Raw genomic sequence first — 114,915 nt, 5'->3', positions numbered from 1 at the left:
TCGTGTGCCATTCAAGGAGCTTTTTTTTCCTCCCACAAAAGAGACCTCCTTGATCTCCTTGGTTGAAGACCCTGCATTTTCAGGTTCACTGATCCTAAAGTACCTTAAAATGTCAAGAATTTATATAGAAAAGTAGGCACAATTAAGAGCATCCAATCAATTATTCATCTTAGCAGCATCCAAGTACATCTATGGATAGACAGACTGGTTTCTAAGGTACATAGATTATTTATCTAGAATATCAAGGAACAAGGCTTTGCAAAATTTTAGCAAAATAAAAAAAGTTGTACTAACCTCAACTTATGCTTTCTTAAATTTATTTTCTTTAGTTTCCCTAGATCTCTGACCCTTGGGAAATTGAGGCTACACTCACTCTGGTGTATCAGTTACTACTCGTGTTACCACCTAATGGTGGTGTGTATGTGGGTATTCATTCTTCTAGATTTATATTGTATGTTTTACAGAAAGTATCTTCTTACACTCAACTGCAAGCTTGCTACAAGCAGGGATAATAACCTTATTTATTTTCTGCACAGATTTATTTGGTGGATGTGGGGTGGGTTGTAATGTACCTTGAACAACCAAAAGAAGATTCTATTCCTCAGTTTCACAGTGCTTCTTGGTCTGTGTTCTCCATTACCTAATCCTAAGTGCCTAAATCCATTATAATTACTCTTGTGTGTTCATCGAGAAGCTGCCCTCTGAGTACTTGGATACTCTGGAACTGGAGTCAGAAGCTGGGCAAGGTAGTAGAGAAATCAAAGAAGAAAATCAAGTGTACATCAGATTTTATCTTCTTAAACCCAAAGCATGCCTGCCAAGTCTCTTCAGTTGTGTTCGACACTTTGCAACCCAGTGGACTGTATCCCACCCAGCTCCTCTGTCCGTGGGATTCTCACTGGAATGGGTTGCCATGCCTTCCTCCAGGGGATCTTTCCAAAACCCAAAGTAGCCAGACTATTACAATATTTTGTAGTGACTGAGTTGGGGGTGGGGGGTGGAGGAGAAGGAGGTTATTGCTACCAGCAGGATGAATAGAAACAAAGAAAAAGGAATGCCTCATAAATTTCTTCTTTCCCTTAGGCTGACCATGTTCAGGGTTACATTTCTTTTCACCTGAAGCTTGCAGAGGCAATCAACCTGGTGAGATTGTTCCCTTTTGTCCCACCTCTTCCATCAACTTCAGTAAACATTATAAAGACAAATACAAATTTAAAATAAGAGGCTTAATTCTTCCTATTGAAAATAAGGGGAAAGATTTCCTTTCCCTTCTCTCCTTTTTCTTTAGAAGTTCTTTTATTTCAGAAAAGTTGTAAGTGTAAATACATCACAGTATTTTGTATTACTCTGATGGTCAATGTACTAAACACATGAGACCATGAAAAAGCTACTAAATATTTAACTAGGGACTCAATAAATCCTGAAAAGACTATCTGATACATCCATCAAAAGGAACATATTATTTACCAGTATTTAATTATTAGTAAGATTTTTGTGGGCTTTCCTGGTGGTTCAGATGGTAAAGGATCTGCCTGCAGTGCGGGAGACCAGGGTTTGATCTCCTGGAGAAGAGAATGGCTACCCACTCCAGTATTCTTGCTTGGAGAATTCTATGGACAGAGGAGCTTGGTGGGCTACTGTCCATAAGGTCATAAAGAACTTTTAGTGAGATTTTTAGAGCACATGCAGATGGGAGCCAAGCCAGTAATCAGATGGCTTTATACTGGAGCTAGGGTGAGAGACTTACATTGCAATGTAGTGCAAGTCTGGTGGGAACTTGAAAATGCCCTAAATAGAGAGGACAACAGTTGAAGCATAGATTGGAAAATAAAGTACTTGTAACAATTCTCTAACTTTGGGGGAACTTATTAGGATTCCAATTCATGGGCCTGAGATTCCTAATAAGTTACCAGGAGATGCTGATGCTGCTGGTTCTTAGACTATACCTTGAGCATCAAGGCCTTAAAGTAAATCTTCCATTTGTGTATAAATTTTCATCATTTAGGCTATTGACAAGGTATGGATAGCAGGAAATCCAAGGTTAAATTCTCCTGTAATGTTGCAGAATGTTAGCGCCTAAAATACTAGTTAATACTAGCCTAAAATACTAAAATACTTCCAACACTGAAAACTGAAGGAATAGTTATGTGCCAGACAAACATCACACTTATCTCTATCAGGCATCTTTCCAAAGGGCTTCAGATACTGGTCAATCAAGTATTTGGCAAGGCTGGCATTCCACTAGGAAAGCTAAGACTTCTGACTTCAGATCTCTGTCAGTCTAACAGATGATCCACTTCTATGAGGAACAGATCAAAATACTTCTCTCATAGAAGAATCCAGTGAGTTTAAGGCAAACAATGAGTGCTCCAGCGATAACAGGTGACTGAATAGGGGAGGCCGTGCACACTGGTTAGTAAAGGAAAGTCAGAATGGCATGTGAGACTGTGGTACTTTGTCCTGCTAAGAAAATGCTTTGAAGCTTGTCAATTTGTGGAGCCCGAACCTGCAGTCCCATAGAATCAAAGGGACCTCTGCTATAATGATTAAGTTCTTTCTTGTTAACTAGTCCCTTTCACTGCCCTGACCTAGAACTAAAAAACAAATAAATAATCAAGGGTTCAGGTCACTTCCATCTTATGAGAATCTCTGTACTTTTTTTGGAATCCATATTTTTAAAAAGAAGTAAAAACATTTACAGAAGCTGTGGTTTATTTAAATGTGTGTGTTTACCAAATTAGCACTGAGACCTAAATATGATCTCACTTAATCTTCTAATCAAAAGCCTCAATATGAGATTTCCCAGGACCAATCCATAGACCCTGAGTTTCTCACCTGGTTCACTACTAGACAAAATAGTTCGATAAATATGTCCAATACTTGTTCTCTCTTCCTCCCATCCATCCCTACATCCTTTCAGGTAGTAAAGAACCCCAGGCCTTTTCTGTCTTTCAAACTGATGCTTCCTTGTCTTACGCACAAAGTTTATTGCACAGGATTTCTAGGTTCTCTCCAAATTGAGATGAGCATTAGTCTTCCCACTGCTTGTGCCCTGTTGCAAAGACGCGTGTACTACTCAAGGCAATAAGGTCACACACACTTTTTGCTGAGGGTCCTCAAAAAGCGTGGAAACACAAACTGAAGTTTCTTGAAATTTGTCCACTTCAGCCAAAAGGGGCTGGAGACAGGTACTTGAGCTCCTCCATCTCCAGTGATGTGGGGCATAGAAGCCACACCTTTGCCGATTGCGCTAGATTCGCTGGCCTTTGCTTCTCACCATCTCCGAGAGACGGCCACGCTCGTGACTCCAGTACCTTATGGAGAGAAAGAGGACTCGGTGGGAACCCACGAGTTGACACCCAGTTCCACCCTGGGAGCTCAGATTGCCTGTCAACTGGGAGCAGAGAGAGGGAACTAGAGAGCGAAAAAGAGCGATCAGGAAGCGTCTAACCCGGTGTGGGAGAGGGATGAGATGAGGTGGGGGGTGGAGGGGACTTGACCCAGAGGGCACCCGGATTGGCGGCAGTAGGGAGCTGATGGGGAGTGGGAGGACAGCCCGCCTCTGGCCTTGAACTCTTCCTAAAGTGGCCCCAGCTTTTCCCATCTCCTGCTTTCCGGTCTTGGTTCTACGTTCATCCGGGGCTCCCTGAGCCCTATTTCCAATCAGCCTTTTTAGAAGTTCTTTTGCGTTCCTCGCTCCCCACCTCACCCCGCTTGCTGGCATCGAAGATGGGAACCAGCAAGACCTTCGTCCCAAGAAAATACAGAGAAGAACAATTTTGCCTCTGTCGATGGGCATGAGTTTGAGTAAATTCCGGGGGTTGGTGATGGACAGGGAGGCCTGTCGTGCTGTGATTCACGGGGTCGCAAAGAGTCGGACACCGCTGAACGACTGAACTGAACTGAAGCACGCCTGACCCTGACCCCGACCCCTCAGGCCACCGGGAAAGGACCTCGGAGAGCTCTTGGGCAAGGGCAGGCAAGAGCAGGGTGTGGTTTTTTGGAGTGATGGAGGCGGGGAGTAAGAGGAAGTTAGGAAACTTTAATTAGACTCTAGGAGAGTTTCTGCATCCAGAGACCCAGAAATGGCCAATCAGAAACAGCAATGAATAAGGTGACTTGTAATCCAGGGCTTACCGCGGAGCGCAGATCGTTGACAGGTACGCGATTCCACTTGGGTGCTGAAGATCCCTGGCTGGGAGCACTTCTGAAACTTTTCCTTCCCCTCTACGCCGTTCGAAAGAAACGATCTGAAGCTTAGTGGCTCCGGAACCCCCATGGAAACCCGGACACACCCCTCCCCGGTGTGGGAAAGTTCTTGGATGTAACCTCCCTCTGGGAGTCACCCTGGTCCCTCTGTAAGGTAAATTGTTCAGAGGCAGCAGTGCGCGTGTGCGTGGGTCTACCCCAGAGTGCTACTTTCAGGAAAAGTAGACCAATCTCTCTCTCTGACTGAACCTGCAGGGAATGCGACCAAGGATTTTCCTGTCCATCGGCGACAGGCTCGCCAGATCTGTCAACGGAAGCGAACCTCTTGCTTGATCTGATCTCCGACCTCATTCTCGCTGTGACTTTCACAGCCATAGACCAACGACCCAACAGAGGAGAGTTTCTTAGTCTTCTGAAATCACTTGCAATAAGTCGCCAGTGAGATTTCCCACCTCCTTTCTGCGTGGAATTGCCTCGGTTAAAGAAAAGGTCTTTCAAGGAAATTCGCGCTAATAATCATTGACCACTTTCTAGTTCACTTCTCAGGCCTGTGAGAATACAATGATTTCTCCTCTCTCCGAGTTTGCTCGAGTCCTTAGGGATAAATGAAAACACTGAGGGAAATTCCACTGTCTCAAGAAAATTCAAAATTATGAGCACGTGTACTGTAGTAAACAGCTCTGGGATGAGATTTCCTCACAACATGTGGTAGTGTGGCCGAGCGGTCTAAGGCGCTGGATTTAGGCTCCAGTCTCTTCGGGGGCGTGGGTTCGAATCCCACCACTGCCAACGGTGTGTTTTAGTATAGCTGTAAATCAGAATTAGTATAACTCAAGCTAAATCCATGAAAACCTCTGGCAAGAATTTCCAGAAAACCTTTCAATCCTGCTCTGAAATACTTATTTCAAATCAGGTTAGCACGGTTTCTTCTTAACATCTCCTGCTCATCTTTGCTTGTATCTAAGCTTTTGTATTCTCACAACAGGGAATTCTTTCTGTCCTCCTCTTATAAAATCCACGCTCACATTGAATCTTTCTCATGACCTGGCTTAGGCACCATCTGGTAGGAAAGACTTCCTAGATAGTGCCCCATAGCCCCCATCAGCCCTGGTTTGGGAGCCAACACTGGTTTAGGAGCTGCAGCTCGGTGCTCAGGAAATAACCTGCACAGACTTGATTTGGTTTTAATCACATTACCCTTGTAACTGAAGATGATGAATGAATGCACCCATGCAGAAAGCCATTTCCTTCCAGGCTTCCAGCTCTCACTCAGGCATTATTGCCTTAGGGTTGGGGCAGGGCAGGTACATGGTTCTTTTGAATTTGACTTTGCAGGTGGGCTTTTTATTCCAAAACTCTTAAAAGCTGATTTTTGGATGACTCTGGGTGTCAAGCCCAGTGGAGTGTTCTGTGAATGTTGGCTTAGCCACTGCTTTGCCCCTTCTAAGTGAATTCACTTACCTTGGAGACTGTCCTGGTCTCTGAATCACCCAATTGCAATGCCTGTTTAGAACCTAACTCAGTGTGGGGAAGAGGAAGGGATACACTCAGGGTCTACTTAGCAGTGCCCTATCAGAATGGTTGTCCCATTGCCCTTCTCAGCCCTTTCAGCCCCTGTTATCCCACAGGCTGTACAGCTCTCTTGAAGAGGTACAGTATTTCCCTGCAGTGCCTTGAGGCATGAAAGGTACAGAGCAGAGAACGAGGACTCTGCATAGGAACCAAGGTCTTGGGATTTTTTGTGACACATTGATTCTGCCTTCCTTTTTATGTCATTCCCTCTCCTCAATCAAAATTATCTTCTGTGTCCTCACAGGTCATCTCCTGTTTCACTGTGATGACTCCTCCAGATCAGTTCCTTTCCTTTTTATCCACCTCTCACTAAAAAAAATCTTAAGACGCCTATGTTCTTCACACACACACAAACACACACACAAAATGATCATATTTTTGTGCTTTGTGAAGAGGGAAAAAAAATCCTCTAAAATCTTCAGTTTACAGTTTACTCTTGGTGTTGCACATTCTATGGGTTTTGATAAAATGTACAATGATAATATATCCACCATCATTAAAGTATCATAGAGAATAATTTCACAGGCCTAAAAATCCTCAGTGCTTCCCCAGTGCATTCCTCCCTCCCCTATAACCTCTGACAACCACTGACCCTTTTATCATCTCCATAGTTTTGCATTTTCCAGAATGTTGAATATTTGTCATTGCTGTTGTTTAGTCGCTAAGTCGTGTTGGACTATTTGTGACCCCCATGGACTGTAGCCCGCCAGGCTCCTCCATCCATGGGATTCTCCAGGCATGAATACTGGGGTGGGTTGCCATTTCCTTCTCCAGTTGAATATTTGGAATTATACAGTATGTAGCCTTTTCAGATTGGCTTCTTCCACTTATACACATTTAAAGTTCTTCCATACCATTTCATGGTTTGGTGTCTCATTTCTTCCTGGTACTGAATAATATTGGATTGTGTGGATGTACCACAGTTTTATTTATTTACCTATTGAAGGACATCTTTACTGTTTCCCAGTTTTGAAAATTATACATATATAAAGCTGCTATAAACATTCATGGGCAGGTTTTTGTGTGAACATCAGTTTTCAACTCATTTGAGTAAGTACCTAGGAATGTGATTCCTGGGTTGTATGGAAAGAGTATATTTAGTTTTGTAAGAAACTGTCCAAATGTCTTCCACTGCAGCACAGTGTATTTTTAAACATCATTTGTAAGGTAAAACCTTTGGTTTTTTAAAAATGTCATTTATATATGTAGCATATTTTGGAAAAAAAAACCTTAAAGTATACAGAACACAGTTTACCCACAGATAAACATCTTTTGCTGTATTTCCTTTGTTCCAAAAATGAATGATAAATTTCTAAGAGTAGGAAAAGAATACTTGATGAAACACCATGTCTGTTGTATGTGTTTTTTTTTTTTAAACACTGTGTTTTTTTAAGATTCCTGATTTATAAGGCCCAATTGTACTACTCCAGAAAGTAGTGACAATTTTAGGAGAAAGTCTTTGTCACTGTATCCTGGCCAGTACTAAACAGTAAACACTGTGTAATTTGGTGGTGAAACAAAATCCCCTAGTTTGTATTAGTATTTCTTTCTTATTATTGAGAGAACATTCCCACATGCATATTTTGCTTTTTGCATTGCTTATTCTCGACATTGTTTCTTCACACTCTTTTGAAGGACAGATATTTCTACTGTATTTCTCTTTAAATTCTGAATTGCTTAGCATAAATTATTCATGGTAAGGGAAAATTGTAGGGCTGGGGGAAGGGGTTGAGGGATATTACCCAATATTCAGTTAAGACTAGCTGGTCCTCAAGATTAGGAGAAGCCATTCAAATCTAAAAGGGGTACCGTTATTTCATGCTGCTGCTGCTAACTCGCTTCACTCGTGTCCGACTCTATGCGATCCCATGTACAGCAGCCCACCAGGCTCCTCTGTCTCTGGGATTCTCCAGGCAAGAATACTGGAGTGGGTTGCCATTTCCTTCTCCAATGCATGCGTGCATGCTAAGTAGTTTCAGTCGTGCCCGACTCTGTGCGACCCCATGGACAGCAGCCCACCAGGCTCCTCTGTCCCCGGGATTCTCCAGGCAAGAATACTGGAGTGGATTTCCATTTCCTTCTCCAACCGTTATTTCATATCTCCTCAGTAAACCGAATCACCTTTAATGCATGATCACCGAGAAGACACATAACATTAAGTTTTATGGTCGGCAAAAAGTTGTTCTTTTGTTGCCTGAAAATCGAATTAAATATTCCACAGTTATTGATTTAGGAGATAAAATCTAGTGGAATAGGAGACTGCAACGAAAGGGCAAACATTTTTCTCTTGGCGGAATCGAACCAGCGATCCAAGGATAACGGAAGCTTAATTACTGCTGCAGTCCTCCGCTCTACCAGCTGAGCTACCAAAGGGTGCATCTGACACGACAAAGTGTCGATTACTGAGCATATAGTAACCGAGCCATACAGTACTGAGCCAGTGAGTGGCCTAGCTTCTTTGTATTTGAAGTTCGGGCTTAAACCGGAGGTCAAGAAATCTCCAGAGAGTTGAATCTAGGGTAAACTGAATCCTGGAGTAGCCTGGGGCAGAAGGACACAGAGGCTGAGTCCGAGGAAGTAAAAGAGCAGAAACCGCCCGGATTGGGGTGTATCTGCATAGCTTCTAGACTGGGCTGTCCCAGAGTAATCGGCAAAACAGTTCTCGCTCCAGAAGCAAAAGAAACACTGGGGAGTCAGGCAGGTAACAAGTGGGAAAATGCGCAAATCCACGCGCCAGCGGCAGCCGGAGGACCACGGTAATCTGTTGGCCGAGGTTGATTTATTCTTGACCTTAAACGCAGTTGTGTGGACTCCGCCCATCCTATAATCTTTCCTCTCAAATCTTCAGCAGATAATTTCCCCTGAACCTACACACACTGCTTTTTTCCTTTCAAGGGTCAGTGTAACAAAGAAAAGCGCAGGAAGCACCACTCTCATTAGCGAAAGTACTCTCTCCAGGCCCCAGCGAGATTTGAACTCGCGACCCCTGGTTTACAAGACCAGTGCTCTAACCCCTGAGCTATGGAGCCAAAGCGCGACACATACCTCCCCGTCCACTTCCCCTAAGTTTTGATACCTGCAGCTAAACGACATCTTTACATAAAATTTAACAGATATTTTAAAATTAAAAGGAATTTCTTTTGAAAGAAGCGCTTCTTTATATACGAAGAAGAAATATGTCCTTGACTAGGCCCAAACGGAAATGTAAGTCCCTGGAAGAGCCCACAGTGCGTGCTCCTCAGGCTCGGGCCTGACAAGTCACCGAACTTGGGCAACCGCAGGGCCACCAGCGCAACCCTGAGATAAAGTGGGGTGGGTGCGCGTGCGAGAGTCGGCATCACGTCCTTGTCTCCTATCTGCTTGGATCCTTGTAAAAGTGACTGCTACAGCTCTCGTAGGCTTTATTAGGGTTTGTTCTTGTTTTGAGAAAGGCGGACTTCTCGAAGCCCAGAGCGTGCCCGAGGTGAAGACATTCAGGGGTCCAGGCCGTCCCCACCACACGATCTTTCAGTGGAACCAGGTTCGGTCTTAGTCAACCTGGGTCTGAGATTCCTCCAGGTTTCCTGAAGAAGAAATAGACTAGGAGAGTAGTAACCTTTCCCTCGGTCCTTTAACACTCTCTGCCAACAGCTCGGAGTCTGAGCGGCAGTTGCTTCTCTCTCGGTCTCAGAGCTCTTCTAAATACCTAACCCGAAGTCTAGAATCAACAGAAAGTGGCGTTGCAGAAAAGGGTTAGGAAGGGGGCGGTCCCCTTCTTTTCTCTCGTTTGTTAGCCCGCCCAGCAATCTGGCGCGGATACTGAGTCCCGCGTTCGTTGTTTATCAGGTTTGTGCCCTGAGCCAGGATTATGCTCGGTGCGCGGTGATCCGTGTGACCAAGGCAGACAAGCTAGAGCCCAAGAGCTTCGTTCCCCAAGCAGAAGAGACTGCGGAGTAAGGGCAACGCTCTCGTTTCCCATTCCACCCACCACCTTCTGGGTGCTGGAGAAGCGGGCGAGGGTAGGCTTCGAAAGGAGAGGGTATTGGAAATGGTCGGCTCTTCCCGACGTTTGCCACCTTCCGCGCGCCCTTGAAGAGTGCCTTAAATCTAGATCTATAGTACAAAGTTCATTAAAATAAGCTGAAAGAAAACAGCAAGAGCATGATACAGGGTGTGACATAGTGGGCAGGCTGGGGCAGTGGTTCTAGGATTTGACCTCCGCAGGGGCGTGGTATCGAGTTCCTCAGCTTTAGACCCTGGGCGGGAAGGCTTTCAGTGAAATCAATGTGGTTTTTTGTCTTTACCTCTCCTCTAACTCCAGGCCACCGGCAGGGATGTTTGTTCTAACTCTGTAAGAACTCAGACCCTCGCAAGAGGGTCCACAGGTGGACTAGCAGCTCAGCCTGTGTCCCTTACTGAACATTTCTGCCTCTGGAACGCTGTGGCTCAGGTTTCCCTGAATCCGCACGTTGATGCTCCTGAAATCTGGAGGAAATCGCTGGGCTTAGGAGAGAAATCAAAAATGGTCTTCATACTGTGTGATGCAGGGAACAGAATAAATGAATATTCTTAAATAAGAAAGCAGGTTACGGAGGTTGGCTCGTTGGTCTAGTGGTATGATTCTCGCTTTGGGTGCGAGAGGTCCCGGGTTCAAATCCCGGACGAGCCCCAGGATATTTTGTTTTTTTCTTTTCCCCATCTTTAAAGCTAAATGAAGCCAACACCACCAAGCCTAGATCCACTTAGGTGAAGTCCCTTTCAACCTTGACCTGATTCAAGGACTTCGTTGTAGACAGAGGCACCTCGTCCCGCTATGCAGATATTTTGTCAGGAATATCTTGCTCAGGCAGAGCTTCTGTCGGCACTTGGAGCGGGAACGAAAACTAGTGCGCTTCTCATTCGGCATTCACACGGAATAGAGTGGTACCCGGAGGTGTGCTGGGGCTGCAACGCCTGACAGAACTCTTTTCCTGAGGTCCTAGTCTGTCTTCCCCAGAGTCCCAAGTGCTGTACGCGGTCTTCCCAATAAATAGGGGCTCCGGGAACCTTTGGGCTCAAAGGGTTCAGACATCCATGCCGTCCAAATGGAGTGCAATTGAATTATTTTAAGGCGTTATTTTCCAAAACGCAGTATAACCTGGTGACAATTGTCTTGCCATTTCTGGCAAGAGTCCACCAGACTCTTCAATGCACTTTGATTGCTCACTTGGAAGACCAGCAGGTTATAATGTGAGGTGTCTACTTGTGACCTTAGAGTGTGGTTGATCCCGATTTGTGGAAGTCGCCAAGACTTAGAAACCACTGGTATGATAGGCCTTCGAACTTGCCTATCTTCCTAAACTGCTTACACAAGGGGGATCTTTGACAGGATTTCTGTCTAACTTGATCATATTTGCAAGTTTCCTCTCTTAGAAAGGTTTTGTGTCCAGGCAAGAATAAAGAGTTTTGTGATTGGTGACTGGAGGGAGGGGAGAAAGCAGAATCTGCCAGGATGTCCTGACAGATTGACCCTCCCCTGAGAAAGGTGATGTATCCAGCCTGGGCTTTAACGTGTTTGCTGAATGACTACTGGTGGAAATGCACAGTGAGAATTTGGATATAAAATTCTGAGATTAAAATATAAATATAAAATATAAAATTACATTAATATTAAAATATTGATTATTAATGTTATAATTAATATTAATTAATAAAATATTAATACAAATTATGTTTATATTAAAATATAAATATAAAATATAAAAATCCTGAGATTCAAGAGAAAGATCCAAGCCAAAGAAAGGAGTTTTATGAATAAAAAAACATAGAGCAGTTAACAGTGATATGGGTAAGAACCAACAGGAAAGAGCAATTATATAGAGAAGAAGAATTTAAGGACTGGCTCTGGTGATCATTCGTGTTTAAAAATGTGAAAAGAAAATACCAATGAGTGAAGGAACTAGAGAAGGAAGGCTCATGACAGTCACTTGCTCTGATGGCTTATTTATTTTCTTAGGGCCCACTGACAATCTTTACCAGCATTTAAAGCAAAAAGTTTGGGGGAGATGACAGTGCTGCATGGAATGAAGAATGAGGGGAAGGTGTAGACACATAAGTAAATCTTTCTTCTTAGAATCTTGAGTGTGAAGGGGAGGACCTAGACAGTTCACACATTTAGCTTAGAGGTCTTGGGATAGCTTCACAATTATTTAATTGTCTACTCAAAGACAATCAGTGGGTCTTTTGCTGCCCTGCCCTGAAACCTGGGCAAAGGAATGTTGGGTTGCCAAAAGTGCACTCCTTGATCTTGGTATGTTCTGACTCTTAAGGGTTTTTATCAGTAGCACAGATGAAAGTGGCATCTGTGCCACTTTACTCCCATTATCCTCCTTCCATCCTCCTTCCATTATCATGGTAAGAAGCAGAAATACTGGCTACAATCAAGACAAGGAACTCGTCAGCACTTGAAAAAAAGGCTCAGAGGAGCAAATTAAAGAATACCCAAGTGTCTTGAGGGGGGAGAAGAAGGAAAATTAGTTCTGAAAAGCAGAAATAGTTTAAAATGATCTTAATGTGGGAGAGATGTGGGGATTTCTTATCTCAGATAAGATCTTTTGACCTTTGAGAAAATAATGTCCATTGGGAACCAGAAACAGAGCACCTGGCTAAAGATTCAGTGGGTAGTTTTTTCTATGGTGGTGGAAATTGGGACCTTATCTTCTGGGCTCTGCTTGAGAGGAGCAGCACCAGCTTCTACAGCTAAGAGTCTGAGTTCAGAGTTTATTTTACTGATGACACTTCCAACAAGTAATTTTGTTGCTTGTTGGGGTTGAGACCCACTATGTCATCCTCACTGCTAAGGGAATGTTAGGAGTCACAGAGAACGTCTGGAAAACTTGTCAAAGTCTTTACTGCTAAAATCCTTTCTGTATTGTCAGATCTTGAAATACTTCCTATAGCTGCAATGCATTTTTTTTTTTTTAAGATGGGGAACCCAAGGGAAATATCCATATGCAAAACTTCACAAAATCATGGTTTTCCTGGAATGAGCATCTTTAAGGAAGGACTTGACTATGTATGTATAGCTACTGAACTCAACTGCCCCAAGGCCCACTCGGGAGCTCAGCCATAGACTCAGGGCCTGTACAAACTTAGAGCTGCTTAACTGTCTTCCTCACCTCCTATGGTACCTATAACTATCGTACTCCTATGCCAATATGGGCCTTTAATAAGCTATTGTCAACACAATCCCCTTTGAATTATATGAAAGTGACCCCAGCAAATCACTATTGAGCACACTTACTTAACACTTTTTCATTCCTTATGTAATTTTTCCCTACAAGAAAAAAAAAGTAATGAGAATTTACTATGTTCCAAATTACCAGGTCCTCTTCTGGATGGCATGGAAACAAACTCAGATATGACCCAGTCTCTGTCTTCAAGAAGTTTGAAAAATAATGGGAAACAGGAGAAATGCTGCAGTTTATTATTGCAAAAGAAATTGTATCATTTAGGATTCAATCAAAGTGGAAGCATCACTAGTATAAGTAGTGATGAATAAGAGATTTATTATAATTCTGGGGATTGATGAAAAAGTTTATGTTAAGCTCTTGCTTCTAAGACTAGTGTTGGGCCTGAATCTGTAACCCTGGGGGTGAACAGGTAAGGACAAGTGGGCATTGAAGTGAGGGGAAAATGATTCAAACTGACACAATGAAATCCATAAAGACAAAATGAAATAAAAAGGGCAAATTGGGACCTACATCTCTCTCTCACTGTTTCCAACCTTGTTGATGTGGGAAATCTGCAGGAGAAGCTGGCTCCCTTCATCATGGAACTACCCATGCACTTGGCCCAAGAGAAGGAGAAGGAGATCCATTTGTGCCAGGGGAGTTGTGGGTCCAACATAAGCCCATACCAATGAGTGAAAAGCAGACTAGTAGAACAGCATCTCTGTTGCATCAATAAGTACAAGCTGCAACAAAGCCTGGCATTCTATGCCAATCTTCGGAACACAGTGGCTGCTGTGTGTGACATTTTCACCTTCTAAATCTCACTACAAATTTCACCACATCCATATAGAAATTTAGATTCATATAGAAAAGAAAATTCCAGATAATGTAGTTCCAGCTTAGACAGACACAGTACAGAGTCAACTTTCTTGGGCACCTCCTAAATACCAGCCTCTGTTCTATGTGTTTGGAACACATTCTTATTTTTAGCTTCCTCTTATTTTGTGATCTCTGGGATTGACTTCAGGTTTTTATGCTCCACGAAATTAGGTAGCTTTTAAGGCAATACCTCTTCTGCCCTCTGGGTGACACTTCTAGATCATTCCAGAAGAATTATTTTTCTCTCTCAAATTACTGCTTATTCTTATTCCTTCCACTCCTCTAGTTCTCAGTCAGGAATCTTTCAGGGGAGAAATAGTTAGTGTGTGTTTTTCTGTATTACTAATAGAACCAGATAAAAGCATCACTATTTCCAGTGACCATTGAAACATTATGGCTATTTCTTTGGATATTCCTGGAGAAGGAAATGGCAACCCACTCCAGTACTCTTGCCTGGAAAATCCCATGGAAGGAGGGGCCTGGTAGGCTACAACCCGTGGGGTCGAAAAGAGACAGACATGACTGAGCGACTTCACTTTCACTACTTTGCATATTAATGCTCAGTTTGCCAATTTTGCAACATTATTTTGAGGTTGATGTGCTGTCCATACTTTGATATTTATTTTTTCTAAGCGTTGTGTCTCTGTATACAAATGCACTCCAACATGGAGTTAATTCCCATGTAGTGAATGATAGCTTCTGAAAACTTCTCTAACAAGAAAATGTTTAACAGGATAAATCAATTTTCATATGACCTCCAATGTTATTTTGTAAACCCCCTTATCATCCCCTATCTTTGAATTATTATTTGTCTCTTAGTCTTCCACTTTAAGATCAAAGTCGCTTGAGATTAGGAACCATTGCTTATTCATCTTATTATATATAATAAGGACATAGTATATATAATAACATATATTACACATATATCACAGTATCCAACAAAGATGCTTAAAAACCTTTGTTGAATGATTGAATACATACATACATATATACATACACAAACATTTGTCCAAGATTCCAAGGTCACCACAAATAAGAACCCTCATTTCCTTTCAAATATACAATGAGGTAGATAAAATGTAACACAAAATCTGATTCTTGGTAGGTATAACAATAGTTGATATTCTTAATTTTTTTATGTTGAAGGTCCTCATTCCATCCCCATTTTACTAAAAATAAAAGATGAATGAGGATATTCAAATGTAATAAAAAGATGGACAAATGAAAGCAACATAATCCACTGACAGAACGAGTGAATATATCTTTAATCCACCTTTATAATACAGTGTAAATTAGATAACCACATTAAATGCTGCTATTCATAAGCTTTCTTTTTGATCTGCTTTTCCAAAGGCATCTGAAACTGTCATGGAGAAGAAAATAAGTCCCTTATTAAGTTTGTTTTACTTCTTTTCCACCTAACAGTGAATGCAATTTTTTTCAGAATGTATGCACAAAAATATACAGTTAATCTATTTATTTTTATGATTATAGGACATTTGTCTTAAAATTCTTGATTTTCATAAATAATTTAAAGACTAATGAGAATTAGTTTTTAACTTTTGGTGACAGTCATACATGGAACTCTTTAGGAATTGAATTAAAGCTATATGTCCTCTTCCCAGATAATTGCATATAGGCTCAGATATATACATTTACATAATAATAGTGCTTATACAATTTCTGAAGCTCATTCTTAGATACCCAGGTGTGCCGGAAGCCGGCACACGAGATCCCACCCATGACAAGGTCATGAGAAGAAAACCTGACAGGCAAGGCAGATCAGGTTTTCAGGGATTCCGAAAAGCTGCACCCCCGGCGCTCACCTTTAAAGATGATATCTGTCTTTCTGATGCCTGCTTCAATAGACTACTCCCTAATTTCTGTGACACAGGCAGAAGGCCTTCCCCAATCTCTTCCCAAAGAAGAATCAATTTAGAACTTTAATCAATAAATTTCCCAGGTGGTGATATTTTATGAGATTATCCAGGGTGAAAGGAGTGTTTTAATTTAAACTCCTTTGCTGGTATTTTAGTTTGTTTGGCAAATGCGTTTATGCCCTTGGTACTAATATGCATGATTGCTTATAATACCCTAATCATAAAATAACATAAAGAACCTGATCATATAAAGGCCATAATAGACATAGAGCCCTTCGAGGGGTGAGGAAGCCCTATTAGAAAACATAAGAAAAATTATTCTAAAGGTGGTTATTGGGTTGATGTTTGCTTGCTGTGTTTTGCTTGCTGTGTTTTTGCTCTTAATGTGCTAAGGTTGTGTTATAGAAACCATTGTTAATATAGTTAAAGATCTAGAAAAATAAGAGCTTAGTCCTAGTGTGGTAACAATGAGATGGTTAATTGTGAGCCAGGAGTGCTAGGCAGAAGCTGCCTCACTGAAGCCGCAGAGTCAATGTGGGGTAAACATCTTAGATAAACGCAACTGACAACTTCTGCAGAAGGATTAATTTTTGTGTTAACAAGGTTATACTTCTATTCTGTACTGTTGCCCTATGAGACTGCTACCTTTCAGTTAAGGTCACCATAGAAACAGAAAATAGGTTTACATTCACCTGACTTGCATAAAATGTTAATAGGCCCCAAGGCCAGAAGATAATGTACAAAACCCTCATAAACAAAGAAGTATGCAGAAAACACCCTGGTTTCGTGAAGAACAAACTGATGTAATGTTAAACTATCTTCCCCTTAGAGATGTACTAACTTGGAGTATAAAAGCTATGGTAAAAAATAAAGCATTGCCAGACCCTGCCAGACTCTGACAGGCTCTGCTGCACCCCCATCTGGTCACTCTCTCTCTTCTCTCTCTCTCTCTCTCTCTCTCTCTCTCGCCGTTCATCCTGAGACTTGGCCCTATCAAGGCTGGTCTCATGTGTCTTCTCTCTCTCTCGCTGACGCCATTCATCCTGAGGGTACCCCCTGGATCCTGCCGAGGCTGGACCCCGGCACAGGTGACTATGGACCCATAGGTTAGGATTGCACAGGTTGGAGGTTCTTATGATGGTATTGATTATGTTAAATCAATAATAATGTGAATTTATATGAGATAGAATCAAGGAATTTTGCCTGAAAGAGAAGAAGGATGAATTTGATGCCTTGTAGTTCTTTAGTGGTTCCAAAATTTGGACATGTGGTGATATCCATGATGATGAGACAATGAGAAGATAACAAAGAAGACTTGGACTTAGGACATCCCTTAAGTGATGACATCCCTTCACTTCTACGTCACTATTTTCTTGTTGAAACTCTTAGCAAGTGAAAGATGCCACCAATATCCTGCTCTTGCCTTCTTAAACATGTCCTTCAAAGCTTGTTTGACTCGCTCATTACGTAAGGCATAGATGAATGGGTTCAGCAGCGGTGTCACAAATGTTGTTATCACTGTCACTGCCCAGTTAGTATCCACAGAGTCACTCTGCGATGGCCGCACATAGAGAAAAACGGCACTTCCATAGAAGAGGGTCACCACCATCAAGTGGGAGGTACAGGTGGAGAAAGCCTTCTGCCGGCCTGAAGCTGAGGGGATGCGCAGGACAGCCAGGACTATGTGACCATAGGACACGGCAGTAATCATCAGTGAGGATATGATGACAAGAGAAGCTAAGACAAAGTCAGTTTCCTCCAACTCCTTGGTGTTGGTGCATGCCAGGCGGAGCAGCGGGCCGCTGTCACAGAAGAAGTGCTGCACCACAGCATCCTGTCCACAGAAAGGAAGCAAGGCCACAGCCACTGTGGGGCCAAGTACTCCAAGGAGCCCCCCGACCCAGCAGGCCAAGGCCACTCGGAAGCACACAGCCCCATTCATGAGCAAGGGGTAGCGCAGAGGATGACAGATGGCCAGGTAGCGATCCACTGACATGACAGCCAACAGTAGGAACTCAGAGGCCCCAAGAAAGAAGTAGAGATAGAACTGGGTAATACATGCAGCAAAGGAAATAGTGTGTTGCCTTGAGAGGAAATTGCTCAGCATCTTGGGAATAATGACAGAAGTGAGCAGAATCTCTAGGCAGGACAAGTTACCTAGAAAGAAGTACATGGGAGTCTGCAGGCGAGTATCAGCTCCTACCACTCCGACGATCAACACATTACCTGTTAGACTCAGCAGATAAATAAGAAGGAAGACAGAAAACAGTTCTGCTTTTGTGCTGTTGAGATTTGGGAAACCCGCCAGGATGAACTCAGTCACACCACTGCTCTGGTTTCCATCAGGAGCCATTATCTTTCCCATCTGTGCAACAGCATGAACACAGTCCTGGTGAGGATAGGTCTTCTCCAGACAGTCCTAAAGTTTATTTTATCATGCTATGGCACACAGAGCTCCACTTTCTCTAGTCACAGATCCTGTTAATACTTGAAGAACCTGAAAGTCCATCAACAGACAAATGGATAAAGAAGATCTGGCCCATACATACAATGGAATATTGCTTAGTCACAAAGAAGAAGGAAATAATGCCATTTGCAGCAACGTGTGTGGACCTAGAGATCGTCATACTGGTGAAGTAAACAGACAGGAAAAGACAAATATTGTCTGATATGACTTAGATGTGCAACCTAAAAAACAGGGGTATGATGAATGAATTCATCTATAAAACAGAAATAGAGTTACAGATGTAAAAAAAAACAACACCTGATGGTTATGAAGGAGTAGGGGGAGGGATAAATTGGGAGGTTCGGATTGACATATACATACAATATATATAAAATAGATAACTAGTAAGGACCTACTATACAGTACAGGGAACTCTACTCAATACTCTGTAATGGCCTAAATGGAGAAAGAATCTAAAAGGAGTGGATATATGTATATGTATAACTGATTCACTTTGTTGTACACCTGAAATGAACATAACATTGTAAATCAACTATACTCCAATAAAAAATTTTTTAAAAGATTTGAAGGATCTGAGGTCCTCATCTAATTGATTTTTAGAGCTGAGAAAGATTTCCTATCAATGGTAGCTAAAACTAAGATGTGAAGATGACAGGAGGCTCCATCTTCACATCTACTATTCTAAGATCCCAAATAGTGATATCTCATTATTGTAACAATATCCATTGAGCTGGACAAAAATTAAGAAAAATGATTTTGTGAAGAATGTGATTCCTATTCAACCAGAATCAGAACTTGAGCCAGACTGCCTGGCTTTGAATCCCAGCCTCTATACTTACTAGCTGAGTAGCCTTGGAAAAGTTACTTAACCTCTCTGTGCAACTCAATTGTAAAATGCTGTAAGGAGCAAATGAATTCATAGTGCAAAGAGTTGCCAGCAGTTAGCTGGCAAATGATGTGATAGAGAAAGCTCTGGACTCTAAGTTTAGGGCACCAGAGTCTAGGTTTGTCTTGCCACTTCCCTTGGAAAACAGTCAGTTAATCCAGCCTTGACTGTTTTTCATCTGCTCAGCTGTAGACTGAGTCATAGTAATCTAGTCCATTAGTACATTTATTCACAATATTACCTTTTCATGGAGACTTTCTCCTGCAACCCAACAGTCTAACAGAACTCAGTTAGTCACAAAGTGCTTGCCTATCTAAAGCAAGTTATATTTGAAAGGGAGAATAGGGATAAACCACACTGATTCAATCAGTCAGTTATCCACATATTTTAATTTAGTGCCAACTTCAAGCCAAATATTCTGGGGAATGTTAGGATGAGTTTCTCAAGCTTTTTCAGTCCATAACACCAAGCTAAGTCTCTTCAAACTTGGGCCCTATTAGATGACTTGCCAGAGACAAAATTATGAATTCCTGGTAATTTCTAATAAATTCAGAAATTAAGTCCTTACCAACTGATTCTCGTCATTCCAATTCTGAAGACTAACACCAATTATAAGAACAAATCAATGATATTCTGAAATTTGTTTTTAAAGCTTCAGTTGCTAGGAGAAAACTGATCACCATTAGCCATGCAAAGCATGAGAAATGACCTTAAGTCCTTGGTTCTCTGTCAGCCCTACAATTCTCTAGCACACCCAGCAGTCTACTTTTGCAATAAAGTTTGTGTTAAGTTGCTTCAGTCGAGTATGATTCTTTGTAACCCCATGGACACGACTCTTTGTGACCCCATGGACTAAAGCCTGCCAGGCTCCTCTGTCCACGAACTGGAGTAGATTGCCATTTCCTTCTCCAGAGTATCTTTCTGACCCAGGGATCAAACTCGTATTTCTTACGTCTCCTGCATTGGCAGGCGGGTTCTTTACCATTACTGCCACCTCTCTACTTACAATCTTTCACCTGTGGCTCCCACCCAAGTAGGAAAACTTTTGCACCTTTTGTTTAGGATAAAGCAATTCTGTGGTCTTTTCCCCTAGAGATTTCATTCAACATTCTCATCTCCCTGTAGCTTCTATAGAAATTACCTTATTAGCAGTAAAACCATTCAGCTTTTGTTCTAGGCTGATGATGTCTCAGGTGCTATGTTTGTTGATTCGGAGGTAAAGGCAACATTATCACTACCCTCATGCAGCTCACTGCCTAATGAGAATGACAGAAAAGTTAAAATGTGTCACACATGAAGTGTCACAGGTAAGCCCAGGGGACTTGAAGGAATCCAAGCTGAGACTTAGACAGAAACTATTCTAGAGGAAGGTGATACCTAAAATAAATACTAAAAATATGTATAGATTTGATAGGAGAGACAGGAAGTTTTTAATGGAAAAGAGCAGTATGTGAGCATAGTACGTTGCAGTTGAAGCACTGAAAATAAGTAATGGAGTGAAATGAAATAGGACTGGTCCCCTCAAAGAGGATTCTTTCTGGCTGTCTGAAAATACTGAAACTAATTATCCCTTAAGTGAGAAGAGGATGAGTCCCAAATCAAAATATAGAAGGGATTCTTCCCACCTGCCCTTGAAAGTCTTTGATATCTCTATGAGGCTGAGGATCACCCTACAAGAATTTTCTTTCCCTTTTTTATGACTGAAATGTCCTGCTCCATCCTGGAGTCCTTCCCATGACTTCTGCTGTGAGGCTGACAATAGCCTGGCACACTTGGAGTTCCTGAGAATGGGCAGAGCACTTGGGAAAAGAGGCTGCAGGTGGATAATCTGCTTCTTCTTTTGTGCTTTCCTCCTGGGTATAATTCTTCAAAGCTTTTCTTCTGCCTTGTAAATAAAGGGACTTTCTGATCCTAAGGAGGCTGCATCACATTGTCCTTTCTTGTGGCCGTGGCCAGGTCAACAATCAGGGTCCACCCTCTCCTCCCTGTATGAAGAGTTTCTTCTGCAATCTGATCACTGCCTTAGGTTTGAATAGGTACACTTGAAGTGAAATACAATGATTTCATAGGGCTCCAAGGTATGTCACTAAAAGAATAACATGGGGCTGAAAGGCAAGGGGTGGATATAGAGGGTTTAAACCACTCATCTACCTATGAAAAGACTTCATGCACTTACCTATAGCTCCTTTTGTCTCTAATGGTTGAAAAATGTTCCATTTAAATCCAGATAGTCACCTTTTTTGCTGGTGAGTTTTATGTACAAACTGTCAGTTTTTCTGTTTGAGACCCAGTCCTCCCTGGCTCCTGGCATGAGCCTGAGTGCAGGGAAGGAGAAGACTGAAGAAGTGGCTGGTTTCTAACCAGTCCATCTACTGACAAGTAGGATCCTTCATGCAAAACTTGAGTTTCAGCATGGGAAGGAGAAAAGAAAAGAAAAGTGAAGTTGCTCAGGTGTGTCCGACTGTTTGAGACCCCATGGACTGTAACCTACCAGAGGAACCTGGTATGGGGTTTTCCAGGCAGGAGTACTGGAGTGGATTGCCATTTCCTTCTCCAGCGGGAAGGAGAGGTTAGGACAAATGGAGAAAGTAGCAATGACATATATACATGATCATGTGTAAAATAGATAATTAGTGGGAAGCTGTTATATAACACATGGAGCCCAGCGTGGAACTCTGTGACAACCTAGAAGGGTGGAATGGGTGACGGAGGGAGGGGATATGTATATATTATATATGTATAATATATTACACATATTGCATATAATTATGACTAATTCATGTCAATGTACAGCAGAGACCACCATAACACTATAAAGCAATTATCCTCCAATAAAAAAAAACTTGAGTTTCCAGTGGTGATGCCCCAAATGAGGATTTACTGAACCAAACACTAGGAGCCCAACTAGCAGCAGTGCCTGCTAAAGAAAAAGAGATCCAGTTGGTGAGGAAATAAAGCCATAAGAAAGAGAGAAAATAATTCCTCAAAGACACAAGAGAGATTTGCAATTCAACAGAAGTTTCCCAGACTTCATGCTTGATGAAAAGGAGGCTGATCCTTAACAAGGGTTGAGTGGGAATGCTTCTGCTTTCATCTGTCACTCACCCCAAACCAGCAGCTGCGAAAGTACTGGGCAATGCGGGGGAAATGAGAGAAAGAATGGAGTCTGACCAGCTGTGGAGGACCATAGCCAACATCTGTCTTTCTCCTGCACAGCACTCATGGGACATATTTATATCCCAATTACAGAAGCATTGTGTTTTCTCCCTGAGGATTTACACTGATATTGAGAATCCCTCCCCTGGCTTTTGGGTTGGGAAGCAATAGTAGCCTCAAGGGTGGGATAAGATAAGAGAAGCTTCCCTGCATCATCCCTAGCTTTTACTGCTTCTCCCAGCCTTGGACCTTATCTTCTAGTAATAAATAACACACACACCTAAAACACTATTCAGAATTCTGAACCACTCTTCACATTTTTCTATCTGTGTCCACTTTATGTCCTTGAATAAAGACTTGACTAACTCCTATTCATGTTCTAAAACTCAGTTTACCCTGACACATATCAGCTTCTTTTCTGAGAAGATTCCCCTGCCCACTAACCTTAACCCCACCTCCTGCCCACTCTCCAACCTGATCCATGGCTGGTTCTGCTAAACTAAGTCTCAATACCTAATTGGAACTCTACTTTCTCATTTGTGTCTCATGCCAGATTCTGAACTTGTAGGACAGGAATTATATTCTAGTATAATAACAAACACCAAACACAGTGCCCAGAACACATTAGGTGCTCAATAAATAAGTGAATTAAACTATTCTGACCCCTAGACTTGAGGAGAAGCTGGTATTGTGAGATGAGTCTTAAGCTGAGAAGAAGAAAAGTAGAGTTGTCTCTTGTTATCTGCATCAGATCAGTTCCAGAACCCCCTGGGGATATTAAAAAAAACTATGAGTGCTCAAGCCCCTTGATTAGAATGGAACAGTATTTTAATATAACCTACACATATCTTCCATATAAAGTTGACTCTTGAAAAATGCAGTGGGAGGGAGGTTTAGGAATGCCAATTCCCATGTAGTTGAAAACCCACATACTGCTATTTCTGCCTCAAAAACAGAGGAATTCATAAATGACTTACCCAAGAGCAAAAACCTGAAACAATTTGGTCAGAATCAGTACTCAAATCCTTCTGATTTCTTTTGATTTCACATATTGTGATCTTTAAGAGAAATGAAACTTTCCCTCCTAGCCAGTTAATTTAAGGATATGTAAAATGAAAATGTAGGTACTATATTTATTGGAAAAATCCACAAGTAAGTGGACTCGTTCAGTTCAGACCCATGTTGTTCAAGGGTAAGCTATACTTTAAATCATTTCTAGATTACTTATAATACCTAACACAATGTAATGCAGTAGGAAATGGCAACCCACTCCAGTATTCTTGCCTGGAGAATTCCATGGATGGAGGAGCCTATCAGGCTATAGTCCATGGGATCGCAAGAAATCAGACATGACTGAGTGGCTAACACACACACACACAATACAATGTAAATGCTATGTAAATATTTGTTGGTATAGCAAATTTGTTTTTCCCTGATTATTTAAAATCCCTGGTTGGTTGAGTTCCCAGATGCAGAACCCATGAATATGGAGGATTGATTGTACAGAAGTCCCCCTGAGGCTCAGTTTGACTGAATTCCATTCTTCTGGACATATTCTTTTTCAGAGAAAAGATAATACCTAACTGGAAACATGAATGAGGCATGAGAAGTTTCATCACTTTAGATTATGAGGAAATAGTGAGATCACAGACAGGTAGACCTGGTTGAGGTAAGTTGAACAAAACTAAAGTAGAACCTGAGGCTCTTGTTTGTTGAGCTGCAAGGAGGACAAGTTGAAGCGAAGAGAGACGCATGAAGTCTGAGCGCTAGTAAAGCACACTTAAGCCATATATGTTTGTAACATTTAATTGAACTATAAAACTTAAGACTCTAACTACAAAGTCAGACAATTTTTTTTTAAACTATATAGCCATCTGTCAAATTAACAATGATCTTGGTATTGTTATAATACTTTCAAAATGACTTGATCATAGGAATAGCCTAGTTTTTGCATGAAATAGTACATTTTAGAAGAAAAGATCATATTTATTTTAAAAATATAAAACATACTCAAATGACTTAAAAATACAACAGTGTATAGATTTTTAAAGTTCTAATCCTTCTCCCCCCGCCCATCCATCCCATATCCCTTCCCTATTTAACCATTTTCATTATTTTATTGCACAACTTTCCAGGGTTGTTTTGTGTGTATGTAGGCAAATGTCACAATGCTTAATTCTTTACCTGTGACTTTCTTACTCTGTTCTGTACCTTATTACTCTCTTTTAGGATATCCTGGAAAACTTTCCCTGTCATTATATGGAGAACAGAAGGAAAATATTTAAACTGAGGAGACTGCTAGCTTGACAACTCGGTTGAATGATGGATTTCAATATTCTCGAATTATGCTTCTATTTTAATCATCATTTAATATCACTTTGACTTTAGTTTTCCTCATCAGTAAAATTCCTGTTGTGGTAACTGTATAGAAAATAATTTACAGCAAAATGATATGATACTTGGGATTTGCTTCAAAATAAAATGAGTGGAGGTATAGATAAAATTAGCATGGCCATGATTTGGTAATTCATGGAACTATGAGTTTGTTACACCATTATTCATTATACCATTTTCTTTATTTTCAGAATGTTTGAAATTTTTCGTAATGAAAAAGCATCAGAAATATGTAGCTACAATCAGCTATATATGTGAAGAAAATTCAAAGTTTTTAGAAATACAAACTGTCTGTAGTTAAAAATTAATGAATGTCAGAAATATTTCCCTAAAGATGGCAACTCAATTTCCACAAAATTAGCCAACCAACCACTGGGGAATGTCAGATACCATGTGGCCTACTCAAAGCCAGGAAATGTAAAACTATAATGAACTATCAACTCCAGGAGGAATTCAAGCTTCCCAGAAACAACTTGCTTTCTGATCCAAAAGTAGTGGAGGCAATATAGAAGCACAACTACTCACACGGAATCACAGTTCAGAATGGGGAGATAGGATTAAAACAAAATGTTGAAAACAGAAGATTGTCTTTTTCATTATGATAAAATTTCTTAAAATAAATAAAGATTGCTTTTCTCTCCCTTCTTCTTTTCCCTTTTCATATTTTAAAAGGGTAAGTAAATAATATAGGAAAACAAGATTGAGTTCCATTATCAAATTTTATATAAGAGGAACTTACAGGAGAAAAAATAGCACATAGAATTGAATGAAAAGAACAAGAAATATAATACAAATCTAAAATATGAATAGGAGGTTATTCCGTAGTCCTTAATTCATATATGTTAACTCATACCCATGTATAATCTGGCCTTGAGTATAATAACCAGTGTGAAAACCACAGGATAAAATAGGACAAGCAGGTACTTCAGGATTGGCTGAAGACTATCTTAAAGAACACGGAACTAAGAAACAAAATATATGAGAGAAATATTAAGTGACATAAAGGCAGACAAATATCTATGAAACAGAAGGGTGCAGAAATAGACCTACATATTTATGGCCACTTGATTTTCAATGAGAAAAGGAAATTCAGCAGAAAAAGTGTAGTCTTTTCAACAAATATTGAAAGAACAGTTGGATATTCACATGATAAAATGGACTTTAATCTACATCTTAGACCATATATAAAAACTAAGTAAAAAAAGATTCATAGACTTAAATGTAAAACTAAAATAATTTTAATTTCTAAAAGTACAAAATAAGATATAACCTCTGTGACTTTGATTTAGGCAGATTTAATAGAAACTAAATCAACAGCACAATCCATAAAAGAAAAATTGATAAATTGAACTTCATCAAAATTACAAGTTTTCTTTCTCAAAAAAATTACTGTTAAGACAACACATAAACAAGTTATAGGTTGGGGAAATTATATATATTAAAATCACATATCTAATAAAGGCAAAATAGTATCCAGCTATATTAAGAACTTGCAAAACTTATTAATAAGAAAACCTACCTTTAATTTTTGAAATGAAAAAGAGATTTGGACGGTCCTATAATGATAGTTGGAGACTTCAACACCCCAGTGTAAATAATGGAGAAAACAACTAGACAAAAGATAAATAAGGAAATAGAAGACTTCAACAGGTAAGCTAACCTAACAGTGCAGATCTAACAGACCACACATAGAACATCCACCCAATGACAACAGAATACACCTCCCTCAGAAATACAGATGAACATTCTCCAAGATAGATTTTGGGCCACAAAACTAGTCACAATAAAATTATACAAGTGTCTTTTCTGATCACCATGCAATGAAACTGCAAATCAATAGCAGAAAAAACTTCAATCACACAGTTTTGAGCAACAAATGTGTCAAATTAGCTAACACAAGAGAAAGTAGAAAATACTTAGAGATTAGTGAAAACAAAGTCACAACATACCAAAATTTAAAGCATGCAGCAAAAGCAATGTTCAGAAGGAAATTTAGAGCTATAAATGCATTCATTTAAAAAAAAAAAAAACTCAAATCAACAACCTAACCTTCAATCTTAAGGTTGAAAAGTTTAAGAAAAGTTTTAGGAAAAAAGAAGAGCAAACTAAACACAAAGCAAGCAAGCAGATGGAAGGAATAATAAAGACTAGAGCGGTGATAATGAAAAATAATTTTAAAAAACAAAATCAACAAAACCAAAAGTTGGTTTTTGAAAAGATGAAAAAAAAACTGACAAATCTGTAGCTTGACTGACAATGGAAAAAACAAAAGAAAAAAAAATCAGATTACTGAAATCAGGAATTAAAGTGGAGATGTTACTAACTGACCTTACAGAAATAAAAAATATTGTGAGAATACTATTAACACCTGTATGCCAACAAATTAGATAACATAGATGAAATGGAAAAATTTCTAGAAATACACAAACTATCAAAACTCACTCAAAAGTTTCTTTGAAAAATGGAAAATCTGAACAGATTCTATAGTGAATAAAGAAATTAAATCAGTAATTGAAAACCTATTAAAGAAAAATTCAGGATCATTTGGCTTTATTGGTGAATTCTACCAAACATTTAAAGAAAAATTAACTCCAATCCTTCTCAAACTCTGCCAAAAGGCAGAGGAGGGAATGCTTCCAAACTTATTCTATGAGGCCAGTACTAGCCTCATATCAAATTTAGAAGAAAAAAAAATAAGAAAATGATACACCACTGTACCACATGAATGCAAATACAAAAATCCTCAACCAAATACCAGTAAACCTAATCCAGCAGCATAGTAAAAAGATTATACACTAAAACCAATTGGGATATACCCCAAGAATGTAAGAGTGGTTCAACATAAGAAAATGAATATAATATGCCATGTTAACAAAATAGAGGGGGAAAACACATGATCATCCCAATTGATAAAGAAAAAACATTAGACAAACTTGATATCCTTTCTTGATGAGAATACTCAGCAAACCAGGAATACAAGGGAACGTCTTCAATATGATAAAGGACACCTACGAAAAATCTGCAGCTAATATCAGGCTTAATGGTGAAACATTGAAAACTTTCTTCCTAAATTCAGGAACAAGAGTGGACAACCACTTTCACCACTTCTATTCAACACTGTACAGGAAGTTCTAGCTAAGGAATTCAGGCAAATAGAATGGGATGGAATAAAACAAAATGAAACAAAACAAAATGATATATAGTATATACCATACTATATAATATAATGCATCCAAATTGGAAAGGAAGAAGTAAAACTGTCTCTGCTAGGAGATTTTATGATTTTTATATGTAGAAAATCCTAAAGAATCCATCCGCCCTAAAAAACTATTGTAGAAAACGAATTCAGAAATGTGGGTATCAGAGAGCGCTGTGCTAGGCAGAAGATGCAAAAGCAAGAGTTGTAGGGAAATAACAGTGTAAAAGGCTTGAGGGTTGGGCTACTGTCCGCTTAAGTGGGAGCGATGGTTGGGGGACCGGGGGCTGTTGTTCTGCGCTGAGAGCCGTGGACTTCAGAAGAAGCAAACGTGTTCCTTGGCGACAGTCTACAGGTCGCCGTGAGGGTGGCTCTAGAAGGGCTTTCCTGCCCTTATTCTGTGAGAGTTCAGAAGCTAACCTTCTTCGCAAGGGTAAATTTGCGCAGCTGGGCACCCGGGGGTGGCGGCGGCCTTCACGACGGAGCAAAACCACCAGCTGCACTTCCTTCGAGCCGGAATCGAACCAGCGACCTAAGGATGTCTATATGCTTCGCATCTACAGTCCTCCGCTCTACCAGCTGAGCTATCGAAGGGTGCATATGTGATCGGCTGGGTCCTTCCTTTTTGCAGAAATGTCAAAAGCCAAAAGGCTTTAATAGGTTCTGGGTACAACATACTCTGGGTTGGCTGTAAGTCCTTTGGCAAAGAGCCTGCACACGCCGGGGATCCGTGGTGGTCAGGCATCCCGGAAAGGAGATTTTCAGAATCTGAGCCCGGGCCGCTACTTGTTGACTAATTTTCTCTCCCTTGGGCTCTTTCCTCAGAGAGAACAGGACAGCAGCCCTCTGTGACCAGAAGACTGGAAAGAGGGTGAGGAGAAGGGGGCGTTACTGAAACCCAAATGGATGTGTGGGTGAGGTGGGAGCCGGCTTGCGGAGGAAAGCAGAGGATCCTACCTGGGTAAGATCCGCTGAGGGGCCCTCGAGGAGTGTCTGAGCGTCGCCCCCAGCCCTTACCCAAACCCAGACCTGCCCTCTGGCGCTGGAGAGTCATCACCCCTCCACTTAACCTCGACCTGACCCTGTTGCTACCACGAGCTGGCCTCACTTTTCCTCACGGTGAGGCTTCCTGGGAAGTGATGGGTAAGGATGTCGGGCTAGGCGGGGAGACCACACCTTAGGTACCCAGAAGCCTGGTCATGCTGCGGCCAGTCTGGGGACTTGGCTCCCCTCCTCAGCTCACAGACCTGGATTCCTTTGGCCAGAAATGGCTGCTCCCTGATGTAGCTCCAAATTCTGTGGACTTCCTGGACAGGCACGGGAGATGAAGGGAGGACCAGAGCACCCCGCCGTCAGGCTTGGACCTCTTGCCTTTGCTCCGCGTCTTTGACAAATGTTTAAGGTCCCGTCTGGTGCGGGCCTGCCACCCCAACAATGCTTGGTCGCCCATCCAGCTCATGTCTCACGGAAATATGACAAGCCACACCCAAGTGTGGCCTCCAGTGCCAGCGTGGCCACTCCTGATCCAGATACCCGCAGGTTTTCACCTGCAAGGACGAGGTCCATGTCCTTGAAGGTCTCCTACTGCTCGTTGTGAGGTCCCGGACAGGAGGAGTGGGGTCATGGTGGGGCTCACTCTGGAGTGTCCAAGTCACCAGAGTCTGCCTCCCAACCATAGGCACACCCTCATTCTGTTATATCCCCCAAATATCAAAGCTAGTTCCCCCAAACCTGGTAACCTTCTCTCCCTCTCTCTCTCTCTCTGGAGAATGAGGAAGAGAGAGAGCTAGAGAGAGAAAGAGAAAGTTAGAAAGAGAGAGATGGACAGAGAAACACAGAGACAGTAGTTGGGCTAGACAGAAGAGAAAAGTTATGGACCATTCTAGGACTAGGCAGAGTAGGGAAGGGAAATTGAATGGGAGGATTTTCCAGAATGCCTTGGTTGTCCCTGACCCATGTGATGGCAGGGGTGCTTGTCGGGCTCCAGGGCTTGTGGTGGGAAGCTCCTCTGTGGCCATTTATCTGTCACGGATCTGTCCATGTTGAATAAGTGGCAGCGGCAGAGCGAGTGCAGTTTTCTCTGGGGAGAGATGCATGAATAACGGTTTAAAGGGCTTGGGAGGTTGCCAGGGTGGCCAACTAGGGTAGCCTGCGAAGGCAGGAGCAAGGGGGTGTTGTTAGATGAGGGGCATTTGTCCATGGATTTCAGGAAGGAGGGGTAATTGGCTTCAGAAGGGCTTTGTCCTGTGAAAATGGGGATGATCTACTGATGAAAGGGCCAGGGTCAATATACAGGGCAGCGGTAGAGGGCGCAAGCGGTCTTCGTGATGGATTAAAAAAAAAAAAAATAAACCCAAGCACTTCCTTCGAGCCGGAATCGAACCAGCGACCTAAGGATGTCTATCTTCATGTGATACTACAGTCCTCCGCTCTACCAGCTGAGCTATCGAAGGCTGCACAGGTAGGTTCTTCCATTGACAAGTACTGGGTCTTCTCTTTTTGCAGAAATGAAGGTGGACAAGAAAATGGAGCCTCACTGCTTCTTAAGGAGAAGCATGGGCCTCTAAGCTCCTTCCCCCATTGCATCTATTTCATCCCCAATCCCCATTCCTGGTTCTGTATCTCTACCTGTTACTCACTCCAGAGAGGGGCCTTGGTGCCCACCTAGATCTAGTCTTACTTTTCCGTGCAGTGAGGCTTCCTGGGAAATGATGCAGAAAGGATGTTGATTGGGCTAGCCCAATTTGGGGCCTTGGTTCCCCTCCTTTGCCCACAGACCCGGATTCCTTTGGCAGAGGCGACTGCTCCCTGAAGTAGCTCAAGATTCTGTGGGCTTCCTGGATAGGCACAGAAGAGGAAGGGAGGAGCCAGAGCACCCTGCTGTCGACTTGGACCTCTTGCCTTCACTTGGAGTCTTTGAAAAACCTTTCAGATCCTATCTGGTGTGGGCTCGCCACCCCAACAGTGCGTGGTCACCCACCCAGCACAGGTAGCACAGAGGTGCAGCAGGCCACACCCAAGTCACCTGCCCTCCAATGCCTGTGTCACCACCCCTGATCAAAAGACCCACAGGTCTGCTCCTGTGACGATGAGGCCATGTCCACGGAGGTCCCCTACTGCTCACTGTGAGGCTCCAGACAGGAGGATTTGACTGTGCTAGGGCTCACCCTAGAGTATCCAAGTCATCAGAGTCCATCTCCCAACTATGGGGACTCCCCTGCCCCTGATACATCCCCAAAACATCAGAGTTAGTTCCCCCAAACCTGGGAACCTCCAATTCCCATGGAGAGGGGGAGGGGGAGGAGGTAGGGGTGTCTGTGGGCACATCCAATGAAAGCCTTAGAAAATCTCTTCGGTCCCTGTCTGCTGGTCTCTGCAGAAGGTGACATTCGAGGCTGGAGACTCTGTGTGGTCACAGAGCAATAAAACCTTTCTCCTGAAGGTCTCCTGTGGGAAAGCAGTGGGACCACCCCATGGACCCTGGAGATGCCACAGCCCCGGGCTCAGCCCCTTTTAGCCAGCAGTGGGGCATGGGAAGACCTGGGGCAGCTCACCTGGAGAGGAAACTGTGTGGGGAAATGCAGTCTGAATGCAGAGGCAGAACCTGAACTGAACAGGAATTTGTGGGCTTAAGAGTCAGGGGAGGCCAGCAGCTGGACCCCAGGACTGCAGAGAGTTACAAATCCATCACCGTTGTACAGATAGTCCTCTTTCCCATGCTTTCCCAACACATCTCCCACCTTCAGAAGTTTCCCTCCCACAAGAGGGAAAAGAGGAAAGGCCACACCTTGGCTTTCCTCTCTGCACCCACAAGCCTTGACAACCCTCCCCCAACCACCACCACCTCTTCAGCCTGGCTCAGTTGGGGATGGATGGAGGTCAGTGGGAAGGCCCAGCCCATGTAGCCTAAGGGCCCGGCCCTTAATTAAGCCAGCTGGTCAGAAAGCACAGGGCAGTGGCCTGTGTAAGAAGGACAGTGGGTGTACCCCTCCAGATCACACATCCAGCCATCAAACCCCACTCCCTGGCCCCTTCTGCTCCCTGCCTTCAGCCACCATTATCTGCCCTCCCCTCCACCCCTACTTTTCCTACTCTCAGTGCTCACTCAACTATAAATCTTTCTTTTTGCTCACAAACTCTGCTCCTCTCCATCTCCCCCTCCCCTTGTAGTCACTCCCCCTTGGTCTCTCTCTGTCTTTATCTCCAGTTCTATTGCTATGTCTTCCATCAGAAGCAGCAGGGGAATCAGTGCACGTGTTTTTCCCTCCATTGTACAGAGTCGGAGCAATCATTAGTCTTTTAGAAGGAACTCAAAGCTTCCTATAACAACCAGAACAGCTGTGAAGTTTCAAGGAATTTGACGTTTTCCCATGGCCTCAGCCTAGTTCTCTGACAGGAGACCTGAATCAGGCCTCTGAAGTTTTCATCATGACTCCAAGCCTTCTCCCCCTGTCCTGAGAGCCTAGGTGTCTGTTGCCACTGCCAATGCCAGTGGCTCTCAATGCAGGTGTAGAGTTGGCAGTGGCTTGGTACATCCCAGCATGGCAGTTCTGTCCCACAGTATAGAAAATGAATAGTGATGGAGGTTTTCTGTCTCCCTATGTCTATATATTTATGGATTATGTGAAAGAAACACAGAAAGAGAGAGCAAATGTGAGAATGAGGGAGAAAGAGAAAGAGAGAGTCAGAGAGAAAGTTGGAGAAATGGACAAGGACACACAGAGACTGCAGTTGGGCTAGACAGAAGAGAGAAGCAAGGGACCACCCTAGGACTAGGCCGAGTAGGAAAGAGAAATTGAATGGGAGGATTTTCAAGAAGAATGCCTTCATTGTCCATGACCCATTTCATGGCCCAGTGCTTGTCCGGCTCCAGGGCTTGTGGTGGGCAGGTACTGTGTGGCTGGGTCTATCCATGTTGAGTAAGTGTAGTAGCAGAGCAGGTGCTGCTGTCCCTGGGGAGAGGTGGGTGAATAAAAATTAAAAGGGCTTGGGGGGTCAACAGGGTGCCTTGTTGGGGCAGCCATCCAAAGGCAGGAGAAAAGGAGTGTTTGGGGCTGGAGGGCATATGTCAGTGGACACATTTCACTAGTAGCCCTCATGATGGGGCAAAAGTAACAAAGGCACTTCCTTTGAGCCGGAATCAAACCAGCGACCTAAGGATGTCCACATTTATCAAGTCTACAGTCCTCCACTCTACCAGCTGAGCTATCAAAGGATGCATATCCATACATTCCACTGACAAGCACTGGGTCCTTTATTTTTGTAAAAATGAGAGGGGCCAAGGAACAGGAGCCTCACTGCTCCTCAAAGGAGCACCACCTCTAAGCGCCTCCTTCCATCCCACCCACTAGGAAACTCAGTGGGAGGATTTTCAAGAAGAATGCCTTGGTTTTCTGTGAACTATGAGATGGCCTGTGTGCTTGTTGGGCTCCAGGGCTTGCAGTGGGCAGCTCCTGTGTGGACACATGTTTGTCAGGAATCTGTCCATGTTGAACAAAATGGTAGTGCAAGAGGGGGTACTTGTCTTCCCCAGGAAGAGGTGCATGAATAAAAGCTTAAAGGGCTTGGGATGTTGAAGGGGTTGCCGCAGTCCACTCAGGTTGCTTTCGGATGAAGGGCATGTGTCCTTGGATTTGGGAAAGGGACAAGTGACTCCGGAAGGGCTTTGTTGGCTTTGTCCAGTGAGAATGAAGATGATTTTGTAGCGCACGGGCAAGGGCCAATTTGCAGGGCAGAGGCACCAGGTGCCAGGCGGTGGTGGCATTTATGATGGGGCAAAAGCAAATGAGGCACTTCCTTCGAGCCGGAGTCGAACCAGCGACCTAAGGATGTCCACATGTAGTAGACCTACAGTCCTCCGCTCTACCAGCTGAGCTATCGAAGGGTGCACATTGGCTCACCCTGGGTCCTTCCTTTTTACAGAAAGGACAGAGGCCAACACACTGGATGACCCCGGGTACATCAAGCGTCTGGTTGGTTGGAAGCCTTCTTGGCAAAGAGAGATGTACATGCCAGCTCCGTGGTTGTCAAGCATCCTGGGGTGGCTATTTTCAGAATGTCTGGGCCTGGACAGTCTTTTCTCTCCCCTGCTCCTTTCTACACGGACTGGTGGGATACCGGCCATCCTAGGTCAGAAACCCTGTAAGAGGTGAGGGTAAACGGGGCGTCAGCCGAAGGGAAGCGTGGGTTGTCTGATGGCGGGCTTGCGGAGGAAGGGAGAGCAGCAGAAAGCATCCTGCAGGGTCAGTGAAGACCTTTTGAGGAGAATCGCCGCCTCTAACCGCCTCTCCCCATCCCACTCAACTCCCGCCCCAGGTTCTGTACTCACCTCGCCTCAACACTCACTCCAGACCGGGACTGCGGTGCTCACCTAGACCTAGTCTGACTTTTTGCGCTCAGTGAGGCTTCCTGGGAAGTGATGGAGAAAGTGACGTTCGGTTCCGCGGGGACGACGGCGCCCATCGGTACTCTTCTGCCCTGTTCGCGGAGGCCAGTTAGGATCTTGGATCTTTTCTGCCCACAGACCCGAAATCTTTGTCAGTAGCTGTTTCTCCAGAATCTATCTTCCACTCCCTGCACCCTTCAGTTCCCTTGCTTCAGCCCTTTTTATTTTCCCCACCACCTTCCTACTACCAGGTGTATTTCTGATCCCTTTTTGATCCCTAAGTTAGTGCTTTTCTCTTAAACTTTCCCCCTTCCTGTATAGCTGTGTCTGTTTCTCATTTTCTTTCTGTCTCTCAGGGTGTCTAGCCCTCTTGGTCTGATTTTTCTCTGTAACTTTTTTTTTCCACTGTTTTCTTCTTTGTTTCTATGTCTCTATCTCTTGCTTTTTGTCTCTTTCTGTTTTTTTTTTCCCCCCTGTCTTTCTCTATTTCTATATCTCTATGTCAGAATTTGCAGTATATTTGTTTCTAATTCTCCAAGTTTCAGCACTCATTGCTCTTTCAGATGAAACTAACACTTTCTGGGTGCAATGAGATCAGCGTATAGGGCTACAGATATTTGTCTAAAATGCAGGCTGAGACAAGCCAGTGGGAAAATAAAGGACGAGTTTCGAAAGTTCAGGATAGTTATCCTGGGTGTGTTTATAATTATGCATGCTCAGAATCTCTTGGGACCTTTATTGCAAGTTTCTTTTACTCTCCAGGTTTGAAGAAATCTTTAATGGCAAACAAAGAAATTTTGCTAGGATGATGCCTGAATTTAATTATTAAAAAAATGGTATAATTGGTTCACCAAATGTAACAAAATGTATTATACCAATGCAATTTGTCATTAGAAGGGAAAATGTTGGAAGAGGAGCAGGGAGAGCATATATATGAGAACTTTCTTTACATTGTGCTCAGTTTTCTTTTACATAAAACCGCCTCCAAACAGAAAAAAGTATTAATTGAAAAATTCATGAATTGATTTTGTCCATGTCTATCCATTTACATGTATACTGTTACTAGAAAGAATGTTCTTGGGTAAGCAATAAAGGATGGCTTCTAGTGTGCAGTTAGAGGGGATGATCTTGGCTATCTTGGCTAGGTCATTCACAGTAACAGGAGGAATAAAAGTCCTCAGATGCCTGTAGATGGGTACCTTGTAGTATCGTGCATGCAGACATTCTCCTGTGAATGGTTCTCTTTCCTTAGTGAAATAGAAAGCCAAGAGTGAGAATGGATGCTGAGGTATTGCTATTTTAAAGACACTATAGAAAGGATGAAAGATTCGCCTTTAAGAATGGTACAGTGAAGTGATTGACAAAAATAGTAAGATTATTACGCAGATGCACTTGAGATCATTGTCATGAATTTAAATTGAGACCGTTTGAGCATTACTGGGTTTCTCTTCATTCTAGTTCAGCTCGGTGAGTGCAGGGGTGCAATGTTTATGTTGAACAAAGATTGCGATTTTGTTAAGTGAGTTTTCTAAGCAAAAGAGGAACAATCATACGCAGACCCTTAGACTGAGAATTCAGCCAGGAACTGGAAACTTTTCTTGATGTTTCTTTTAAGGATATGGGCCATCTCTGCTCCTTCACCACCTCCTGAAGGTGCTCTCTCCTTTGCCTAAGGATGCTCTCTCCTGCAAAATGGGCCTCTACAAAGACACTGAGAAAGGTGTAATACTTTAATTCAACCTGGATTTCAGTGGACATCAAATTCCATCCATACACTCTCCTGGAACCCTGAAATGTGGGCAAAGATCCAAAGTTACCTGTACTCACAGTTTAAGAGGTGAAAATGTCTAATAGGAGTTCAGATTATGGGTTAAAACATTCTCAGACTTTTTGAAAGCAAGCGGTAGGGGCAGTGAGCTGATTTTCCAAGTTAGTTGTCCAAGATCTTTGATTCAAGTCTACAAGAATTTAAACACCACCATCCTCCCCGTGCACATTGCCTTTTTGTTGAGTCACACTCCAGACAGTCTCCCTCAGACCCTCCCTGTCCTTCTCACTTCCTGGTAGAGAAAGATGCAGTCTTCATCAGGAGACCAGAAATGGGGCTTGGGCGTGGGGAGGCAGATGCGTCCCAGAGCAAACAGACGAATGGAGAACTGAGGACGTGAGGAAGTGACTCTAAAGTTCCGCTGTACTCTGACGACAGTGTGGACCCAAGGGCTAGTCCCTGCACTTTTGCCAAAGGAGTTGCCGCTTGAATTTCGATTTTACACTGCCCGCGAAGCCTCTGTGAATTTCCCTCTGTAAAAATGTAGAGGGGGAAAAAAAAGGACACCGCTCCCCCTTTCCCCTACCCTTTTATCAGTCCCTTGTCGAATGTGACAAATTCGTTTTCCGGAGTGCGTTTGCACTTAAAGCTTCCGTTTTAAGGTCTTAAAACTTGTTTCTGATGACCCCTATCCCCTTCGTGAAATTCCCCATCTTTGAAGACCAATCAAAACGTTACTAATTAGCAAAACTTCCTCGCCAGAGAAAGCGTTTGACTAGTTTTAACTGAACCTCGCTCCCACAGGCTCAATCTCTCACCTCTAACCTAGTAGGTGCAATATTTGTCTCATTTTAGATCTGAGTCTTCTGCACCTGGCAAAAACTTTCCCTGGCAGCGGTGGGATTCGAACCCACGCCCCCGAAGAGACTGGAGCCTTAATCCAGCGCCTTAGACCGCTCGGCCACGCTACCAGATGCTATACCTATATTTACTGCTCTTTCAGATAATACTTTCTTTACATCTCAATTCTGCTTTACACAATACGTTCTTGAAGTCCTAACTTCAAACGTCAAGAGCAAGGGGTTCAGGGCACAACGGACACTTACCGCAAAAATTTACTCTCCTCTTTGGCTCTGAATTTTTCATCTTTCACCCAGGGCTTAAAGCGGAAGAATTTAGTGAATGAATAAATGGGTAATGAATGAATTAAATCTGTACCACACACTAGGCTGTGGGTCTTCAGCAGTGTTACTATGTTTTATTCCTTGTGGCTTTCTCAGTCTGCCATAAATCTCTTACAAAGATAAACGAAGGCTGTTGCTAATTAAAGCTACGAAAATCTTATCTTTAAAGGAACATGACATCCAATGGCATTTTTAGAGCATTTGCAAATGCTCCAGCGCCTATTTGGAACCTAACCAACAACCCAAAGATGCCAACAGAATTCTATAACTCCCCCTATTTCACCAGCTGAGACATCAAGGAATGCACACATGTGGCTCTGCTGAATTATTTCTTTAGAGAAGAAGCTTCTTATATGGTTTTACACTCTGTTCCTAAGACACTTCTCTCTGTTCTCATAAGGAGAGAGCAGATGCTTACACGATTTGCATTTGGTGACTTTAGGAGCTGAAGTGTCTCCCAGGTTGCCACTGTTGACATCTCTGCGTTGCAAATCCACCCTCAGAATCTGCTAGGGAACTTGTGCGGGGAAATCCTAGCCCAGCAACAAAACATGTTCATTTCGCCGAGAAAAACGTTTTGGTGATAGAAATCTTGAAGCTCCATAGTGGCCAGACTGGGGCTTCTGATCCCTGCAGTTACCCTCTTTCTCATCAGGCAGTTGTTTCTATCACAGAATATCCTGTCCTCACTGACAGATCGCCTTCTCCAGAGTCATTTTCCAGAGGATAAACTATATAGAGTTTAGGCCACTCAAGGGTCGTTTTGTCCCTTTCTCTCAGAACTGGAACTTGGGTTGTAGCCATTGTAGGAACTGTTTGCCACTTAATAGCTTTGAAACTTAGGCAAGTATATGACTTCACTCTTGAGTCTCTTCCCTCACCCAAGACATCAAAGAATGCACACATGTGGCTCTGCTGAATTATTTTTTCAGAGAAGAAGCTTCTTACATGGTTTTACACTCTGTTTCTAAGACACCCAGAGATGTCTTCTCTCTGTTCTCATAAAGAGAGAACAGATGCTCACACAATTTGCATTTGATATGAGGATAAATAATGCTACAACCTACCTTACAGGGTTGTTACAAAGATGAAGTACTGAGTGCTTGGCACAGTGCTTGGTGCATAGTGAGCCAAGGTCAATGTGAGCAGCTATTTTTTCTTTATAGATTAGTGTTAGCCTCTTCTGCATAACACTTGAACATGCCCCCAGTTGAGTGGCTTTGGCCCAGACACAACTGTCCTCGTGGCTGTTCTAGCAGGTGGGCAACAGGCCACTGGGGATAATGCAGAAGTTCCAGGCTCTCACCGATCCCTGTTGTTGCGTGGATTTCCTGTCAGTCTGAGCAGAGTGGCAGGGCCAGAGACACTTCTGAAACCACACAACTGCGAATTCGGGACTGCAAATTGTTTTGGGAGTTGACTGAGTCACTGACCTGGCTCCAGGACTTCTCTCTAGATTCCTTAAAAGTCTGTAGCTGATATCACATTCACAGCTGAGCAGTAGCTTCAGTTCATTGATCTGTGCGTTGATGGAGGATGGAGTTGTTAGCAGTGGGGAAATGCACTGGGTTTAAAATAAGCTTTGTTGTGAAACCAATCTGGAATAAAACTCAATTGGAGAAGTATAAAGCAAATCAAACTTGAAAGCCTATTTAAAAATTCTATGGAATCTTCAGAAAGCTATAACTAATAAGTGAATCTAGAAAAATTGTAGAATATAAGATTAATATTAAAATTAATTGTATATATTACTGTGAGTTTGAGCAAACTCCAGGAGGTGGTGAAGGGCAGGGAAGCCTGGCAAGCTGCAGTCCATGCGGTCACAAAGAGTTGGACACACACACACATATATATACATACATACATATATGTAAATATATATATAATGTATAATATATATACACATAGTATATACCAGCAATGAACAATCAGAAATTGATTTTGGATTCTTTTAAAAAGAATCCAAGTTACCATAGAATTATTAAATGAAATACTTAGCATTAAAATATGTCCAAAACTTGTACACACACACACACACAAAGACTGAGAGAAATGAAAGAAAATCTAAATTCAAGGAGAAACATTTCATGTTAATGAATGAGAAGGCAATACTGTTAAGATATCAATTATCTCTAAATTAATTTATAGGTTCAATGCAATCCAAATCAAAATAACAACAGGCCTTTTTATTTTTTCCCCCCCCGGAAAACAACCAGCTGACTGATTCATATGGAAAATTCATATGGAAATTCAAAGACATAATATGTCCCAAACAACTCTGAAAAGGAGAGTACTCTGAAAAGTTAAAGGACTCACTCTGTCTGATATCAAGACTATAAAGCTGCTATAATCAAGACTGTAGTATTGGCATTAAGATACAAAAAAAAATAGATCAATGGAACAGGAGTACAGAGGTAGAATTACACATATATTATCAATTAATTGTTGACAAAATTTCAAAGACAATTCAGTAGAGAAAAGTAGTCTTTTCAACAAATGATCTTTAAAAAAGTTTTTTGATCCTTACTTCACACTGAATAAAAAATTGACTGAAATATATCAAAAGCCAAAATTATAAAATATTTAAAATAAAATCTTTGTCAACTTGTGTTGGAAGAAGATTTCTTAGATGTAACATTACAAGCACGATCCATAAAAGAAAAGTCAAGCAAAATGATTAACTGTACTTCATAAAATTAAGAACCTCTACCTTTCAAAAGATGTTGTAGGAAATTGACACAACAAGCCAAACACTGAGAGATAACAGTGTAGTTGCAGCCTGAGTCTTTAGTGCAGATATTGCCTCTTAGGGGACATTTGGCAATGTCTGGAGACATTTTCACGTTCTGCAATGCATATAACAGGCCCCCACAGCAAAGAATTTTCACTTGCCTGGAGAATTCCACGGACAGAGGAGCGTGGCGGGTTCCAGTCCATGGGGTCTCAAATAGACAGGACTGAGCACCTAACACTTTCACTTCACTTTCAGAAGCTGACTAGAGTAACAAGACACATGGACAAATTTATTGTTTGCCTCGACAGGCCAGTCAGGACCATCACCACCTACTAAAATGAACCAATGACTCCTCAAAGGCTTAAGGAAGGGGAGATACCTGGATTTAAATCTGAGTGCAGTTGGTGCCAAACCGTGCCCAATGCACCCTTTGGGAACCAAAGGTGGTGCACATTGGGCAGGAAAGGCACTGCTCTCTAGGGTCAGAAAGTGAGAGTGTTCCTTAAAGAGCTCAAATTCTGACTTCGAACTCATCCTAGGACACTATGGAAGATCCTCTGGAGAAGGAAATGGCAACCCACTCCGGTACTCTTGCCTGGAAAATCCCATGGACGGAGGAGCATGGTAGGCTACAGTCCATGGGGGTCACAAAGAGTCGGACACGACTGAGCGACTTCAATTCACTAGGACACTAGGTGCTAGGTAGAGTCGGAGTACTCTTCTTTGGCTGACTCAAGCCTAGGAATTAAATCACTCCCCTGAGCTGATGGGGCGTCCCTGGTGGCACAGTTGGTAAACTGAGGAGCAGTTGCCTCCCTCGATGATTCTCTTCCAGTTTAACCCATCTGCTTTACTGGCCTGACTTTACCACCCTTGCCTGGAGGGAAAGGAAAGAGAAAGAGTGAGGGAGAGAGCGGGTGTTGTTTAAGTGAGGAGAGCAGCAGATAAACAGAGATCACCAGTAGGAAACAGTAGAGATCCCAGAGGCAGTCAGCAGCAGAAACTGCACAGGGACATTCTGCAACTGCCTGAAGTTTGCTGGCTTAGCAGCAAATGATGAGACAATCTGTCTTCACTCCCTGCTCTCCTCTGCTGGGGCAGCCCGCTGTGGGGCACGTGCACTTTCAAGGCTCTGCACCTCTCTTCTCTCAACTTCAAAAAGCCCCAGCTTAAATGCTATCCTTTTGACAAGTCCTCATCCGGTCCTGTAGCGAGGACGTGGGTCGTGATCATCCACGATCAAGAAACAAAACCTTGGCAGCGGTGGGATTCGAACCCACGCCTCCAGAGAGACTGGAGCCTAAATCCAGCGCCTTAGACCGCTCGGCCACGCTACCGCACCCACACCAAGCATCCCCCTACACTTGCTAGTTATACCTTTCTGCCTTTTTTTTCAGCATTGTCCTCTCCTCTGTGACCCCAAACCTTGATTCTAGATATCACCAGAGGACACTAAGAAAGTTCTTCTCTGCTCTACTAGAACTCGAACCTGTATCCACCCAACCCAAATAGTTTTTTTCACTCCAGGAACTAAAGGGGAAGTAACTTCAAAGCCAAGTATCGCTCCGGAAGCGCAGCTCTTAGGGTGTGGAATGAAACAACTTCCCGAAGGTGAGTCGCATCAGGTTCTGCTTTGCATCCAGTAAGCGCTCGAAAACTATTTGTTGATTGGACAAAAAGTGATCAGTATCCATATTGCTTGGGGATACTGGTGGTGGTGGAGTAAGAATGAGCAAAGCTGTCTTTCCCTGTCAGCTCCGGGTGCCTGGACTTCAATTTTTTGCTAAATTTTGAGTTCGATACTTTTCGATTCTGAAGCCGGGAGAGCAGTCTTGAGTCTCCAGGAGGCATGCATAAGGCGTGCGTTAAAGGATTAAAATAAACAAACAAAACAAAAACGAGACAAAAAAAAACCCTTGTCTCCCAGTTCCCTTTTGCGCTTAGTGGCGGAGAGCCCAAAAAGTCGACGCCAATCAATGCCCGCTGCCTAGGGTCAGCCCAAGCAGAATCTTCGCAATTCAGCCTGTTGCAAGAGAAGGCTTTCTTTTAGGTTGGATCGGTTCCTGCTTCCAGGGAGCCTTTAGTCCCTTTCTTTGGAACATATATTTCTGCGTCTCCCAGAGAGGTCCTGTCTCCCCTGCGCAGCTGTAGCCATGCAGCGGTTATTACCACTGGCGACTGCAGAAGGAGAAGCCAGAGAAGCCCTTCTCCAGGGACTGAGGGAGGATTCTGAGCCCAGGCTGGTACTCCTGAGAACTCCGCGTCTCCCGCACCTCATCCTACCGAGAACCCCAAGCCTACAGGCCTATGGAGAGGTGCCGGGGAACGGAGCCGGAAAGAGAGAAAATTAGCATTACACTGTCACTCCTCTTGACACAGAGATGAGTAGCCACACACATCAGTTTTCCGAACGTTTGAGCATTTGTTTAGCATCCACACACTTGAGTCTCTGTGTTCCCCAGGCGGAAAGGAATTCTTGCTTCTTTTACTTACAACGAATTGGAAATTACAGAATGACCAGATGCTGCTATCTCTTTCGCTAGTGTGTGGCTGTAGCAGAATCATTTCACAACTACTGCCTAGACTTGTTGGAGGTGGTGGGGGGGTGGGGGAACAGGTGACAGCAAAAGGCTGGGTGGTGGGATTGGGGGATGTTTGGGCCAATTTTCTGCCTTCTAAGAAAGTAGCAATTGTGGCTCCTCGATGACATCGGATCACACCCTTCATTTAATAACATTAAAGCTATTTGGGGAGCAGATTTCCACAAAGAGCTTTAAATGGGGAGGTTGTATATGTTCATGTCTTGTGCCTCCCTCCCTCTTGCAAATATACAGTCTATGTTAGGGAAGAAGCACCCAGACCTGGCTTACTTCCTTAAGAATAGACAATTGTCACTATCTCTTAATTTCCCCCAAGAGAAGAGAAAATTAATCCCATGGTGGTGTTGGGGGTTCCCTGGACATATAAAGGGGATTTTCCCAGAGCCTCCTGTAAAATTCTGTGGTCTTTGTTGTAGGTGGAATTTTGTCCCTCCAAAAGGTTATATAGAAGTCCTAATCCCCAGTGCCTCAATATGTGACCTTATTTGGAAATAAGATACTTAACAGAATAACCAAGTTAAAATGAGGTTATTAGTGTGGGCCCTAATCCAATATGGCTGGTGTCTTTATCCGAAGGGGAAATTTGGGCATAGAGACAGAGATCTCTTCTTGAAATCCCGTAAGTTTTAACATAGAAGTGAAGGGAGCAGGGATTGGAGGAAGACTGCTAACTCAGATCCTCTGTGGGATCTCTGTCAATGAACCACAATGCATTTTCAAGGGTTAAAGAGGTAGGCATACTGGGGCCAGAGCTCCCTGCTGCTGTGGAGAGAGGCATCACTGGAGAGGGGCATCTCTCCAGCGATAGAGCATTGACTCTCAAATGTCAGCAGGCATCACAGTCACCTGAGGGCTTATTAAAAAGACAAATTGTTGGACTCAGCTCTTGGAATTTCTGATTTAGAAGACCAAGGGCCTAAGAATTTATATTTCTAACAGGTTTTTAGGTGATGCAAATGCTACTGATCCAGGAACCATGCTTTGAGAACCATTGATTGCAGCAGAGATCAGTTTTGTAGAATTTTGGAATTCCAACAGAAATGAGGAAGGTGAACTAAAGGAGTCAAAGATCTCCTGATGTCTTGAAAACAGTGTGCAGGGAAGAGATGGTGCTCAGTGTGGTGGCAGTAGGGGAAAAAATGAGAAGCCTTAGATATAAATGAGAGGGAAAAGCAGAAAACCCTGGCAAAATAGTAAAGACAACTGTTAAGGACAAGGAAAAGATCCTTCCAATACTAAAGAACAGTATCAACCACTTTATGACCCTTAAGGCATGAATAGACTGTAACCCAAGGATGCCCAGGATTAGAAACACCGGAGATCTCAGATGAACTACACAAAAATGAAATCAAATTGTGCTATCTTCTGAGGTCTCTGGTCAAGTGTATTTGTTTTGCTGGGCATGACAGGTGAGTATGCAGGCGAAACTAGGAGAAATGCTGGCACCATTACCCTCTCTTGGGCCACATGGACAGCTCTTCACATGTTCAAATTAATCAAATGAGATCATCCTGGAAACTCAATACCAGGGGTCTTTCTCATCTGTGGAAGAACCTCAGCGATTTGAAATCTAGAAAGTGTGAAGTCCATGAACAATGCACCTGTAAGATTTTGGTCCAAGAACAGGGAATCTCAACTACCTTGATCTTCTAAGCCCAAATGTGGTTTTTATTATGTCAGTTTTTCAGGCTTCAACAAGGTGGTGTGCACACCCTTCTCAGTAGTGTGCAAAATACCTGTGTTCTCCTTTGAATCATAGAGACAAAAGAATGTCTACCGGGACATGCATCCTACAGTCCTCCATTCTGTCAGCTGAGTGATTGGAGTTTGTGTGGACTGAAAAAATGTACAACGTGGGAGTTGTGCGTTAAGTTTTATCTAGGGAGACTATAGCTCAGGAGATAGTGTCTCAGATAGCTCTGAGGAACTATCTGCTCTGAAGAGGTAGGGAAGTGTAAGTGTGTAGTGTCGTTCAGTTGTGTCTGACTCTTCGTGATCCCATGGACTGTAACCCGCCAGTCTCCTCTGTCCATGGGATTCTCCAGGCAAGAATACAGGAGTGGATTGCCATTCCCTTCTCCAGGGGATAGGGGAAGTCAGTATTCTATATGACTTGAGTGAAGGGGGATATGTTCAGTCAAGCACGCATTTTGGCAGAGGCCTGCTGCTAATCACAAGGAGGAAATGTTTCTGTTAATGATTTTAGTGCTTTTCTACATGTGAGAAGATACAAGAATTTGAGCTCATAAAGTCTTCTCCTGAAAATAACTACCTGAATGAAGCCCTGTTTTACCAGTTTTTCCCAGAGCACAGAGTGCCTCATTCCTGATCTCCACCCTGAGCTCCTTTCAGGATGTGTTGAAGGTCAGTGCCTGCAGCAGCTAGTGACTTAATCCTTGTAGAGGCAGAGGGCAGATGGCAATTTGTAGCTGACATATGCATAGTAAACTTTATTCAAAATTTCTTTTTTAGGAATCTATCCAATTACCTCTCAATACCAGATATTGGTTACTGTGTTCATAAAATCTTCAATGATCTCACTGAATATTTTGTCTAGTTGTTTAACACGTACTGAGAGAGATTTGTTCAAATATCCAGTCATGATTGTGTGTTTTTCTATTTCTGTTTCTTCTCTCAGTTCTGTCAACTTTTGTTTCTTACCTCTGAAGATATGTTATTAGATACATAGAAATTCAAGACTATTGTGGGAGAGCTTAAAAATTCTATGTTTATAAATTCTATGTGTTATAAATTCTATGGCTTCTGACAAACGTATGGCATATATCTGCCATATCAAATAGAACAGTTTCACTGCCCTAAAAGTCTTCTGTGCTCTGACTATTCATCCCTCTCTCCCCACAACCCGTAGCAATCAATGATCATTTTGTTGTGTCCATAGTTTGCCTTTTTCTCAGAACATCATGTAGTTGGAATCATATAATATGTAGCCTTTCAAATGGGCTTCTTTCACTTAGTAAAATGCATTTGAGTTTTGTCTTAGCTCAGGCTGCCATACAAAATACCATAGATTGGGTGACTTGAACAACAGAATTTTATTTACTCACAGTTATGGAGGCTAGAAGTCTAGAGTGCTAGGATGGTTGGATTCTGATGCAAGCTATCTTCCTGGCTTGCAGTCAAGCATTTTGTCTTCACATGGTACAGAGAGAAAAAGAGAAAGTTAGCTTTTTGGCATCTCTTCTAGGAAGGGCACTAATCCCAGCATGAGGGCCCTATCTTCATGATGTCATCTAACCCTATGTACCCCCAAAAGACCCATCTCCAAATACCATTACATTGGAGGTTAGTGTTTCAACATATGAATTTTGGGGAAACATAGGCATTCAGTTCATAACATTTCTGCCATGTCTTTTCATGGCTTGATAGCTCATGCCTATATGTCTTAGTGCTAAATAATAGTCCATTGTATGGATGTACCAAAAGGTACCAAAAGGAATATTGTGCTTTGTATAGAATTGACCCTTTAATAATAAGATATTCCTCAATATCTCATATAGTATTTCTCATCTTAAAGAATCTGTTATCTGATATTGAGGTAGCTACATCAGCTTTTTTTTTTTTTTTTTTAGTTTTCATAGTATGTCTTTTCCACTTTTTACTTTGAATATCTGTATGATGGGAAAATTTTTCATATATTGAGGTAGAGCCACATTATTCTGGCTTATACACAATTTGGCTTGAACTTTATGCTAACTAGAACAGCCTGTCTTATGACCTGTCAAACATGGGCTGTACATCTGCTTTAACCATGAAAGAAAAGAATACATTTTTAAGTCAAAATGGAGTAACTGTGGTTTAGGCATTCAAAATGGAGCTGGGTTGCCATTGTGGATATGGTTTCAGACATGTTCCTGAATCTAAGAATTTGAAATTTTTTGTTTGTTTGTTTTAACTGTATGGAACTCAAAGACACCGCCAGCTGTTCTCAAAATGGCATCTGCTAGCAGCAATCCTTGTTTAACAAACACCTTTATTTCTTGCCAGATCCGATCCTAAATCTTGACAAACAACTTACATAACTTTGCAGTTTTTGCCTATGTAAGCTTTTCTCATTTTGTAGGCCACTACAACACAGTTCGAGAGCTTATTGAATCTGGGTCTCCTGGGTTATAGCCTTTGGTTTGGCACAGATCAAACTCTTTTCTATTTCTGTTGTTTATTGATTATTTCTGTTAACACATGTCTTTACATTTAAAATGTGTGTTCTATAAACAGCATAGAGTTAGGTCTGATTTTACTCAATTTAGCAATTTTTGCTTTTAGCAACAGTATTTGTTCCACTTATGTTAAATGTAATTTCTGAAATAGAGGAGATTAAGTCTCCTGATTGCTATTTGCTTTCTATTATTCCCATCAATACTTTTTAAAAACAACTTTATTGAGATATGATTTATACACTTAAATTCATCCTTGTAAGTGTACAATTCAATGATTATTTTAGTAAATTTATCAAGTTGTACAACCATCACTATAATCAAGGTTTAAAACATTTGTACCATCCTACAATAAGATTCCTCTTTATCTTTTCTTTGTTTCTTTCCTTGTTAACCAAGAAGTCCAGGAACAGAGACCTGGTTGAGACAAAAAAAAAAATGCTTTTTTGAGGATTTGTTAAGACAGCAGTCCAGTAAGCACAAATTCAAGGAAGCACTTGAATTGTGTTCCATTGGATTACAAAACGAGGAAAGCTTACAAAGGCAAAAAACTGTGAGGTTACATAAGTTGTTTATCAAGAATTAGAAGAAGTAAGGGTGCTTATTTCATAAGGATTGATTGGGGTTTGAAATGATAACATAGTTGTGAAATGGGTGGGGGGCACTTTGAAACTACAAGCTTGCACCTATCTGCTTGTAGATATTGCTATCTGATATTGTTTTGAAATTGACTAGTGATGTCCTTGAGTTTGATACAGGTCAGAAAGTTCAAGCTCTCACCTCTTTAGTTTATTCTTAAGTATTTTGTTGTTATTGCTGTTGTGAATGGGATTGTTTTCTTAATTTCCTGTTTGCATAGTTATTGTATATAGAAATGCAACTGATTTTTGCATGTTGACTTTATATCCTGAAACTATACTGAGCTCACTTATTAGTTCTAACAGGTTTTTTTGGTTGTTGCTCAGTAGTTAGGATTTTTTGCATATATGACTATATCATCTCTAAACAGAGATGATTTTACTTCTTTCCAATTTGGATGCTTTTTCTTTCTTTTTCTTGTCTAATTGCTCTGACTAGGACTTCCTGTACTATGTTGAATAGAAGTGGTGAGAGTGGGCATCCTTGCCTCATATCAGATCTCTGAGGGAAAGATTTCAGGTTTCCCCCATTAATTATGGTGTTAACTGTGGGATTTTCATATATGACCTTTGTTGTGTCAAGATAAGTCCCTTCTATACCTATTTTAGTGAGAGTAATTTTTTAATCATGAAGGGATGTTGAATTTTGGCAAATGCTTTTTTTGCATCTAGAGATGGTCATGGAGAAGGTAATGGCAACCCACTCCAATATTTTTGCCTAGAAAATTCCATGAACAGAGCAGCCTGGAGGGCTACAGTCTACAGTGGCCTAAAGAGTTGGACTGGAGGAGGAAATGGCAACCCACTCCAGTATTCTTGCCTGGAGAATCCCAAGGACAGAGGAACCTGGCAGGCTACAGTGTATGGGGTCACAAGAGTCGGATACGACTGAGAGACTAAGCATAGCACAGAGGTGGTCATGTGGCTTTCTTCTTTTTCTGTTAAAATAGTTTATCACATTGATTGATTTGCACATGTTGAATCATCTCTGCATCCCAGAGATAAATCCGACCTGGTCATTGTGATGATCCTTTTAATATACTGCTAAATTCAATTTGCTAGCATTTTGCATTGGTAGTGGACTATAATTTTCCTTTCTTGTAGTGACTGTGTCTGTTATTGGTATCTGCATGATACTGGCTCCATAAAAGGAGATTGAAAGTGTTCCTTCTTTTCCTAATGCATGTATTCAACCCTACTAGGGCAAATTTCCTTTGAGAAATGCCTGACTTTCCTTCACAGACCTAATGTGTGATGCCAGACCCTCAGGAAGACATACTTTCTGCTGAACAAATGTGTAGGAAACAAAGGTTGCCCTGTTAGGCAAATAAGTTTCTTAGGTGGGGCTTCTCTCACTGGAAAGTGTGTCTGCTTGAGGGTCTGAAATTATGAATTAGCCTGAGAAAGGAGGTCAGACATTTTTCAAAGGAAATCTGCCCCAGCAGGGCTAAATGCATATGCCATATTAAACAGATTTCACCCAGTCTTTTGTTATAAACATTATCTTATATATTCTCAGTCTCAATAGGTAACCATGCGTTTATTTTTAGGTAACTTCTCCTCTTTTCTGTAAGGATACTCTGTGTGTGTTGGGTGGGTGGAGCATTCATCTCTGTTAGTGTTAGGTACACCATTTAGTGACCATGTAAAACGAGAACTGGCTGCTGAATTCAGACTAGTATCCTGGAATTTATATTAGATGAGAGCTGGAAGTCCCTTAGAGATTTTCAGTGCTTGTTTTACCAGTAATTTCAGGAAGAGGAAACTAAAAGAATCTATTGGGCACCAGATTTCTGGGGGAAATAATATCTTTTACTCTCTGAACATAACTGGGTAGTAGTTTGCTCTCCATTTCAAGTATTTGTTAATACCACTGTGTGCTGGTCACTTTGTTAGGTATTTTGGAAACCCATACAACCTTCCCCTCAAGGAGCTGAGAATACAGTGCATAAAACTGTTTGTTGTTGTTCAGTCGCTAAGTCTTGTCCGACTCTTTGCGACCGCATGAACTGCAGCACGCCAGGCTTCCCTCTCCTTCACTATCTCCCTGAGTTTGCTCAAAGTCATATCCAGTAAGTCAATGTTGCCATTCAACCATCTTATCCTCTGTTTCCCCCTTCTCCTCCTGCTTTCAATCTTTCCCAGCATCAGGGTCTTTTCCAATGAGTGGTCAAAATATTGGAGCTTCAGCTTCAGCACCAGCCCTTCCAATGAATATTCACGGTTGATTTCTTTAGGATTGACTGGTTTGATTTCCTTGCAGTCCAAAGGACCCTCAAGAGTCTTCTCAAGCACCAGTTTGAAAGCATCAATTCTTCGGCATTCAGCCTTCTTAGTGGTCCAACTCTCACACCCATACCTGACTACTGGAAAAAACATAGATTTCACTACACAGACCTTTGTTGGCAAAGTATGTCTCTGCTTTTTAACACACTGTCTAGGTTTGTCATAGCTTTTCTTCTGAGCAAATGTCTTTTAATTTCATGGCTGCAGTCACCATCCACATTGATTTTGGAGACCAAGAAAATGAAATCTGACACTGTTTCCACATTTTCCCCATCTATCTGCCATGAAGTAATAGGATCAGATGCTATGACCTTCATTTTTTGAATGTTGAGTTTTAAGCCAGCTTTTTCACTCTCCTTTTTCACATTCATCAAGAGGCTCTTTACTTCCTCTTTGCTTTCTGCCATTAGGGTGGTGTCATCTGCATATCTGAAGTTGTTGATATTTCTCCCAGCAATCTTGACTCCAGCTTGTGATTCATCCAGCCCAGCATTTCGCCTGATGTACTCTGCATATAAGTTAAATAAACAGGATGACAATATACAGCCTTGACATAGTCCTTTCCCAGTTTGGAACCAGTCTGTTGTTCCATGTCCAGTTCTAACAGTTGCATCTTGACCTGCATACAGACTTCTCAGAAGGCAGGTCAGGTGGCCTGGTATTCCCATCTCATTAAGAATATTCCACATTTTGTTGTGATCTACACAGTCAAAGGCTTTAGAGTAGTCAATGAAGCAGAAGTACATTTTTTTTGGAATTACCTTGCTTTTTCTGTGATACAGCTTATGTTAGCAATTTGATTTCTGGTTCCTTTGCCTTTTCTAAATCCAGCTTGTACATCTGAAAGTTCTAAAACTTTCAGTTCTAAAACAGTGTACTAAAACTGCTGATGGTATACTAACACACTGAATTCTAAAAACAAGATAAAGCGGTCTATAACTAAGTGTAGTAGAATCTCCTTCCCTTTTTCTTTTCTATCTCATTCAGTTCTTTCTTTGTATCTTTTGTAGCATTTCCAAAAGGTGGACACACACATAGATAGGAAAATAGAATTTAGAAGTAATTCTGGAAGATTAAAAAAATAAAAGGGTGCATTCTTTCAACAATATTTCATATAAGATGAAGAAATTCAAGAAGGGCGGAATTACTCAGTCTGATAATTTCATAACTGATTGAATGTAGTTGAATGGGTAATGGCAGTCTAGATGCTTACTTCTGGGTGCTAGGGAACACCTCCATTACATGTGTCTTGTTCAAAATCCTGAGAGAGAGAGTGAAGAAGAAGGAATAGCAAAGATGAATAAGGTTCATAGGTTTTAGAGGCGAAATGAGATGATATCTACTTGGTAAAAAAGCAAAGGCGTTGTGAATTAGAACATTGAGATAATCTTTCCAGGATAAGTAGTGTTTGACAGATACGGAGAAATGGAAAATCATTCTAGTTGAAGAAATAATAAACAAATGATCACAACTGGAAAAGGTGTGAGTTATATTTGGGGAATTATAAGTGGACCAAGTTGACTAGAACAGAGATCTGTATATGTGGCCAACATATAACTGCCATTTGATAAATGTTGATCCAAATATTAGAAGATAAAAGCTATACTGTAGAGACATGTATTAATGCCTTCAGTGTTATTTAGGAGTATTTTAAGTTGAAAATAATTTTTCCTAAAATAGAAAGGAAAATTGCTGTAAAAATTCAGGGAAGTCTCATAGATTCTAAGAGGGAATACAGTGAGGCCTCTGGAGTGAGTCATAACGAGGGACTTGGAAGGTACACAGGCTTCCTTTTTCACTATCACTGCTCTCTTTTTTGCGCTCTCTCTCCCTTAGGCCTTTTGTAGAGTGACGCATTCTCTCCTTCTCAGTCCATGTGGTAGAATATGACTGATGTTATAGCTCCTACCACTCTAGTCTCCTTTCTAGTAATTGTGGGCTAATTAAATTGGACCAACCTCTTGAGGAAAAATGATAAAAAGATTGGATAAGATTTTACCAAATCTTTGTAAAAGCATCAAAGTACTAATATGATAACAGGAAACTAATCGGCCAGAATCTAAGGAAAAGATGAAATCTGAGAGGTAAGGAAAGCATTCATCTTCGTAGCTCTTAAGACATTTGCTAATAACTGCAAAATTGGGTTATAGTTTTGGCAGCATCTTTGGGTAGGAGAAAAAGGAAGGGCAGACGTCAAGGTTCAGCACCCACCAAAAGTGGAAATTCTACTAAGATACTCTTCCAAATATTAAGTTGGGACCCCAAAGAGCTATAGTCACAAGATAAGAATGAATAAGAAGTTAACGTTTTACTTACACTAATTGTTGTGGAGCTCAGCAAAAATCAGCTGAGCTTAGAAAGGGAAAATAAAAAGAAGAGCTTTCAACTTTTACTGGGAAGCTAGGACCACAGGTATGCTTTTTCTCTGATTTGCAGTTTGGCTTTACATCATCTTGGAGGCCCAAGGAATGTCTAACCATGAACTTTTTTTAGAGTCCTTTTGGGCTGATAATGGTTCAGGTACATATGAGAAACAAAAGCCACGTAATTTTTTTTGTTCCAGGAAGAAACTTTCATCTTGACCTCAAAAATTCACTGCTTATAATTTTGCAAAGATATTGAGCAGTATACATTCAAAGATGAACAGTTACACAGGAAACAATTCGACATGAGTAAGAATCAACTAAAGCAACAGATAGCATAATACAGATTATCATAGATATTAAAATAATATAATTGCTATGTTTAAAGAGATTTTTTAAAAGTGGCAGATATCTGCAAATAATATGAAATTATAGAATTTGGCTTAGTAGTTTTGAAAAAGAAGCAAAACGTCTAAAATTGAAAATAATCCACTCCAGTATTCTTGCCTGGAGAACCCCATGGACGGAGGAGCCTGGTGGGCTACACTCCGCTGGGTCGCAAAGAGTCGGACACCGCTCAGCGACTTCACTTTCACTTTTCACTTAAATACAGCAGTAGTTGATTATGAGTAAGAACATGTAACCCAGAAAGCAACATGGAGACAAAAAGAGAGTAAATATGAAAGAGAGGTTAACAGATGAAGGACAGGGTGTGAAGGTCTAATATATATTTAATTTGTTTCATGAATGGAGAAAGAAAAGTAGAGGAAAAAAAACCTTAAAAAGATAATAGATGAGAATTTTCCAGAATGGAAGAAAGGCAATAATCTATAGACTTAAGAAATCCCAAAGCCAAGAACCTGACACCTTCATCATTGGACAAATATGGGATTTCTCTGTGGAATTATTAACTCCTGGATTAGAGGAGTTAAGAGGATTACTTACACCTCTAAACTGAAATCTTCTCTGGATGCATCTGATTGGTGGAGGTAGGTCACATCCTCACCCTCAGCTGCCAGGTGGGAAAGCAAGTTTTCTAGGACAATTTTACTTATAATATTGAAATTACAAAAAAGTAAGGAAAATGTTTTTAAAATGTTGGACACACTCATATGACAAAGGCCTGCAACGGGGTTATTCAGAAAGCTTATTTTCAGGTGTCTGTTGTTTTCTCTTTGTACTCTCTTCCTTCAAGAGCACACAATTCTTACAAGCTCTGACTCAATGAATGACCTCTGTAATTTGATCTAACCTTGACTTATCAATCTACAGAACTCTAGACACAAGCTGTCATAAATTCCTATATCTTCCATCTACACTTCAAATCCAGCCTACCTAAATTCTAACATTTCTTTACCCCTCTGCCTTCTCCAGATACCCATCTCTCCTTTAGATTTCCTTTTTTCAGTATCTTTTTGCTTCTTCAAAGTATGATATTTGAGAATCTTCCTTCTTTCCTCTTTATTGTCTCTTATTTCTTCTTCTTCACTTCAGCAGACTCTCCCTTGCCTGTGTCGCTCTCATTCATTCCTTCCTTTCCAATCCCATAACTACTATTCTCCTACATTTTATGTTTGAGAGTCTGTACCATGGCCAGTCTTGGGTGTCCCCTTGACTTTGGTTTCTCTCCCTTTCAATCCAATCTTCATATTCATGCCTTGTGAATTTCCCTGTTCAATTTTTAAAGGGGTATAACTTCATTCCAGAATTTTCTAAGTCTCCTGCTAACTTGTTTTACAATACCTCACTTCCACAAGGGCTGGCATCTGCCCCAGCCAATGTTCTGCCTTGGCACTTTAAATGCCAAGGTCTTTCTCTCCAACCTTGCTCATAATTTTTTTCTCTACCACGGATCCCTCTGTCCCCAAACTTGTGTAAGTCTTAACTTGCCTTCAAAGTGCCATTCAAGTTCCATCCCCTCCTGAAGGCCTGCCTCTGATGGCTCACTCCGCAGGTCTGTGAACCTTAGCACTGTTACCACTCCCTCACACCCAGCACAGCTACTTCTCATTGTCCTCTTTCATGAAAACTCACATTCCTTTATACCACAAGACTATGCCACTGACTTCAAAGTAAAGACCATATCTAGATGTCTCATTCCGCCTAGCACAGAATTGGAGTTCAGTGTTTATCCAATAAAGGGATGAACAAATTAACGAATGCCTGTTCTGGCACTAAGACTTGAGCTGTGGAGAAATCGCTAATCTTACGAACTTGGGGCAGGCGGTTGCCCCTTGGTTCATGTCCTAAGTCAAACAGAAAACCAAATGTGGATGTTGAAATTTAGCCTGAGAGATCTGTGGTCGACAATTACCTCTCTGTAGAATTTCCCTTCTTCATTTTCATAATCTGCAGAGGGTGGAGGGTGGAAAACTTTCACTACATTAGACTATGTTGGATTGGGCAAATTTCTGCATTCTTATATTTTGGGGCTCCAAAATCACTGCAGATGGTGACTGCAGCCATGAAATTAAAAGATGCTTACTCCTTGGAAGGAAAGTTATGACCAACCTAGATAGCATATTAAAAAGCAAAGACATTACTTTGCCAACAAAGGTCCGTCCGGTCAGGGCTATGGTTTTTCCAGTGGTCATGTATGGATGTGAGAGTTGGACCATAAAGAAAGCTGAGCGCCGAAGAATTGATGCTTTTGAACTGTGGTGTTGGAGAAGACTCTTGAGAGTCCCTTGGACTGCAAGGAGATCCAACCAGTCCATCCTAAAGGAGATAAGTCCTGGGTGTTCATTGGAAGGACTGATGCTGAAGCTGAAACTTCAATACTTTGGCCACCTCATGCGAAGAGTTGACTCATTGGAAAAGACCCTGATGCTGGGAGGGATTGGGGGCAGAGGGAGAAGGGGACGACAGAGGATGAGATGGCTGGATGGCACCACCGACTCGATGGGCATGAGTTTGAGTAGACTCCAGGAGTTTGTGATGGACAGGGAGGCCTGGCGTGCTGCGATTCATGGGGTCGCAAAGAGTCGGACACGACTGAGTGACTGAACTGAACTGAACTGAAACTAGTGGTAGTTCCTGTCACTGACCCCATATTGCACTGTTCCCAGCAAGAGACTACAGAGTTCCAATAGTGACCTAAATCAAATCTCTTATGATTATACAGTGGAAGTGACAAATAGATTCAAGGGATTAGATTTTATAGACACAGTTTCTGAAGAACTATGGACAGAGGTTTGTAACATTGTACAGGAGGTGGTGATCAAAATTATCCCCAAGAAAAAGAAAAGCAAAAAGGCAAAATGGCTGTCTGAGGAGGCCTTACATAAAGCCAAGAAAAGAAGAGAAGTGAAAGGCAAAGGAGAAAAGGAAAGATATATCATCTGAATGCAAATTTGCAAAGAATAGCAAGGAGAGATAAGAAAGTCTTCCTAGGTGAACAATGCAAAGGAGTAGAGGAAAACAATAGAATGGGAAAGACTAGAAATCAAGAAAATTAGAGATACCAAGGGAACATTTCATGCAAAAATGGGCACAGTAAAGGACAGAAATGGTATGGACCTAACAGAAGCAAGAAGAGAGTAAGAAGTGGCAAGAATACACAGAAGAACTATACAAAAAAGATCTTCATGACCAAGATAACCACGATGGTGTGATCACTCACCTAGAGCCAGACATCCCGGAGTGGGAAGTTAAGTGGGCCTTTAGGAAGCATCACTACAAACAAAGCTAGCAGAGGGGATGGAATTTCAGCTGAGCTATTTCAGATCCTAGAATATGATGCTGTTAAAGTGCTGCATTCAATGCCAGCAAATTTGGAAAAGTCAGCAGTGGCCACAGGACAAGAAAAGGTCAGTTTACATTCCAGTACCAAAGAAGGACAACACCAAAGAATGTTCAAACTACTGCACAATTGCACTCATTTTACATGCTAGTAAGGTAATGCTCAAAATCCTTCAAGCTAGGCTTCAACAGTATGTGAACTGAGAACGTCCAGATGTACCAGCTGGATTTAGAAAAGGCAGAGGAACCAGAGATCAAATTGCCAACATTCGTTGGATCATAGAAAAAACAAAAGAATTCCAGAAAAAATATCTATTTCTGCTTCTTTGACTACGCTTAAGCCTTTGACTGTGTGGATCACAACAAACTGTGGAAAATTCTTAAAAGAGACGGGAATACCAGACCACCTTACCTGCCTCCTGAGAAACCTGCGTGCAGGTCAAGAAGCAATAGTTAGAACCATACATGGAACAAGGGACTGGTTCCAAATTGGGAAAAGAGTATGTCAAGAGTATGTATATTGTCACCCTGCTTATTTAACTCTATGCATCACACGAAATGCTGGACTGGCTGAAGCACAAGCTGGAATCAAGATTTCCAGGAGAAATATCAACAGCCTCAGATATGCAGATGACACCACCTTAATAGCAGAAAGTGAAGAGGAAGTAAAGAGCCACTTGATGAAGGTGAAAAAGGAGAGTGAAAAAGCTGGCTTAAAACTCAACATTCCGAAAACTAAGATCATGGCATCTGGTCCCATCACTTCATGACAAATAGGTGGGGAGACAATGGAAACAGTAAGAGACTATTTTCTTGGGCTCCAAAATCACCATGGACGGTGACTGCAGCCATGAAATTAAAAGACTTCTGATCCTTGGAAGAAAAGTTCTGACAAACCTAGACAGTGTATTAAAAAGCAGAGACATCACTTTGCTGGCAAAGGAACAGATAGGCAAACCTATCGTTTTTCCAGTATTTCCAGTATTCATGCAAGGATGTGAGAGTTGGACCATAAAGAAGGCTGAGCACTGAAGAATTGATGCTTTTGAATTGTGGTGGAGAACACTCTTGAAAATCCCTTGGACTCTAAGGAGATCAAACCAGTCAATTCTAAAGGAAATCAACCCTGAATATTCATTGGAAGGACTGATGCTGAAGTTGAAGCGCCATTACTTTGGCCACCAGATCCAAAGAGCTGATTCACTGGAAAAGACCCTGATGCTGGGAAAGATTGAGGGCAGGAGGAGAAGGGGAGAGATGGTTGGATGGTATCACCGACTCAATGGACATGAGTTTGGGTGAACTCAGAGAGATGATGAAGGACAGGAATGCCTGGCCTGCTGCAGTCCATGGGGTTGCAAAGAATCGGACATGACTGAGCGACTAAACAACAGATTGAAACGACGTCCAGGTTTTTTTTGCCTAGTATATACAAGCACCGTAATAAAGGTTCAGCATAAAAGCTGTTTTAGAGAACAAGGAACAGTGGTCATCCGCAGGGCCCTATAGCTCAGGGGTTAGAGCACTGGTCTTGTAAACCAGGGGTCGCGAGTTCAAATCTCGCTGGGGCCTACTGGGCAATCCCTTCACTCTTTTTAAAATCTACTTCATCAGCTACCCACCTCTCTCGCATAATTTGAACTCCAGCCGAAATTCCGCTAACTATAACTTCCCGCCGGTTTCCAGATGTACCAAATAAACAGTCAAGCAGAACACTTACTTTTAGGTCCCAATCGTAGGGAGCAAAGGCTGCTTTGCCACCCTGATTGTGGCAGAGTCGGTTACAAACTGCGGCAAGTGCTGCCGGGCTCCGAGGACGCCCTGGCTTTGCGGGACCACAGCAAGAGCCGTGGGGGCGGCCCGTGCCGAGGCGGGACACAAGGGCGGTGAGGAAAAAAGATGGGATCGAACCCGCACACCCGCTCTGAGCAGACCTGGAGGCCAGAACCAAGTCCTCTCCCCAGCGTCCGCTGTCCCGATTAGGCGTTTGGGAGAATATAGGCTGTCCGACAAGGTTCCACGTTTCAGTGGGTTTTCGAACACTTCAATATCAAAGCGGGAAAGTTAGGGTCGAGACTCGTGTCACTAAATTTATTATTGACTCAAAGAATCGGTGGCTACCTCTTTGAAAACCTTAAAATAGTTTCTCCAATAGTCAATTCTCATAGTAACATTGGGCTTAGCCATGTACTATACGTCACAGCCTCTCCCTCCGCTAGTTTGTGGACGCGTAAGCGGAAGGGAGAAGCAGCTCGATTGTGCAAACGCTCCTGGATTATGGAGGCGAGCATGGGAAGTGAGGAAAAGGGAGGCCCAGGCCGGAGCTCTGAGGCCCGCCCTTCTCCCTGACTCGCAGCTGCGCGATCAGAATTGTATGTTACACCACCTCAGCCCTTAGTTTTCCAATGCCCGGGTGTCTGCTCCCACTTTAGACACACATCATCAGGCCAGGAGGCCCGGGGCAGCGCGCTAAGTGAAGACAACAGGCCAGCAGATCGCCACGGCTGGGGGCGGCCTCGAGATCCACAGGTTCTAGGTATGCGAGTGAAGAGCTCACAGGTTAGGCCCGCTTGAAAGCCCCTCTCTGAAGCAGGAGAATTCAGCTCTAGAGGGGTTGTCCGTAGAAGCGTGGATGAGGGACTTTCTCCTAAGCTGCTCGGCTACTTGGTACCCACACACTGGCAACTAGTGGGCTATTGTGCCGGAACTTCTGTTTATCAATGTTCTTAATACAAAATTCTAAGTAGTTACTACTCGTGCTTCCTTCGATAGCTCAGCTGGTAGAGCGAAGGACTGTAGTACTTTCGAGAGTGGACATCCTTAGGTCGCTGGTTCGATTCCGGCTCGAAGGAAGAGATGAGTGTTTTGGGGGTTGCAACCGCTTCGTGAGCCCTTGCTCTCCAATTTCTCACGTCGTTTTCAGTGTTCTGGGCTACTTTCCTCCAGACCTTACCCCGTTCCAAAGATGGTTTTGTTATCTTGAAAACGGTCCTGTTCGGTACAGTTTTCAGAAAAGGAGGAGTGAGCACTAACTCTTCCAACCATCTGAAGAAGTTCTGAGTTTGATGGTATAACTGAATTTAGGTTGCCGCCTGAGGTTCAAAAGTTGAAGATCCAACACCACTTGTTGGTACTGAATATATATATATTCTATTCTGCGGTCCTTAGAGCTCTAATTTGCGGGACAACCCCATGAGACCTTCATTCACTCTACACGCACATGTCCATTCAGTGGGGAGAGACTTTTAATTTATTCAACTGTTAACAGATTTCAATAGTTCCAACAACAACAACCAAAAAAATTTTTTCTGAACTGGAGCAGGAAGGAGGAATAGGCTTTGAGGTAAATTGGGATGTGACTGGGAAAGAGAATTTCAAACTGTGGAAACAACTTAAAGGTGGGGAAATGGAACATTTGATTCTCATTCAAGGAAACTTCGGGGGTCTGATCTTTACGAACACGCCCCAGACTGGTTCACCTACAATAGATCAGAATACTGGCTACCCGTATTTTGATGCCCGTCATTCCTGCCCCTAGGATTTTACACTCTCGCGAAGTAGTAGCAGCCGGACAGATACACATCCTGGGCATCTGTCCTGGTGTTTAAGACCCTAGAGTCTTGCAATCGACCCCAGCTCGGGCCCTCAGGCTGCAACTCGGTTCTCTGCAGGTTCCCTCCTGTCTGGAACTCAAAGAGACTCCTCAGGGAGGGGCTTATTGGAGCTCAGACACGGGGACTGACGTCTTGAAAAGCTGCCTCTCCTCACCCCATCTGGCGTCTGGAGGGGTCCAGGACGCGGATGGAGAATAAGTGAGGTCAGAGTCAGACGTGATACTTCATAAAGAACAGCTAATCAAAATCAAAGGTAAACGTCTATACAGAAAATAAAAGTTCAGAGTAACCACACGGCCAGTTGCTGACGGAGAAGTAAGATTCAGAGACAGTCTCTGCGTGCCACTTTTGCCGTGGCTCGTTGGTCTAGGGGTATGATTCTCGCTTTGGGTGCGAGAGGTCCCGGGTTCAAATCCCGGACGAGCCCAATTCCTTTTTCTTCTTTCTACCCCACCTTTGCTAATAGCTGAAAAAAGCTCTGTTCTGTGCAAATTTCCCGGCGTTCCGAACTGTTTTACAAAAGATGTACACTGATCGAACTTAAGGTAGCTGGAGCTGGTTATGTGTGCGGGCCAAACTGCCTGGCTTACTGGACTCTCGCCAGCAGACGCCTGGGAGAGGCAGCCTTATTCCCTGGAGTAAGGGTCCTGCAGTCTGCCGGCCCCCTCAGGCCGCGTCCTCTTGGCCAGTGAGGCTCGGACCTCCAAGCTCAGTCTCAGCCCAGGCAGAAACCCTCCTGTTCCGCCTAGAACGGGGGTTGCTCTGACGCCTGCTTTGGAGGCGGGTCCTGACGGGAAGCGCCTCCTAGGAGAAGTGGGGCGCCGTCCCAACTACAAAAAGCCTCGCACCCCGACCCTTCTCCACCTCTCTGTATCTTTGCACTTCTCCCGACTCGACGTCGTCGTTACAAGGAAGAAGCGGGTGAGAAAATCTTCTTTTCCACCGTCTTGCCCATTTCTGCAGACTTGTTCCGAGGCCGAGGTAGGTTCACACTCCCGCTCCTTCATCTCCCCCTCTACTCCTCCTTTTTTTGGTAGCTTTATCTGGGAGTTTGGGCGAGGCAGTCCCTTTTCAGCAGAGACAGTATGGAGTTCTGCGGGGAGGCGTTTGCGGGACTAGACTGGAGGGGCTGAGGAATGGAAAGCAAGGTAAAAGTTCCGTTCTTCTCCAGTTAGGGATCCCACATTCTTGTGCACAGTCTCTCCATCGTGTCCCACTCTGCGACCCCATGGACTGTGACCCACCCCGCTCCTCTGACCATGGGGATTCTCCAGCCAAGAATACTAGAGTGGGTTGCCATGCCCTCCTCTAGCCCACATTCCTACTCCGCTGCTTTTTTTCTGCAGCTGAGTAGAGCTGCCAGCATGAAATGCCTGTTGTCTAGAACATAGGCTCTAAGCGTGACCGCAGAATTGGTGAACGGAAGGGAAATCCGAGGAAGGCTACACTTCCTCAGGAAAACAGGATGATCGCCAGATTTATGAACCATAACTTGTCAAGTTTTTGCAACCATAACTGACATTTGGGAACTCATGTTTTCCTTTTCTCCTCTGTCTTCTCCCCCTTAACCCACCTTCAGCCTGAGTTGTGAAATTCTTTGAGATACTTCACCAACAACCTCCTCTCTAAGCTTTCTTAGTGGAACCTTGGGATCCTCAACTTTCTTACTCTGTGACAGCACATCAAATGATAACGACACAGGCTTATTTAGGAAGGACAGTAAAAGCGATTTTCAACAGTGTTTGGGGGCCTGGGGAAATCTCAAGTGAGCTATAGGGGAGCAGAATTTGCCACCCCAAAATGTCTCTTTGGCATATTATTTTAACTTGGTTGTTTTCTAAAAAACAGCAGACAAGGAGAAAATCCTGAAAACCTGGAAGGAGTTAACTTTTTGTAACAAGAAGCATTTACATTTATAAGGGAAACCTCCATTTGTGAGGATGTCTCCCTTGCTGTACCCAGAAGATGATGACCAAATCTCTACAAACTTGCCAACTGGAGAAGGCAAAGACAAGTTTGCATAACCACCCTCGATTGTTTATTTTGCTTTTCCTGGTAACCTTCCATAGCTGACTCCCCACCCTCAACATCCTCTTTTGAGTCAAATTAGTTTGGCTTGGGAAAATCATTCTAGAAAAAGAGGAATGACTCTGGCTATTGTTTAAAGAGCAGATGTGAGTGTATAAGCAGTCAAAGCTAAGAGGTTTACCCAGTTACTGTTAGAAGCATTTGCCAGCATGATTCATAAATTAGATGACTGAGAAAGTGGACCACAGCAGGCTGGTGAAACCCCTCTTTAGTTTTTATTGAATCTGTATTTGAGCAAACAATCTCTGTAAACAGCTATTCTCAGAACACACTGAAATACCTGGCAAAGAGCCGCTGCTGCTGCTAAGTCGCTGCCGTTGTGTCCGACTCTGTGCGACCCCATAGACGGCAGCCCACCAGACTCTCTGTCCCTGGGATTCTCCAGGCAAGAACACTGGAGTGGGTTGCCATTTCCTTCTCCAGTTGGGAAAGAGCAAATGGGCACAGAAGCCAGAGTCTGCTGAAAACTGGATGGTTAATGTTTGTTTTTACTTGAAAATATAGGTAGGCCAGTAGAACTTTGTCCCCCTTCTCCCTCAGTCAATAGTGTTTTCTACTTCCTGGAGGTAGAAGAGTGATCCTTATTTCCATGTCGGTTTCATCCTCCTTTAACCATTGACTTCCGTTACTAAATAAGTTTCACACTTACAGACCTAAAATTTTTTGTTATGAAGGAATTTGTAGACTAATCTCTTCCCTCCATCACCTACTTTTATAATTACCCTTGAGGACAGAACTAAACATATGTACTCTGTATAAAAGGAAAGATATACTAGCACCAAGTCCATAGAAGAACCCATGCTTCCTGTGTCCTTGTGCAGGGAAACTGTTGGCTTGAAGGAGAGAGTGAAAAACATTTCAAAATATAGGGGATGGCTTTAAGTTCAAGCTGTCAGAACACTTTTTAAATATATGAGCATTTTTTTCAATTGGCAATGCAATTGCTTCCCATCTATTGAAGGTAAGGTAAGTGAAGTCACTTAGTCGTGTCCGACTCCATGCGACCCCATGGACTGTAGCCTACCAGGCTCCCCCATCCATGGGATTTTCCAGGCAAGAGTACTGGAGTGGATTGCCATTTCCTTCTCCAGGGGAATCTTGCCAACACAGGGATTGAACTGGGTCTCCTGCATTGCAGGCAGACGCTTTGCCGTCTGAGCCACCATGGTGCTTCCCATCTATTGAAGTTATTGACAAAAAGATATAGCATTCTTTAATCACAGATTATGGGAAGTCCTTCGGTATTCAACAGGAATTAGTTCCAGGACTTGCCAAGGGTCCTAAACCCGATGCTCAAGCCCCTTATATAAAATGACATAGTATTTGTGCTAATATATAATCTGCACGTATCCTCCCTATACTTTAAATGATCTCTAGATTACTCATAATACTTAATACAATGTAAATACTATGTAAACAGTTGCTGGGACACAGTGAACTTAAAATTTTTCTTTTTAGAACTTTCTGGAATTTTTTTTCAAATATTTTCTGTCCATAGTTGGTTGAATCTGAGGATGGGGAACCTATGGATATGGACAGTTAACTGTAGCTTCTCATTGTAGGTATTTTGAGTAAGCATTTCAGTTCAGTTGCTCAGCTGTGTCGGACTCTTTGTGACCCCATGGACTGCAGCACACCAGGCTTCCCTATCCATCACCAACTCCTGGAGCTTACTCAAACTCATGTCCATCATGTCGGTGATGCCATCCAACCATCTCATCCTCTGTCATCCCCTTCTCCTCCTATTTTCAATCTTTCCCAGATTCAGGTTCTTTTCCAATAAGTCAGCTCTTCCCATCAGGTAGCCAAAGCATTAGAGTTTCAGCTTCAGCATCAGTCCTTCCAAAGCATATTCAGGACTGATTTCCTTTAGGATGGACTGGTTTGATGTCTTTGCAGTCCAAGGGACCCTCAAGAATCTTCTCCAACACTACAGTTGAAAAGCATCAATTCTTTGGCGCTCAACTTTCTTTATAGTCCAACTCTCACATCCATACATGACTACTGGAAAAACCATAGCTTAGACTAGATGGACCTTTGTCGGCAAAGTAATGTCTCTGCTTTTTAATATGCTGTTTAGGTTGGTCATAGCTTTTCTTCCAAGCAGCAAGCATCTTTTAATTTCATGGCTGCAGTTGCCATCTGCAGTGATTTTGGAGCCCAAAAAAATAAAGTCTCTCACTGTTTCCATTGTTTCCCCACCTATTTGCCATGAAGTGGTGGGACTAGATACCATATCTTAGTTTTCTGAATGTTGAGTTTTCAGCCAACTTTTCACCTCCTCTTTCACTTTCATCAAGAGATTCCTTAGTTCCTCTCCACTTTCTTCTGTTAGGGTGGTATCATCTGGATATCTGAGGTTATTGATATTTCTCCCAGCAATCTTGATTCCAGCTTGTGCTTCATCAAGCCTGGCATTTCACATGATGTACTCTGCATAGAAGTTAAATAAGCAGGGTGACAATATACAGCCTTGACATAGTCTTTTCCTAGTTTGGAACCAGTCTGTTGTTCCATGTCCAGTTCTAACTGTTGCTTCTTGACCCGCAAACACAGTTCTCAGGAGGCAGGTCAGGTGGTCAGGTATTCCAATCTCTTTCAGGATTTTCCACAGTTTATTGTGATCCACACAGTCAAAAGCTTTGGCATAGTCAATAAAGCAGAAGTAGATGTTTTTCTGGAATTCTCTTGCTTTTTGATGATCCAATGAATGTATGTTGGCAGTTTGATCTCTGGTTCCTCTGCCTTTTCCAAATCCAGCTTGAACATCTGGAAGTTCATGGTTCATGTACTGTTGAAGCCTGGCTTGGAGAATTTTGAGCATTACTTTGCTAGCCTGTGAGATGAGTGCAATTGCACTGTAGTTTGAACATTCTTTGGCATTGCCTTTCTTTTCGATTGGAATAAAAACTGACCTTTTCCAGTCCTGTGGCCACTGCTGAGTTTTCCAAATTTGCTGGCATATCGAGTAAGCATTTAGATGCATTTTAATGAGATATTAAAATTTTCTTTTTATTTCAAAATCTTATTTTCTATTTTCATCAACTCATTGTGCCAAGGTGAAAAGAAAAACAATTAGAATAAAAGTAATCACTCATTATTCACCAACTTGCTTTTGGCATTGTCAGTTCTATGGATGGATTGCTGCTGCTACTATGTTGCATCCAACTCTGTGCGACCCTATGGACTGGAGCCTGCAGCCTGCTAGGCTCCTCTGTCCACGGGATTCTCCAGGCAAGAATACTGGAGTGGATTGCCATTTCCTTCTCCAGGGGATCTTCCCAACCTGGGGATTGAACTCAGGCCCCTTATGTCTTGCCTGCATTGGCAGATGGATTCTTTACCACTAGCACCACCTGGGAAGCCCAGGGATAGGTTGTGTAATCTCCAAATGTTTGTCAGGTAACATCCAAGAGGAAGAGATAGGACTTGGCTATGTTCAGAGGCTGGAGGCTGCCCGGCAGCACTACTGCATGACTCTAAAATCAGAGGCTGATCTGTTGCTTTTAGGCGATTTACCAGAGAAGGATGGGGTCATCTTGATTAATTTGTCTTGATCCCCTTGGACAGTGGGAGTCGGCTGCTGCTTCCTGGTCCAGGGTTGCTAAGGCACTAAGGCTGTCGCAGGCGCCTGACAGCCTTCTCCCTAACAAGTGACTGGTTGATAACTTTGTTTTAAGATCACATTATTTATATTTATAAACCTGAACTCTCTGATAAAAGATCTTCAGATTGAATCTCAAAGCAAAACCCAGCTTTGTGGTTTGTAATGGTCGATAATTTTTTAAAACTCAGTTCTTCAGTGTGTGTTTAAAGAATGATGTGTGGGTAATTTAAAATAGGTGCTCTTACTATTTACAATAGCTAGAACATGGAAGCAACCTAGATGTGCATCAGCAGATGAATGGATAAGGAAGTTGTGGTACATATACACAATGGAATACTACTCAGCTATAAAAAGGAACAAATTTGAGTCAGTTCTAATGAAGTGTGTGAAACTAAGCTTATTATACAAAGTGAAGTAAGTCAGAAAGAAAAACACGAATATTGTATATTAACACATATATGGAATTTAGAAAGACTGTAACAATGATCCTACATACGGGGCAGCAAAAGAGACACAGATGTAAAGAACAGACTGTGGACTCTGTGGGAGAAGGCGAGGGTGGGATGATTTGAGAGAATAGCATTGAAACATGTATAGTACCATGTGTAAAATAGATGACCAGTGCAAGTTCGATGCATGAAGCAGGGCACTCAAAGCCAGTGCTCTGGGACAACCCAGAGGGATGGGGTGTGGAGGGAGGTGGGAGGGGGGTTCAGGCTAGGGGGACACATGTACACCCATGGCTCATTCATGTCGAGGTATGGCAAAAACCATCATACTGTAAAGTAATTGTTCTCCTATTAAAATAAAGTAATTATTAAAAAATATATATATAGGTACTCCTCTCAAACAGTGTGTTTGCTCAGAAAAGAAAAGTGAGTGGGCACATTGTTAGATGCCAGGAGAAGCCCCACATCCCACTATTTTTCTTTGCTCTGTTAAAAACCAAAATTCAACTGAGTAAATTTGAAGACCTAATTGGTTTTGATAAATGATTCATGAAAGGGGCAGCATCTCATCTAGTAAATAAGAGAGGTGCTCTGAGAAGTTCAGCAACGGAAGAGTTTTATAGGCAGAAACTAGATGGGTCAAGAAAGTTATTAGCAGGAGGAAAATAAAAAAAGATTGCTTCAGTCAAGGTTTTGTTTGATTTTGGAGTTTCCTCACACACACAAAAAACTGACTTACATAATACCCACCTCAAACAGTCCTGGTGAGGATTAAATGTAGTCATGTAAATAAATATGAGCCCTTCATAGAATGAAAGGTAACACTGATTGTTATAATTATTATGATGATTTCAAATGCATTTGTTTTACTGATAGGCAGCCTGACTTCAGCTGACACCTAAAATACAGGGAGACTAAAAATGTGGAGGTGGGTGAATGACGAGAGAAGGTTGGTAATTTTTAAGAAGACAACAGTGTCCTAGATCCAACACCAGTGAAGGTGGTTGCTGGGGGTCTGTGAAACAGCTGGCCTCCTGCTGCTACCTGGTATTTGAAACCATAGGATCTGAAAGTGATCCCGGTGCCCTTGAGTCCACTTTCTATGCAGGCAACATAGCCATTTTGTGAGCGGATGCAAGGCAGTGTTGCATTGATGGTGGAGTTAGTCAGTTTTACAGCGGAAGATTGGACACTCACAGTCATTTGTGGACAGGTAAAGATGAAAGGAAAGAGAAGCCCAGGAATATGATAAGGATATTTCTAAACGTTAATAGCTGGGAGGTTGAGGTCAGGTGCAGGGTGCTAACAGCTGTCACATAACCTTCTCTGGAAGTGCTTTCCCGATTCTATAAAACCTACTTAGCACCTGTTCATGAGACCAAATTCTGTGGGTAAAGAGAAAGTACAGTGGAGCTGCATCCTCCTGGGAGACCCCGTCTTCTCTGCAGGCTTCTACAAGGCAGTTCTTGGAGCTGGCCCAAGAAACAACATCTTTGGGATTCAGACCATTGCATGGGAACAGTGAAACCTCAGTCCTGTCTCGGGCAGGGGTAAGAACCAGGGGTGTCAGAAAAAGCCAACTTGGGGACAAAAGGCCACATTTATCAAACTTTGCCTCCTAGAACAAATCTCTAATCCAAAGGTGAGTTAATAGTTGACCAAATCATGCCCAGGGAAGAGGAGAACGACTCTCATTGTTTGTTCAAGAGCAATGTCCTTGGTTTGTGTGTTTCTGTCACGGTTGGGAATTTTCAGACCTGGTCTCTCCACCCTGTTCATCAGATCACTGTGTGATCAGAACCAGGAGGGACCTCCAGATTCACTTGGCTGGAACCCATCTCCAGGAACAAATAGCTGAACCCCTCTGCAGTTGGAGGGAAACTCCCAGATTTTTGTAAGATTCTTCCATCTGGGTAATCCATTGTTTTATTTATTTGTCTGTTTGTTTTTTGTTTATATGCTATAGCCATCCATCCATTTTAATGAAACTATTTTCCCCTATTTTAAAACCTCTGGGCCCAAGCTCATGAATTCAGAAGAAAATGAATTAGGTTCCAAAGTTTAAAATGAAAACAGATTTCTTTGGTGGATATCCTTTATGTAGATAAAGGCAAATTAGTGCCCCTGGGAGCAAGTAGAGGGTTAGAACAGATTTCTAAATTGTAGTAAAATCCCCAAAGCCTGGGGAAAGCTGTTTGCTGAAGGGTATCTGGAGCCCCACCTCACCCCCACCTCCCCAGTATAGGTTTTGTATGACACTGAACAAGAAAAGAAACAGAAAGTATATTTTTAGCTCTTAGTTTTCCTTTTCTTAAATATCTATTTATTTATTTGCCTGCACCAGGTGTTAATTGTGGCACAGGGATCTTCAATCCTTGTTGCAGCATACAGGATCTTTAGTTGTGGTGCTGGCACTCTTAGTTGTGGCGGGAGGGATCTAGTTCCCTGACCTGGGATCAAGCCCTGGCCCCATGCATGGGAGTGTAGAGCTTTGGCCACTGCATCACCAGGGAAGTCCAATCTCTGTTTACTTGTAAACCTCCCGGCTAACTTCTTCAAGAAAATTTTGGAGGAGTTCCCTAGCAATCCAAGCAGGACTATGCTATGCTTTCACTGCCAAAGGCATGGGTTCAATTCTTTGTCAGGGAACTAGGATCCCACAAGCTGTGTGGTATAGCAAAAAAGGAAGAAAGAAAGTTTTGGGTGCTCTTTGAAAGCGAAGTGGAACACACCCCAAGATCAAAAGAAGGTGCACTGACCATAATTACTCATCATCAAAGGTTGGGGTAATTCTCTGGTACATGAAGTTTGATGGCTCCCTTGAATACAAAATATTGCCTGTCAGAGAGGACAAGAATGTTAATTTTTATAAAGACCAAGGGATTAGTTTGGGACACAGGATAAAAATCTAAAGAACATTTGAAATAAATTCCACTGCCAAATATGTGCTTGGGTCCAGAAGGATCTGTGTAAATGAGTCTGACTAGCCTTGACCAAATGTGAGGCTCTGCACCATTTGCCTAGGCAGATTCACTTCTGTACTACAAACCTTCTGTCTCTTACTTGTTTTTTCCCAATTCCATTTTACCTCTCATTTCCAGAAGTTTAGAATTGCAAACATGTGAGAATTGAAAACAATGTGTGAAGTGGGGGAGCAGATGTTAGATAGAGGTGGCCATAGTGTGTTTGCTGGGATTTGGTTTCTGGATGTCTCAGGGAGTCAAAATTACAATAAGTCTAAGCAAACTTCAGCTGAGTTGTTACAGGCTGAATTTTGCAAATTTTGTAGATCAGAAATAAAGATATTCCTTTACCTCCCCAGACTGGAACATGAAGGCCTTCAACCTCCCAACAAACAAATACCTTTTTAGGGTGCCAAGCCCTGAGGTAGGCTCAACGCCTTAACTAGAGGTGAAGAGGGCTGGGCTTACACCCTGATCCTTAAAGGATGATACATACCAGTGAGACTGGGCTCACATCATCCTATCATCTCTTTCTTTCAGCTGGTGGCTGTGCCACCAACTAAATCCATATAAACTTATCTTTACAATTCCATGGTCACTGGACATTTGCTATGAAACTAGAAAGGTTCCCTGATGCTTTAATGAGAACCATGGAATTTCAAACTTTTACAGTGAGCAACTCTCATTTTATAGATAAGCAAATTTAGGTTTGGAGAGGAAAATGAAAACAGTCATTAAAAATATATATATTGTGGGTCTGCTGTGAGGCATGTAGTATAATTCAAGGTGAATAATATGCTCTCTGTCCTGTTGTAGATTATGTGCTAGTAGGAAACACTTATCCTGGAGGAGGGCATGGCAACCTACTCCAGTATTCTTTCCGGAATAATGCTGCGGACAGAAGATCCTGGTGGGCTGCAGTCCATACGGTCACAGAGAGTTGGTAACCACTGAGTGACTGAGTGGGGATGCAAGAAACATTTATAAGTAAATAGGTAATTGTTTGCTTAAGATCCCATGAACAACGGTTTGGGAATGGCAAGCATGAAACCTGATAACAACTAAATCTTTATTTGTGATATCCTGAGCTTTGTGACTTTTGCTTTGACACTCGTATCTAGTGAGGTGTCCTTGGTCTTAATATCTAAGGCATAGAGTGTTTGGACAGAGACTGTGGCCAGGCCTGCCAGCTCACACCCTCTTCTGTGATCCGCAGTATCCCCTGTACAATACTGACTCCTAGAAGGACCCACCATTTCCTCCAAGCGAGGGAGACAACATTCCTATCCACCACTGCCACCTAATGACTCTTTTGGGTACGACCAGCTCAGGTTCTGCTAGATTTTTGAACTCTGGGATTCTGGCCTCTGTTCACAGTGTGACCATTAAGGATACTTCCACCCTTGACAGCCTGCCATTCTACAACTGCTTTTGACGTTAAAAGGCGATATTTGTCCATTGCAGAGCAGGGGACTTAACTGATTACAATTCAAGAAAAGTGTCTTCCAAAAAAGTAGAAAAAGAAAACACAAATCCATGGCTGATTCATGTCAATGTATGGCAAAAACCACTACAATATTGTAAAGCAATTAGCCTCCAACTAATAAAAATTTTAAAAAAAGAAAAAGAAAACACACCCAGGAGACTGAAAGCACCATGTAAAGAGCTTGGCGCGTGGGGAGCGTGGCAGCCCAGCGGCTATGCTGGAGCAGTGGCCCTGTAGGACGGCTTGTTATTCTTTTAGGCGTGACTCACCTAGTCATCTACCACTTTCTTGCTAACCTCCCCAAAATACTTTTGCTGATTCTATTACAAATGATACTCTTACGTGCCTAATGGAAACCATTTCAGTGACTATTTCTTTCTTTCAGTGTTGAGGAATGACCAAAGAATCTTAGGGTACAATTTGGTAATTCTTTGGTAGTATACCAAATTTGTCTATAGATAAGATAAAACAGATAAGGTAGATCAATGCCAGATGCTGGTTAGAAAGAGAGATCATTTCGTTCAACCTGTCACATGCCTCCCTATGTAACCAGCGGAACCCTGAATCCTTTTGTCTTTCTAGAGTCACAGTTGTGCTCCCAGGACTGTTTAGCATCACTACAGGCTTAGTGTTACAATTGGTGGTCTCTTTAAGGGCTATGAAAATATTTAACATGAAAATATGTTTATTGATTTACACATAAGAAAAGCACAATATAAAAATAATTTAATATCTATGACTCTATACTGTTTGTTTTTAAATTTAGAATTCATAAAGATTATAGTACAGTTAAAAATAAATTGAAGGTCAAATCTTTGTCCCATTTAAAAATTTCTCAGCATCTGTGATAATTGCCAAGAAATCATCAGTTCAGTTCAGTTCAGTTGCTCAGTCGTGTCTGACTCTCTGCGACCCCATGAATCACAGCTCACCAGGCCTCCCTGTCCATCACCAACTCCCGGAGTTTACTCAAACTCATGTCCATCGAGTCGGTGATGCCATCCAGCCATTTCATCCTCTGTCGTCCCCTTCTCCTCCTGCCCCCAATCCCTCCCAGCATCAGGGTCTTTTCATATGAGTCAGTTCTTTGCAGCAGGTGGCCAAAGTACTGGAGTTTCAGCTTCAACATCAGTCCTTCCAATGAATACCTAGGACTTATCTCCTTCAGGATGGACTGGTTGGATCTCCTTGCAGTCCAAGGGACTCTCAAGAGTCTTCTCCAACACCACAGTTCAAAAGCATCAATTTTTCAGTGCTCAGCTTTCTTCATAGTCCAACTCTCACATCCACACATGACCACTGGAAAAACCATAGCCTTGACTAGACGGACCTTTGTTGGCAAAGTAATGTCTATGCTTTTTAATATGCTGTCTAGTTTGGTCATAACTTTCCTTCCAAGGAGTAAACGTCTTTTAATTTCATGGCTGCAATCACCATCTGCAGTGATTTTGGAATCCAAAAAAATAAAGTCTGACACTGTTTCTCTACTGTTTCCCCATCTATTTGCCATGAAGTGATCGCACGGACCACGGTCTTGTCTAACTCAATGAAACTAAGCCATGCCATGTGGGGCCACTCAAGACGGTTGGGTCATGGTGGAGAGGTCTGACAGAATGTGGTCCACTAGAGAAGGGAATGGAAAACCACTTCAGTATTCTTGCCTTGAGAACCCCATGAACAGTATGAAAAGGCAAAGTGATAGGATACTGAAAGAGGAACTCCCCAGGTCGGTATGTGCCCAATATGCTACTGGAGATCAGTGGAGAAATAACTCCAGAAAGAATGAAGGGATGGAGCCGAAGCAGAAACAATACCCAGTTGTGGATGTGACTGGTGACAGAAGCAAGGTCCGATGCTGTAAAGAGCAATATTGCATAGGAACCTGGAATGTTAGGTCCATGAATCAAGACAAATTGGAAGTGGTCAAACAGGAGATGGCAAGAGTGAACATCGACATTCTAGGAATCAGCGAACTAAAATGGACTGGAATGGGTGAATTTAGCTCAGATGACCATTATATCTACTACTGTGGGCAGGAATCCCTTAGAAGAGATGGAGTAGCCATTATGGTCAACAAAAGAGTCCAAAATGCAGTACTTGGATGCAATCTCAAAATGACAGAATGATCTCTGTTTGTTTCCAAGGCAAACCATTCAATATCATGGTAATCCAAACCTATGCCGCAACCAGTAATGCTGAAGAAGCTGAAGTTGAACAGTTCTATGAAGACCTACAAGACCTTTTAGAACTAACACCCCAAAAAGATGTCCTTTTCATTATAGGGGACTGGAATGCAAAAGTAGGAAGTCAAGAAACACCTGGAGTAACAGACAAATGTAGCCTTGGAGTACAGAATGAAGCAGGGCAAAGACTAATAGAATTTTGCCAAGAGAACGCACTGGTCATAGCAAACACCCTCTTCCAACAACACAAGAGAAGACTCTACACATGGACATCACCAGATGGTCAATACCGAAATCAGACTGATTATATTCTTTGCAGCCAAAGATGGAGAAGCTCTATACAGTCAGCAAAAACAAGACCAGGAGCTGACTGTGGCTCAGATCATGAACTCCTTATTGCCATATTCAGACCTAAATTGAAGAAAGTAGGGAAAACCACTAGACCATTCAGGTATGACCTAAATCAAATCCCTTATGACTATACAGTGGAAGTAAGAAATAGATTTAAGGGACTAGATCTGATAGAGTGCTTGATGAACTATGGATGGAGGTTCGTGACATTGTACAGGAGACAGGGATCAAGACCATTCCCATGGAAAAGAAATGCAAAAAGGCAAAATGGTTGTCTGAGGAGGCCTTACAAATAGCTGTGAAATGAAGAGAAGCGAAAAGCAAAGGAGAAAGGGAAAGATATTCCCATTTGGTTGCAGAGTTCCAAAGAATAGCAAGGAGAGATAAGAAAGCCTTCCTCAGCAATCAATGGAAAGAAATAGAGGAAAACAACAGAATGGGAAAGACTAGACATCTCTTCAAGAAAATTAGAGTTACCAAGGGAACATTGGTATGGACCTAACAGAAGCAGAAGATATTAAGAAGAGGTGGAAAGAATACACAGAAGAACTGTACAAAAAAGATCTTCACAACCCAGATAATCACGATGGTGTGATCACTCACCTAGAGCCAGACATCCTGGAATGTGAAGTCAAGTGGGCCTTAGAAAGCATCACTATGAACAAAGCTAGTGGAGGTGATGGAATTCCAGTTGAGCTATTTCAAATCCTGAACAATGATGCTGTGAAAGTGCTGCATGCAATATGCCAGCAAATTTGGAAAGCTCAGCAGTGACCACAGGACTGGAAAAGGTCAGTTTTCATTCCAATCCCAAAGAATGCTCAAACTACCACACAATTGCACTCATCTCACACGCTAGTAAAGTAATGCTCAAAATTCTACAAGCCAGGCTTCAGCAATATGTGAACAGTGAACTTCCAGACGTTCAAGCTGGTTTTAGAAAAGGCAGAGGAACCAGAGATCAAATTGCCAACATCCACTGGATCATCAAAAAAGCAAGAGAGTTCCAGAAAAACATCTATTTCTGCTTTATTGACTATGTCAAAGCCTTTGACTGTGTGGCTCACAATAAACTGTGGAAAATTCTTCAAGAAATGGGAATACCAGACCACCTGACCTGCCTCTTGAGAAATCTATATGCAGGTCAGGAAGCAACAGTTAGAACTGGACATGGACCAACAGACTTGTGTCAAAATGGAAAAGGAGTACGCCAAGGCTATGTATTGTCACCCTGCTTATTTAACTTATATGCAGAGTACATCATGAGAAACACTGGGCTGGAAGAAGCACAAGCTGGAATCAAGATTGCCGGGAGAAATATCAATAACTGCAGATATGCAGATGATACCACCCTTATGGCAGAAAGTGAAGAGGAACTAAAAAGCCTCTTGATGAAGAAAGTGATAGAGGAGAGTAAAAATGTTGGTGTAAAGCTCAGCATTCAGAAAACTAAGATCATGGCATCTGGTCCCATCTCTTCATGGCAAGAAATCATAGCCAATTATAAAACGAATGAGTTACTCATAGGAAAACAATTTGAAAAACAAAAGTTATAAAAATCAGTTTCTAATTTACTGTGGAAAGGTATTTTTATTGTTGGATGTGAGGGCATTCACATCTATTTTGTGAGATGTGGAGTAGAACCATGGTGGTTTACAAAAATTTGTCACAGTTTTTCCCAAAGAACTGAAGGTATAGCAGAGACTACCTGCTACAAACAACAAATACCTTTCAGTTCTCAAGTTTCAGAAGACATAAAACCTTAGTGACTTTAAGATATTTGTTATCTATTTTATTATATTCTATGCCTATTTAATTCTATTTTAAAATGTCTGTCATTGAGTTAAACTGTGTCCCAGGAAGAAACATAGTATTTGCTCTCTGGATGTGTTGAGTGTCTGTGACACACCATTCCTAAAATGTTTGAGTTTTACAGTTTGAGTTGACTGCTCTTGAGAGATGATAGAAGCTTTCTTCTTTTGAAGAAGATATTAAAAATCAATAAGAAAATTATAACACCTTTGATTTGATGAAAAGATCTAAGGTGTTTTGTTTGCTTGTTTTACCACATGGTAATGCCATTTGCCTATTGTGTATCAGTGTAGGTATGTATTCAGGGAAACTGAAAAATATCCTCTGAGGATCATCCTATTTGTTCCCAGTGAAAGAAGCTCCTAAGAATAAGCTTGAGTTCCTCTTCCTCCAGCCCTCTGTAAGAGCTAGAGGATGAAGCAAGTGTCTTTTAAGTTCATGGCTGCAGTCACCATCTGCAGTGATTTTGGAGTTCAAGAAAATTAAAATCTGTCACTTACTTCCACGTTTTACCCTTCTCTTTGCCATAAAGTGATGAGACCAGATGCCATGATCCTAGTCGTTTTAACATTGAGTTTTAAGCTAGCTTTTTCAGGCTCAATAAGAAGCTCTTTAGTTCCTCTTCACTTTCTGTCATTAGAGTGTTATGATCTCTGGTTCATCTGCTTCTTTGAAACCCAGCTTGTACATCTGGAAGTTCTAGGATCACATATTGCTGAAGCCTAGCTTGAAAGATTTTGAGCATAACTTGCTAGAATGTGAAATGAGCACAACTGTATGGTAGTTTATATAACAATTCCACCTTTGGCCATGAACCACCTATTTCTTGGGGAATTAGGTCTGCTTCCCTTCACCTCAGCACCTCAGGGTGTAACTGCTGTCCTCACAGTCAACTGATGGATTGACTTGAGTGCCTGGGATCTGTCTTCAACAATCCTCTGGTCGCCCCTTCCCTGGGATTCAAGGTTCCATAGAAGTCCCTCTTCTTCATAGCTTTCAGCATCTATCTTACTGTCTCATCTCAGTAGCCTGGTGCTCCCATCTCTTCCCCATGGGTGCCACATCCCGTATCACGGAGGCACTTGGTATGTCTTAATGGCCTTTATCTTCCAGGACCTAGCATGGTGCCTGGTACCCAGTAGGGACTTGTATAGAGTTTGTTATTAAATTAGCTAATAACTGAATTAAAGAGTGTGAATGGATTTTGTAATGTTACAACTGATAGAAAGGTACATTTTCAGTGATCCTCAGGGATAGGAAAGATCAGCTGAGGCTGGAGTTGTGTTCAGGAGACTTTTAAATTGATTTTTCAAAGGAATCAATAGACAAAACAGATGAAACTTTTCCTTTTCGAGAAAAGGAAAAGAACATCACTAAGTAGTGATGAAGGATACCTGACTCATGATACCTTGTCAGAGAGAAAAGTCCTTGCCCTTTTAGCCTAATTTGGCAATGCTGTTCTGTGCCCTACTTAATCTCCTTTTGCCCTTTGCAGGAGCCTTTGTTGGAAGACATGGTCATGGTATTGAGCCCCCTGTTTTTGGTTTTCATGCTGGATCTGGGCCTGACCCCACAAACCCTGGCTCAAAATGATGGGTACATGGGATTTTTAAGGAAGCACTATGATCCTAGCCCAGCAGGCCGCAATGATAGATACTGTAACACCATGATGGAGAGACGAAACATGACTAGACCCTGCAAAGACACCAACACCTTTGTTCATGGCAACAGTGATGACATCAGGGCCATCTGTGATGATAGGAATGGAGAACCTTACAGAGACGGTCTTAGAAGAAGCAGGTCTCCCTTCCAGGTCACGACCTGCAAGCATAAAGGAGGGTCCACCCGGCCTCCATGCCGGTACAGAGCCTTCAAAGCAAACAGAATCATTGTTATTCGCTGTCGAGGTGGCTTTCCTGTCCACCTTGAGGAGAACTTTATCCCTCCAAGACCGTAGTCCAGAGCTGGCTCTGCTCTTCCTTCCTTGCATTTCCCCCTTGCATTATGGCAACATGCATTGCTAAGAATCCAGAACATGAGCTGCTGATCTTTTCTTTTATGCTTTACAAGATGCTTCATAAATAAAAAGTCTCTGAAATCAGCAAGAATCAGTCTTCTCACTGATCCTTGGTCTATTGATCTTCCCCCCATTTTCTCTATTCAGCTTCCCCCTGAGAGGGTTGGATGGGAGAGCAATGTCTTTTTCCTTATCAGTCATTTCCATCTCAGGTAACAGGGGGCAAACTTTTCCTTTCTGTGAAGGTTGGGATGTTAAATTTATCTTTCAGCGATTGCTGGAAAACTTTTTCAAAAAAATAGAGAAAACACATCCAGCAGACTGAAAAGTACAATGTAAGGTTAAATCAAATCCCTTATGATTATGCAATAGAAGTGACAAATAGATTCAAAGGATTACATCTGGTAGACAGAGGATTACATCTGGTAGACAGAGTGCCTGAAGAACTATGAACAGAGGAAACTTAAATCCCTTATGATTATACAGTGGAAGTGACAAATAGATTCAAAGGATGAGATCTGGTAGACAGAGTGCCTGAAGAACTATGGACAGAGATTCATAACATTTCACAGGAAGTAATGACCAAAACCATCCCAAAGAAAAAGAAATGCAAGAAGGCAAAATGGTTGTCTGAGGAGGTCTTACAAATTGCTGGGAAAAGAAGAGAAGCGAAAGGCAAAGGAGAAAAGGAAAGAGATGCCCATCTGAATGCAGAGTTCCAAAGAATAGCAAGGAAAGATAAGAAATTGTTCATTTTCTGAGTGAACAATGCAAAGGAGTAGAGGAAAACAATAGAATGGAAAAGACTAGAGATCTCTTCAAGAAAATTAGAGATACCAAGGGAGCATTTCATGCAAAGACGGGCGCAATAAAGGACAGAAATGGTGTGGACCTAACAGAAGCGGAAGAGATTAATAAGAGGTGGCAAGAATATACAGAACTATACAAAAAAGGGCTTCATGACCCAGATAACCACGATGGAGTGAGCACTCACCTAGAGCCAAACATCCTGGAATGTGAAGTCAAGTGGGCCTTAGGAAGCATCACTATGAACAAAGCTAGTGGATGTGATGGAATTCCAGCTGAGCTACTTCAAATCCTAAAAGATGACATTGTTAAAGTACTGCACTCATTATGCCAGCAAATTTGGAAAACTCAGCAGTGGCCACAGGACAGGAAAATGTCAGTTTTCATTCCAATCTCAAAGAAGGGCAGTTCCAGAGAATGTTCAAACTACTGTACAATTGGGCTCATTTCACATGCCAGCAAGGTAATGATCAGAATCTTTCAAGCTAGCCTTCAACAGTACATGAATTGAGGACTTCCAGATGCACAAGCTGGATTTAGAAAAGGCAGAGAAACCAGAGATCAAATTGTCAGCATCCATTGGATCATAGAAAAAGCAAGGAAATTCCAGAAAAACATCTACTTTTGCTTCATTGACTACACTAAAGCCTTTGACTGTGTGGATCTCAACAAACTGGAAAATTCTTAAAGAGATGGGAATACCAGACCACCTTACCTGCCTCCTGAGAAACCTGTATGCAGGTCAAGAAGCAACAGTCAGAAACAGACGTGGAACAATGGACTGGTTCAAAATCGGGAAAGGAGTATGTCAAGGCTGTATATTGACACTCTGCTTATTTAACTTATATGCAGAGTGCATCATGTGACTTGCTGGGCTGCAGGAAGCACAAGCTAAAATCAAGATTGCTGGGAGAAATATCAACAACCTCAGATATGCAGATGATACCACTTTAATGGCAGAAAGCGAAGAGGAACTAAAATATCTCTTGATGAAGGTGAAAAAGGAGTGAAAAAACTGGCTTAAAACTGAACATTCAAAAAACTAAGATCATGGCATCTGGTCCCACCCTTCATGGCAAATAGATGGGGAAAAAATGGAAACAGTGACAGACTTTATTACTTGGGCTCCAAAATCACTGTGCATGGTGACCGCAGCCATAAAATTAAAACACAGTTGCTCCTTAGAAGAAAAGCTATGACAAACCTAGACAGCAGATTAAAAAGCAAAAGATATCACATTGCTGGAAAAGGTCTGTATAGTCAAAGCTATGGTTTTTCCGGCAGTCATGTATGGATGTGAGCTCGGGACCATAAAGAAGGCTGAGCGCTGATGAATTGATGCTTTTGAACTGTGGTGTTGGAGAAGACTCTTGAGAGTCCCTTGGACTGCAAGGAGATTGAAGGCAGGAGGAGAAGGAGATAACAGAAGACGAGATAGTTGGATGGCATCACCAACTCAATGGACATGAATTTGAGCAAGCTCCAGGAGATGGTAAAGGACGGGGAAGCCTGGCATGCTGTAGTCCATGGAGTCGCAAAGAGTTGGCGACGACTGAGCGACTGAACAGCAATAAAACAGGCAAGGCAGATCAATGTCAGATGCTGATTAGAAAGCTCACTCTATGACATGCCTTCCCATGTAAGCAGCAGAACCCCGAATCCTTTTGTCTTTCTAGATTCACAGTTGTACTCCCAGGATTGTTTAGCATCACTACAGGTTTAGTGCTACAACTCGTGGCCTCTTTAAGGGCTACAAAAATATTTAATATGAAAATATGTTTATTGACTTACAACAAGAAAAGCACAATATAAAAATTAGTAATTTAATATCCATGACATTACCTGGTGTGCTGTGATTCATGGGGTCGCAAAGAGTCAGACACGACTGAGAGACTGAACTGAACTGAACTGATACAACTTATGTTTAAGTTTAGGATTCATAAAGATTATAGTACATTTAAAAGTAAATTGAAGATAAGATTTTATCCCAGTCTAAGAATTTCTCAGCATGTGTGATGACTGATGAGAAATCATAGCCAATTATAAATTGGATGAGTTACTCATTGGAAAACAATTTGAAAAACCAAGTTATAAAAATCAGTTTCCAATTAACGTTGAAAAGTTCTTTTTATTGTTAGACATGAGGACATTCACATTTATTTGGTAAAAAGTGAAGTAGGACCATGGTGGTTTTTTAAAAAGGCCCTATTCTTTCAATTTTCCTCCAAAGAACTGATGATATAGTCAGAAACTACCTGCTACAAACAATAAGTATCTTGCAATGCTCCAATTCTCAACTTCCAGAAGAAATAAAATCTTAGTGGCTCATAAGAAGCTTGTTTTCTATTTTGTTATAAATCATGTTGGTCTAATTCTATTTTAAATTATCTGTCATTGAGTTAAAATCATATCCCAGCAAGAAGCACAATATTTACTCTCTGGCTGTGCTGAGCACTGTGACACACCATTCCTGGGGTGTGTGAGCTTTACAGTTTTAGTTGAGTGCTCCTGAGTGATGATGGCAGCTCTCTCTTCTTTTGAGGAAGATGTTAAGAAATCAATACAGCAAATTATAAAACCTTTTATTTAATGAAAAGGTCTGAAGTGTTTTGTTGTTTATTTGTTTAACCACATGATAATACCATTTGCCTGTTGTGTAACTGTCCACATAGGCCTTCAGGGAAACTGGAAAATATTCTCTGAGAATAATCCAAACTGTTCCCAGTGCAAGAAGCTGTCAAGAGTAAGCTTGAATTCCTCTTCCTCCAGTTCTCTGTAAGAGCTGACCCCAGACCCACTCCCAAGTACGACACAGATTCTTCCACACTTGTCCCTCTTCTTCCTAAATAGTAATAATTCCACATTTGGCCATGAAACACTTACTTCTTGGGGAATTAGTTCTGCTACTTCTGCTTCCATGCACCTCCTGGTGAAACTGCTCCCCCTGCCCTCCTCACAGTCAACTGATGGATTGACTTGCCCTGGAATCCACCTTCAGCAATCCTCTCTGGTCGCCCTTCCCTGGGCTCAAGGTTCCCTGAAAGTCCCTCATCTTCATAGCTCTCAGTGTATATCTTTTTGTTTCCTCTTTGTACATCGGTGCTCTGATGCCTTCCCCGTGGCTGATCCCCCTATGGGTGCTGCACCCTGTATTAGGGAGACACTTGGTATGTCTTAATGGTCTTTATGTTCTAGGACCTAGCATGGTGTTTGGTACCCAGTTAATAAATGAATTAAAGAGTGTGAATGGATTTTTTAATGGTACCACTGATAGAAATGTAAATTTTCAGTGATCTTCAGGGATAGGAAAGAGTGTTTGCATTTGGAAGTTGTGTTCAGGAAACTTTTAAATTGACTTTCCATAGAAATCGATTGATGAGACAGATGAGACTACTGAGGAAAGGAAAAGAAAAAGATATACCTAGTGACAGAGGGTACCTGATTCATGGCTACTGCTACGTTGCTTCAGTCGTGTCCGACTCTGTGCGACCCCATAGACGGCAGCCCACCAGGCTCCCCCGTCCCTGGGACTCTCCAGGCAAGAACACTGGAGTCGGTTGCCATTTCCTTCTCCAATGCATGAAAGTGAAAAGTGAAAGTGAAGTCGCTCAGTCGTGTCCAACTCCTAGCGACCCCATGGACTGCAGCCTACCAGGCTCCTCCGTCTATGGGATTTTCCAGGCAAGAGCACTGGAGTGGATTGCCATTTCCTTCTCCATGATTCATGGCACCCCACCATAAAACAAATCCCTGTCCTTCTAGCCTAGTTTGGCAATGCTGTTCTGTGCCCTACTGCATCTCTTTTTGCCCTTGGCAGGAGCCTTTGTTGGAAGAGATGGTCGTGGTCCTGAGCCCCCTGTTTTTGGTCTTCATGCTGGGTCTGGGTCTGACCCCACTGGCCCTGGATCAAGATGACTACAGATACAGACACTTCCTGACCCAGCACTACGATGCCAAACCAAAGGGCCGGGATGACAAATACTGTAATAACATCATGCAAAATCGAGGCCTGACCAGACCTTGCAAAGACACCAACACCTTTATTCATGGCAACAAGAATGACATCAAGGCCATCTGTGAAGACAGGAATGGAGAGCCTTATGGAGGCAATCTCAGAATAAGCAGGTCTGCATTCCAAGTCACCACCTGCAAGCACAGTGGAGGTTCCTCCCGGCCTCCATGCAAGTACAGAGCCACAAAATCCTCCAGAGTCATTGTTATCGGCTGTGAAAATGGCTGGCCTGTCCACTTTGATGAGTCCTTTATCCCTTCAAGATAGTAGCCCAGAGCTGGCTCTGCTCATCTTTCTTTGCATTTTCCCCTTAGACTGCGGCAACATTCATTGATAAGAATCCAGAAAATGAGCTGCTGATCTTTTCTGCTTCACAATATGCTTCATAAATAAAAAGTCTCTCAAATCAGTAAGAATCAAAGTCTTCCCACTGATTCTTGGTCTATTGATCTTTCTGCATTTTTGCTGTTCATCTGAGAGGGTTGGATGGTAGAACAATGCCTCTTTCCTTATCACTCAGTTCCTTTTCAGGCATTCAGGGTGTGGACTTTACCTTTCTGTGAAGGGGTGTGTGTGTGTGTGTTAGTCATCCAGTCATATCCCACTCTTTGGGATCCCGTGAACTATAGCCCACCAGGTTCCTTTGTCCATGGAATTTTCCAGGCAAGAATACTGGAGTGGGTTGCCATTTCCTCCTCCAGGGGATCTTCCCAATCCAGGAATTGAACCCACATCTCTTGTGTCTCCTGCATTGGCAGCAGATTCTTTACACTGCACCACCTGGGAAGCCCCTTGGGACTAAATACCAATAGATTAATTACATTTTCTTTCCCTCTCTCTCACACACACACGCACACACTTGAAATCCTGCATAAATAACAAAACCCATTCAGGGTAGCCACCTCTTCCCTTAAGCAGGAAGAAATTTGATATTGCTTTGAATGGAACACTCCCAGGATATTCTCATGGTTATTTCATAAAAAGATTAAAAAATTGATTACTACATTATTTTCTCTTTAATGTTTTCCTTTATCAACTGATGCCTGGCAACTCTGAGGTCTTAGGGAGGTCATAGAAAAATTCCAAGCTTATCCTTTATTCTTCAATTTGATATAGTTTCAAGAAGGAAATGGCAACCTACTCTGGTACTCTTGCCTGGAAAATCTCATGGACGGAGGAGCCTGGTAGGCTACGGTCCATGGGTTGCAAAGAGTCGGACACAACTGAGCCACTTCACTTCACTTCACTTCAAGTAAATACAAGATTAAGTTAACAGACAGTCTTTGTAAAATATGCTAATTAATCTATGAGTTTGGTGTTACCTAATTTCATCAACAGATACCTGGATATCTTATTTAGAGTGTAGTTAATAAACTACAACTATGCATCACTATTTTTGCCATCTTATGAATGACTATCATGGTCACAGTATTCCCCATGGTGGCCTCCCCTGCTGCGTACATGCCCTGAAATGGACTTGGTTCTTCAATACCTGGTTCCTCAATACCCTGGTTCCTCAATACCTGGGTTAGAGGCCAGTGTCCTGTACCACACAGAGTCCAGCCTCACAGAAAGAATTCAATTTATGGAGGAGGGGATGGAAGAGTAGGTCAAAGTTTCATCTATTTCAAAATTGAAAACATTGTCATTTCTCTCCAAAGTAAGGAGAAGAATTTCCCAAAACTCTTTTGGAAAATTTGTCTTACTACTATAAAGTAAAAAAAAAGCCCTTAGGAAGCAAGAAATTTCCAGTGCTTAGTAGACTACTAGAACTCTTTCTCAGGTTCTCCACTAGTACCATCTGTTGAGGTAAAGGGGGCTTCCAAACAGACTCTTGCCCACTTAGGGTCTTGATTGTTGTTCTTTAGTCGCTAAGTGGTGTTCGACTTTTCTGCAACCGAATGGACTACTCATGGACAGGCTCCTCTGTCCATAGGATTCCCGGGGAATCCTATGAATTCTGGAAGAATTCTGGAATGCATAGCCATTTCCTTCTCCAGGAGATATTCCCCATCCAGGGATTGAACCAGCATCTCCTGCATTATAGACGAATTCTTTACCACTGAGCCTCGAAGGAAATCCTATGGTAATGGGGAAGGTCAAAGGTTTGAACCATTACTACATTGATCACATCATAGTTGTGAAAACTCACATCTCCAGGGACTTCCCTGGTGGTCCAGTGGTTAATAGATTCACCTTGCAATGAAAGGGATGGGGATTCGGTCCTTGATCAGGTAACTAAGATCCTACGTGGCCCAGAGCATTTAAGCCCACACACCACAACAACTGAGCAGGTGGGCTCTGGAACTGCACCACAACTAAGTTCAGTTCAGTTCAGTCGCTCAGTAATGTCCGACGACTCTTTGCAACCCCATGAATCGCAGCATGCCAGGCCTCCCTGTCCATCACAAACTCCCGGAGTTTACTCAAACTCATGTCCATCAAGTAGGTGATGCCATCCAGACATCTCATCCTCTGTTGGCCCCTTCTCCTCCAGCCCCAATCCCTCCCAGCATCAGGGTCTTTTCCAATGAGTCAGCTCTTCGCATGAGGTGGCCAAAGTACTGGAGTTTCAGCTTCAGCATCAGTCCTTCCAATGATCACCCAGGACTGATCTCCGTTAGGATGGACTGCTTGGGTCTCCTTGCAGTCCAAGGGACTCTCAAGAGTCTTCTCCAACACCACAGTTCAAAAGCATCAATTTTTCAGCGCTCAGCTTTTTTCACAGTCCAACTCTCACATCCATACATGACCACTGGAAAAACCATAGCTTTGACTAGACAGACCTTTGTTGGTAAAGTAATGTTTCTGCTTTTTAATATGCTATCTAGGTTGGTCATAACTTTCCTTCCAAGGAGTGAGCGTCTTTTAATTTCATGGCTGCGGTCACCATCTACAGTGATTTTGGAGCCCAAAAAAATAAAGCCTGACACTGCTACTGTTTCCCCAACTATTTCCCATGAAGTGATGGGACCAGATGCCATGATCTTTGCTTTTTGAATGTTGAGCTTTACACCAACCTTTTCACTCTCCTCTTTCACTTTCATCAAGAGGCTTTTTAGTTCCTCTTCACTTTCTGCCGTAAGGGTGATGTCATCTGCATATCTGAGGTTGCTGATATTTCTCCCGGCAATCTTGATTCCACCTTGTGCTTCCTCCAGCCCAGCGTTTCTCAAGATGTACACTGCATATAAGTTAAATAAGCAGGGTGACAATATACAGCCTTGACGTACTCCTTTTCCTATTTGGAAACAGTCTGTTGTTCCATGTCCAGTTCTAACTGTTGCTTCCTGACTTGCATATAGGTTTCTCAAGAGGCAGGGTCAGGTGATCTGGTATGCCCATCTCTTTCAGAATTTTCCACAATTTATTGTGATCCACACAGTCAAAGGCTTTGGTTTAGTCAATAAAGCAGAAATAGATGTTTTTCTGGAACTCTCTTGCTTTTTTGATGATCCAGTGGATGTTGGCAATTTGATCTCTGGTTCCTCTGCCTTTTCTAAAACCAGCTTGAACATCTGGAAGTTCACGGTTCACATATTGCTGGAGCCTGGCTTGTAGAATTTTGAGCATTACTTTACTAGCGTGTGAGATGAGTGCAATTGTGCGGTAGTTTGAGCATTCTTTGGGATTGCCTTTCTTTGGGATTGGAATGAAAACTGACCTTTTCCAGTCCTGTGGCCACTGTTGAGTTTTCCAAATTTGCTGGCATATTGCATGCAATACTTTCACAGCATCATCTTTTAGGATTTGAAATAGCTCAACTGGAATTCCATCACCTTCACTGGCTTTGTTCGTAGTGATGCTTTCTAAGGCCCACTTGACTTCACACTCCAGGATGGCTCTAGGTGAGTGATCACACCATCGTGATTATCTGGGTCATGAAGATCTTTTTTGTACAGTTCTTCTGTGTATTCTTTCCACCTCTTCTTAATATCTTCTGCTTCTGTTGGGTCCATACCATTTCTGTCCTTTATCGAGCCCATCTTGGCATGAAATGTTCCCTTGGTATCTCTAATTTTCTTGAAGAGATGTCTAGTCTTTCCCATTCTGTTGTTTTCCTCTATTTCTTTGCAATTGATCGCTGAGGAAGGCTGTCTTATCTCTCCTTGCTATTCTTTGGAACTCTGCATTCAAATGGGAATATGTTTCCTTTTCTCCTTTGCTTTTCACTTCTCTTCTTTTCACAACTATTTGTAAGACCTCTTCAGACAACCATTTTGCCTTTTTGCATTTCTTTTCCATGGGAATGGTCTTGATCCCTGTCTCCTGTACAATGTCATGAACCTCCATCCATAGTTCATCAGGCACTCTGTCTATCAGATCTAGTCCCTTAAATCTATTTCTTACTTCCACTGTATAGTCATAAGGGATTTGATTTAGGTCATACCTGAATGGTCTAGTGGTTTTCCCCACTTTCTTCAGTTTAAGTCTGAATTTGGCAATAAGGAGTTCATGATCTGAGCCACAGTCAGATCCTGGTCTTGTTTTTGCTGACTGTATAGAGCTTCTCTGACTTCCCTGGTGGCTCAGACAGTAAAGCATCTGCCTACAATGCAGGAGACCTGGTTTTGATCCCTGGGTTGGGAAGATCCCCTGGAGAAGGAAATGGTATCCGACTCCAGTACTCTTGCCTGGAAAATCCCATGGACAGAGGGTCCTGGTAGGCTACAGTTCATGGGGCCACAAGAGTTGGACACAACTGAGCGACTTCACTTTCACTTAAAGCTTCTCCATCTTTGGCTGCAAAGAATATAATCAATCTGATTTTGGTGTTGGCCATCTGGTGATGTCCATATGTAGAGTCTTCTCTTGTGTTGTTGGAAGAGGGTGTTTGCTATGACCAGTGCGTTCTCTTGGCAAAACTCTATTAGTCTTTGCCCTGCTTCATTCTGTACTCCAAGGCTACATTTGCCTGTTACTCCAGGTGTTTCTTGACTTCCTACTTTTGCATTCCAGTCCCCTATAATGAAAAGGACATCTTTTTGGGGTGTTAGTTCTAAAAGGTCTTGTAGGCCTTCATAGAACCGTTCAACTTCAGCTTCTTCAGTGTTACTGGTTGGGGCATAGGCTGAGATTACCATGATATTGAATGGTTTGCCTTGGAAACAAACAAAGATCATTCTGTCATTTTGAGATTGCATCCAAGTACTGCATTTTGGACTCTTTTGTTGACCATGATGGATACTGTACTTCTTCTAAGGGATTCCTGCCCACAGTAGTAGATATAATGGTCATCTGAGCTAAATTCACCCATTCCAGTCCATTTTAGTTCGCTGATTCCTAGAATGTCGACGCTCACTCTTGCCATCTCCTGTTTGACTACTTCCAATTTGCCTTGATTCATGGATCTAACATTCCAGGTTCCTATGCAATATTGCTCTTTACAGCATCAGACCTTGCTTCTATCACCAGTCACATCCACAACTGGGTATTGTTTTTGCTTTGGCTCCCTCCCTTCATTCTTTCTGGAGTTATTTCTCCACTGAGCTCCAGTAGCATATTGGGCACCTACCAACCCGGGGAGTTCCTCTTTCAGTGTCCTATCATTTTGCCTTTTCATACTGTTCATGGGGTTCTCAAGGCAAGAATACTGAAGTGGTTTTCCATTCCCTTCTCCAGTGGACCCCATTCTGTCAGACCTCTCCACCATGACCTGACCGTCTTGGATGGCCCCACATGGCATTGCTTAGTTTCACTGAGTTAGACAAGACCGTGGTCCTGTGATCAGATTGGCTAGTTTTCTGTGATTATGGTTTCAGTGTGTCTGCCGTCTGATGCCCTCTCGCAAAACCTACCGTCTTATTGGGTTTCTCTTACCTTGGACGTGTGGTATCTCTTCATGGCTGCTCCAGCAAAGCGCAGCTGCTGCTCCTTACCTTGGAAAAGGGGTATCTCCTCATGGCTGCCCCTCCTGACCTTGAACGTGGAGTAGCTCCTCTGGGCCCTCCTGCGCCCGCGCAGCCGCCGCTCCTTGGACGTGGGGTAGCTCCTCTCCGCCGCCGCCCCTGAACTCGGACGTACAGCTAAATAAATTTAAAAAAAATTTCAATACCTCACATCTCCAAACATCTGCTTAGAGCATTATTATCGCATACTCAGCCCTGGTGTTAGAACAAATGACACTTTTCCCGGAAATCATGTGGCAATGAGACGGGGTGCTTCTCCACTTGCTGATGGAGCTAGCTGCTGAGAAGCCAGCCCTTCCTAGTACTTTTTGCTCTTGATCTCCTGTTCTCTCACAACCAAAAAGCTATTTAGAATGAAGTGTTTGGTCACAGGCAAGTCATTTTATCTCAGGTCAATCATTTGTGAAATTGAAATCCTATTCCACTATGTTTTGCTGACTTTGCAAAGATAAGAGAAAAAGAACTCAAAATTGTCAAGTCTTTTGAAAAAGGGTGACATGCAAGGAAGAAAATTCCATGCAGTTTGGAGAGGAAACATTTGTGTAGGTACACAGCATAAATCCTAGTAGCTGAGATATTTCAGCTGCAAAACAGCCTTCTAATGTCTTGGGAATATAGGTTCTCTACAGTATAAGAGGGAGGGTGTCTATAATATGTGCAATTCAGTATAGTTGTTATTTTAGCAGAATGAAGAGAACAAAAGAAACCAAGATAAAATGGAAATGTTAAAAATAATCATTGCTGACCCTTACTGAACACTTAGCATAGGCTAGGAATTATGATAAGCACTTGACATAGATTTTATCATTTCTTCTTCACAACATTCCTAGAGGTCGGTATTACCTTTATGCTTATTTTACTTTTGAGGAAATATACTGAGAGAGGTTAATTTCCCCAAGGTCATACAGTTAGTGTGGCAGAACTAGGTCCTTGGGACCACCGTATCAAAAGAAATTCTTACTGAGATCATCGTGTTCAGTGGAGAAAGCCTTTGGGGCAAGCTCTAACCAAAAAGTATGTGTTGGGAGGATTTGGAGATCATTTAATTTTCTGTTGTGGGTAGAACCTTGAAAGGCACCCACTGATGTCTACATTAAACTCTGTTCATAATATTTTTCCATGTCTTACTAAATCAGTTGGTTATTGTGACTGATGCCATCTATGCTCTTGTTTGAAAAGTAAAATCTTCTCTGTAGGTAGTCATGTTGCTAACCCATGTTGCTGGTCACAAAGAAGCAGAATGAGAGAAAGGAGACAGAATTGTGCACAACTAGTTTTGGGACAGACAACACAAAGTACGTTGTGGGGATGAAGCTCTTGCCCAAGTGCTAAGTGTGTCTTCATAAGTTGAATCCAGTGGTCCTGGGGTGAGGAGTAAATTGAGCATCACTTCTTCCTGTCACCCTGCTTCCCACAACTCCTTCACTTCCCTCTCCTCCTAACTCCATATCGCGTATCTGAAGCAGCAGACACAGCAATGTGACTTAGAGCTTTGGGTCTTTCTGTGCACAGGCAAAATGTGGTTGTGAACTGAGAAGGTGGCATTTAAATGAATGATAGTTATGTTTAATCCTGATCATTATTGTTAAGGATAGGCTGTAGGTGGAATAAGATGCAAGTCCCTCATCAGCGTTATAATCACACACAGTGTGATCCACCATCATGAAGCAGCATCTTTGAAAACAAAGGACAGTAGTAACATACGTATCAAACTAGGAACTCAGCTGGTCCTAACCCTTAGGCTGCACGTGTAGAAAAAGAAGGGCCCGTCTGTTGCTCTAAAAATTGTCCTTGCTGCTTTGGGTTGCTCACTTCCTGTTGAATCTGGGATGATTTTTCTTGCCCCTTGGTCTTCTCTAGGCATCTCCAAGGCAGTGATGGCTCTCCAGCGGACCCAGGTCTTTCTTCTGTTCTTGCTGCTGAGCCTGCTGGGGCTGGGGCTGGTACAGCCCTCCTATGGCCAGGATCGCATGTACCAACGATTCCTGCGGCAACACGTGGACCCTGATGAGACAGCAGGCAGTGACGGCTACTGCAACCTGATGATGCAAAGACGGAAGATGACTTCACATCAGTGCAAGCGCTTCAACACTTTCATTCATGAAGATCTTTGGAACATCCGCAGTATCTGCAGCACCGCCAACATTCAGTGCAAGAACGGCCAGATGAACTGCCATGAGGGTGTAGTGAGGGTCACAGACTGCAGGGAGACAGGGAGTTCCAGGGCTCCCAACTGCAGATACCGGGCCAAGGCCAGCACCAGACGTGTTGTCATCGCCTGTGAGGGTAACCCGGAAGTGCCTGTGCACTTTGACAAATAGATACCACTCAACAGGGGTTATGGCCCAGCAGCTGGCCCTTAACTTACTCCTTAAACAGTAATGAGTAAGCATTTGAGCTGTCCCAGGCTGGCTCCCCTGATTCTTTTTTTCTTCTTTATAACCCATTCTGTTAAACACATTGCATGACAGAAAAAGATGAGACACAAACTTATAATGAATCTGGGCTCTTCTATAATACGCTTTCTTTTATAATATTGGTCAGCTTTGCTATCTTTGATCTTATCATCTGGAATTTAGTCATTACATAGCACTTCAAGAATTTCAAGGTCCTTTCATCTAAGCTGTCTCATTCTAATACCAATGCTACTCCTAGTGTTACAGTAAACAAAAGCTCAAAGTTAAGGAATTTGCTAAGACCAAAATTTAGTAGAAAAGCTGAGACAAAAGTCTAGTTTAACTGGCTACTTATCCAGTGCTTTTCCCACTTCAGCACAAGGAGTTTTGAAAGTTTTAATACATGGCTTTTGTTATTCCTAAAAATCAGCTCTTGGGAGAGGCATTAAAAAGTTGGAAATATATACTTGCAACGTGAGAGCTCTATCTGTATTATGTGGCAAACTAGCTGTATTTGGATCTAATAAGATCAAGAAATGATATAAGGAAATTTCTTTTCCCCTTCCCAAACTTTTGAGTCACCCTAGTAAGTCAGAGTATTAAAATGTACTAGATCATTAAGACTCCTTCACTCTTCCTGACTGAAAGATTTTTCATATGTTCCTTATAATAAAGAAAATAACATAATTTCAATTCCAGGTATTTGAGAAGACTATGTTCTTGTGTGTGAGATTATTTTTTCCTCCTATCCTCTTTTAATTCTTCTCTAGTTTATAAACATGCACATACTTTAATATCCTCATAAACTCTGGTCAAGACTAAAGCCCATCAGATCAGTGACCATGACACAGAAAGCTTTGTTTCAGTTGTTTCAGAGAGAATGATTCCTCTTAAGATAATTCTCACACATTCTCCCTTTGAATATTTAGAAACAAATTGGGGAACAGAGATGTATAAAGACACCAGCTACTAAAGAAGGAGAGTGTGTGTGTATGTGTGAAAGGACTGAACTGAAAGCATTTGAATTGTAGCTGGCATATATTGTTTATATTTCAGATGTACAACTTGATTTGGTTTACATATGTATCCTGAGATAATCATTATAACCAAGCTAACATATTTACCACTTCACATGGTTACCCTTTCATGTATGTGTGTGTGTGTGTGTGTGTGTGTGTGGTGAGAACCCATAGGATTTACCCTGTTAGCACATTTTATGTATATGCTGCTATATTGCCCACCTGTTAAAAAAAATAGGGGTTCAGAAGAGGCCTTCATTAGATGTGCTACTTTGGAATGTGGATTATTTTGAGCTTCCCTGGTGGCTCAGATGGTAAAGCGTCTGCCCACAATGCGGGAGACCTGGGTTCAATCCCTGGGTCGGGAAGATCCCCTGGAGAAGGCAATGGCACCCCACTCCAGTACTCTTGCCTGGAAAATTCCATGGACGGAGGAGCCTGGTGGGCTGCAGTCCACGGAGTCACAAAGAGTTGGACACGACTGAGCGACTTCACTTTCTTTCACTTTATTTTGAGCTAACAGTAATGGAGCACCTGCAAACTGAAGAGAAACTGCTGCTGCTGCTGCTGCTAAGTCGCTTCAGTCGTATCCGACTCTGTGCGACCCCATAGATGGCAGTCCATCAGGCTCCCCCGTCCCTGGGATTCTCCAGGCAAGAACACTGGAGTGGGTTGCCATTTCCTTCTCCAGTGCATGAAAGGGAAAAGTGAAAGTGAAGTCACTCAGTCACGTCCGACTCTTAGCGACCCCTCGGACTGCAGCCCACCAGTCTCCTCCTTCCATGGAATTTTCCAGGCAAGAGTACTGGAGTGGGGTGCCATTGCCTTCTCTGGAAGAGAAACTACTGCCTCTCATTTAACTTCTTAGGATTTAATTTGGGATTTTTCCCAGAAAAAGAGCTATTAGCAGACATAACATGGGTCTTTCCTAGTTTGCAGCATCACATACGAGCCCTAGTGGCGTCTCCCTCCAGCTTCTACACTCCTGGAGCCACTGCTTGATTTAGGTCTGCAGTGGATACCACTAACTTGCTAGGAACTCTCGAGATGTATGGGAACATGATGGCCATCTTATCTTTTCTTAGAATCATCTCTCAAGTCCTCCATACCCAGGTGCCCAGAATTCTTGCCTTTTTACTCCCCCTCTTCATTCACCCAAAAAACTGGAGAGTAGTTGGATTTACAATGTTCCCTGAGACAACCCCCATCCAGTCTATTGGTGCCCAATTCCCCACTATTCATGGGAATAATGAGCTAGGGCTTAAATTGCCCCAGAGTTTCTGTAAATACCAACATGTCCCCATCTAACCCTGATGACTTATTTCCCATTTGAAGAAAAGAAACAAGGGGATTCCCTGGTGGTCCAGTGGTTGGGATTCCAAGCTTTCATTGCAGGGAGTATGGGTTAGATCCCTGGTGGAGGAATTGGGATCCTGCAAGTCAACCCTCCTTGGAAGAAAAGCTATGACCAACCTAGAGAGCATATTTAAAAGCAGAGACATTACTTTGCGAACAAAGATCCATCTAGTCAAAGCTATGGTTTTTCTAGAGTCATGTATGGATGTGAGAGTTGGACTATAAAGAAAGCTGAGCACTGAAGAATTGATGGTTTTGAACTGTGGTGTTGGAGAAGACTCTTGAGAGTCCCTTGGACTGCAAGGAGATCCAACCAGTCCATCCTAGAGGAAATCAGTCCTGAATATTCATTGGAATGACTGATGCTGAAGCTGAAACTCTAATACTTTGGCCACCTGATGTGAAGGGCTGACTCATTTGAAAAGGCCCTGATGCTGGGGAAGTTTGAAGGCAGGAGGAAAAGAGGATGACAGAGGATGAGATGGTTGGATGACATCACTGACTCAATGGACATGAGTTTGAGTAAACTCTGGGAGTTGGTGATGGACAAGAAAGCCTGGTGTGCTACAGTCCATGGGGTCGCAAAGAGTCGGACATGACTGAACAACTGAACTGAACTGAACTGAAGTCAACCCACACAGCCAAAAAGAGAGAAGAAAGAAGATGGCATTGCTACTAACAAGTTTTGAAGATAAGTTCTAGATATAAACTAAATATTCTAACTCTAGGACAAGAAAAATAATTTTTCCTCTACCCTTCTAGGTTCTGTCTGTGTTCCCTCTGTAATAAAAAATAAATTAACAAGGGCAAGTGTTGCACTAAGACAATCAGACCGCCAAGCTTTTTTCCAGCCAAAAAAAAAAAAAAAGAGTTTACTTGGGATCAGCAAAGAATTGCAATTTTGGGTGGGCAACCATGGTAAGCCACATGCAAATCCTTGGCAAAAATGGAGAGGAAAACTCTTTTATACAGGGAAAAAGGAAGTTGAGAGGGCTACAGTAAGCAAAGAGCATGTGACTTTTCATTGGCCGAATTGCAACAGTCTCTTAAAGTCTGAGCCAGAGAGGCAATCTTTCTTCTTCCCATTGGCTCTGCTATCCTTGTAGAGTGTGAAAACTTCCCCTTCTGGTCTCCTGACTCTTTTTAAATGAGATTTCTATTTATTAATTTTTTTTTAACAAAAAACAAACAGAAGCTTAATAACATGGATATTTCCCACATGCATAGGAGATACCCAGGAAAGCTGAGTAAAACTTGACAAATGGACCAAGCTGCTACCTCAAGTAACATTTTTAGCTAAAGGCAAAAGTTGGGGATAGTATTTGGGGACTACAAAGGGAAGGGAGCAATTCAGCAGAATTTAGCAAACATTTTGTCAACAAATATTTGTTAAGCCTTACAGAGACCATGGGAACAGAGAAAAAATTTAATAGACTTTAACAGACCTCCCTGTCTACACATCTAGTTCATATTATACTGTAATTATCCATGGTGATAGCTCTCTTCCTGAAATAAATCCTCTATATACATTCTGTTGACTGAAAAAAAATTCACAACCTAAAAGTTGAGAATTATGTTTTATTCAGTGGACTTACTGAGGACTTAAGCTTGGGAGACAGCCTCTCAGATAGCTCTGAGGGACTGTTTTGAAGAAGTAAGGGAAGAACCAGGATATATAGGAACTTTTCCCCAAAAAAGCCACAAATAGTTGGAACATCAGGAGATTACTGTTAATTAAAGAAAAACCAAGCAACTTAAATTTAACAAATTTAGCACTTTTCCTTGTACAGAAAGATGCAAGTGTCTAGACTCACCAAAATCTTTCCCTGATATACACCCTAACTATCTAGGCCTGTATCCTGTTTATCTCCATCCTGAATTCAACTACTGCAATGACTGCTGGCTTGATGGTCTCAACATTCTCTGTTTCCTGGAATGGCAGGTGATATTCTTTGTCCATAACTCTTTTAGGTAGTTAGGGAGAAGGTCAAATGTTCTTTCAGAACCTTTGGACCTTGATTGTTTTCAGCTTAAAATAACCCACCTGCCAAAGAGACACATTTTGGGGAGGCAAATGTTACTCACCTCAGAGACATACTTTGGGGGGGTATATTCTGCTACACTTCCTGATACTCTCATAACAAGGTGGCCCAGGGAGAAATTCAGCCAAAGAGACTTAGCTAGGATCAGCCCTTGAAGAAATATGTTAATAGAAAACACATTTGAGGATCTCATTTTGTCTGCAAAAGGTGCCTTTGACTAGATACTTTTCAATTCTCAATGAAAGTCCAGAAGTTTACAATTTCAGGTGTAGTTTTCCTCACTTAAGTTCCCCTGGAACATAACCGTCCAGGGAATTTCTCCTAGAATTTTGTTGGGAAACCAGTTTAGGAGCCAGATCTCTGGTTGTCTCCTGATAACCCCCCTCTTGGGTTATCCAGGGCCTTATAATTTCTTAATGCCCACAAGTCAGTCTTTGAAGTCTGACTCCTTTGCTTCAGGCTATCCTCAGAGTGAACCCAAGTGTTCTAGATGAGAAGACACGGGAACTGGTTCTCATAGTAAGTCTGTCTTACCCACCTCCCCACAACTACTGCCAAGCAGTCGGAGTGCTGTACCTCCCACTGTTATTCCTTCCAGCTTTCCTTCACTTTTGAGATTTCTTGGCTCTAAGGAAAGGGGAAAGACACACACTCTCTGCTCTTCAGATCCATAAACTGATCCCCACTTTGACCAGTGACAGGAGTGTTGGATCTAAATAGGGTGAGTTATGGTTAGAAGTGCTGGTGCTGAGGATGCTTAGAGGGAAAGGCCCAGGAATGCTGGAAGGGGAAATTAAGATGGTGGGATTAAGAACAATCAGTGATCCAACTTGTAAGTACCAACGACCTGAATTCAATTCAGTATGAATCTCACTGATACAGTTCTTAGAGCCTCTCCCCACTCTTCTACTCCTCCCGCTTCCTCCTGAGCATAATATAATTGTCCCTTAATATCTGTGGAGTATTGGTCCAGGACCCCATGCCCAGGATACCAAAATCCAAGCATCAAGTCTCTTATATAAAATGGCATAGCATTTGCATTTAATCTATATATCTTAATCATCTCTACATTACTTATAATACCTAATACAATTTAAATTTTATGTAAATAGCTGTAAACACAATATAAATGCTGTGGAATTAGCTGGCAGCACAAAGCAAATTCAAGTGTTACTTATTAGAACTTTCTGGATTTTTTTTCTTTTTTTGAATATTTTTAATTCCTGGTTGTGGTTTGTTGAATCCCTGGGTGCAGGACAGGTGGATACAGAGGGTCAACTATACACTGAAGCAGCTTGAAGGCCTTTTGAGCCAGGGATACGGTATCACAAAAAAAAGACACCTATCCCTTATGCTGTGTTTGATGTAGCACTTGACATTCTCACAAATGCTTTCAACGCATATGTCTCATAAGACTCTCACAAGTCTGAGGGACAGATTATTAGGCCCATTTTGGGGCATCATGCTCAGAGTTGAGAACTAGGATAGATGTTGCACAGGGCCAGGTATAATCCTCATGGTAAACGAGAACAGGGAGCTAGTTTAAAGGGGAGACTTTTTCAAGCAACTCTCTGCCCTGATTTTGAACAGAGTAGCTCTTGTGCGGGCAATTTCAATCTTGGTACCTGATTGATTAGAACAATATTTCAAAATTGGAACTCATTATGATGACATTCTTAACAACAGATCAAGATTGTTTATAATGACAATAATTAGGGAAATAGCTTCTGAGAAGGGGTATGTGTAGTCAGAAGTGATAGCCTGTTTCACAGGCTTTGGGGAAGTGTCATAAGGAAGACAAGATCCTGGGAAGCAACATCTTTCAGAGTCAGTGTAGCTGCAGCCTAGGATTTCAGGGAACCAAAGCCTCCTGCTGAGAAAATATCTCCCAAGTCTCTATTCATCTTCTGCATACCCTTTAAAGGTGACAACCTTTTGCAATTCACAAACATAAAGCTTAAAATCCTGTTTTCTTAAGGATATACACGCCTCTATGAATTGATCTGGATGCAAAACAGTTAGCTAAAGGGAAATAAGTTCCTTAGTTCAGGTAGAAGAGAGGGCAGACAAGAGGTATTTGGAACTGTTGAAATAAACTTCATTAAGTTTTTACAATTTTGGGCTTGTCTCGGACAGGCTATAGCGTATTTTCATTTCTTATAAACTTTATTATCTCATGAGACTTATCTTCCAGCCTGGAAACCAAACGGTAAAATTGGGTCCAAGTGCCTACAGTGGCAGAGAAAGGAATTTTAAGGTGGAGCTCAGCTCTCAGGGCAGTGCTGGGACAATGCTTTCCTCTCTCTTCCCTGTGCCTCCGCAGGTGGTCCTGGTGACTGAGATGGCATCCACTCTAAAGGTCCTAGGCTCTCTGTGGGCTCTGCTGTTTCCTCTATGTGGGCTTCTTGTACACAGCCAGAACCTTTCCTGGAGGGAATTTGTGAAACAGCACCACCTGAGCACAAACTGGGCATTCAGCAAGTACAAATGCAACGATCTGATGAGGGAAAGAGGCATTCCAAAAGACAAGAACTATCATATCTTCATCTATACCTTATGGCACAGAATTGTACATATATGCATGAGGAACTGGAGAGACCACCACAGAAACATATATATATGGGTCCCATATCCCTTCAAGATACTCAAGTGCATCCGGAAGAACAGCAAAAGCAGTTACGAAGATTACAAGAGCTACAGCTACATTGAATTCCATTGCAGCATGAATGGGTTTGTTGATGGCATAGAGGACATGAGGTTCCTAGAGGATATCGGCACCTAGAAAGTCCACCCACACTCACGGCTCTCAGTGTTCAGTGCTCCCAAGTGGTGACCCTGCATCCAGCAAGAGCCCTTACATTTATGTACCAACATTTTTCAACTACTTAGCATTTTTCATGTGGTTTCTTGCTCTCATAACCGCCTGTGTTGTTTCTCTGCCTGGAATACCCTTCTGCTCTCATTTATCTGATTTTCTTCTTCTTTTTTTTTTTTAAAGATTTTGCACATACGGCATCTCTTTTTTACTATCCCAGGAATTTTCCTGATATTGATTCTCCTTATACCTTTGCAAACTGAATGATCTTCCCATCCCTAAATAAATTATATCATTCCAATGTGTACGAAATGTATTTATGTGTACAGAGTATGTGTTCTGTGATTAGTACAGGTGTTTTACGTGTGTGTTATATAGCTTATGCTTAAATGTGATTTGTAGTGTTTATAGGTTTAAAGTATGTTATATGTGTGTGTCTACTGTGTGCACACAATAGATGTGTATGAAATGTGATGAAAGTATAACTACTTATGTGCTAAGCAGGGGATAGTACGTGACCTAGGCATTGATGGTGGAGACATGTTGAATTCCACCCGGATTGGTGGGTGTGGCCAAAGCTGATTAGGTATAAAATATGTAGCATGTTCCTGACACATAGCAGGTGCTCAGTCAACAATGATTTTCTTCCTTCCTCATCCTTTGACTCGGTATTTTAACTTTGAGAAAACACACATGACAAGTGCCCAGCAATTGTCTGCTCTCTCTAGGTTTCATTACAAATATCTGTAAGGAGGGTACTGCATTTTAGATGAGTTAAGGTTATATGTTTCCTAATGAACAAAATATCAAGTAGAAGATATGAACATAAATGAGTTTATCTGATAATAATCATGTTCACATGGCAGAAATATAAGGTAAGGTTAGAGGACTTTAAAATGAAACTCTGTTCAAGAGTGAGGCTTAAGACTTACACTCTGTTGAAGAAAAGAGGAAGTATATGGGAGAAGGAAATGTTGAAGACAGAAGTAAGTAATGTCCACAATAGTTCTGTTTGCTAAATAGGGGATAGAGACACAGGGTAAGAGAAATGTTCATGTCATATAATTATGCCCAGGGCAGGTATGTGAAGGAGAAATACTAAACACTATTATTCAGTCTCCAGCATCAACAAATGACTCAAACCTTGAAACAACTAGAAAAAAGACCAAGGTATAAACATTTTATACCTTGACAAACCTAGACAGCGTATTAAAAAGCAGAGACATTACTTTGCTGGCAAAGGTCTGTCTAGTTAAAGCTATAGTTTTTCTAGTAGTCACGTATGGATGTGAGAATTGAACCACCAAAAAGGCTGAATGCTGAAGAATTGATGCTTTTGAACTGTGGTGCTGGAGAAAACTCTTGAAAGTCCCTTGGACTGCAAGAAGGTCAAACCAGTCAATGCTAAAGGAAATCAACTCTGAATATTTATTAGAAGGACTGATGCTGCAGCTGAAGCTCCAATACTTTGGCCACCTGATGTGAAGAGCCATCTCATTAGGAAAGACCCTGATGCTGAGAAAGATTGAAGGCAAGAGGAGAAGGGGATGACAGAGGACAAGATGGTTGGATGGCATCACTGACTCAATGGACATGAATTTGAGCAAGCTCCAGGAGATGGTGAAGGACAGGGAAGCCTAGTGTGCTGCAGTCCATGGGGTCACAAGGAGTTGGACATGACTGAGTGACAGAACAACAATAATATAAGAATTTTAAATTAGCTGATATTTTAAATTAGTTTGCACACTGTAAGGAAGCAGAATTTTCCACCCTGAAATATACCTCTTTGGCATAGGGATCATTTTAGCCTGGTTATTTTTTAAGAATATTACTCAGCCATTAAAAAGAATTCATTGGAATCAGTTCTAATGAGATGGATGAAACTGGAGCCCATTATAAAGAGTGAAGTAAGCCAGAAAGATAAAGACCAATATAGTACACTAATGCATATATAAGGAATTTAGAAAGATGGTAATAACCCTATATACAAAACAGAAAAAGAGACACAGATGTACAGAACAGACTTCTGGACTCTGTGGGAGAAGGCGAGGGTGGGATGTTTTAAGACAACAGCATCAAAACATGTATATTATCAAGTGTGAAACAGACCACCAGCCCAGGTTGGATGCATGAGACAAGTGCTCAGGGCTGGTGCACTGGGAAGACCCAGAGGGATGGGGTGGGGAGGGAGGTGGGAGGGGGGATCAGGATGGGGATACATGTAAATCCATGGCTGATTCATGTCAATGTATGACAAAAACCACTACAATATTGTAAAGTAATTAGCCTCCAACTAATAAAAATAAATGGAAAAATAAAAAAATAAATAAAAACTTTCTTCAGTAAAAAAAAAAAAGAATCATCAGATATGAGAGAGATTCTGAAAACCAAATAGAAGTTACTTTTGTAACTCTTTTGTAGGAGACATTTGGGCTTCCTAGGTGGAAATAGTGGTAAAGGACCCGCATGCCAATGCAGGAAACAGAAGAGCCGTGGGTTCAATATCTGGGTCAGGAAGGCCCCCTGGAGGAGGGCATGGTAACCTACTCCAGTATTCTAGCCTGGAGAATCCCATAGACAGAGGAGTCTGGTGGACTATGGTCCATAGGGTTGCAGAGAGTCAGACACAACTGAAGCAACTTAGAACACACACAAGAGACAATCACAGGTAAAAGGGAAATCTCCATTTGTAAGAGTGTCTTCCTGCTGTACCAGGAAGGTGGGTGGGGGTGACTAATTCTCTAGAAACTTACTGATGGAGAAGGCAATAATAAACCTGCAAAACAATCTCATCCTTGTTTACAGTGCTTTTCTTGGTCATCTTCCATAGACTCCTCACCCTCAACATCTCCTTTTGTCTTTACCTAAAGATGGTGTTTAAGGTGATGGCATCAGCCATTTTGGTGAGTTACTCAGCTCTCCGAGTGTCTGCTATGTATTATACATGTTATTAAACATTTGTTTGTTCTCCCGTCAATATCTCATATAATATAATTATTGCACCAGTTAAGCTACAAGGGGAAAAGGAAACAAATTTTCCTCTCAGCAACACCGCCCTGGAACTCGGGCCTCAGTGAGTGGCCAGTGAATCTAGATTGATCATCATGTCCCAGATAGCTCCTCAGCTTTGCAGTTTTTTCAGTGTACTTGGAAATGAGCAGAAGCCTGGGAGATAAAGAACTTTACCAACCAAACTCACAAGAGATTAGTATTAAACAGTAGTTCTATAAGCAGATAGGATAGGGGGTCCCCATAGAAAGAGAACCAGGAAGGGCTTTCTTAATATAAGAGAAGCCATTTTAGCCATAGGCATTTCATGGTCTCAACTTGGTCACAAGATCTTAAGGGAAGTAAGGGATGCAGGAACAAAGGGAAAGCAATCAAGAAGTAATTGTTCAGCAATAAAACAGTGTCTCAGTTCCTCTTCAAAGGACATACATAACAATCTGATAAAGTCTTTTGAGTTCCAGATGCAGGACAGAAAGATGCTGTTGACCCTCCTGACTTCAGTCGACTAAAGCTTGGATTCTGTCAACATTTCCCCAGTTCTACACTGAATTCTCTGCTCAAGTCTCTTCATGATATGCAAATACCCTTAGCTTAAAACTTCCCCAGTTTTGCTGTTTGTGGAGACTGCTTTGGGAAAAATCTTTGGTGTGCTCCTAACTTGTGTGCATGCTAAGTTGCTTCAGTCGTATCCAACTCTTTGCGACCCTAAGGACTGTAGCCCTCCAGGCTCCTTGCTGCAAGTAATAAATCTTTCCTGCTCCTGATCTTTGCCCTGGTTGTGTCTTTTGGCTTGACATCCATGTTAGGTGGTTAGAATAGGAAACAGGAGTCCAGAATGGCGGTGGCTAAAAGACAAGGAAAGGAAAAGCCCGCGAAAATAGAACAAAGGAAGGTCCGAGGACGGGAGTGAGGACCTCAGGTAGAACAAACAGCATCTTGGCTAGCCCAATTTACATAGGGCAGGCCCAGGAGGAGGAAAAAGCATATAAAAAGAGGAGCCAAAGGGCCAGGGCTCTCTCTTCATATCTTTTGGGTCGGCATGCCCTCATGTCTCGAGGATGTATTTTCCTTTTATTTCCTAAGTAAAACTGAGCTGTAACACAGAGCAGTAACCCTGATCTGTCTGAGAGCTATAACACGGCCTGTCCAAGGGCTGAGAGCTGTAACACAGTCTATCTGAGAGCTGAGAGCTATAACACGGTCTGTCTGAGAGCTGTGACACACTGAGGGCTTTAACCGCTTCAAATTTTTGTTGTGACAAGACAGAACCGAGGAGATTACACTCCCCTGACATCCACCAATAGGCAAATTCAGTTTTCTGGGGGTAACAGATCTTCATCAATGATCAATTTACATATGGGAAACACAAGTTGTTTTTCTTACTTGATAAATACTGCTTTAAAATGTACTGGTGTATCCTGGTTTCCTAGAGTCATATTTTAGGATTGGCTTTTCAGCTCTCCTACAATAAGTTTTTCACAAATACCTCACTTTCAAAATTCTTTAAAATTTGTTTTTATTAAAATGTTAAATGATGATGGTTCAAAACAGTATAGGAGGAAAATGAATTTAAAAGAAATTATTAATAGTTGTAAAAAATTAGTAAACAGTACAGGAGGGCATGGCAACCCACTCCAGTATTTTGCCTGGAGAATCCCATGGACCGAGGAACCTGGCAGGCATTGGTCCATGGGATTGCACAGAGTTGGACACGACTAAAGCGACTTAGAATGCAGACACACACACATACACACACAGACACACACACACACACAGACACACACACACACAATCTCAATTAAATTGAACTGGAAGACCAGAAGAGGGAGCTCTCACACCCTATGACCTAGCAGGGTTAGTCAGGACTTTCCTGGCAAGGATTCAGCCAATGAAAAGCCACGGACTCTTTGTTTATTATAGCCCTCCAACTTCCTTTCTTTTCTCTATTAAAGCATTCTCTTTCCCTTGCTATGCAGGGACTTATTTCTTGACTGCTTTTCCTTCATTTCTCCATTTCCCCACTTCTTTAATTAGTAACTGTCTGCATCTGCTCTTTGGAAAGTGGGAAGTTCTGCTAATAAGAAACGGAAAGACTTTTGTACCCGGAGGATTCTGCAAGGTCTTACTCAGTTTCAAGCACACAGTCTTCATAATCTGACCTGTGCCCACATTTCTAGGCTCATCTGGATATCATAGGATATGATATCCACAGGATATCACTCACTTTACTTGTTCTCTTAGTAGTAGTCATATGTAGCCACTTACAGTTCCAGGAGTATGCCATACACATTCCAGTCACTGAAACTTTGCTCTCACTTCTTCCCACTTGGTGAAAATCTGCCCTATGTTTATGTCCCAGTTCAGTCCATGGCCACTGAGAAGCTGCTAGGCTCCAATCGATGATGATCCCTTCCTCTTAACTCATTTACATCATACATTTGGCATTTAGCATATGCTGCTTTGTTTGGTTAAAATTTTTCTCATATTTTATTCATTCATTCATGTATTCATTTATTCAATAGCATTTATGGAATGCCTACTGTGTGATAAATGCTGTGCTAAACAATTATGGTAGAAGGTGAAAAACCCAGCTTCCATGCAGTCAAGTTCTCTAGAACCGCTTCTTATAATCTGGGGACTTCAAGAAGTCCATGAACCATGTTCCCAAGTCCAAGGTCTGTCTGCTTGCTGTGCAATAGGCCAATGAATCAGAGATGAGGTGTTGAGGCAAGGAATATGACTTTATTCAGAAAGCAAGCTGGACAAGAAGATGGCCAACTAATGTCTCAAAATAATAATCTTGTTGGGGGGATATCTGGTTCTTTTATAGAACAGAGAGGTGTGGAGAAGGTAAGGAAGTAAAGTAAAAAGGTCATAAGTCTCTCAAATGTTTCTGGGAATGGCCAGCTTCAGTGTTAATTTCTTCTTTTCTGCCAGTCACAGGTGGACAGGGTCAGATTGTCTCTCTGTGAATAGTCAAGCAGAAGAGCAGACCATTAAGTATGACTATAATAACAAAAGCAGCAAAAAGCAAAGGTTAAAATCGAAGAAGCAGATCCAACATGGAGCAAAAATTGGCTCTTCCTAATAACAGCCCATTATTTTGTATGAATTTGTACGTACGAATTTGTATGAAATTGTATGAATGCTTCTTGGTATGTCTCCATTTGGGGACAGCAAATCAATGGCTTTTATCAAATTCTCAGAGAAGTTTACAGTCATTGGTCTAGTGGCTGTGATATAATTACCACACATATGCACATAACTATAAAAAAATTCTATTAACCTAGTCAAAACTCATTTTACAAACCAGGGTTAGTGGTCCCAAAGGAATTTATGTTAGAGATACTCTAACTGGAAAAATTTCAGATTTTGTCTGTCACATGGGATAGCCCATATTTTAAGAGTCAGCATTTTCTAGGACAAAGATATTATTCAGTGGTCTTGTTCAAAGATAGACATTTTCACAAGCTATTACACACATCAAAATTATAATAATTCCATAAACACTCTTATACAAAGTTTATTTCTGATCCAACATAACTCTCTAGTTCACATCCATACTGCTGATGGTGAGCAGGTGTGAGATGGGAAAAGGGAAAGATGCCTTGCTGTGACATCTTCACTCTTTGTTCTGCATTCTGAGAAAATTTCTATCCCATCTTGCTTTCATGAGCTTTTTGTATTTTATAATCCTCAAACCCTCCCCTCAAATATTGAAGAATCCTAGCAATAAAATATCTTATGACACTCATCAAAAATCCTAAATTTCCATTTGAGAAATGGGAGGCAGGTATTCTTGTTTCCCCCCACATAACCATACGAGTAGCTGTAAATCCAAAGCTAGAAGTCAACTTGCTTCACATAGAAATTCTAACTCAATTAGAAGGAATGAGGGAAAGCTATTAAGTAAATGTGTGGTTAGTAAAAGCCACCCTGCTTTGAAGACCTGGAGCAAAGAGCAGAAGAACAAGACAGCAAATCTGATGTTTTCTAACTGAACTTACACTTCAATTATACTTTGGTATAATTATAATATAATTTAACAATGAAAATAGAATCCAATGAGTGCTTATAGGATCTGAACAATTAGGGCTGGAAGATTTCTGTGCCTGGAGAGAGGAAAGTTCAGAGGAGAGGATATATGAGCACAGTCTAGAAAGATGGGTAAGCAACCAAGCAGACTAGGTTGGAAAGGATGTTCCAGGAAAAAGAAATAACACCTGTAAATCTATGAAGTGTGAATAATTTTTTTTAAAGTTAGAATTGTGGCTATCAAGAAAGTCTAAATAATAAATTCATGTCATTGAATAAGTTCATAAATAAACCCAATTTATTAAACTCATCAACAATAAGGAAGTCAGTAACATCCAAAAAACAGTTCATATGTGACTTTAGTTTACAGAAATGTATGTTCTTTGCTGGATAAAATTCATTTGCATCACCATGAACAGGAATGACGCACTGTTATCATTTTATAAAAGCTTATGTCTATTCTGCAAATCAAAGGTATACACCTTCACAGTGTCTGTTCATCCACAGTGAGTCTGCTAGACAAATTCTGGTACTAAATGAAAAGACTCCCAGTAATCTCTTTTGTCCATTTCCAAGTCTTGGACAATTTTCCCTTCTGTTATTGTTATTATTCAGTTGCTAAGTTGTGTCCAACTCTTTGAGACACCATGGACTGCAGGGTGTCAGTCAGGCTTCCCTGTCCTTCAATATCTCCCAAGTTTGCCCAAGTTCATGTCCATTGAGTTGGTGATGCCATCCAACCATCTCATCCTCTGTCGTCCCCTTCTCCTCCTGCCCTCAATCTTTCCCAGCAATAGGGTCTTTTCTAATGAGTCAGCTCTTTGTATCTGGTGGCCAAAGTATTGGAGCTGCAGCGTCATCATCAGTCCTTCCAATGAATACTCAGGGTTAATTTCCTTTAGAATTGACTGGTTTGATCTTCTTGGTGTCCAAGGGACTCTCAAGAGTCTTCTCCAGCACCACAACTCAAAAGCATCCATTCTTTGGTGCTCAGCCTTTTTTATGGTCCAACTTTCACATCCGTATTATGACTATTGGAAAAACCATAGCTTTGACTATATGGCCCTTTGTGGGCAAAGTGATATTTCTGCTTTTTAATATATCAAGTTTGCCATAGCTTTCCTTCCAAGAAGCAAGCATCTTGTTTAGAAAATGTATAGAGATTGTTATGACTGATGTGAAGAGGATGAAGGAAGTCACAAGAAATAGTCTGATACAGCAATAGGCCAAAGAAAAAACTGTATCACATGCTCAAATTGACCAATGAGTTAAGAGTTGAAGGCTGTCTCGAGTGTCAGGAATTCAATTCCACAGAAACAATAAAACTAAACCTCACAAAGGAACTTGGAACTCATCACCTAGCATCAGCCTCTGACTCATTGTTCTGCCCATCACTGGCTGGATGCCTGACACAGAAATACATCAGCAACCATGAAAGAAGGAACATTCTAAGAGGTATGAATATGGCTGATAATTGTTATAATAAGTAACTATTAGATTGAAGATACTGATCTGTTATTTCAGGACAGGGCTTTGAGACTGTTACTTTTGCAGTCAGCAATCAAATAAAGGTCTAGAGAATAGAATATACAAAATAACAGGCCATAGACCTAATCCCTTCTCGGTGAGGCATGGGTATGGAGAAAACATAGATAATAGAGACCCTATCAGATGCCCTGAACTTGCTTTAGAATTTTAGGGCTGGCACAAGGGCCCAGCCAATGACCAGGGCCCATTTCCTGCACAGGGAGCATCTGATGGGTTTCAGGACATGTTACTACTGAATTTGGCACCCTGGCATATTGAGGGCTTCCCAGGTGTGCAGTGGTAAAGAATATGCCTGCCACTGAAGGAGACGTAGGAGACACAGTTTCTATTCCCAGGTGAGGAAGATCCCCTGGAGGAGGAAAAGGCACCCACTGTAATACTCTTGCCTGGAAAATTCCATGGACATAGGAGCCTGATGGACTACAGTTCATAGGGTCACAAAGAGTCAGACATGACTGAGTGTGCACACATTAGCTTATGGAATGTTTCAAGCTGAAGGAATTTGAGAGATGGAAGATTGTGCAGGAAGGATTTTCTGACATTCTGAAGCAGATCATGAGATCTTCATATGAGAGGAGCCCTCTCTATGTCTAAGGGGGAAAAAGCATCTTTATCTCTGATCTAGATGAATAGGTCTTGTAAGTTTCTCCTCTCTTACTACACTGAGCTTGTACCTTTGTTCTTACACATCTGTCCATGTCTTCCCACTTTTTGTCAAACCTAGCGTAAAAATGCTCAGGTTTAATCACTTCTTAGGGTCTCCATTTCTTTACAAGTGTTCCTATGTTCCTTATACTAAATAAATTTGTATGCTTTTATCTTATTGATCTGTCTTTTGTTACAGGGACCCCAGCCGAGAATTTAGAAGTGTAGAAGGAAAAGTATCCCTTACACTTCAAAGATTTGGGATAATTTAAGAGAATTAAGAGAGGTATATTCTCCCATTCTTGTCTTCCCCCATCTGTCTTGCACCTTACTTATTATAGCAAGACAAGAATTCATCTGCCTGAATTAGGACAAAGTGGAAACATTACCTCAGGAGTCAAGCATACCCAGTCTTAAAAACTTGGCCACTGGGTGAAAATCAGTGTCAGTCAAGAAAAATGGTTCTTTACTAAGAATCACTGTGGAGTTAATGAAACATAGATATGCAAAGACCTCAGTCCCCCAAATTCAGATTCAGTAGGCCTAGGATCTTGGCATTATAAAAATTTTTATAGGCAATTCTGATGTGAGGTCAGGATTAGGGGACCCCTATCTAGGGACATGGATAACTTGGTATTGTTTTTCTCTGTAGTAGACTTGGAATACAATCAAGTTGTGGAACTTCAAGGAGAAGGGAGACTATTCTAATACATAGGCTATAGAAAAAGATACTTGAGTGCTAGGCAAACAGACATCTTAAAACATTTTTTTAAATTAATGGGCTTGTTGGTTCAGAGCAATTTTATTTTATTTTTTAAAGATATTTATTTATTTAAAGATATTTATTTTTGAAAGATATTATTTATTTATCTAGGCTGTACTGGGTATTCATCGCAGTGTGTGAGCTTCCCTAGTTGTGTTAGGCAGGCTTCTCCTGTTGTCTGGCGCTCAGGCTTATTTGTCTCACAGCATGTGGGATCTTAGTTCCCGGACCAGAGATCCAACCCTTGTCCTCTGCATTGGAAAACAGATTCACCACCACTGGACCACCAGGGGAGTCCCCAAGACAAAATTTTAGATTCACAGAAAAATTGAGTAGAAAGTACAAAGAGTTCCCATATGCCTCTTCTTCCTTTTCCCTTCTCCTAACCACACAGTTCAAAATTTTCCTATTATTAACATTTTATTTTACTGTAGTGCTTATGTTACAATTGATAAATCAGTATTAATACAGTAATACTGGGACTTCCTTGATGACCCAGTGATTAAGAATCCACCTTTCCATGCAGGGGACACAGGTTCAATCCCTGGTCTGGGAACTGAGATCCCACACACCACAGAGCAACTGAGCCTACATCTGAGCCTGTGCACTCTGGAGTCTGGGCGCAGCAACTACTGAGCCCACACGTGACAACTAGAAAGTCCATATGCCACAACCAAATAGCCCACATGATGCAACTAAGACCAGAGGCAGCCAATAAAATTATTTTTTTTTAAGTACATTATTATTGACCAAAGTCCACAACTTACACTAGAATTTGTTCTTGCTGTACACATTTTTGACAAGTGCATAATGTCATTGTATGGGAAGAAAGTTTTCCTTAGCACTCTTAGGTTCCTTGGCTGGGTCTGAAAATTCAACAGACAAAGATCAATAGAAGAAAAGCATACAAATGTTATTAAATGTTCACATGCACATGGGAGCATTCACAAGAAGATGAAAATCCAAATAAGTGGACACAGCAGGAAGCTTTTATACCCTTTAGACAAAGAAGCAATACCTTTGTAAAGAATTGACAAGACAAAGGGGTTTGGTCTCTGGATAATATACCAGAGACCAGACATAGTATACCCCTTCACCATACTATCTCTGGATAGTAAATGGTGAAGAAATAACTAAAAAGATAGTTTTCGAGATTTATTTGCCGATTCCACTGGTGTCCTCACTGGGATGATGACAGTCTCTCTCCAGTAAAAGGAAAATTTATTTTCTGCCTTTGGACAGAAAGGGAGAAGCTCATTTTGCGCTTCATGATTCTTAATTGCCTTCAATGCAAAATAATTTTGATGTCAAAGAGCCATATTTTGGGATGACATGTTCTGGTTTCTTTCAGTATGAACATGAAACATCTCTCCATTTATTTATATCCTCTTTTGATTTATTTCATCAAAGTTTTATAGTTCTCCTCATATTAATCTTGTACATATTTTATTAGATTTACACCTAAGTATTTCATTTTTCTTTGGTGTTAATGGAAATGATAGTGTCTTTATTTCAAATCCCAATTTTTCATTGCTGGTATATAAAAAAGCAACCAATTTTTGTATATTAACCTTGTGTCCTGTAGCTTTGCTATAAACAGACTAAATTTTACCCTCAAGATTATTGCAGCCATTAAAAGTATTGGGCAAGAGTGTTTCACTGTTACATTTATGCTCAAGAAATGTTAATCTGGAAGTAATGTGTAGAATGGATTGGACGCAAAAGAGACTAAAGGCAGAGAGTCCATGTAGGAAAATTTTATGTGAGTCCTCTATGAGACAATAGGTTCTGAATAAGGATATTGCAGCCCCAATGAAAAAATAGGAAAAGGTTTAACAGGCAAATACCCTAAATGTGCCCTGCTTCATATGTATGGGTCTCTTCTTACAATTTCCTCTTTGGGATGCCCTTGCCATCTTCTTCACCTAACTTCTAATTAATCCTCAAAGCTCAGAGCAGGTGTTGTGCCTTCCAAAATTACCTCCTTTCTACTGTCTCCTGGAGAAGGCAATGGCACCCCACTGCAGTACTCTTGCCTGGAAAATCCCATGGAGAGAGGAGCCTGGTAGGCTGCAGTCCATGGGGTCGCTAAGAGTCAGACACGACTGAGCGACTTCACTTTCACTTTTCACTTTCATGCATTGGAGAAGGAAATGGCAACCCACTCCAGTGTTCTCACCTAGAGAATCCCAGGGATGGGGGAGCCTGGTGGGCTGCCGTCTATGGGGTCGCACAGAGCCGGACACGACTGAAGCGACTTAGCAGCAGCAGCAGCTACTGTCTCCAGACAGTTACCTTGATCACAGCTGTAAGTGCTACTTACATTTATTAATATATTATGTATTAATCCATTTACCTATCTCTATCATGAGTCCTGGGTGTTCATTGGAAGGACTGATGCCAAAGCTGAAACTCCAATACTTTGGCCACCTCATGCGAAGAGTTGACTCACTGGAAAAGACCCTGATGCTCGGAGGGGTTGGGGGCAGGAGGAGAAGGGGACGACAGAGGATGAGATGGCTGGATGGCATCACCAACTAGATGGACATGAGTTTGAGTAAACTCTGGGAGTTGGTGATGGACAGGGAGACCTGGCGTACTGCGATTCATGGGGTCGCAAAGAGTCAGACAAGACTGAGCGACTGAACTGAATTGACTGATCATGAGCTCATGAATCAGAGTAGCCCAGTAGCTGGCCTAAAAAACATACACATAAATGAATAATTCATTCAAGTCTATTGTTGAAATTCATATACCAAGTATGTGACAGTTATTACATCAGATTTTCATGTATATTTTCTCCTAAGGAACTGAAATCATAAAACTTGCAAAAAAAAAAAATGAAGCTTCAAGTAAGGAAGGAAATACCATTTCATATCAGGAAGTGATCAGTTCCTCAAAACTGTGTTTTAAGTCTCATTGTTTCTAAAATAAGCTTACTCTCCCTATGTCTACAGTGTAATTGATACTATTTTAAATAGCAGGTTTGAAAATCTAAGTGTTTCATCCATACTGTCCATAAGAAATTCATCTTCCAAGCTATAGGTTTCTCTTTCTTAGGGTTCAGAACCCTTCCCCATGCAGGCAGACCTAGCATGCCTGGGATGAGAACAACAGACAAAAGCTTCTGGTCCTGGGACTAACTACTGCTGCTGGAGCCGCATCGTGGAGACCTGGTAAGCCCCATAGCTGGGGAGACAGTGGGCAGTGAAGATAACTGGGAGATCCAGGTCAAATAGAAGGAGGGCAAAAGTTTCAGGAAGGAAGAGACAAGGTTTCTTTTTCTTTGTAAAAATATTTATTTATTTGGTTGCGTTGGGTCTTAGTTGCTGCATGCAGGATCTTTGATCTTCATTGTGGCATGCAGGATCTTTAGTTGTGGCATGTGGGATCTAGTTTCCGGACCAAGGATTGAACCTGGGCCCCCTGCATTGGGAGCTCAGAGTCTTAGCTACTGGACCACCAGGGATCCTGGGAAGAGACAAGGTTTCTGACATGGGCAGCATCACACAGACGAGTGTAGGTCAAAGAGAACAAGATCTACCAACCAGAGGAAAGGTTGTCTTACCTCAAATTCCTCCTCACTGAGCTTTAGTTTCTTCAAAACTATGAGACTCAAGTGAGAAAGAAGATGGTTTAAAAAAAAAAAGCTATGAAATCTTAAAAAGCAGAATAAAAATCTTAATGGTTACGAGCAATAATTTCTCTCTTGTTGCTTCTACTGCTACGATCTATTTTCTCTCTCGTTGCACAGAAAAGATGAGGCCACTTCTTCTGGGACGTTCTTCTGTCCTCTTATTGCTGCTGGGAATGTGGTGGGCAGTGCGTCCTCTTGGTGCGGTGCCAAAAAATCTCACCAAGGCTCACTGGTTTGAAATTCAGCACATACAGCCAGAGCTTCTCCCATGCAACAAGGCAATGAGTGGCGTCAATAACTACACGCGGCACTGTAAGCCTGAAAACACCTTTCTGCACAGCTCCTTCCAGGATGTGATTGCTGTCTGTGACTTGCCCAACATCATCTGTAAGAACGGCCAGCACAACTGTCACCAGAGTCCAAAGCCTGTCAACCTGACTCAGTGCAATTTCATTGCGGGAAGGTATCCTGACTGCCGCTACCATGACGCCGCCCAATACAAGTTCTTCGTTGTCGCCTGTGACCCCCCTCAGAAGACCGACCCCCCTTATCATTTGGTTCCTGTACACTTAGATAAGATTGTTTAAAGGTCACTTTGCTTCTCGCTTAGCACAAATTCTCTTATGATCTCCTCTGATTTTCTTGTCTTTTATTGATTTTCCTGGTTCCCATAGAAGGAAAAAGGAGAGTATTGGAAAAATTAGAGTGATGAGGACACCAGACCAGAGTTGGAACAAAAAAAAGTCAGATTCTTTTCTGCTTTGGAGCTCTGTGTTTTGAAGGAAGGTAGTAGATAAAAGGGTAATGGAGGGTCCAGACTTCCATATTTTTAACCTTAGGAATTTGGCCAATGTTTGCTGTATTGTGTTCAGAGCAATAAAACCATTTCTGGTCCCATTATAATGATTGTGTGTATAAGTTTGTTTGAGATCCCTTTCATGTCGTTGCCAGCCTGGAGCTATCTAGGCCTGCATTTGCCAATTTTCTAAGAACTACTTTGGCCCTAGGCAAACTTTGAGGTTATTTCGCAACCTGGGGCCTCCGCCAGGTTTCTGGGATTAAAGAGCAAGAAAATTCTCCATCCCTTCAAACTCTGCTCATAGCTTTACATATTTCCCTTGAAATAATTGTGTTTGTTGGAGGTGGCACTGATCCAGAGTGCTAATGGCATTTCATACACAGGTTCTAACACTGGTAACTGAGGCATCCTAGATCTTAACTATTTGTTTCTATATTTAATCAGATAATGTTTTAAATATCAATAGTTGAAGGGGCCTTCCCTGGTGGTACAGAGGATATGGGTTCAATCCCTGGTTCATTGGAAGATTCGCACTCTGAAGAGCAACTCACCCCATGCACAAATGCTGAAGCCCCTGTGCCTAGAGCCTGAGCCTAAACCAGAGAAGCCCCTGCAATGGGAAACCTGCTCACCGCAACAAGGAGTAGCCCCCACTCACCGCAGCTAGAAAAGGCCAGTGAGCAACAATAAAGACCCAGCTCAACCAAAAATAATAATAAAAAAAAAATAGTGATAATAATCCACAGTAACCTTAGAGTCAAGTCTCCCATTCTCTATTAGAATGAACAAAGAGAAAGCATCGATCACGGGGGTTGGGGGGTGCTGGGGGGGAAGCACTGGGAAACTAAAAACATTCTTGTTCTACTCATTGGGTTTTTGGAACATATTTTTTTTTTTTTTAAATCATATACATCTTTGTTTACTGCAACAACAGGTTTAATCAGCCTAAGGGAGCTGTGACTTTCATTCAGCTGTCCCTTTGAGGGGTCAGACTCGTGGATACCCTTTAGACTCTGGCTCCTGACACATTGCTCTCTCCGGTGGGTGCCCAATCTTTTGCCTCAGTTCCTGCTATGATATTGCGTGTCATAGGATTTCTTTCCCTTTGTACCTCAGCTTCCAGCACTTGGTAAGAGAAAGTGCTTGTGGTTCACCCTAATGACATCGGTGCCTCGTTTTCCACTTGTGTGTCTTATTTCCTAATCACCCATCATGAAGGGCGTGGTTGTCATGGAGCAGGAGGCAGCCGTGTCTGGAGGCGTTCCTGGTAGCCACAGCTGGTGCTGCGCTGCTCCTGGCAGCTAGAAGGTAGCGAGTCCAGGGAGGCTTTAACAGCCTTCAGAACAGGATGCCCTGGACAGGGTGAGTGGGTGGCGGAGGCAGTAACACTGTGACGGAGAGGCCCTGGACCAGGTCCTCTGGGAGGGCCCGTTGAGTCTGTCACTGGTGAGTCTGACTTGCCCACACCCTTGTTTGAGTGGAAGCTGTGTCCTGGAATAGGTATTTGATTTAGAAATTGAAGGACTGGGATTAAGAATTTAAGCCTTAGGAGTAAGGGAGAAAAAATAACTTTCCACAAACCCTTCTAGGTTCTTGGCCTAGATCCCTCTGTAATAAAAAGATTAGCAGAAAAAACAATTTTAGTTACACATGTACATATGGGAGCCCCACAAAGATATGAGCCTCAAAAGACAGGAAACCCTGAGGGGTTTTAGAGTCTGTGTCTCTAATGGCATCCCAGGGCCAAGCCTGGTTCCAGGACCATTAATGCTGGCTTAGAGATGCCACTGTTCTCAGGGGAAAAGAGCTAAGTAAACAATTCATATATATCTCTTACCCACAGAGTATGGAAACAGAATTTGACTATCAGGTCAGATGACATTGTACTTTTAAATTTTTATATTGACTACAGGAGGTGGAGCCAATAAAAACATTATGCCCCTCTTACTGCTTTACTTATTGACTTAGCTATTTTAACAAGTTCCATTGGGGGGAGGGGGCAGTGGAGAAGAACACAATTGAAAACCGTTTCACTGATAAATTAAATACTGTTTTTAATTTGTAATGCTTTGGGGATTTTTTTGTTGTTGTTTTGAAAATGCCACACTATCTGTGCTGTGCTGTGCTTGGTCACATCCAACTCCGTGACCCCGTGGACTACAGCCTGCCAGGCTCCTCTGTCCATGGGGATTCTCCAGGCAAGAGTACTGAAGTGGGAAAAAAGAAAAGAGTACTGAAGTGGGTTGCCATGCCCTCCTCCAGGGGATCTTCCCAACCCAAGGATCAAACCCAGGCCTCCTGTGTTGCAGGCAGATTCTTTACTGACCGGGCCACCAGGGAAGCCCAAGAATACCGGAGTGGGTATCCTATCCCTTGCACACTATCTGCACAGGGCTAATAGAAACAGAAAAGGTGATGTTTACACATGAGGCAAGTCCATAGAGGAAGCCTGTGTGTGGGTGGCAGAAGCAAGGCCCAAGAACCTCATGGGAAGGGAGAGCACATGCTCTTGAGGAGAGGAACTCTTCTGGAGCTCCTCACTCTTCTTGATAGATTTTATCGTACCCTGCCCTCTCTCATGGCCTCCTTTCATTTTTAATGTGATTAATTACTTTTCAAAAATTAAACAGTGTAGATAAATACAAACTAATATATAGCACACAAATAAATATTGCTTTTTATTTGCTTACTATTTAAAAATATATATATATATAAAAACATTGGAGTCCATTTTATTCCTCTCTCCATTTCCATTCCTTTTAACTCTTCTCAAATGAAATCATAAATTTAGGGTGTTTCCAGTCCTATTTTTTATATTTATACCTCATGTATGATATATTCATAAACAAAATATAGTTTTCATGTACAATTTTAAAATAATTTACATAAATATTATCATGTAATACAAATCATTCTGCAAGTTGTTGTTTTTGTTCATTCAGCAGTTTTTTTTTAAGATTCGTCAGTATTAAAATATATCTTATTGTTCTTTTATTGTTACTGATGTTTTTCCCTGTGTATTAATAAACCATAATTTATTTATCAATCATCTGTTGATGGATTTTTGGGATGTTCCCAAATTTCTACTCTAATAAGCAATGTTGCAGTGATATCTTTGCACATTTCTTTGTATGTACATTTCTTTGTGTGCAAAAGTTTTTACCGAGGTATATCTAGATGTGGAATTTCCAAGTCATATATATTTTTAATTTTGCCAAATATTGCTGTATTTTCTTCAAACTTCTCAACTGAAAGAAAGACACCTAGTGTAAGAATTGAAAGTTTAAGTTGTATTCATGGTCTTACTGAGGACTAGAGCCTGGGAGACAGCCTCTCAGTTAGTTCTGAGGAACTGTTTCAAAGAGGTAGGGGGAGAATCAGTTTATACATGAGTTTTTTGGCTCAGGAATACATGCAGTCAAGCATGGTGGTGGTGGTGGTTTGGTCCCTAAGTCATGTTTGACTCGTGACCCTGTGGACTGTAGCCCACCAGGCTTCTCTTCCATGGGATTTTCCAGGCAAGAATACTGGAATGGGTTGCCATTTCCTTCTACAGGGAAGATTGCAGGTGGATTCTTTACCACTGAGCCACCAGGGAAACAGTCAAACATACATCTTGGTAAAAGATTACTGTTAATCACAAAGAACAGACAATCTCAAATTAATTATTTTAGTGATTTTTATGTATAAGAAGGGGCAAGAATCATGAGTCATTGACATTATTCCTGAGATAACTATCCAGGGGCCTGTTTATTCAGAGCACAGAGCATTTCATCCTGTTTTTCATCCTCAGTTCCCCAGAGGGTGCCCTGTCAGAGAGCAATTGCAGTGGATTGCAGCCTAATCCTTG

The 114,915-nt window shown here is 42.0% G+C and overlaps 6 protein-coding genes and 12 non-coding genes across 21 annotated transcripts; 10 read left to right on the top strand and 8 right to left on the bottom strand.

Moving 5' to 3' along the window:
• The first annotated feature begins 4,916 nt into the window (after positions 1–4,916).
• On the top strand, positions 4,917–4,998 carry TRNAL-UAG. Its single transcript has one exon. It is a non-coding gene; the product is annotated as a tRNA-Leu (tRNA).
• Positions 4,999–8,737: 3,739 nt separating this feature from the next.
• TRNAT-UGU lies at positions 8,738–8,810 on the bottom strand. Its single transcript has one exon. It is a non-coding gene; the product is annotated as a tRNA-Thr (tRNA).
• Positions 8,811–10,357: 1,547 nt separating this feature from the next.
• TRNAP-UGG lies at positions 10,358–10,429 on the top strand. The gene has a single exon. It is a non-coding gene; the product is annotated as a tRNA-Pro (tRNA).
• A 6,658-nt stretch (positions 10,430–17,087) lies between these two features.
• LOC122444250 (olfactory receptor 6S1) lies at positions 17,088–18,083 on the bottom strand. The gene has a single exon (XM_043472988.1). It carries the CDS (start codon positions 18,081–18,083, stop codon positions 17,088–17,090), a length of 996 nt encoding a protein of 331 aa, XP_043328923.1.
• Positions 18,084–28,333: 10,250 nt separating this feature from the next.
• TRNAY-GUA lies at positions 28,334–28,423 on the bottom strand. The gene is given in 2 exon segments: positions 28,334–28,369; positions 28,387–28,423. It is a non-coding gene; the product is annotated as a tRNA-Tyr (tRNA).
• A 1,768-nt stretch (positions 28,424–30,191) lies between these two features.
• TRNAY-GUA lies at positions 30,192–30,282 on the bottom strand. Its single transcript is given in 2 exon segments — positions 30,192–30,227; positions 30,246–30,282. It is a non-coding gene; the product is annotated as a tRNA-Tyr (tRNA).
• Positions 30,283–32,954: 2,672 nt separating this feature from the next.
• Positions 32,955–33,044, bottom strand: TRNAY-GUA. Its single transcript is given in 2 exon segments — positions 32,955–32,990; positions 33,008–33,044. It is a non-coding gene; the product is annotated as a tRNA-Tyr (tRNA).
• A 579-nt stretch (positions 33,045–33,623) lies between these two features.
• On the bottom strand, positions 33,624–33,713 carry TRNAY-GUA. The gene is given in 2 exon segments: positions 33,624–33,659; positions 33,677–33,713. It is a non-coding gene; the product is annotated as a tRNA-Tyr (tRNA).
• Positions 33,714–36,871: 3,158 nt separating this feature from the next.
• Positions 36,872–36,953, bottom strand: TRNAL-AAG. The gene has a single exon. It is a non-coding gene; the product is annotated as a tRNA-Leu (tRNA).
• Positions 36,954–41,155: 4,202 nt separating this feature from the next.
• Positions 41,156–41,237, bottom strand: TRNAL-UAG. The gene has a single exon. It is a non-coding gene; the product is annotated as a tRNA-Leu (tRNA).
• A 15,965-nt stretch (positions 41,238–57,202) lies between these two features.
• On the top strand, positions 57,203–57,275 carry TRNAT-UGU. Its single transcript has one exon. It is a non-coding gene; the product is annotated as a tRNA-Thr (tRNA).
• Positions 57,276–58,465: 1,190 nt separating this feature from the next.
• On the top strand, positions 58,466–58,555 carry TRNAY-GUA. Its single transcript is given in 2 exon segments — positions 58,466–58,502; positions 58,520–58,555. It is a non-coding gene; the product is annotated as a tRNA-Tyr (tRNA).
• Positions 58,556–59,672: 1,117 nt separating this feature from the next.
• On the top strand, positions 59,673–59,744 carry TRNAP-UGG. Its single transcript has one exon. It is a non-coding gene; the product is annotated as a tRNA-Pro (tRNA).
• A 369-nt stretch (positions 59,745–60,113) lies between these two features.
• Positions 60,114–90,090, top strand: RNASE4 (ribonuclease A family member 4). Of its 2 annotated transcripts, none has more exons than XM_043471331.1 (2): positions 60,114–60,238; positions 88,862–90,090. In XM_043471331.1, exon 2 carries the CDS (start codon positions 88,879–88,881, stop codon positions 89,320–89,322), a length of 444 nt encoding a protein of 147 aa, XP_043327266.1. In that variant the 5' UTR covers positions 60,114–60,238; positions 88,862–88,878; the 3' UTR covers positions 89,323–90,090. The 2 variants fall into 2 exon arrangements, with proteins under 2 accessions (XP_043327266.1, XP_043327265.1); XM_043471330.1 differs by having other exon boundaries at positions 60,171–60,298.
• On the top strand, positions 60,115–81,508 carry LOC122443309 (angiogenin-1-like). Of its 2 annotated transcripts, none has more exons than XM_043471333.1 (2): positions 60,115–60,238; positions 80,898–81,508. In XM_043471333.1, exon 2 carries the CDS (start codon positions 80,916–80,918, stop codon positions 81,357–81,359), a length of 444 nt encoding a protein of 147 aa, XP_043327268.1. In that variant the 5' UTR covers positions 60,115–60,238; positions 80,898–80,915; the 3' UTR covers positions 81,360–81,508. The 2 variants fall into 2 exon arrangements, with proteins under 2 accessions (XP_043327268.1, XP_043327267.1); XM_043471332.1 differs by having other exon boundaries at positions 60,170–60,298.
• Positions 67,254–76,361, top strand: LOC122443310 (angiogenin-2). The gene is made up of 3 exons (XM_043471334.1): positions 67,254–67,374; positions 69,241–69,419; positions 75,752–76,361. Exon 3 carries the CDS (start codon positions 75,770–75,772, stop codon positions 76,211–76,213), a length of 444 nt encoding a protein of 147 aa, XP_043327269.1. The 5' UTR covers positions 67,254–67,374; positions 69,241–69,419; positions 75,752–75,769; the 3' UTR covers positions 76,214–76,361.
• Positions 90,091–96,155: 6,065 nt separating the features above from the next.
• LOC122443559 (epididymal secretory protein E3-beta-like) lies at positions 96,156–96,627 on the top strand. Its single transcript, XM_043471851.1, has one exon. It carries the CDS (start codon positions 96,156–96,158, stop codon positions 96,594–96,596), a length of 441 nt encoding a protein of 146 aa, XP_043327786.1. The 3' UTR covers positions 96,597–96,627.
• Positions 96,628–105,035: 8,408 nt separating this feature from the next.
• On the top strand, positions 105,036–111,166 carry RNASE6 (ribonuclease A family member k6). 2 transcript variants are annotated; one of them, XM_043471328.1, is made up of 3 exons: positions 105,036–105,128; positions 109,690–109,805; positions 110,384–111,166. In XM_043471328.1, exon 3 carries the CDS (start codon positions 110,389–110,391, stop codon positions 110,851–110,853), a length of 465 nt encoding a protein of 154 aa, XP_043327263.1. In that variant the 5' UTR covers positions 105,036–105,128; positions 109,690–109,805; positions 110,384–110,388; the 3' UTR covers positions 110,854–111,166. The 2 variants fall into 2 exon arrangements, with proteins under 2 accessions (XP_043327263.1, XP_043327264.1); XM_043471329.1 differs by lacking the exon at positions 105,036–105,128 and adding an exon at positions 108,919–108,937.
• The last annotated feature ends 3,749 nt before the right edge of the window (positions 111,167–114,915 follow it).

This window comes from Cervus canadensis, chromosome 6 (genome assembly GCF_019320065.1).
Source record: "Cervus canadensis isolate Bull #8, Minnesota chromosome 6, ASM1932006v1, whole genome shotgun sequence".
Classification (NCBI taxonomy): domain Eukaryota; kingdom Metazoa; phylum Chordata; class Mammalia; order Artiodactyla; family Cervidae; genus Cervus; species Cervus canadensis.
Note: the sequence above shows the minus strand (reverse complement) of the source record. Positions and strands in the feature narration are given on the sequence as shown.

Excerpts from the sequence above, each read along its gene's own strand:
- LOC122443310 (XM_043471334.1), top strand. The coding sequence starts at position 75,770 with ATGGTCATGGTATTGAGCCCCCTGTTTTTGGTTTTCATGCTGGATCTG.
- RNASE6 (XM_043471328.1), top strand. The coding sequence starts at position 110,389 with ATGAGGCCACTTCTTCTGGGACGTTCTTCTGTCCTCTTATTGCTGCTG.
- LOC122443309 (XM_043471333.1), top strand. The coding sequence starts at position 80,916 with ATGGTCGTGGTCCTGAGCCCCCTGTTTTTGGTCTTCATGCTGGGTCTG.
- RNASE4 (XM_043471331.1), top strand. The coding sequence starts at position 88,879 with ATGGCTCTCCAGCGGACCCAGGTCTTTCTTCTGTTCTTGCTGCTGAGC.
- LOC122443559 (XM_043471851.1), top strand. The coding sequence starts at position 96,156 with ATGGCATCCACTCTAAAGGTCCTAGGCTCTCTGTGGGCTCTGCTGTTT.
- LOC122444250 (XM_043472988.1), bottom strand. The coding sequence starts at position 18,083 with ATGGCTCCTGATGGAAACCAGAGCAGTGGTGTGACTGAGTTCATCCTG.